This window comes from Bos indicus x Bos taurus, chromosome 1, assembly GCF_003369695.1.
Source record: "Bos indicus x Bos taurus breed Angus x Brahman F1 hybrid chromosome 1, Bos_hybrid_MaternalHap_v2.0, whole genome shotgun sequence".
Classification (NCBI taxonomy): Eukaryota; Metazoa; Chordata; class Mammalia; order Artiodactyla; family Bovidae; genus Bos; species Bos indicus x Bos taurus.
The window spans coordinates 67,276,442-67,399,815 of record NC_040076.1 but is presented as its reverse complement, the minus strand read 5'-3'; the positions used below and the strand labels follow the sequence as shown (position 1 = coordinate 67,399,815).

Genomic DNA, 123,374 nt, shown 5'->3' with positions numbered 1-123,374 from the left:
TGGTGATGGACAGGGAGGCCTGGCGTGCTGTGATTCATGGGGTTGCAAAGAGTCGGACACGACTGAGCGACTGAACTGAACTGAACTGAAGGTAAACAGGTGGCACATCAGGTGTGTGAGCTGAGAATGACACTGAACAAGAGTGACAGGGCCCGGGACCTCCTCTCAATCCTGCATCCATCAATATCCCCGTATGCAACCGCAGGTGACCATGACTGTGGGAAATCAGCTTTTGGATTTTCTGATCGATGCTGAGGCCACTTGCTTTGTTAAAAATAGTTGGCTTTCTAAACTTTCTTCTGAGGCTAGGATGTCCAGAGAAAAAGCCTTTTCTCCTGCTACTGGACAGTCAGATGGGATGGGGGAGACCCATCTGAAGCACAGCTTTCTATACACGCCTAAAGGCCTCATTCCCCTACTGGGTTGAGATTTGCTGAGTTAAATGCCAAGGGTACCTTTGCACCTGCAAGAATGGACATTAAAATACCACCAGGGCAGACTTGCACATTGCAGGCTCTATGGCTTTGACCCTGAAGAAAACATCCAGCAACTATCCAAGGAGAGAGATGGCAGAAGGTGAGCTCAGACATGTGAATGGATGGGAGGCAGGGAGAACACACACAGCAATACCTCTCCAGTTTAGGCTTTGCTCTGGGGCAAAAATCCAAACTTAAAAGCATTACCCATTAAAGGAACAGGGGAAGTGTGGAAGTCAACCCCTGCTAATAGCCTTCCTTTAAATATGATTTAATACACCTCTGCCTGTCACCTTCTAGAACTCTAATTTTACCAGTCAGAAACCAGACACAAACTGGTTTGTGCACAAACCAAAGAACAATTATTCAAACTGTAGAAGATAATCATCCAGTGCCTAACCCATACACTCTGGAGATTTTTGTTGGTTTACCATTTTGGATTCAAAGAACACCTTTTTTGGGTATACCCTTGAGTTTTGAATCCCAAGAGTTGTCTGCTTTCAAATGGGAAGATCTAGATACAAAAGTTTAACAAAAATTAAACAGTACTGCTGGATGGTACTTCCTCATGAAACCACACAACTAGTACTGGGACTCAGAGCATAGGTTGCCGAAACCTCAGAACGTATCTCAGGGCTAAATGAAGCTCAGGTCCTTTTGTCTCAGTGAGGAAAGAATTCTGCAAGAGGCAAAGGGTCAGGCAGGAAGTGATTTATTCGCATAGGATGCTTGAGAGAGATATAAGCAGGCAGGAAAGGGCGTGCCACCCTGAGAACTTAGTGGGCTACAGTTTCATAATAGAAAAAAGGAGGGGGGAGGGGAAGAAGACCATCTTACTCCTCATTCTTTTTAAAAAGTATATTTATTTATTTATTTGGCTGCACCAGGTCTTAATTGTGGCATACACGATCTAGTTCCCTTCCTAGGGATTGAACCCTGGCCTCCTGCATTGGGAGCATGGAGTCTTAGCCATTGCACCACCAGGGAAGTCCCCTTCCTCATTCTTGAGTAGACATCAAATTTCCATCATCAGTTCCTTGTCCACATCCGGCCGAGGAGTTTTCTTGACCCTGTGTGGTCAAACTAGGACTGTTATGGAGCCATGGAAATGAGCAAAAAGGCAGTAACATTCCTAATGTTACTCTGAAAGCCGTCTCTACTACAGACAAATAAGACAAAGAACGTTGCAGCCATCAGCCACTAAAGCTGCCGCCGACTGTGCACCCTGAGGGGATTCAGGATGGAGAAAACAGGACAGGTTGTTATGGTGCATATCAAAGGGATGATTTCAATGAGCCCAGATTCTTGCATCTTCCCATACAAAGAAAGGGCTTCTCTGGTGGCTCAGATGGTAAAGAATCCACCTGCAATGCAGGAGACCTGGGTTCCATCCCTGGGTTGGGAAGATCCCCTGAAGGAGGGCATGGCAACCCACCCCAGAATTCCTGGAAAATTCCATGGACAGAGGAGCCTGAGGACTACAGTCCATGGGGTCACAAAGAGTTGGACACGACTGAGCGACTAAGCACACATACAAAGAAAAGTGCTCAATTCATAAACTTGAGATGTCTGTTTGCTTTAAGTGACTCTTCCAATATTTGACTACCCGGTTTGTTTTCGTGTTTTCCTGCAAAATCTCCTGTATGTCCTGGCTCCTCCCTTACCTCTTCAGTACAGCCCCAGAGCTATCCGAGAGACTGTGCCCCAGGCTATGTCCTCAGTATTGCCCTCAACATAATTATCAACTTTCAGGTTGTGAATTTTTAAGTTGACAGAATGTTCACAGATGGAAGCAGCTTTCGGGACTGGGGCCAATGCAAGACTGGGTATGTGGTGTTGACTCACCGAAAGGCACTGGAAACTGAAGCCTTCCGAGGCACCCCCTACTCAAAAGGTAGAAGTTCACAGCCCTGATGAGAGCCCTCCATCTAATAAGGATAAGAAAATAACGATTTTTACTGATGCCAAATATCCTTTATTGGTGGTCTGAGTCCATGGGGCCATTTGGGGTAAGGACTGTTAACTGCAGAAAAGAAGGAAACTAAACATGCCAAGAAACTTTAAACTTAGAAGCTGTCACAGAGCCAAAAGAACTGGCTATCCTCCACTGTGCAGCACATTAGAAATCAGGTTGTATGACTGCTCGAGGGAATAATCTAGCAGTTCAAGTGGCAAAGCTGGCAGTTAGAACTAAAAGCCCTGGGTTCCCAACTTGGCCCTTACCCTTGACAAAATGCTGCCCAAAGTAGTCTCCTGAAGACTCAGAAGAGGCTAGGGAAAGGGGATTTGACTGGAGTCCTCCCAGCCATTCTCAGGAGGCTGACTATAAAGGTACACCAAGGAGGGGTGGGTTTAGAACAGACAAGGCAAGGTGCTTGCCCCTGAACACCTTATGGAAGATCTAATAAATTATTTACACAAGCGCACCCACAATGGGAGAGATGCCACCCTGCAGTGGATTCAGAAATTTACTATAGGACCAAACATGAAAAGGACAATTCAAAAGGTGACACAGAAATACACAGTATGTGCTAAATAACGCTAACACTGGGCTGCTGCCAATCAAAGAAGTTGAGACCGGAAGTGCTGGGCTGGGAGAAGATGGGTAGGCTGCGTTCACTGTGAGGCCAAGGGCAACTGGAAACCTTAGGTACTTACTAGTATTTGTGGACCCTTTTACTGCCTGGTGAGAAGCATTTCCCTGCTGGTCTGAAAAAGCTTCTGAGGTTGAAAAATCCCTACTAAAAGAAAGAATTGCTAGGTTTGTGTTCTCTATGTCCATTCAGAGTGACAGTGGAGGGGCCTTTATAGCAACTCAAGTATCTGGAGCTTGAAAGCTTCGTTGGGGTTGCCATGAAACGTGTAACTTTTTTTGGACATGTACACACTGCTATATTTATTTTTTACCTATTCTTTTTTTGGCTGTGCAGGGTCTTCATCGCTGCCTGCTGGCTTTCTCTAGTTGCGGAGATCGGGGGCTATTCTGTAGCTGCAGGGAGTGCGGGCTTCTCATTGCAGTGGCCTCTCTTATTGCAGAGCACAGGCTCTGGGCACACTGGTTCACTAGTTGTCTGCACGGCTTAGTTGTTGTGTGGCATGTGGAATCTTCCCAGACCAGGGATCAAACTCCTGTCCCCTGCGTTGGCCAGGTGGATTCCTATCCACTGTGCCACCAGGAAAGTCCACGCATGTAATTCCTAATCTACTGGCAAAAGGAAAGATGAATTATAGTTTTAAAAAGACAAGTCTCTTGACAAATTTTAGCTATAATTCCCAGGAATAAGGTCTTACCAGTTGCCCTGCTTTGAGTGAAGTAGTCCCTAGAAGCAAGCTCTAATTGAGCCCCTATGGAATGTTCTATAGGAGACGATTCCTATTTTCCAGAAGTGGTTTATGAGACCAAGAGGGAACTTGAAACAAGAAACCAGACATTGTGGAATATATACAATCACTGGGAGCTACTCTAACTGCTATAAGTGTTTTGCCTAGCAGGTTATGTTTCCCACTGCTGATTTATTTCTTTGCTGATTTATACCCTCTGTGGTAACCATAAGTTTGTTTTTGATGTCTGGAAGTCTGTCTAAATAAGTTCATTTGTATCATTTAAAAAAATTAGATTCCACATATGAATGATATCATTTGGTATTTGTCTGACTTACTTCACTTAGTATGATGATCTCTAGGTCCATCCGGGTTGCTGCAAATGGCATTATTTTGTTCTTTTTTTATGTCGGAGCAATATTCCATTGTAAGTATGTACCACATCTTCTTTATCCATCCCCCTGTCGATGGACATTGAGGTTGCTTCCATGTCCTGGCTATAGTAAGCAGTGCTGCAATGAACACGGGAGCATGTGTCTTTTCAAATTAAGGTTTTCTCTGGATACATGCCCAGGAGTGGGATTACTGGATCATATGATAGTTCTATTTTTAATTTTTTAAGGAACCTCCATACTGTTATCCTCAGTGGTTGTGCTGATTTATATTCCCACCAACAGTGTAGAAGGATTCCCTTTTTCCCACATCCTCTCCAGCGTCTATTGTTTGTAGACTTTTTGATGATGGTCATTCTGACTAGTGTGAGGTGATATTCTCATTGTAGTTTCGATTTGCATCTCTCTGATAATTAGTAATGCTGAGCATCTTTTCATGTACTGTTTGGCCATCTGTATGGTGTCTTTATTTAGATTTTAGATTTTCTGCTCATTTTTTGATTAGGTCCTTTTTTTTATATAGAGCTGCATGAGCTGTTTATATATTTTGGAGATTAATCCCTTGTGAGTTGCTTCATTTGCAAATATTTTCTCCCATTCTAAGGGTCTCTTTTCATTTTATTTATGGATTCCATTGCTGTACAGAAGCTTTTACATTTTTTTCAGTCCTGTTTGTTTTTGTATTCATTGCTGTCGGGGGTGAGTCGAAGAAGATATTGCCATGATTTATGTCAGAGTGCCTATGTTTTCCAGTAAAAGTTTTACGGTGTCTGGCCTTACATTAGGTTTATTTTTTATGTATGGTTCATTTTTTTTTTTAAACACATAGCTGTCCAGTTTTCCCAGCACCACTTATTGAAGAGACTGCCTTTTCTCCATTATATAGTCTTGCCTCCTTTGCCATAGATTAGGTAACCACAGGTGCATAGCTTTATTTCTTGGCTTTCTATCCTGTCCTATTGATTTTTATGTTTTTGTGTGCAACTGCCATATTTTTATTTTTTGATTACTGTAGCTTTGCAGTACAGTCTGAAGTCAGGGAGTCTGATGCCTCCAGTTCCATTTTCTTTCTCAAGATCGTTTCGGCTACTTCGGGCCTTTTGTGTTGCCATACAAAATTTATTTATTTTTTTGCATAAAATGCCACTGATAATTTGATAGGGCTTGCATTGAATCTATAAATTGCCTTGGGTAGTCTAGTATGATCATTTTATCAGTACTGAGTTTAGATTCAAAGACTGGCAGGTTGATTTTTACTATTATGCTGAAGAACCACTACTCAGGTACTTATTGGTTTTCTTGGACACTTAAACTGGTTGTTTAGAAGTATTTTCCTGCTGTTCTGAAAGTTTCTGAGGTTAAAGCCCTACTGCAAGAAATAAATCCTAGGTTTGGTGTCTATGTCCATTCAGAGACAACAGAAGGGCCTTTGTAGGAGGGCCTTTGCTGGAAATTACATGCTTCTTGGCAACCATGTCTATCCTGGAGACTGTGTCCTATTGAAATCTTGGAAGAATAAACATCCAGAAGACCAGTTCCATACTTGCTGGACTGGACCTTACAAGTGCTACTTGTGCCCCATTCCACAGTGAAGAGGAAGAGAAATAAGACATGGCTTCATCACATTCATGGTAAGCTCATCTTGCAGAGATCAACAGAAACCATGCAATAGAAGACAACCTTGACAGAGATCATCAAAACATGGCTGCCCAGCCCCTGGCACTGGCTTCTCCCAGTGGGCAAGTGGACCTCTAACAGTTCCTAAGTTGGTTTTCAGAAGGAAGCTACAGGAAAGAAATTGAGGTGAACAGCATTGCTGCAGTGGTAACTTTGTAAAGCAAAACTTTTCAGAAGGCAGTTTATTTAAATAGTTTGTTAGGTTAGCGGAATGATTATTTTCTTTTATTATGATTTCTCTTTGTCTCTAACCTTCCAGGCTTGAAAGAACAATGCTGAGGATTTCTCAGACTTTGCCAAAAGCAGGTAATCTCTCAAGCTCTTGATATGTAATCCAAAACTATTTTCTGTATTTCACATGTTGACCCCCTGGTTGTGCCTGGCATCAGTTTTCAACCATCCCTAATGTCACTGTGACTTACAATAAAAAGTCCTTGGATATAACATACCAACTTAGGCAAGTCAACAGAATTTACTGTCCCCTGTTTTTTTGACTAAGTTGAAATTCAGTCCTCAGATTGAAAAAAAAAAAAAAGACCTTGGTCAGGATATTATAGAAACAATACCTATTTTTCCTAGCCTATGTCACTTCCATGTTTAATATCTAGGTGTCTGAGACAAACTGAGAATGCTGAGAAAGTCCAATAAGTAAAGGTAAGACACAGATCCCTAACTAGACCACCTCCTGGGAGTCTAACGTCTGGCATTCTGTGTGCCCCTTCCGGGTATGTCTTTTTGTCTCTCGTTGGTTTGATTACCAGTGAAGGCCTTGACATTTGGCAGATATGTGGTATTGATTATTGAGGTTGTGAAAAGGGAATGTTGCCTGACATTCCAGTTCAAGGATCAAGCTACCAGTCACCATTGCCACTGACCATTGCTCCCATGGTGTGCACTGAGGGAAATTCAGTATGGAGAAAAATAGGATGTATGTTGTGCTTTGGATGCTGGACTTACATAATTAAGATGCATATCTAAGGAATAGTCTGAATGAGCCCAGACTCAAAAGACCCCAAACAGCCAAAACATTTTTTAAAGAACATAGCTTGAATCACACTCTTGACTTCACACTATACAATGAAGCTACAGTAATCAAAATAGTATGGTCTAGCAGAAAAACCGGAGAAGGCAATGGCACCCCACTCCAGTACTCTTGCCTGGAAAATCCCATGGACGGGGGAGCCTGGTAGGCTGCAGTCCATGGGGTCCAGAAGAGTCGGACACGACTGAGTGACTTCACTTTCACTTTTCACTTTCATGCATTGGAGAAGGAAATGGCAACCCGCTCCAGTGTTCTTGGCTGGAGAATCCCAGGGACGGTGGAGCCTGATGGGCTGCCGTCTATGGGGTCGCACAGAGTCGGACACGACTGAAGCGACTTAGCAGCAGCAGCAGCAGCAGCAGAAAAACAGACACAGATAAATGGAACAGAATAGATAGCCCAGAAATAAACCCACACTCCTATGGTCAATTAATCTACAACAAAGGAAGCAAGAAGATACACTGAAAGTGTATCTTCAAAAGTGGTACTGGGAAAACTGGATAGCTACATGTATGAGAAATTAAAACATTTTCTCAAACCTTATAAAAAACCTCAATAGATTAATACCTAAATGTAAGACCCGAAACCATAAAATTCCTAAAAGAGAACGCAGGTAGAACACTCTAACATAGACCCTCCACAAACTGCTATAATTTGTCTCATAAGGCCAAAGACAAAAAAGCAAAAATAAATGGGATTTAATTGAACCTCAAAAGCTTTTGCACAGCAAAGGAAACCACTGACAAAATGAAAAGAAAACCTACTGAATGGGAGAAAATACTTCCAAATGGCATGACCAATAAAAGGTTAACATCTAAAAGATATAAATAGATTATACAACTGAACATCAAAAAACCAATTAAAAAATGGGCAGACAACCTAAATAGACATTCTTTCAAAGACATATACCAGATGTTCCAAAAGCACATAAAAAGATGCTCACCATCACTAATCATCAGGGAAATGAAAATCAAAGCTACAATGAGATATCACCTCACATCTGTCAGAACAGCCCTCATCAAAAAGAACACAAATAACAAATGTTGGCAAGGATGTGGAGAAAAGAGAATCTTACACAACAATCTGTAGGCAGCAGTGCTGTGATACTGAAAGTTGCTCAGTCGTGTCCGACTCTTTGCAACCCCATGGACTATACAGTCCATGGAATTCTTCAGGCCAGAATACTGGAGTGGGTAGCCTTTCCCTTCTCCAGGGGATCTTCCCAACCCAGGGATCAAACCCAGGTCTCCCACATTGGAGGTGGGTTCTTTACCAGCTGAGCCACAATGGGAGCCCAAGAATACTGGAGTGGGTAGCCTCTCCCTTCTCTAACGGATCTTCCTGACCCAGGAATTGAACCGGGGTCTCCTGCATTGCAGGTGGACTCTTTACCAACTGAGCTATCAGGGAAGCCCTAGTGTTGTGATGCCTCAGGCCAAACAACTAACTGGGTATGGACACAGCCCCACCCATCAGTAGAGAGGCTGCCTTAAGGCTTCCTGAGCCCACGGCCAACTCTAGACATGTCCATAGACACAGCCCTGCTCACCAGAGGGCCAAGACCCAGCTCTATCCACCACTGGGCAGGAACCAGCCATACTCTACAAGAAGCCTATGCTAGCCTCTAAACCAGCCTCACCCACCAAGGAGCAGACATCAGACAGGGGAAAATTACAACCCTGCAGCCTGCAAACCCAGTCCATCACAGCAGAACCGACCCTCCTCTTTGACCATCTGGGCCCTGTCTACTAGCAGGCCAACTGAAGCTTCAGGACACCCCAGACCCCATTACTCAACAGGGCCATTCTGGGTACAAAAGCCCCTTTGTGTCCCTCATTTCCTGTTTGTAGATAAAAGACTTTAGTCTCTAGGCCTTCCCTGATTTCCAAAGAGCAGACTCAGCAGTTACTAAGTATGGAAGTGAGAGAAAGCAGAAACCAAGGAAAAGCAGTGAAGCAAATTAAGTAACGATAGCTTAAACAAAACAGTCCTACCTAGGTCCTCCTCAAGGGATCAATTCAGTTCACTGCAGTCAGTTCAGTTCAGTCTCTCAGTCGTGTCCGACTCTTTGCGACCCCATGAATTGCAGCACGCCAGGCCTCCCTGTCCATCACCAACTCCCAGAGTTCACTCAGACTCACAACCATGGAGTCAGTGATGCCATCCAGCCATCTCATCCTCTGTTGTCCCCTTCTCCTCCTGCCCCCAATCCCTCCCAGCATCAGAGTCTTTTCCATTGAGTCAACTCTTCGCATGAGGTGGCCAAAGTACTGGAGTTTCAGCTTCAGCATCATTCCTTTCAGTGAATATTGAAGACTGATTTCCTTTAGGATGGGCTGGTTTGATCTCCTTGCAGTCCAAGGAACTCTCAAGAGTCGTCTCCAACACCACAATTCAAAAGCATCAATTCTTCAGCACTCAGCTTTCTTCACAGTCCAACTCTCACATCCATACATGACCACTGGAAAAACCATAGCCTTGACTAGATGGACCTTTGTTGGCAAAGTAATGTCTCTGCTTTTCAATATGCTATCTATCTATCTATCTATATAACAACTCATCTCTTTCTCCTTTATTGACTATGCCAAAGCCTTTGATTGTGAGGATCACAATAAACTGGAAAATTCTGAAAGAGATGTGCATACCAGACCACCTGACCTGCCTCTTGAGGAACCTGTATGCAGGTCAGGAAACAACAGTTAGAACTGGACATGGAACAACAGACTGGTTCCAAATAGGAAAAGGAGTACATCAAGGCTGTATGTTGTCACCCTGCTTATTTCACTTATATGCAGAGTACATCATGAGAAACGCTGGGCTGGAGGAAGCACAAGCTGGAATCAAAATTTCTGGGAGAAATATCAATAACTTCAGGTATGCAGATGACACCACCCTTAGGGCAGAAAGTGAAGAAGAACTAAAGAGCCTCTTGATGAAAGTAAAAGTGGAGAGTGAAAAAGTTGGCTTAAAGCTCAACATTCAGAAAACTAAGATCATGGCATCCAGTCCCATCACTTCATGGCAAATAGATGGGGAAACAGTGGAAACAGTGGCTGACTTTATTTTTCTGGGCTCCAAAATCACTGCAGATGGTGACTGCAGCCATGAAATTAAAAGACGTTTACTCCGTGGAAGGAAAGTTATGACCAACCTAGATAGCATATTGAAAAGCAGAGACATTACTTTGCCAACAAAGGCCCGTCTAGTCAAGGCTATGGTTTTTCCAGTGGTCATGTATGAATGTGAGAATTGGACTGTAAAGAAAGCTGAGCACCAAGAATTGATGCTTTTGAACTGTGGTGTTGGAGAAGACTCTTGAGAGTCCCTTGGACTGCAAGGAAACCCAATCAGTTCATCCTAAAGATTAGTCTTGGGTGTTCATTGCAAGGACTGATGTTGAAGCTGAAACTCCAATACTTTGGCCACCTCATGTGAAGATCTGACTCATTGGAAAAGACCCTGATGCTGGGAAAGATGGAGGGCAGAAGGAGAAGGGGATGACAGAGGCTGAGATGGTTGGATGGCATCACTGACTTGATGGACATGGATTTGGGTGAACTCTGGGAGTTGGTGATGGACAGGGAGACCTGGCGTGCTACGGTTCATGGGGTCACAAAGAGTCGGACACGACTGAGCGACTGAACTAACTGATGCATATCTTTGAGTTGTTCTGAAGAAATTAAGACTCCTACCCAGGAGGACGATAGTGATTACCTGCTGACCACAAGCAGTAGAACACATACTGGTTGGAACCAGAAGGTTGATGATTAAAATGCCTGAAATGCTACCCTGTTACCATAGCACCAACCAAGCAGAAGAAGGTCATGCCCTCTGCAACCTTCACCCCAAATTGCCTTTAAAAACCCTTCCCTGAAAGCCATTAGGGAGTTTAGGTCATTTGCACACAAGCTGCCTGTTCTTACTGGGCACCCTGCAGTAAATGCTATACTGTCTACCACAACCACGTGTCAGTAGCTTGACTATGCTGTGTTGTGGGCTAGCAGACCTAAGTTTTTTTAAGTAACAGCCCCTTTCCCCCCAAGACAGAGGAATGATCAAAATCTAAGAGGAATTGAAACCATGGGTTAAATGCATTTCCCTTGCTTTCACTAATAAGGTGATTTGAAAACTTGCATGTTTTCTTTGTACCCCTTCTTCCAAGGGGTACACAGCCTAAAAAACAAGATTTTCACAGCTATGCCTAGTTCAGTTTAGTCAGGAGTCAGCTGTGTCCAGTTCAAGCTGAGCTGGTTAAGACTAGGCAGGACCACCAATCTTTCAACTGGGCACATGTGAGCACCCTCTCAGTGACGTTTTGATATTAGAGGGCTGAAAATTCCATCCTCAGAACACACCAAGGCTGGTAGTCTAGTTATGCCTGCACAAAACATCAATTACCATACCTTTTCCCAATCACCTCTCCCCATACTCCCCATGCCTGTCTGTCCTGTTTCTTTCTTCTTTATCTCATAAACACCCCAAGGCCTTTGCTTTTGGGGAAGCAGATTTCAGACTTTTTCTCTAGTCTTCTTGCTTGACTGCTTTACGAATAAACCCTCTCTTTGCAAAATGAACCTGGTTTGGTAACACTCCCACCCTGCTGTGGGTGGTGGAGAGCAAGCCTTGGGCAGGCACATGAAAACACGCACCCAGGCATGCACACACATCCAGGGCACACCACGACAACCAAAGACACAACTCACACCTTTCCGTCTCCATCTCCACTGAGCAAATCCAGAGAACATGTCTGTTTCTCCCAAAGGTTTATACTTTTTTTCAGAAGCACATCCATACTAGAATGTTCATTAGCAAGGGCACCATTATTATGTAGAGTGAGTTCTGAACACCATTTTAATGCTGACTGACAGGATCACAACAAACTGTGGAAAATTCTTAAAGAGATGGGAATACCAGACCACCTCACCTGCCTCCTGAGAAATGTGTACGCAGGTCAGGAAGCAACAGTTAGAACTGGACCTGGAACAACAGACTGGTTTCAAATTGGGAAAAGAGTATGTCAAAGCTGTACATTGTCACCCTGTTTATTTAACTTATATGCAAAGTACATCATGAGAAATGCTGCGCTGGATGAAGCACAAGCTGGAATCAAGATTGCTGGGAGAAGTATCAATAACCTCAGATATGCAGATGACACCACCCTTATTGCAGAAAGCAAAGAACTAAAAAGCCTCTTGATGAAAGTGAAAGAGGAGAGTGAAAAAGTTGGCTTAAAGCTCAACATTCAGAAAACGAAGATCATGGCATCTGGTCCCATCACTTCATGGCAAATACATGGGGAAACAATGACAGGCTTTATTTTTGGGGGCTCCCAAATCACTGCAGATGGTGACTGCAGCCGTGAAATTAAAAGACGCTTGCTCCTTGGAAGAAAAGTTATGAGCAACCTAGACAGCATATTAAAAAGCAGAGACATTACTTTGCCAACAAAGGTCCATCTAGTCAAGGCTATGGTTTTTCCAGTAGTCATGTATGGATGTGAGAATTGGACTATAAAGAAAGCTGAGCACCGAAGAATTGATGCTTTCAAACTGTGGTGTTGGAGAAGACTCTTGAGAGTCCCTTGGACTGCAAGGAGATCCAACCAGTCCATTCTAAAGGAAATCAGTCCTGAATATTCATTGGAAGGACTGATGCTGAAGCTGAAACTCCAATACTTTGGCCACCTGATGTGAAGAACTGACTCATTTAAAAAGACCCTGATGCTGGGAAAGATTGGAGGCAGGAGGAGAAGGGGACGACAGAGGATGAGATGGTTGGATGGCATCGTCAACTCAATGGACATGAGTTTCAGTAAGCTCCAGGAATTGGCAATGGACAGGGAGGCTTGGAGTGCTGCAGTCCACAGGGTTGAAAAGAGTCGGACATGACTGAACTGAACTGACAGCAAAGAAGCAAAGATCACTAAAACTAAGACCTGATTACATCCAACAGGGGGATGACTTAACGGTGGTAGTGATGTTGCAGTAAGGCACAGTGAAGTTTGTTGCACTGAGGAAGTTGAAGCTAAATGTTCACCAGGTAGCCATGTTACGTTAAGACATTCAAAATTATAAGTACATTTACAGAACTTTTCCTAAAATGTGTATCACCTGAGAGGCACACAGATAAATCATGTCCTGAACTGTGGTCTTTACACGATTAAAACATGGATGTTTCCATACACAATCTGGCCACGAGTTGCTAAGTGATAGAAAATGAGCTTCCCAGACCCAGAAAGAGATGCTGGGCTTGCATCGTCATGGGGCAGGAAAGCATTCTTGGACACAAGCTACACGTTCAAAAGCAGTGCTGGGCAGGGTCTCACTGTCACTGAACAGGAGAACTGCACTGGCAGCGACAAGCACGCTAGGAAAACCCAGTGTTTGAATTTGCCAAGATTGAAACAACTCCACACTGAAGAGAACACTGTACAGGTCTTCATGTCCAGAAGGGAGGAGTGACGTGGCTGGGCCACACTGGTTGTGGCAAGCAGCATGGAGCACAGGTATCAGGAGGAAAAGTTGGAAGCGCTGGTGTTACTTGTAGAGCTGTGGTTAGGCAAGGGGACAGATGACCAGAGGATACCAAGCCCCCTCATTTGGATGAACTTCCCAGTGTATAAAGAGCTTTCATGTACACTTTCTCACTGTGCTGCCCCATGCCTTGTGGGCAATGGGAGAAATGATCAGTGCAGCCCCTGCAGTGGCTTGGATGCTGCTGCTGCTGCTAAGTCGCTTCAGTCGTGTCCGACTCTGTGTGACCCCATAGATGGCAGCCCACCAGGCTCCCCCGTCCCTGGGATTATCCAGGCAAGAACACTGGAGTGGGTTGCCATTTCCTTCTCCAATGCAGGAAAGTGAAAGTTAAGTCGCTCAGTCATGTCTGACTCTTCGCAACCCCATGGACTGCAGCCTACCAGGCTCCTCTGTCCATGGGATTTTCCAGGCAAGAGTACTGGAGTGGGGTGCCATTGCCTTCTCCAAGTGGCTTGGATACTTGGGGACAAAAGCTGTGACATTAGCCCAGAGGCACCTCTGTTCAGTGTGCCCACCTGGCTAAGTACCAATGATCCTGGCAGGAACAGAGGGTCCACCCTTCTCCAAAGTTGACAATAGATGAAATGAGATCCAATTACTGTAGTATTGTGTAGATTTTATCTTTCCAAAATTTCTGAAAAGCCTTTTCAGAAATTTTGGGTTTTTTCTGTCTTGGGAGGAGAAACTTTTTTGCTGTCTTCCTTTAGCCTATCTCCACTTCTCACTGGCAAAGTCACTGCTTTGCAAGACAGACAAAAGAACAAAGCCAAGTGAGGCCACTGGAATGGCTGACCTCCAGGGTTTCTTTCTTCTCTGGCATTCCCTAACTAAATATTTGTGCAACTGTTCATCTTACCTTCAAGTGCCAGACTACAAGAATAGTGCAAACATAAACACAATCCAAACAGGATTTTAAGATGTTAGACAAAGACAGAAAGACAAATGAGGTGAAAGCACATTGCCAAGGGGGATCTGTGGGAGGATCACCTTCAAATCAAATCGGAAGCAGCCTTTGTTCAGTCCTCCCCCTGCCAACCCAGCAGCAGCAGCAGCAACCATGCACAATGGATGCCCTTTTCTATCAAGGGCCCTGGTCCACGGAGTGGGGAGAGGTGATGCAGGTCAACCTAGGTTCACAGAGCAGGGATCCAGAAAGGCAGGATGGTGGTGAGAAGACAGAGAGAAAGAAAAGGATTGTTTGGGGCTGAGGGCTAAGCAGGCATCCTGTCCCCACTGGCTTGTCAGCCCCAAACCTCACCATCTGTTTCTAATGAGCAGAGCTGAGCTGCCCCCTCCCTTGTTGAGTGCATATTCATCCCCAAGGCCCTTTTCATCTTGCTGGCCTATTAGGCCTGTGTGAATTTCAAGAAGTCTCCCTGGAATCCATTAGAAAGAAGCCTCAGCACTCTTTCCCCCTCAGCCAATTTCCAATGTAGACCCACCCGTAATCTCTAGTTTGTCAGCATCTCTGGTTATTCTCTTAGACTATTTTCCAATTGTGCAAACTGTGCTGCTCTGCTTTGACTCTGTTAGCTAGACAGGCATTTCCCTGGCTCACATGGGATTTTTGGGGTGGCAGGGAGAACGCATTTCTCTTCAGATTAGTCTCTTGAAAGCCATATTGCATTTGCATGTTTGAAGAGTGCCTTGAACTCTCACATCCTCAGCATCTACATATTTCCACTCTGTGCTAGAAGGCTGCTGGCTGCCTGCTCACCCCTTTCTCCCGTCCAGGCACAGACCATGGGCACACACGCTCCACTCTGTGGAGGCCCTGCAGAGTGGTGGGCACTAGGTGGCAGTCATCCAGGAATACCCAATAGACCAAAACAGGATGTTCAAAGCAAACCTGTGCCGCATTGTAGCAGGCGAGGTTCCCACAGGCACTTTCCCATCTGATGGCAGTGCTCCAGTACCTAGGACACTGAGGGGGCCCGGAGAGTAGTCTACTTTTTCCAGGTTGAGTGACGCTGGATTAAGTGACAACTTAATCCTGTTTACTCACCTCAGATGGATTTTGTTAAGCTCACACGAATCCTGTATGTGAAACACCTGATGTACAACAGGCATATGGCAAATGTCAGTCCTTCAGTTCCCTGCTCTGACTTTGGATGCATCCCCAGCACACTGCCCTGAAGTCTGCACACAAGAGAGTGCCAGGAGCAGGTCAACTGCCTACCAAATATTTCAACAGGATCCTTTGTCCGTTTTTGTTTTTGAATTAGGATCCTTTCTTAATTTACAATTTCTGAAAAGTTATGTGCAATGATATATTCGGGGGCATTTGCATTGCTGTATGTCTCAGGGAACTCAAATAGGGGCTCTGTATCAACCTACAGGGGTGGGATGGGAAGGGAGATGGGAGGGAGGTTCAAGAGGGAGGGGACATATGTACACCTATGGCTGATTCATGTTGAGGTTTGACAGAAAACACAAAATTCTGTAAAGCAATTATCCTTCAATTAAAAATAAATAAATAAATATATATAAAGATGCCTATTATCTTGAAAGTAACAGCAACACCTATCAAAGAGACCACAATAAGGCAGCAAATGTCCTAGCACTTGCTGTGCCTGGCTCTGGGTGATTTACATTTATTGATTCATTCAATCCTCACAACACTTTGCCCAAAGCACAGTTACCTCTACTTCATACCTAAGGAAACTGAGGCAGAAAGGTTACATGGCTTGCCGAGGTCACCATGCCAGTGGCAGGGAGAGCCGGTGGGGTGGAGGGGGGCAGGGGAGACGGTCTGGCTCTAAACTCATCATTACTACTTTTTGATTAAGCAATTAGTTACCTTCTACCTTTTGTTTAATGTTTTCAGATATAGGAATGACTTAAAGCAGAATTCCTATGAAATTATTTCATATCAAAGAATCAACCTATGCTGGCCTTCAGCTAGAAAAAGGAAATGTTTGTAACACATTTACATTGGTTTGTAACACCAATGAAGCTTTAACATTCTATATCAAGAATCATTAATTTGTGAGTTAGTTTTATGAGAAAGAATAAACTTTATATCTCCTTGCCCTAAAGTCTAAGGCACACCTGAGGTTCACCATACCTATGGCAGCCTTCTGTCCTGACCATTATACGTGTAGGAATTTTAGGAAACAATTTTACTAGGACATCTATACTGCAGGAATTAGCCATGACTTCACCTCTTTTCAAAGTAATATGCATTACTTATATATATTCCTTATATATTTCAACATATTTCCATGTTGCCTAGCTTAATATTATAGGGTGGTTGGTTAAGAGTGTGAGTTCTAAGACTGATGTGGATTGAAATCCTGGTGCCACCACAAAGGTTAGACTGTGACTGTTTAAGTCATTTAACTTATTTGGGCCTCAGGTGCTTCATCTATAATACAGAAAGCCTTCATAAGGCAACCTGTGAGGATGTTTAGCACATACACAGTACTATTTTCCCCTCCATGCTGGCTTCATTTGTTCTCACTGCTGCTGTAATGGTAAGAGCCCAGTGTTGTCAGTAACACACACATAAAGAACTTGCTCTCTGAAAGGTTCTGTGGCATGGAAAAATGAGCACCAATTTTTGAGTCATTTAATCTTGAATCCTAGGTTTGACTCTGAGCCTTTGTTTCCTCAAATGAATATGAAATAGTGCCACCCTTGTCCCCTAAGGCTGCCATAAGGATAAACTATGTAGGAGGCCCTACACTGGCCCACAAAAGGTGCGAATGAGCATTCTTTTTACATGAGTTGTAGGTGTTGTTGTTGTTGTTCAGTTGCTAAGTTGTGGGCAACTCTTTGCCACCCCATGGACTGCAGCACGCCAGGCTTCTCTGTCCTTCACTATCTCCCAGAGTTTGCTCAAACTCATATCCATTGAGTCATGATGCCATCCAACCATCTCGTCCCCTGTTGTCCCCTTCTCCTGCCTTCTATCTTTCCCAGCATCAGGGTCTTTTCCAGTGAGTGGGCTCTTTGCATCAGGTGACCAAAGTATTGGGAGTTTCAGTTTCAGCAATAGTCCTTCCAGTGAATATTCAGGCTTGATTTCTTTTAGGATTGACTGGTTTGATCTCCTTGCAGTCCAAGGGACTCTCAAGAGTCTTCTCCAACACCACTGTTCAAAAGTATCAATTCTTCGCCACTCAGCTTTCTTTATGGTCCAACTCTCATAGCCATACACGACAACTGGAAAAACCATAGCTTTGACTAGACAGATCTTGTGGGCAAAGTAACATCTCTGCTTTTAATACACTAAGTTTGTCATAGCTTTTCTTCCAAAGAGCAAGCATCTTTTAATTTCATGGCTGCAGTTACTGTCCACAGTGATTTTGGAGCCCCAGAAAATAAAGTCTGTCACTGTTTCCACTGTTTCCCTATTTGCCATGAAGTGATGGAACCAGATGCCATGATCTTTGTTTTTTGAATGCTGGGTTTTAAGCCAGCTTTTTCACTCTCCTCTTTCAGTTTCATCAAGAGGTTCTTTAGTTCCTCTTTACTTTCTGCCATTGGAGTAGTATCATCTGCATATGTGAGGTTGCTGATATTTCTCCCAGAAATCTTGATTCCAGCCTGTGATTCATCCAGTCCAGCATTTCCCATGATGTACTCAGCATATAAGTTAAATAAATAAGGTGATAATATACAGCCTTGATGTACTTATTTCCCAGTTTTGAATGAGCCTGTGGTTTAATGCCTGGTTCTAACTGTTGCTTCTTGACCTGCATACAGGTTTCTCAGGAGGCAGGTAAGGTGGTCTGGTATTCCCATCTCTTTAAGAATTTTCCACAGTTTGTTGTGATCTGCACAAAGTCTTTACATAGTCAATGAAGCAGATGTTCTTCCGGAATTCTCTTGCTTTTTCTATGATCCAACAGATGTTGGCAATTTGATCTCTGGTTTCTCTGGTTTTTCTAAATCTAGCTTGTACACCTGGAAGTTCTTGGATGACATACTACTGAAGTCTAGCTTGAAGGATTTTGAGAATTACCTTGTTAGCATGTGAAATGAGCGTAACTGTACAGAAGTTTGAATATTCTTTGGCATTGCTTTTCTTTGGTATTGGAATGAAAACTGGCCTTTTCCAGTCCTAAGGCCACTGCTGAGTTTTCCAAATTCACTGCCATACTGAGTGCAGCACTTTAATAGCATCATTTTAAGCATTTTAAATAGTTCAGCTGGAATTCCATCACCTCCGCTAGCTTTGTTCATAGTAATGGTTTCTAAGGCCCATTTGACATCACACTCCAGGATGTCTGGCTCTAGGTAAGTCACCACACTATCGTGGTTAGGTCTAGGTCATTAAGACCTTTTGTGTATAGTTCTGTGTATTCTTGTCATGTCTTCTTAATCTCTTCTGCTTCTGTTAGGTCCTTGCCATTTCTGTCCTTAATTGTGCCCATCTTTGCATAAAATGTTCCCTTGGTATCTCCCAATTTTGGAAGAATTCAAAGGGCAAGGGCAAAATGTTCTTTGTTCACCTTTAGGCAAGGTCCCCTTGAAAACCCAGCCTCAAAGAAATTCACCAGCACAAGGAGGCAGGTAACCAAGGCAGAGCTGGGAAGGGGCTGCTGGGACCAGACAGGAGACAGAACTGATGAGCCCTATTTCCCACTGTCAGACGGAGCCTGAACGTGCTTTTGTGCGTGATGCTTATACTGCCGTACTGTGGGATGTAGGAGAAAAGGGCGAATGTGAACTGTGGGTGGGGTTGGGCTGAAAACACCATTTGTTGCCAAGGAAACACCAGGAACAATTCATAAGTTCACAGTACTGACTTCAGGAACTCTTTGAAAATGAAGCCTTTTCTCTCCTTGAGATTCTTTAGCCTCCACGGTGTTTAGACTATTTTTTACACACCAGCTCCACCAATGCAGAAGAAAACGTTTGCACTCATGTCAATACCACTCACTGTAAGAGGCAAGGAAGATACAAGCCATGTGGCTTCCAACCACACAATGCTATGGCACTGTGATTTCACTTGTTGAATAAAGAAACCTAGAAAGCTTGGCCACCCAAGGAAGAGATGTTATAAGAGTGGCAGCCACAGATACTCCTTCTCTTTGAAAAGCTCACTGCTCAAACAGAAGGCTACAATATGCCAGCATTCAACAGCAATCCCAGGACATTGATGAAGATCATCAGACCCTAGTCAGTATGACCATAAGAGTAAAATCCTCAGCTGACATGGTATCTGCACAATTCATTTATAACCCTGGGAGTTGGAAAGGTTTATTCTATTAACTTTGGGCCAGGATATTCCTAAAGCCAATCTAACCCCAAAATTAGATTTGACTTTATCACAATATTTTTAGAAAGAAAGACTCCATTTCCTTAGAGATATAAAGCAGAAAAATACAAAGGCTTGACCACAGACAAAGAATGAAGCCCTGAAAAGAAAGTGAAGTTGCTCAGTTGTGTTTGACCCTTTGTGACCCCAGGGACTGTAGCCTACCAGGCTCCTCTGTCCATGGAATTTTCCAGGCAACAGTACTGGAGTGGGTTCCATTTCCTTCTCCAGAAGATCTTCCCGACCTAGGGATCAAACCCGGGTCTCTCGTATCGCAGGCAGATGCTTTACCATCTGAGCCACCAGGGAAGCCCTGAAGAGTGACCTATAATATATAGTAGAGCTAAGTGTTCAATTTGGTCTGAGTGGTGGCTGATTTTGAAATAATTTGTTCTTTTACTACATACTCTATTAAAACTATTTTAAAGTGAATTAAAAGTCTGTTAAAACAACAAAAAGAATAGTGAACACACACATACAATTTGCTTGTCTCTTGGAAATCCAACAGCCTGGAATGGGTTCTTGGGTTACTCAGTAAATCTTGTAATAAAGGCCAAGTGTATGCCTTTTTGGTAGGTCGCTAACCTCAGGAGGAAGCACTTTTGTGACAGGAGGGTTAAAGGTTCATCTGACGAATCTGGTCTCTGTGGAGGCTTGACAAATCAGAATTCTAATGAGATTCCACACACAGTCCAAAAGAAATGGAGCTATGCATTTCTCCAGACTGGATTCCACTGTGAAAAAGACAATATTTAATACAAAACAAATGTGCTAACCCAGAGGTAGCAGATTCACTTTATATAAGTCATAAAATTACAAAATTGGGTAAAGGTTTTCCAAGTGTCAAGGCATTTGTCTTAAATGGATTTTCAAGCTTTAACACGGATACTTGCTTTTAGCTTAGGAGCAGAATTCTTATTGAAACAAAATCCTCTATTAAACACATAAAAAAAAGCCCTGAAATAAAAGCCTTTGAAAGCTGGTACAAAGTTGAGGATCCAAGGCACAATTGTAATATGGAAATGTGTATAAAACAACTGAGGATTTTGTTCTTTTAGCATTTCACAAGACCGCCAAGTGCAAACATTTTTACCTGAATTCATCAGGAAGACATCTTCTCTGAGAAACACATTCTGACTTTGGATATAAATCAAGGCAAAACTTGTTTTCCTTTTTCTAGCCTTGACTTTCAAGAAATTCAAGAATCAAATTTTATACTCAGTAACAGCAATGTGTTCACCCTTCCTTCCAGTCTCATTGGTTTTGCTTTTCTTCCCTTAATGTTCATATTTTATTACCATTATTGTGTATGTCCTTTTTGGATATACTTCCCAAATTCTTTTGGCAAAGAGGCCAGGGATACTTCAAATACACACCCGAAAAAAGCAAGCAAATATTGCAAATACTTTTAGGATATAAAAGGGAGTGTCTTTGCCCTCATAAAACACCTTAATCAAAAGCAATGTTTCAGAATTACCTTAAGATAATATACACCTAGATACAATAGCGGGCTAAAGCTCATTATTTTAAGAAGTCCCCAGGACTTCAATTTTACCAAGAATAGACATATTTCCTAAATATAATCTTAGTTATCTTCATTAATATAATCTTAGCTACCTTCATTAGCCCAACCCTGGGCTAAGAGATTAGAAACTGTGTGTGCTTTGCTCTTGACCCTAGGTAAGTCCCTAACACCTGGCTATCATAGTGTCCTCTTTCCTATTGGGAAAATAGTACCTCCTCGACAGGAGAAGACCCATTATGATTAGGTAGGTGCTCTTAGAAGTAAAATTGCAATATAAATGCAATGTATCACCATCATACACATTAGAGGCCTAAGTGATTCTTTCTCAAGAGCTTAAAAACTTCTTTACATTCATGGCAAAAATTTATCTTTCTAAATTCATACTTTCTTTGGCAACAACATGACAGAGGCAGGAAAGCTGTATAAACACGCAAAGATGCAGGCACCAAATAACGAAAGAAAACATTTCTATACATAAAACATTATTTATACCTGTTTTCATTTTTTACATTAAAATATAAACATCCCCTTATCCAAAATAGCTGGTGAAAAAACTAAATGAAAAACAAACGAAGCCTTTAAAGATAGCTGGTGAGTTTTCAAGTGTCTTTGCTTAATACCAAACATTATGACTCAATAATAAAAAGAACCAAACTGGTAAGAGAGCTATAAAGTATCAATATACAACAAAATCTCAATGAACCAGAATACTCCAATCTCCTGGTTAATCAACAATTTACAAGAAAACTCTTCTTGCTTTAACCGTTAGTTTCTAAAAAAACTTTCTCAAGTTTTACTTTCTAAAGTAAAGTGAATCAACTTAACTTTGTGGCTCAGTAACTACAAAACACCAAACATAAATCAATTTCATTTTGATGATTTAGGATCATGTGGTACCTTGGGATGGGTACATCTGAGAGATGGGTACATCTCTCAGAATATTCATAATTTCTTTGCAGTTTTGTTAGGGGCAGAAAATTGGAGGGAACTGGAGTTTCTTGTATTAAATAAATCCCCAAAATTATAAGTTTTCACTGTCTTCTTTTGCCTCATTCTCCTAAAAAGGAGAGTGTAGCAAAAAGGTTGTAGTTAAGCAGGATTTCTCATTATAAGCATACCTATATAAACTGGTTCTGGAAACAATGCAGTTTGGTGACTTTACCCCTCTGGACAATTTTTTCTGCTTAATTAATATACCCAGTAACATGAATCACATGTAATGAGTCCACTGTTTTTCTGGATATCAAATTTCAAACCTTATGAATTCCTTAATTGGAATCTTTCCTCAAGAAAACCACTCATGAGGATGATTTCAAAACCAGAAAGTGAAAGTGTTAGTCTCTCAGTCCTTGTCTGACTCTGTGCAACCCCACGGACTATACCCCACCAGGCTCCTCCGTCCATGGAATTCTCCAGGCAAGAAATACTGGAGTGGGTGTCCACTCTCTTCTCCAGGGAATCTGCCCAACCCAGAGATCAAACGAGGTCTCCTACACTGCAGGCAGATTCTTTATCATCTGAGCCACCGGGAAGCCCTCAAAACCAGAAGAGTAGTAGATTTTGCTAAAAGAAGTAAAATGTGCTTCCTCTAATAATTCACAACTGCTTAAACAATCTTTACAAAGTTATCGAAAAGCACCACTTAGACAGTAGGTGCTTAACTCCTCGAAGCCATGAAATAGTAAGAGGAATAATAAGAAGTGCTGAGAGAAGAGCTACCTTCTGATTCTTTTAGAACAACTCAGTGTTTCCACAGGGCAGGACCCAGATCACTTGGTGGCATGTGATATGACTTTAGGCAATACACAACACAGAATTAAATAATGTTGAATCACAGTGTGAATGTCATTCCCTTTGTAACTTTCTTTTACATTTCTGATAATTCCACAGAGAGAGCCCATTTGGGGCTAGGTAACGTCTCTTACCTCAACAAGAAGGAGTAGGCTTCTTGGATTCAGAGCCTTGGCAGTCATCAGCATCCAGTTAGAATCTAACAACATCCTGTTTTATTTTTAATTTATTCTGTAGTTCTCTTTTTTTTTAATGGCAAACTGATGCTGATTTTTCACTTGGAGTAGAGATTAGTTTCTTTTTAAAATATTTTAAAATTTAAAAGATAAGTATTAAGTAAATAATAGCATATGTAATACTTAAGTGATAGAAGTTTGGCAAATAATGGCTATAGCCCAAATGACATATTTTTAAAAAGTGATTTCAAAAGAAGGTGTAAATGTGGTCTAGGAAAGAAACATGTTCACTGTGTTTTCAATACTTATGATGCTCCAGGGATGAGCTCACCACAGCCTTCTCCTACATCAGGTGATTTCCAGAGTTAACATTCAAGCAAAAATATAAAAGGAAAAAGAAACCATTCCACACCAATCTGGACTTCATAAACTCATGGTACAATGAATGTGCAAATGATCTAATATTTAGTAAGTCATTTGTTTTACACATAAGCTTTCCAATTCACTGCAGCATCTTTTATTTGGTCTATACTAATGCCTCACAAAGGCAAACTGGGGTTGTAGAGTTCCTGCTTGGTTCTCAGAGCAAGTCCCACACCTGCTTTTGGATTGAATTCTCCAGCCGTGATTCAGAGCTGTTGGCCCAGTCTTCCCATGGCATCTGACTGTTCTTCCACTGCCACTGCCCTGTAGAGAGGTGTCCTCATCTTCTGAATGATAATCATGGCCAACATTCTGCTGAGAGGAATTTGCCTACCAGGTATTGCATGCTCACAGGCATGCCACGCTGACTTAAAAAGGGCAGCTGGAGAGAAAGAAAGCAGAGCTTCTCATTTGTGGTGAGCAGTTTCTTCAGCACAGTGGTAGTGTCCTTCCTTTTCCTCTGTAAGGCAAGGCAGTATGTCTGAAGGATGGTGTCAGACATCATAATCAGGAGCTTTGCCCTGGGCTTGCCTTAGCCAGATCTGTAGTGTAACAAATGCTCCCACAGTCACGTGAAAAAAAAGCTGCCAGAGATTGCGCAGTTCATAGAGATACATGTTGCATAGACAGATTAAACCAAAAGTCAAAAAAGATTTGACATTCCGCCAGCTGGTATAGTAGACAAGTAAATAACACTGTTGAAAATATAAAAATGAATGATGATTAGGGTTATAGGAAGAAGAAATAGATGCTGCAACTATAAAACTTTAACAAGCCACAGGGTGAAATATGAAAGTGGAGTAAGGGGATTTTTCAACTACAGATAAGACAATGTAATATCTTTAAGACATTCAGCTATGAAAGCTCCAGCTTAAGAGGGAAATAGGTTTCTCCTTTTATGTTTTTCATTTTTCAAAAGGAAAAGCGTTTTGTATCATATTTAAAAGAGATAGCTTCCATGCAAACAAGCTAAACAAATTCCTCAAGATGACAGGCAACTAAGAAGCAGTCTTAGGATCTTAAGGGTTCTTATCCCAGAAAAGTTAAAAAAACTCATACAAGTTATTCAGCAAAATGGGCTCATATAACCTGAATCTGTATATTAATGAAATCAGCAAATATTTACTTGAGTGCAAGGGGCTAAACTAGGACCTGAGAGAACACTTGAGGGAGAATTTATTCAATGGAAATTTATTTATCTGTTTAGCATTGTTCTTTGGTTTTAAGTAAACAAAGACCTCACTCAGATGGAGCTTACCTTCTACTAGAAGACAGATTATAAAGTTTATATATAAGTATATATATGTATTTATATATATACAATCAAGTAGTTATGTTCTAGAAAAGATTTTTAAAAATGGGACACAGGATGCAATGAGTGGTGATTTAGAAGATAAAGTACTCCCCTGCACCTAAACCCTGGCATTCACCTTTCTGCCTTTATTTTTCTCTATATTACATTTATTAACATACTTCAAAAATATGCTTATTTTATTTGTCATCTGTAGTCTTCCAATGAAATCCAAGTTTCATGAGGGAGAGGTTTTTAACTGCCTTATTCACTCACTTTTCTCCATTGCCCCAAACAGTGCCTGGTATGTATACAATAAGTGCACAATAAAAATCTGTTGAATCAATGAACTGCTTTCCAAGTCTGGGATATATAGGAATTACATATGATCACAAAGTCTTAGGAAAGAGGTGCAAGTCTCTGTGTGACATTATATCCAGACTTCAGAACCAGAAGAACATTAGAGTGTTTGTGACAATACAGAAAGAATGTGATGTTCTGCTTAATGTGTTTAGTTCTTACACAAATCAGGACTGTGTTTGCTATCCAAGCAAAATTTAATTGGAAAAATTTATTTTATTGGAGTGTTTTGAATTTAAAAAGTTGAAAAACAAATATAAATTTTCTTTTGAAATAATTTTAAATGTCAGAAAAGTTGCAAAAGCTTTTTACCCCAACCAAATGTTATCGTCATATAACCACAGTATAATCATCAAAACAAGAAATTAACATTGGTTTTAATACTATTAAGTAACCTAAAGACTTCACTTGAGTTTTGCTAGCTGTCCCATAAGACCCTTTTCCTGGTCCAGAATCCAGCCCAGGACTCCATATTTCATTTAGTTGTCAGGTCTCCTTGAATCTTTAACAGCTCAAGTCTTTCTTTGTTTTCCATGACCTTAACAATTTAAAGAATACTGATAAGTTATTTTGTAAAATGGCCCTTAATTTTGGTTCACCTGATATTGTCTCAAAATTGAATAGAGGATATCCAATTTTGGAAAGAAGAATACCAAAGAGGTAATGTGTGATGTGTCAAATTACTTATTAACTCTCATCTTTTGGTAAGGTGGTATCCAACAGGTTTCTCCACTAGTTACTATTTTTCTCCTTGTAATCAGTATCCTGTAGGAGGATACTTTGAGATTATGTAGATTTCTATCCCATCATATTTTGCCCACTAATTTTAGTATCTATTGATGATTCCTGCCTGCCACAGGTGTTTGCCAAACAGTTGCTTTCAATTTCCATCATTCTCTACATTTATTAACTGGAAATTCTACTATGAAGAAGAGCTAGAGTACCTCGTATTTTTTTAAAATAAATATTTAATTTGTGGTTTTCAAAGGCTTTAAAGATAATGGTCTGTACCCCACAGATTACTTATTAATTACAAAGAGGAAAAAGATAATTTTGCAATGGAGATATCTGTTAGGCATCACTTAATCAATGATCAAATTTATTACATGCCTCTTGACTTATGAAATTAGAGGTATACAGAATACTATACTACATAGTATGGTCACCAAAATAACTAACCTGAATCTAATCACAAGAGACACATCTAGATTATGGGGCATTCTATAAGGTATTTTCCTGGACTGTTAAAAAATGTCAGGGTTATGAAAGACCAAAACAAAATAGAACAACAAAAAGGCCAGGAGATGGCATTGTAGGTTAAAAGATACACAACAACCAAACACACAATGCACAATGCACAATTTGAAATCAGAGGAAAAGAGCTATAGAAAACATTTTGGAGACAACATAATCTGAATATGAATCCTATGTTAGGTAATATTGTATCAATGTTAAATTTCTTGGGTGTGATAAAGGTATCATGGCTATGTACAACAGAACGATGTCTCTGGTCTCAAAAGACACATGCTGAAGTTTCCAGAGGTGAAATATCTTGATGTTTGTAACTTACTTTAAAAAAAAAAAAAACTGCAGGAACCTCTGCTTCTGGGAAGATGGAGTCGATGCACTTTCCTCTATTCTTTCCACTAGATACAACTAAAAACCCTGGACATGATATATCAAACAAGTATCAGATGACTCTGGATGATAAAGAGAAGAAGGAAGACACGCTAAGGACCTTAAGTCTCAAGGAATGACACATTGGTAAATTACCTAAGTTTGTTTGTTTGTTTTGCCTCATATACCCCACACTTGGAGCTGAAGAAGCTGACAAGTAGAAAACCACTGGACGCACACCAACAAAACAAACAAAACTCAATAAAATTTTGCTTTCTCTAGCCAAAAGACCAAGAGTGACGCGATTTTCCACTACAGAAACTTGTACACAACAACTATTCTACTACAGCCAAATAGCACCAGAACCAAACCAAAACAAACCAAAAAAGCCAAACATACACACACACAAACTGTGACCACCCACATTCACCCCATCAAAGCCTATGTGGGGAGCCTATCATGCTCTAAGGCTCTAATGCTAATGTTCTAATTCTCCAGGGCTTCAGAGAAGGCAAGTGGGAAGCCAGAACTTTGATTTCCACTGGATGGTAGGAGTCCCTCAACCCCACCCCATGGTGTATCACTAGAGACTAAGAAGGACTGCAGAAATTCACCTCCACTTGGCATTAAAAAGGCAATGGATTTCTCATCAGAAGCTATGAAGTTCAGATAAGAGTGGAACAACATTTTTCAAGTGTTGAAAGAAAATTAGCTGTCAATCCAGAATCCTATATCCAACAAAAATATCCTTTAGGAATGAAGGAAAAATAAAGACATTCTCAGATGACAGAACCCACTCCAGTGTTCTTGCCTGGAGAATCCCAGGGACGGCGGAGCCTGGTGGGCTGCCGTCTATGGGGTCGCACAGAGTCGGACACAACTGAAGCAACTTAGCAGCAGCGGCAGCAGATGACAGAAGACGAAGAGAATTCATCACCTACAAATATACTCTAAAGGAATGGCTAAAGGAAGTTCTCTAGACAGAAAGGAAACCAAAAAAAAAGGAACCTTGGAACACTGGATAGAAAAGGAGTACAGCAAAAATACATGTTAATGACTAGCTTTGCCTTTTTAAGAATTTTCTAAATTATGTTTGATGATTGAAGTAAAAATTGTAACAGGGTCTGATATGTTTCTAAATATATGTAGAGGAAATATTTAAGACAATTATAAATAGAGGAGGACAAAGAAATATAAAGAGTTACAATTTCTATGCTTCACCTGAACTAGTAAAATGATGACACCAGTAAACTGAGTAAGTAAAATGTAGTACCTTAGAGCAATATTTAAAAAGTCATCCAAAGAAATACATTCAAAAACATTATAGATAAAACAAAATGGAGTTCTAAAAAAAAGTTCAAGTAATCCACAGGAAGACACAAACAATAAAACATAAAAATGAAAAAGCTGAAAACAAAATACAAGAAGGCAGACAAAAACCTTAACATGTTAATAGCTACACTGGATATAAATGGCTTAAATATAGCAATTAAAAGATAGAGATTGGCAGGATGTATTAAAAAAACATAACAAACTCTATGTTATCTACTAGAAACTCACTTCAAATGATACAGGCAAGTTTAAAGTAAAAGGATTGAAAAAGATGTAGCATGCAAACACTAACCAAAGGCAAGCATGAGTGGCTATCCTACTATTAGGTAAATATAAAAATATTTTGGGACTTTCCGGGTGGTCCAGACTCCACGTTTCTACTGCAGGGTGCACAAGTTGCATCCCTGGTCGAGAAACTAAGAAACAGAAAGTGTGACCAAAAAATAAAAATGAATAAGTAAAAATATTTCAAAGAAAGCAAAAATAACCAGGGACAGAGAGGGATATAATGATAAACAGATCAATCAATTAAGAAGATGGAGCAATCCTAAATGTGTATGAACCAAACAACAGAGATGCAAAAACTGATAGAACTCAAATAATAAATACACAAATACACAACTATAGTTGAAAATTTCAATACTCCTCTGAGTATGCATGTATGCTAAGTCGCTTCAGGCATGTCCAGCTCTTTGTGACCCCATGGACCCCATGGATCCCATATAGCCCACCAGGCTCCTCTGTCCATGGGATTCTCTAGGCAAAGATACTGGAATGGGTTGCCATTTCCTCCTCCAGGGATCTTCTTGAACCAGGGATCAAATCCGCATCTCTTATGTCTCCTGCATTGGCAGGTGGATTCTTTACCACTGGTGCCACCTGGGAAGCCCAACAATTGATAGAACTAGCCAGAAAAATCAGCAAAGACATATAAACACTGAGCAACACTATCAACCAACAGAAGCTAATCAACATTTACAGAACACTCACTTAACAACAACAGAATACACATTCTATTCAAGTGCCCATGAAATATATACCAAGACAAAACATATTCTGGGCCACAGAACAAACCTCAACAAATGTAAAATAACTGAAATCACACAGACTATGTTATCAAACTACAATGGAATCAAACTACAATAATGGAAAGAAAATGAAAATATCCAAACACTTGGAAACTAAGCAACACAATTCTAAATAATCCACAGGCCAAAGAGGAAACTGCAAGGAAAAAAATTTTAAATACACTGAATTAAATGAAAATACAACATCTCAAAGTATGGAATAGAACTAAAGAAGTACTAAGAGGGAAATCTGTAATATTAAATGTACACATTAAAAAAGAGAAAATTCTCAAATCAAATCATCTAAGCTCTCACCTCAAGAACCCTGGAAAAGAAGAGTCAAATAAACCCAGAGCAAACATGAGGAAAGAAACCACGGAGGTAGTGCAGAAATCAATAAAATAGAAAATAGGAAAAAAAACAATAAAACAAGGAACAGGCTCTGTGAGAAGATCAATGAAATTAATAAGAATGATCAAGAAAAGAGAAGATACAAATGATCAATATGAGGACTGAAATAAGAAATATCACTACATATCCTATAGACATCAAAAGGATAGTAAGGGAATACCACAACCATCCAACACACAAATTTGATAACTTAAGTGAAATGGACAATTTCCTCATAAAATGCAAACCATCCATTGTAAACAATTATGTGGATAGCTCTATAACTATTAAGAAAATTGTAAGACTTATTAGGGTTTTCCTGGTGGTCCAGTGGTTAAGAATCCACCTTGCAATGCAGGGGACACTGGTTCAATCCCTGGCCCAGGAAGATCCCACATGCTCTGGAGCAACTAAGCCTGTGTGCCACGACTACTGAGCCCACGTGCTACAGCTGCTGAAGTCTGTACACCTAGAGCCTGTGCTCTGCAACAACAGAAGCCATCATAGTGAGAAGCCCACACACCAGTGAAGAGCAGCCCCTGCTCACGGTAACTAGAGAAAGCCCATGTGCAGCAACAAAGACCCACCACAGCCAAAAAATAAAAATAATCTTTTTTTTTTTTTTAAAGACTTACTAATAGCATAAGTAATCAAAACTGTATGGTACTGGCAGAGGAACAGACACATAGATCAACAGAACAGAATAGAGGCTCCAGAAACAGATCCACATAAACATGCCCAACAGATTTTTTCAATGCAAAAGCAATTCAGTAGAGGGAAAAAAAGGAAAAACTGATAAATTAAACTTCATAAAAATTTAAAATACTTGAACTACAAAAGACTCTTAAGAGGATGAAAAGATAAGCAAAGACTGGGAGAAGATATTTGCTACATATCTGACAAAGGACTAATATCTAAAATATATAAAGAACTCTCAAACTCAACAGTAAAAGACAAACAATCCCATTAGAAAATAGGCGAAAGACATGAACAGACATTTCACCCAAGATGATACACAGGTGGCAAACATGAAACTATTTTCAACATCATTAGCCCCTAGGAAAATGAAAATTAAAACCACAATGAGATTATCACTACACATTTATCAGAATGGCTTAAAAAAAAAAATACAGACAACACCAAACGCTGACAAGGATGCAGAGAAACTAGGTCATTCACACAATGCCAAATGTAAAATGGTACACTACTCTGGAAAACTGTTTGTTTCTTAATAAGCATGCAACTACCACGGCCCAGTAATTGTCCTCCTGGGCACTGAGCTCAGAGAAATGAAGAATTTTTTCACACAAAATCCCAACCATGAAAGTTTATAGCACCTTTATTTATAATAGCCAAAAACTAGAAACAATTCAGATGTCCTTTAAATGAGTGAAAGATCAAACAAACTGTGGTACAGCCATACCATGGAATACAATTCAGCAATAAAAAGGAACAAACCACTGACACATGCACGGATAAGCCTTCAGAATATTATGCTGAATAAAAAATGCCAACCACAAAAGGTTATATATACTATGTGGGTCCATTCATATAACACATTCAAAATGAGAAAATTATATTAATGGAGAACACAGGAGTGGTTGCCAGAGATTAAAGAGGGGTTGGGGCTGGGGCAGGAGGGAACTATAAAGGGCAACATGAGGAGTCTTTATGGTAAGGACTGTTATATACTTGACAGCATCAATATGCACTGTGATGTTGTATTATAGCTTTCCAAGGTGGTTACATTGCGGGGAAATGGATAAATGTTACGTAAGCACGCTTTATGACTCCAGGTGAGTCTAATTATCTCAAAATAAAGAGTCTAATAAGAAAAACAACTTCACATATTCATTTTATCTGCAACTTACATTGTAAACAATGAGCATATACCCCATATACAAAAACATACAAAAAAAGAATGAGATTAAAGCAAATGTTGTGAAATGTTAACAACTGGTGATTCTAGGTGTACCAGTTTCTCAACTTTTCTATAAGTCTAAAGGTTTCCAAAATAAAACACAGAAGGAAAAGCACAATCTCTAGTTTCTTCTGATTTCCTATTTTATGTTTTTGGTCATGCAATGCAGCTTGCAGGATGTTAGTGCCCAGATCAGGAATTGAGTCCATGCCCTCTGCTGTGGAAGCATGGAGTTCTAACCACTGAACTGCCAGGGAATTCCCAGATTTCCTATTGTAAATGTTCCATATCAAGATGATCTCTATCTCACTGAACCCTGTGATTCTGTAAGTATCCAGAGCCTGGAGGAAAAGGCAACAAACCATGCAGTAGCAGTCTTTGAGGTCTGATCTAAAGGAGATTAAAAAATATCCTGAAATTGGAGATACAGCATATCACATGGTAAAAGCTACTTAATTCTTCCTATGGGGAAATTATAGAAATATGCTAATCATATTTGGAAAGCATTCAGTTTCAAGCCTGTCAATATGAAGGACATTGTTTTTTTAATTTTCTTTTTTAAAGTATTTATCTGTTTACTTCTCAAGTTAAAAGAAGACCTGGGTGACATTGCTCCATCATGAGGCTACTCTTAAAACTATCAATACTTTCATCTGTTCTGAGAAAGTTACAGAGGTATGCCTATCCTTGGCAAGAGCACTGGTTCTAAGATCACTTAGCTTCAAGTCACTGACTGACTGTAAGAACGGTCTAGGCTGCTGTGAAAAATGGTGATAATAATAGGATTAGTGTGGGGCTTTCTTTGAGGATCAAATGGCGTAAGGAATGTAAAGGGCTTACCACAAAGGAAGAGCTCAACACATTTTTGCATTATTATTAGCATTTAAAATTATTTCATTAAGGTAAAACAGCTAAAAGTATATTTTATAAGGATAATCATTCATGAGACTATTTTAAAGTTAATATTTACCTCACATTGTTTTAGAATATGAAATAGTGCATATGTTATTAAGTTATACACTTACAGCATTATAAAAGTTATGCAAATATAGGAATTTTGCTTAGAGATAGCATGATATAGTGGAATGAATATGACATTTAAAATCTGAAGACCCAGTTCAGTTCTGAATCTACCACTTGCTGGCTATGTGATCTCAGGATAGTATTGAAACTGCTTCAGATTTCTCTTTTTCAAAAAAGTGAGGATGATATACCCTCTGTGATAGCCTGTAGAGATTAAAGGACGAAATCTGCACAAGAATATTTCATAAAATTAAAATACGTGTGACATCAATGAAGACAAGCTTTCATATCTCCTGCATGAAATGTCATTCATTATAACTCAATCTGTCAAATTTGACAGAAAAACAATTTCTAAAGCTAATATAAATGATTAAGAAAAACTAGGGGAATTTAAAAAATGGGGCCACTGAAACTAAAATTTCTAATGTCTTCACATAAAAGTCAAATGCATATATTTAATATATTTCCCTAAAGATTTCTTCTGAGTTTTAGGTACCCTTTTATTTGCAGGACTGCATCTAACATTTTTCTATGCAAGACAGAGAAATGTGACACCTATAAGTGTTAAGTCAAAAGGCCTTGCTTGCTCTAACATGTTTCAACAAAAACACTTGAATCTGGGTAATCAGCATGGTTAAATCTCCCTTCTCTAACATATCTGTGCCTCCTCTGGTCTTGTAAATGAGAGTATGTATCTCCCTATGATTCAGGTACAAAACCTCCTCTCTCCTGAAGTCTCAGATCTACCTGGTCTTCGAATCTCAGGGAGTCTTCCTTCTCAGCGTCCTTTCTTTTCCTATCCCTACTGCCATTACCTAGAGAAGGGGTAGGCTACCCACTCCAGTATTCTGGCCTGGAGAATTCCATGGACTGTGTAGTCCATGTGGTTGCAAAGAGCTGGAAACAACTGAGCCACTTTCACTTTCACTGCCATTACCATAGTTTAGGCTTTCATTACCTTCTGCCTCAAAACTAATATCATTACTTGTAGTCTCTCTGCTCTGACAATCTGCCCTATTCATCATTGCTAAATTAAATATCCTAAAATCCTGCTTTTGCTGTTCCCTCTTCACAGACCTCAAAAATACAAAATCCTCAACCTGGAGTAGAAGCAGAGGCTGCAAGTAGAATAATAAGTCACCAGAATATCTAGAAGTAGCCTTTACTGCCACAGGCTGATGACCTGCTGCCAATGAAGCCCCAGCACAGGAAGAGGGCTAACACTGAATTCACTGGGATCTATGTTCATTCAAAAGGGTCACAAAGCTAACAGAGGCTCAAACTGAAAAACGAGGCAAAGAACTCAGACATTATCTTATTTAAAGCGCACAAGAAGTTAATTAGAAATGATACCTGAAATGAGCAATAACAGGAAGGTATTTCTTAAAAATGAGAGAGAACCTACCTGGTAAAGGCAGGCTGCTGTTCCAAGAAAAAATGCAACAATGTAATTTAAGTCCTCACCATCACTCTGCAAAAATAAAATAAAAAGTTATTCTTTCTGTGGAAGCCCATTTCCAAAAACAATCCATTGGGATAGGATATGACCTTTATGCACAAATGGTCAAAATTTTCAAAAGTGGAATATAAAAATACTCAAGAGTCCTAAAAGAGAAACATAAAACACATCATAAGAACCTGAGAGTGTGAGGTAGGGGAAGACTACCAGTGTTCTTCTAGGTCTGGGCTTCCCCATCAATTATATCTTACCCAAGAGAAGATGAAAGCCAATGGAAACAAGTTTCCGCGTAACGTTAAACGTGTCTCTACTTTCCACTAAAGAAACCATATGAAAATATACAATACCCCAGCAGCCTATAAAGCTAGGCCTGCTTATTGGGATTACTATTTGACTCAAATAAATACTGATAGTTTACATCTAGAACTAGCACATCACCAAACTGTCCAATGAAGTCATTTGACATGATTAAAATTTTTTAAAAAGACAACTAAAATTGAAAAGCTACTGTCCACTAGAGTGTGCTAAATCCCAATGAGGAAATTCAGTGACATGTATTATGTTAAAATCACTCAGGAAAAACAGAGATAGATTATGCATAAGAGTATTTCTTTTAAAAGAAAACTAATAGAGACACGTAAAAACCCATTTTTTTCTACTCCTCTTTGGTTCCTTTTAAATATCTGTATTTCTCATGTCTTTTGATGGAGTAGAACATAAAGCCCACGCAGGAGCATCAAATTTCTTTTCTTCTAGGTAGAAACATTAAATTTGGCCCTTATTTTAGAAAAAAAAATCTCTCTATACAATAAAAATTTTCAGAAGACATGGGAGTGTCTCTCAGGACCATGAGTTCTTGAAATAACATAAAGCGAACAATTCCTTTTCCATTTGCTATTGGGCAACAGAAGTGCCTGTAAGGCAGAGAGAAAATGGCTTATCCTAGTGAGAGGATCTTAAAATAGAAACCATTAATCTGTCTGGGATGGTTAGACCAGTTCTATACCAGAGACAAGGAAGGTCAAGAAAAAGCCCTTCTACTTTAATAATTCTAAGACTTTTAAATAAGTTCTGCTTGATTGTTTTTTCTTCTGTCCTTTCAATGATCTTTTTTGATTATAAAAGTTCATGTTCATTGTAGAGAACCTGAAACAAAATGTTACAAAGAAGAAACTCACATAGTACATAATATCACAATTTTGGGAGAATTACTGCTAACCATTTATGTACTTCCTTCTAATCCTTTCTGTACAAAAATATATGTACTTTGAAAAAATGGAATCATACTTTTATGTATTTTTTAGTACTTCACACTATATCATAAAACATGTTCTTAAGATACTAAATATTTCTCAACCATTTAATTTGTAATGATTACATAACCTTTAACCGTGGGGCTATACAATAATTTCATTATTGTCTTAAAATCGAATATTATATTTTCCCTAAATTTACACTATCACTTTATAACTCTCTTAATTGCCTTTGGAACACTTAACAGCATGTTTCTGGAGTAGATCAGAACTGGGTTCAAATCTTTATTTATTAGCTAGCTGTATGACCATGGACTATTATTAATATTTAACTCCAATTCCCTTTTTTGAAAATAAAAGTTGTACAGAGTCAATGAAATATCAATAATATTTGGAAACACAAAGAACAGTAACGGACACAGTAAGTATTCAAAAACATTCACTAATTTCTCCTTCTCAAAGGTTACTATATGCATCATTTATCAGATAATTAGGATTACCTTTCAATATTGTTTAAATCTCTAATGTGCTAGCCTTGTTTTCTCACTGAGATCCTAACCATCCTTCAAGGAAGAAAATGAATCTTACTACTTGCAAGAAACTGTGCACAAAGTGGGAATTCAACAAATGAATGCCAAATTGAGTTGTGCTTTGGAAAATCTTTATTTCCACTTAGTAAAGAGAATATTTATAAACATATTCTTCTTTCAAAAAATAGTCATTCATTAAACACTGATGGCCCAAGTACTGTGTTATGCAACCAAGGACAGAAAACAAGTTAACACAAAATGAGGAAGCTCAACTCTAATCAGGAAGGCAGATATAGAAAGTAACAATTTACATCCAAAGTGGTAACTGATGGGATAGGTGTATGTATAGGGTACTAAGGGAGCCTACTGGAGACACATTTAATTCTGGAGAAAAAAAGGATCAGGGAAGGTTTGTCACAGAAAGTAAAGCTTAATTTGCATCTTGAAGGATAAACCAGTAGGCAAGGTAGGACAAGAATTCCAGGCAAACGGAGTAGCTTGTACAGTTTTAAGAGGATAGGATGACTCCAAGGTCTCCTATTTAGGCAACATTTGAATGATACCATACACTAAGTTGGCCTTTCCTGGTGGTTCAGGTGCTGCAATGTGGGAGACCTGGGTTCGATTCCTGGGTTGGGAAGATCCCCTGGAGGAGGGCGTAGCAACCCACTCCAGTATTCTTGCCTGGAGAATCCCCATGGACAGAGGAGCCTGGCGGGCTACAGTCCATGGAGTCACAAAAAGTCGGACACGACTGAGAGACTAAGCATGCACAAACACTAAGTTGGGAATATAGGAGGAAAAATGGGCTTGAGGGAAGAAAATATGAGTTCATTCTGGACTCAGGTATTTTGGAGTTGCTCATGAGATATTCAAAAAATAAGTTTAGTAGCCATTTAAGTCAGCTTCAGGGAAGAGTTTAACCTAGAGATCTAGTTCAGTAGTCAAATATTTAAATAGTAGTTAAATGAAATAAAGGAGTATGACAACGAAATGCAAAATATATTTCTTGACTGGCTGATAGACTGTAGAGAGGAAAAAATATAAATATAAAGGATATTTGGGGTCAAATATGAATTGTGAAATCTAAAAATAGATTTTATTATTAGCTAATACTGCATTGGTCTTCTGGAGAAGGCAATGGCACCCCACTCCAGTACTGTGGCCTGGAAAATCCCATGGGCGGAGGAGCCTGGTAGGCTGCAGTCCATGGGGTTGTGAAGAGTCAGACACGACTGAGCGACTTCACTTTCACGCATTGGAGAAGGAAATGGCAACCCACTCCAGTATTCTTGCCTGGAGAATCCCAGGGACAGAGGAGCCTAGTGGGCTGCCATCTATGGGGTTGCACAGAGTCGGACACGACTGAAGTGACTTAGCAGCAGCAGCAGCAGCATTGGTCTTCAGTTTCTTTGGTTTAATAAAGGTATTGTGATTACGCAGGAGAATGTTCTAGTCCTAAAGACAGACATATTGAATAATTTTGGAATACATCTGTCATAATACTGACAATTTTACTTTCCAATGATTCAGAAAAAAAGAAAATAAAGAGAGAAAGGAAGAAAGAATGGCAGGTATGTAACAGTTCAGTTCAGTCACTCAGTCGTGTCTGAATCTTTGTAACCCCATGGACTGCAGCATGCCAGGCTTCCCTGTCCATCAACAACTTCCGGAGCTTACTCAAATTCATGTCCATCAAGTCGGTGATTCCATCCAACTATCTAATCCTCTGTCGTCTCCTTCTTCTCCCGCTTTCAATCTTTCACAGCATCAGGGACTTTTCCAACGAGTCAGTACTTCACATCAGGTAAAGTACTGGAGCCAAAGTGTTGGAGCTTCAGCTTTAGCACCAGTCCTTCCAATGAATATTCAGGACTGATTTCCTTTAGGATGGACTGGTTGGATCTGCTTGCTGTCCAAGGAAGGCTCAAGAGTCTTCAACACCACAGTTTAAAAGCATCAATTCTTTAGTGCTCAGCTTTCTATATAGTCCAACTCTCACATCCATACATGACTACTGGAAAAACCGTAGCTTTGACTAGATAGATCTTTGTTGGCAAAGTAATGTCTTTGCTTTTTAATATGCTGTCTAGGTTGATCATAGCTTTTCTTCCAAGGAGTAAGTGTCTTTTAATTTCATAGCTTTCCTTCCAAGGAGCAAGTGTCTTTTAATTTCATGACTGCAGTCACCATCTGCAGTGAGCCCCCCCAAATTTTTGGAGCCCCCCAAAATAAAGTCTCTCACTGTTTCAACTGTTTCCTCATCTATTTGCCATGAAGTGATGGGACCAGATGCCATGATCTTAGTTTTATGAATGTTGAGCTTTAAGCCAACATTTTCACTCTCCTCTTTCACTTTCATCAAGAGGCTCTTTAGTTCTTCTTTGCTTTCTGCCATAAGGGTGGTGTCATCTGCATATCTGAGGTTATTGATATTTTTCACAGTAATCTTGATTCCAGCTTATGCTTCATCCAGCCCGGCATTTCTCATGATGTACTCTACATATAAGTTAAATAAGCAGGGTGACAATATGCAGCCTTGACATACTCCTTTCCTGATTTGGAACCAATCTGTTGTTCCATGTCCAGTTCTAACTGTTGCTTCTTGACTTGCATACAGATTTCTCAGGAGGCAGGTCAGGTGGTCTGATATTTCCATCCCTTTAAGAATTTTCCACAGTTTGTTGGATTCCACACAGTCAAAGGCTTTGGCAAAGTCAATAAAGCAGAAATAGATGTTTTTCTGGAACTCTCTGGCTTTTTCAGTGATCCAACATATGTTGGCAATTACATCTCTGGTTCCTCTGCCTTTTCTAAAACCAGCTTGAACATCTGGAAGTTCATGGTTCATGTACTACTGAAGCCTGGCTTGGAGGATTTTGAGCATTACTTTGCTAGTGTGTGAGATGAGGGCAATTGTGGGGTAGCTTGAACATTCTTTGGCATTGCCTTTCTTTGGGATTGGAATGAAAACTGACCTTTTCCAGTCCTGGGGCCACTGCTGAGTTTTCCAAATTTGCTGGCATATTGAGTGCAGCACTTTCACAGCATCATCTTTTAGGATTTGAAATAGCTCAGCTGGAATTCCAACACCTCCACTAGCTTTGTTCGTAGTGATGCTTCCTAAGGCTCACTTGACTTTGCATTCCAGGAAGTCTGGCTATAGGTGAGTGATCACACCATCGTGGTTATCTGGGTCATGAAGATCTTTTTTGTATAATTCTTCTGTGTATTCTTGCCACCTCTTCTTAATATCTTTTGCCTGTGTTAGGTCCGTAACATTTCTTTCCTTTATTGTGCCCTTTGCATGAAAATTTTCCCTGGTATCTCTAATTTTCTTGAAGAAATCTCTAGTTTTTCCCATTCTATTGTTTTCCTCTATTTCTTTGCATTGATCACTTATCTCTCCTTGCTATTCATTGGAACTCCACATTCGAATGGGTATATCTTTCGTTTTCTCCTTTGCCTTTAGCTTCTCTTCTTTTCTCAGCTATTTGTAAGGCCTCCTCATGCAACCATTTTGCCTTTTTGCATTTCTTTTTCTTGGAGATGGTCTTGATCACTGCCTCTTGTACAATGTCATGAACCTCCATCCATAGTTCTTCAGGCACTGTCTATCAGATCTAAACCCTTGAATCTATTTGTCACTTCCACTATATAATTGTAAGGCATTTGATTTAGGTCATACCTGAATGGCCTAGTGGTTTTCCTTACTTTCTTCAATTTAAGTCTGAATTTGGAAATAAGAAGTTCATGATCTGAGCCACAGTCAGTTCCCGGTCTTGTTTTTGCTGACTGTATAGATTCTACATCTTTGACTGAAAAGAATATAATCAATATGATTTCTATATTGACCATCTGCTGATGTCCATGGTAGTCTTCTCTTTCACTGTTGGAAGAGGGTGTTTGCTATGACAAGTGCATTCTCTTGTCAAAACTCTGTTAGCCTTTGCCCTGCTTCATTCTGTATTCCAAGGCCAAATTTGCCTGTTACTCCAGGTGTTTCTTGACTTCCTACTTTTGCATTCCAGTCCCCTATAATGAAAAGGACATCTTTTCTGGGTGTTAGTTGTAGGTCTTCATAGAACCGTTCAACTCCAGCTTCGTCAGCATTACTGGTTGGGGCACAGACTTGGATTACTGTGGCATTGAATGGTTTGGTAGCTGTTAATTGTATTGCTTTTTAAAACCTTTCTGTAAGTCTGAATTCTTTCAAAATAAAATGGTGTGTGGTGGGGGAAACAGGGATACAAATGAAAAAAAAAAAATGCTTTTCAGTCACTAACAAGAATCTCTATATACTGCCATGAAATGATTTACATAGTTAGATGGAAAAAGATTCAAATCAATATGAATAATACACTGACATTTACAAAGGAATAATTTTAAAAGAATATATAAGTAAATCTATAAATACATACGTATTAACATATATGGGCTCCCCTGGTGGCTCACTGGTAAAGAATCCACCTGCAATGCAGGAGACCTGGGTTCAATTCCTGGGTTGGGAAGATCCCCTGGAGAAGGGAACGGCTACCCACTCCAGTATTCTGGCCTAGAGAACTCCACGGACTGTATAGTCCATGGGGTTGCAAAGAGTCAGACACAACTGGGCAACTTTCACTTCATTTCACTAACATATGCACATAGTCTCTCTAGAAGGATACACCAGTGGTTGACTCTGGGGAGGAGAAATGGGAAGAGAATTGCCTATTATGAAAATTACAGGCTTGAAATTTACCATGTACATATTTTACTTGTGTATGCATGACTATTGATGTCTGTAGATATACACACATTAACTTTTTTAAAAGTCATTATGAAAATATCCAAGAAGATGTAGACTTAAAAGAATATAAAGCCAAGCACATGACACAAACCCTACAATTTAAAGGACAGGTGGAGGACAAAATTTACCAAATAAACTGAACAACAAGAAGAGAAAGGAAAAAAGATACAATAGGAAAAATTGTTTCATGGAAATGAAGGGATGAGATTATGTCAAGAATAAAGTAAACCATGAAACTATTAACAGTGATCTATTTTATTTGGTTCTAAGTTTTCTAAAATAAACATTATTTTTGAATTTAAACAATGAATTATTTTCAAAAGCAAGCACTGAACAACATGTGTGATAAGACAGGACACGTAAAACAAGACCTCTAGAGCGGCTGCAGTATCTGGTTACCCGAAGGACACAGGTGAACTTAATGGTCACTGAAAGAATTATAAGGGCAGAAAGGGATCATGGTCAACCAAGAGAACAGAGGTAAGGGAATAGGGGCACAGTGTAGTCTATGCTTTCAAAATATTAGGAGGGAACATACATCTAGAAGTTTTTTAGGGGTGTTTTGTTTGTTTTTTTTAAGATCAGCAGGCTATAACATACTTATGAGCTGAGAGAACAGAGCCAGTAGAGAGGAAGCATATGAAAAACAGATGAATAGCTACAGGCTGGGGAAACATGGGGCAGAGGTTTAGAGAGAGACAAAAGTGGGAGTCAGTGGGGGCAGGGTGGACAGGAGATGGGATTAAGGGTGGGGCAGGGAAGAAAGGGCTGAAGTAAAGAGTTCAAATGTTTTAAAATCATATTCACCTTCAGAGGATGCTAGGATATCAATATACTGCTTGAGAAATAACTAATAAAAGGAAAGAATTTTTTAAAATGAGGATGTCAAGGTAAGCAGAAGCTTCCTATGATAGCCACAAAATGTATTAGAATGATACTATTTAAAGGTCTGTAATAATTGAGAAACATTCACTTTTTAAACTTCAGTGAAAAAAAGGACACAAAGTTACATAATGGTATGATATGTGTGTATATATATGGTAGATATGAATAAAATAAGAGAAAATTGGGAGATTTTTCTTTTTTTCTTTATACTTTTCCTTCCAACTCTTTATGCACAGAGCACATGAAAAATGCATTTATTTTTTTTAAGAAAGCAATCACTGCGTCTTAACATAGATATAATACTACTAAAGAAATAAAAACTTTCATTGAGCTTTAATAGGTACATAATTTGTTTAAAAGGTAGTAACAAATCTATGGGAAATAAAGAACTCCAGGAATAAAAGCAAGTTGACTTTTAGTTATAGTATCCATTACAAACAATTTGGGGTCGCAAAGAGTCGCACACGACTGAGCGACTGAACTGAACTGAACAAACAATTTTAGAATCAGAGCCGTAGTAATGAAGTGATCCTTGAGCCTATGTAGTCTAAAACTTTCCTCTAGCAAAATAGAAAAATGAGATCCAAGAAGGTAAAATAACCCATCCAAGGTCACAAAGTTTGCTATTGGCAAATGTGACCCAGGTATTCTGACTTCTAGGTCAGCATTTCCAATTCTGTATCAGAATACTCGTTTTTTTTTCTAGTGCACCACATGTGAATTACTTCTGGTTGGCATCAGCCTAATTAAGATCATCGTTCCAAGGCTGATCCTTAAAAGCACACAGGAAAAGTAAGCCCAATGTGATAAAAGCTTATGCATTCGTGAGGTGTCAATTCACAATAACATGTCTAAACCCAGAACAAAGTATGGAAATGAGCGAAAATAATCTAATTTACACGTTACTGTGAACACCAAATCAAATTTACCAACTTGAAAAAGAGCTGTACTCATCCTAAACCTCCCCAGTCTGAACTTAGATACCAAAGAAAAACTTCAGTACTGGGCATTGTAATAAATCGCTTGTTATCACCCTAAGAATCAGTTATTAATCCAGAAGAAACAAACTTGTGCTGAACCTTCAAAGACATTAACTACACAGGAATGTTAATTCCTGTGGGTTCTCAAATTTAAATTGCCTCAGGCACCAAGTTACATACTAGGAGATAAATGTGGCAATCAGTTTTAATACTTAAGGAGAGTATTTAGAATTCACAGCCTTAAAAAATCAAATTTGAAATTAATATCAATATATTGTTCACACTCAGGACACATACTATACATTTTCAGCTAGATCTAAAAATATGGCCCCCAAATAAAACCTTTGCTTTTAAATCAAGTATTAAAGAAATGCTGAGGCCACTTAATCTAGGTACTGTCTTGGCACTTCCTCTGTTACTACTATGATCTGCTGCTGCTAAGTCGCTTCAGTCGTGTCCAACTCTGTGCGACCCCATAGACGGCAGCCCACCAGGCTCCCTCGTCCTTGGGATTCTCCAGGCAAGAACACTGGAGTGGGTTGCCATTTCCTTCTCCAATGCATGAAAGTAAAAAGTGAAAGTGAAGTCACTCAGTTGTGTCCAACCCTCAGCGACCCCATGGACTGCAGCCTACCAGGCTCCTCTGTCCATGGGATTTCCCAGGCAAGAGTACTAGAGTGGGTTGCCATTTCCTTCTCCAACTAGCGTGTGAGATGAGTGCAATTGTGCTGTAGTTTGAGCATTCTCTGGCATTGCCTTTCTTAGGGATTGGAATGAAAACTATTTCCAGTTCTGTGATAGCTATGTCTTTTTTTTCTTTAGCACCCTTGCATTTTAACTGGGGGCATGGCTGCTGAGCTTCATGTCCAGCTTCTCTTACAGATAGGTGCGGCCATATGACTAAGTCTGTACCAGTGGGGTGTGATTAGATACAGGTAAGTTCAGAACAGATAAAGGTTTAAGACCCATGTTCGGGATTTTGCACTCAAGTCTACACAGTGGACCACCTCAAAAAGATCTACTTTATTGATCAAAAATAATCTACAGCAACTGTAGAGATTATTCTGAACACAAAGTACAGTGATGAAGGAGAAAAGGCTAAGAAGTATGTCTTAAGTTCAGTGGCTTTAATGAGAATAAAAAGAACATTTTAACCAACACAAGTCACAAACAATGATAAAAGAGATGCTGAGGGAAGAGTAAAAGAGAGAGAACTCAGGTCCCTAATTTTGTATATATTTTCTTTCAGGTTAATTCAAGCTATAAAGGATGTACTGTTGAAGTTAATCTAGTTTGCAAGCCTAAACTCATCCTGCTAAGAGCTCTAAGTTTATCACAGTGCTCTCTGCAATCACATTTTTCTCCATTTGTTAGCCTATTGTCCATTCCATCTTTCAGGAATCCAACACTACATAGCACTCCTTCATTATTTTCATTACAAGACAAGGAAACATATCTCCAAGTTCCAGTCACTTACCAGAACATTCTCTCTATACAGATGTAAAAACCCCAATAATTGGAACAATGGGAATCTCTACTTTTGGTCCAGTGAATTTCCAAAAGCAGTAATTCTCATTTAGGTGAGAGGATCAAAATTTGCTGGAAAATACCTTAAAACTACCAACGAGTGACAAAGTACCTGTAGATTACATTCCCCCAACTTTGTACTCTTTTGTTCCCTCACTCCTCTCTTAAAGCAGCACTGTTTTAGGAACCTCAACTGTTGATGAGTGTATTTGGGTTATGGCAGAACAAAGACTTAAAACAATGCTGAGAGAGTAACATAACCAGGTGTCCCTAGCCTCCAGACAGCTAAAAACCCTACATGGAACAATTTACAGTTCCCCGGGTCAAGTGAGAAAGCAATGTTGTTGGGGTGAATTTAGTCTAGGACGACAGTGAAAAAGAATTCCATATCAACCATCAGAAAGACACATCTTCAAAGATATAAGCATCCCAAACTATAAAAGACCACTGTAACTTCCCATTCATAATTCACCCCATGCTGCTTTCATACCCCACCACCACAGTTTTAAGGAACCGTTTAAAATAAAAAACCCTGAAGCTCCTAGGGAAACTGTAGACTCTAAGAGACAATAAGAAGCTTCAAAAATGTAGGGAAAATGCTCAGCTTCCTCTTACCCTCCATGAAAACATATACCTTTACTCTGCCTGAAATTTCTGTTTCTTGAAAATCTACCTATTAATTTGGATTAAGAAAAGTGTTTTCCAGATTACATAATAGGTGCTAATAAATATTAATTTTTAGCATTTAAAATCTAAATGTCATATATTTATATGGTTCAAAAAGTAAAAATTAAGAAGATACATATTGTGAAGATTCCCAATCCTACTCTGCTTCCTATCTATCCAGTTCCCACTACATTTATTGGTTTCTTATCTTTCCAGACTTTCCTTGTGCAAATTAATGCAAATTACAGTTATTTCCCAGGACATCTTGATGAGGGGAGCTGGGGGCCAAGCTGAGAGAGACTGGTGGGTACAATTTCAGAGAACCTGCTCTGTCTCTCAGTGGCTTTCTCAAAATGGCCATAGTTCTCAGACAGCAAAAATTTGTATATCTGACTATGAAATACAGATCAGACTCCTGAACCCAGGCTCCATTCTGGCTAGGGCTCTGGTGTCCCTACCTGGCCCGTGTGAAGGGGAACACTCTGCCACTCTGTTAGAAAAGAAAGCCCCATCCACCATTTCTTAAGAGCTGGCCAAGTGTAACAAGCTGTACTTTAACTAAGTAGAGCCACACCTAATGAAATATCAAAGTCAGAGAATGTGCCTCCAGTCTTTGCTTTAATTTGGTGGTAGTGGGGAGGTGTGTGTACGGATGAACAGACTGCTATCTTTAGAGCAGTTTCAGGTTTACAGAAAATTTAAGCAGATGGTACAGCGAGTTCCCATATATCCACTCTTTCCCCTACTCACTTTCCTCTATCATTAACATCATGCACTAACATTGCAACTGATGAACCAATAGTGACATACTATTATTAACTGAAGTCCATGGTTTACATTAGGGCCCACTCTTTGTGTTGTACATTCTACTGGTTTTGACAAATGTATAATGACATTGGGCTTCCCTGGCGGCTCAGACAGTAAAGAATCTGCTTGCAATGCAGGAGACCCAGGTTCGATCCCGGGGTTGGGAAGATTCCCTGGAGAAAAGAATGGCTACCCACTCCAGTATTCTTGCCTGGAGAATTCCATGGACAGAGCAGCCTGGTGGGCTACAGTCCTTGGAGTCGCAAATGGGTCAGACATGACTGAGCAACTAACACTATATGTGCACTATAAGGACACAACCACCATTATAATAAGAACAGTTTCACTGCCCGAAAATCCTCATGCTCCCTTCCTCCATCCCTCCAAACCTTTTCACTTATTGTCTTTAGAGTTTTGCCTTTTTCAAAATGTCGTATAGTTAAAATCACTTAGTATATAGTTTTTTTTTTCAAACTGGCTTCTTTCATTAAGCAATATGAACTTAAGGTTTAGCCATGTCTTTTTGTAGCTTGATAGCTCACTTCTTTTTATTACTGAATAATATTCCACTGTATAGTTTGCTGAAATCTGTTTATCCATTCACCATTCACTTTTTTTTTTTTAAGATGATGGATTTATTTGGATGTATTTTGCCATTTTTTTTTTTTTTTGGTTGTGCTGCACACCATGTGGAAACCTTAATTCCCTTACTGGGGATTGAACCCATGTCCCCTGCATTGGAGAGGACAGGGGTTCAATCCCCAGTAAGGAGTCTTATTAACCACTGGACTACCAGGGAAGTCTCCTTCATTTTATAAGAAATGAAACTGAGGAACCAGAAAGTAAGGTGAACAATTCAAGGTCACAGAGCTAATCAGCTCAGCTGGAGTCAACTCTCTCTCTCACTCTTCCACAAACAAAAATCAGCTCTCACACTTCTATGTGACTGTTCTTTCCACTATATCAGGTTTTTTTTTTTTTTTTTAAAGGCAAGAGAAGATCTTATTTATTAGCTTTTTCCAGTCAGCAGTCTCCAAATTGCCTTTCTTTCTTTCTGGCAGGTTGTTTAAGTGGTTTGAAATTGATGCCTTACTAGAATAAAGCTAAACAGCTCAGCAACCAGGGCAGGAATGCCCAGAGACAGCAGCCAGCTGCCCTGTGCCTGAAAGGGAACAGGGGCTTTACCTACAGGCCCGGATGTTCAGGAGAGGAGCTGGGAAGTCATAAGAAGACCCCCAATCCCCCTGGAGGGATAGCTCTGCTGCCTGAAAGCTGTGATGTCCTCTGCTCTTGGCTTCATATGGCTGAGGACTTTCAGAGGGTACTCAAGATGCCACTCTCTTGCGTATTCCCCAAACTAACAGCAACTTTAAAACAGAATATAAAGTGCCTTGACTGGGTTCTTACAAATGATATTTTTAGCATAATACTGGCCAAAAAAAAAAAGAACTAATTTACAATGTGTAAGTGTCAAAAACTCTTCAGAGAATGTGAGTAAAAACAGGGAAAGGAAAAGGGGAGATGTGTGTAACTTCAAGAAAGGAAGTTTCAAAAGTTTACAAAAAGTAAGAGAAAAAGTATGTTCTGATAGCTATAGTCTCCGGAAGAAACTCCTCTGGAAAACAAAATAGTTGGCAATATCTGAAAAAATTAGCGATTTCAGAGGTAGCCATCAATAAAAAAGAAAAAAAGGAGATAACTAGGTAGGAAATCCAAAAGCAGGATGAAAACCTGCCTATGAGTGCTCTCCTCTTTCTTCTGCTTATCTCTGTCTACTCAGGTGCTTCCAGGTCCTGCTCACCGCCCCCCTCAGAGCTTCCTGCTCGTATCCTGACTCCTCCTTCAAACTCTCTGTACTTGTCATTTATTTGTGGACTTCTCTGCCTCCCAATTCAATTCCAGGGCCTGAGACTGCAAGGCCCTTGTCACACATATCTTGGTTTCTCCAGAATACCTCTAAGCAGTGCCTCCTGCAGAGCAGATAATAAATAAATATTTGTTAGTTAAGTCGAAGAAGCCAACTAGAAAGTAGTGTTTTTAAGGGGAGAGGAAACTAGAGTAGTATAAAGGATACAAAATCTGAGCACATTAAGTTGTACTAATAACCAAATCTAAATCAATTGTGTAACAAGTGGAATCAAAAGGCACAGTCATCTGAAATTGCAAAAATAGCACAGTACCTGCAGGAGACTTTCTATGGCATGAAAGCCTCGAATTAAATTCAGAGCAGCACATAAAAGACTAAGGATAAATGCCACAATCCCTGAAAGAGTTGCTGGTTCCAGTCTCTGGTGAGCTGAAAAATAAAAAAAAATGATCAGAAATGAACATCAATATCTCACATCAATACCTATACTTATATAAAATGAAATTCACTGCTTAATTTATATGGATCAAATATTGGTGCATCTTCAAAAAATTATTATGCCTTACAAATTACATATTTTTTAAAATGCAAAATGTCTGACATGACAGCTTCATTCCCTTGAACTCAAGTTAACTTTTTTTCTACATTTTTAACAAAGACACCTAATTTGCATTTGAGGTACATAGCGCTAAGGAGTTCTCACATTCGCCAGTAAACCATATAGGAAAAAAATCTTATTGCCTAAATATGTCTACCATTTACAAGTAGCTGCAAATATGTATATTTTTTTAGCTGCAAATATTTGCGAAGGTGACTTTGCTCAGAAATTCACTGCATAATTCCTATTTTTTCTGAAAATGCTTAGGAAACATTTTAAAGGACAAACATAGCTTGCTTTTAAGCAAAGCTCTTCCTTATTTGGGTCCCAGGGCTATAAATACCACAGGGTATATGCGAAAGCTCATCTATAACCACTGATTTGAACTCTGTAATAGAATGGACTCTTACAGTTATGAGGCTCCTGGTCTCTGAAGACCACTTGAAGATAAAACAACAGTTGATGAAGTGACCAGTTTATTTTACAGACACATGCCCTATCCATCGGGACTTTACGGTATAACACATTTAGATATACAATAGCTTCCCTTCATCATTCTGCAGTTAACAAAATTAACTATAGAGTCTAAATGAAAACACAAAACTAAATACATAATCATCTAGTCCTCAAAAGGGAGAGAGAGGGAAAAAGAGGACAACAGAACTATATTTAGATCATTTTATTTTAAATCACTGAAGTGTAAAAGCCCTAACAATGAAGTTAATGAGGTAGAACATTAATATAAAGGCTTAAATCTTTGCAACTTATATTCAACCATTACAGCAGAAAAACATCCCTAAATAATTCATAAAAACACAAAAACCCACATGTCACGAAAAAAAGTTATTCCTCAAATTCAGTAGGAATCCAAATATAGGATATATTTTCTTAAATTTCTTCTGTGCCAAAGCTAACTGCTTGTTCTCCCAGTTAATTTCCTTGAGATTAATATGAAAGCAAAAACTAAATGTCTTTGTAAAGTATTGGTACCAGATTTTCTATCACTAGAGAAAAAAATCGCACAACTTAAGAATCTATCCAATGGTCTAACAATTAGTCCTACTCTGCATCCCTCCTCCATCCTTCTCCACTCCCTCTGGGTAGTAAGGGGGAACCGACCTCCAAGTTAAAAAAAAATCCTTAGCAAGGACCTCAAGCACAAAGCTACTTGATAACTAAACAGGTTACAGAAATAACACTTCTAATGCCCATGGGATTTTCCAGGCAAGAGTACTGGAGTGGTTGCCATTGCCTTCTCCGAAAGTATACAAGTTTATCTTACCAAAAAACCAAACAGTAATCTATACTGTAATTAAGAACCATAGCCTTTTGTGGTCAAGTAAGGAATGGCCGTGCTTGAATGAAAAAATATTACCATTTTAATGTGTTGATCAATACCTATTTAAGAAATAAATAATAATATTTACCAAGTTTCTAAGACTTGCCTCTTAGGCCCTTGGAACACTCTCTTTATAATGATAGTATATGACTTAAAAATTATTTCAAATAACTAGAAACATTTTTAAAGGCATTAAAGCAAATGACAAGCCTCCTTTAACAAGGACAAGGCACAAATTATGCTAAAGGACAGGCTGGAAAGGTGCCAAATCACAAGAAAGAATATTCTCAAGTGGAGATTCCCCCACTCCCACCCCATCCCCTTCCTAAGACCTGTGGGAATGCTTACTAAGAAAAACTCCACCTGCACAGAATGTGAGGCTGACACTTTGTAAGGACACTTTCTCATTTTAATGAATTGAACGAGATATTTAATCACATTTCAATGAATTATATTACATACTTTTTATTTTATAAAACAGATTTTAGATGAATTATTATCCACAAATGCTTACTTCACATTTTAATTTGGCACCATGATACGTACTATTAGGTATAAAGCAGGTTTAGAACAGTAAGAAACAAAGAAATGAGAGGTAATATAGAAAATAATAGTTTTGTTTAATTCAAAATAACACTACCAGGTCACTTTTTATTTGTTTAGCTATTATTGTCTTCTGCTATGATGCTTTTTTTTTAGTCTCCTTGAGCCCAATAACTGCATTTTCACATCAAAATTAAAATTTTAATGTACCAATGATTAAAGGAAAGTTTAAAAAAATTCCTAAAGAAGTAAGAGCAAATCCCTTGGAACAAAAGGGCTATTAGCAGACTCAGTGGAAGAAACCCAGGTTTGATTGAGAATGGAGACATTTTAAACATATCAAACTTGAAGTGATGGTGAGATATGAGATATGTTTAATAAGCAACTGAAGAATGCAAGAAAGGTGAGTTGGAAAAACAGATGAGGTCTGCATCTGATGGGAAGGGCTTGGATGAGATTATACTGAAGGAAGTGAGCCAACAGCAAACCCTTGGTAAACACTGCCTTCACAGAAAGGAAGAGGAGGCAGGGAAGACAGATGTAAAACAAACAGAAGAAGAGGGAGCAACAGAAGCTCAGGAAAGGGAGACCATCAAGAAGACATGGATTACAATGTCTGTAAACAGGCCAAAGACAATGTGAACTGAAAAAGAAAAAAGATTCGATTTACTGACTAAGATGGTTCTGACTCTTCAGAAAGTATTCAATGGTGAAGGCAAAATTCAGACTGCAAGAAGTTAAATAACTAGTAAAGGTAAGAGACAGAAGCAGTAAGTGAACACTTCCGCAGTTACAGGAGAGGAAAACAGAACGACAGCCTGACAGATACAACAGGATTGAAAAATAATTATTTTTCCCCAGTAATGGGGTGGAAGAAAGAGACTTTAAAAAATTTATAGGTGGAACAACAAATTCAGAGAAGAAGAAATAGAAGAATCAAGAGAAAAGAAAAATAATTGGTGAAACAGAGTACCAGAACAGTCATAGTGAGTATTCAAAAAGATGGTCCCATTCTAACCTCAAACCTCCTCATAATACTAGTGTCTATGCTGAGTCAAAGACAAAGTTCAGAAGTTGCAGTCATTCAATGATGTCCAAAACACCTGAAGACACAGGTTTTAAAATGCAGAGAAATTTCAAGTCAGTTCTATCTAAATAAGCATACCTTATTACTAAATTATGACTGAGACTAATTGTAAGGTACAAAAACACACTATTTTTTTCACTACAAGACCCTTTCTTATCATTACCACTTGTCAAAAATGTGCATGTCCTTCAAGTTTCCAAGGTCTAAAAGTGTTACTTCCTTTTTATCTTAGAGCATGTATCACATTCTACCTTGTATTTTATTTATTGATTTTTACTTGCTTTTCCCATCTTGAAACCAGACATGTGCTTATTGTCTTTATAAAATGCCCTACAATATTTAAGCATAATACTTTGGAGGGAAAAAAGCAATAAATATTTGTTAGATTATGAGGGTGTGTGTGTGTGTGTGTGTGTGTATCAGAAAGAGATTGGGAAATCTACATGCATTGTGGGACAACAGCCAAATACAGTCACATTTGTAGGCAACTAATAAATTGTCTAGAAAATTACATAGATTGACAAAATGCTGATTAACCAAGTATTTATGCTAAAAACAGAGGTATTAAAGAAACTGAGAAACGTGTATTAAATTTAGGGTTTCATATATTTGTTTTGAAGGATATAAAATTTAAAAGAATAACAACATTAAATGTTGGTGAGGATAGAGGGCAATCAAAACTCTCATACATTGCTTGTGGGAATGTAAAATGGCACAACTACTTCCAAAAACTGGCAGTTTCATAAAGAGTTAAACATGCACCTAACCCGTGACCTATCAACTTGACTCCTAACACTTACTTGAGAGAAATGAAAACACATAGCAACAAAAGATGAATGTTTATAACAGGTTTATCTACAATAACCAAAACTGGAAACAAGCTAATGTCCAATGTTTACCCACCCTGGATAAACAAAGTGTGGTATGCCCACACAGTGACTACTACTCAGCGATGGGAACAAACTACAGAGATGCAACATACACATATGACATTGGATTAAGCAAAAGAGGCTGAACACAAGAATTACACTATATAGTCTTGTTTATATAAAGCTCTAGAACAAATAAAACTAATTTAAAGCGAAAAAAATCTCAATAGTGGTTGTCTGGAGTGGGACAGAGATTGAGTGAGAAAGGTCATAAAGAAAACTTTCTAGGAAGATGGAAATGGTCCACACTGTGATAGGTGTATGTATTATCATGGTTTTTTACTCTGTATTTTTGATGCTTTGACATCTTGGGGCCTTGCAGACATCAAAGGACTGCCTCTCCCGGGACTATTTAATTCGTAGAGACGGCAAAAAACTCATCTGCAAGCACGTCTTCCATAAGCAAACCCCATATCCGGAGCTCACATTCCTAACTACAGGGTTCTCATACCGAAGGCCACTATTCCCCTGCCTGAAGCACCTCAGGGGCAGGTATCATACAAGTATTCAAACTAGCCAATCTTAAATGTACTTTCTGGGCCTTTCCCGTTCCTTCCTGGGGAAATCACAGCAAAGACTCTTAGCTCCTAATCTGCTGGCCGTGCCGTGCCATATGTGAATAAGAGTAAAGTCTATATTTTGAAACAGAGTGTGGTTTATACAACTGTATCCATTTGTTGAACCATACAACAAATATCTGTGCATTTTAGTATGTGCAAATTTCCCTTAAAAAAGAAAACTGTGGCAAACTATTGGGTATAAGATAGGCTCAGCAATGTGTTATACAACATGGGGAATATAGCCAATATTTTATAGTAACTGTAAATGGAAAATAACCTTTATAAATCATATAAAAACTTAATTTAAAAAGAAAAAGAGAAAGAACTGTAGAAATTATCAAGTGGATAAGTGGGTAGTGAGGGGAGGTATAGATGAAACAAGAATGTCAAAATATTGATATAGTTATAACAGTTGGATGATGGATACAAAAGTGTTAATTATAATATTCTATTTACTTGATATATGTTTAAATTTTTCTATAATAAAGTGTTTAAAAAAAGTAAAAGTAGGACATAGTATTTAACATATTGACCCCAGCAGAACATCTGTAGAAAAAAGATACCAAAAGCAAGAGAGACAAGGCCTGCAAAATAATGTTTATCAAATAACTATTAATCAGATTCTAAAATAAATTCATTTAGGAAAGACAACTGCAAAACAAGAAAGTATATTTAAACTGGGAGACTATACAGAAAATATTATGCAGGCCTGATCTGAATTAAAAACAAATTTAAAGTTAATATTATGATAATCTCCAACTGCCAATTACTTTAAAATTTTCTCTTTCTTATGATTTTTCTCTCCCTTTCTTAAAATAACAAATTCCAGATTTCTCCCTATTTTCCAAGTATCTCCTATTTGGTGATCCAAGATACCATTGCAATCTACACATCAGAGTAGAGACTTATGGAAGTCAAGTAATACAAGGAGTTTCTAATAAAGTCCTCCTCCTAGTAGGTCAAGTTGAACCCCTACCCCAAATTAAGGTAATTCTCCTGGATCCTGAGTGTATATTTTAATGAACATATATTCTTAGCAAGTGCCAGACCTATGGAATTAAAACTACTGGAGAAGGAAAGACCAATGGAAGTCTTGGAGCTCCCTCAATCCAAATATCATAAAAAAATTAATCCCTAGGCTAACGGCAGAGATTGGTGTGACCACCCGAGGCTTGCTTAAAAAGATGCATTGGTGATGATTCCTATCATACTCCTTTTTAACTTTCCAATTTGTCTCCAAACTAGGTGCATCATAGAGGATGACAACAGATTACTGTAGGTTCCAACAGCACATGCTTTTCCAGATGCGGTCTCCATGTGGAACAAACCAATTAACTCCCTGGCACACAGGTACTAACTTTTGTATACTTTTTTTTATCTATCCTAAAACAGAAGACCAGAAGCATTTTGCTTTTACTTAATACAGATATCAGTAAATTTATCATATTGCCACTAGGTTTTATCAACTGTGTGCCACTGATTTGTCCATAGCAGGGGTTAGCAAACCATGACCCAAGGACCAAATCCGGCCTAGCACCTATTTTTATAAATAAAGTTTTACTGCAAGACAGTGTCAGCTATTCTTTTACATACTGCATATAGCTGTTTTCATACTATACCAGCAGAGTTGAGTAGTTAAGTTGAGTAGGTATAAGAGAGACCACATGGCCTGTAAAATATAAAATATTTACTACCTGGCCTTTTACAGAAAAAGTTTGCTAAATCTTGGCTTACAAGCACTTAACATCTTAACACCTCATAGAATATTATATTAGTCTACTTCATTGAGGATCTCATGCTGACAGGACCTGAAGAACAGACAGTATATGCTTTGGGTTAGATACCTTGAGATGACATATATGCCAGAGGGTAAAAAATAATCTCAAGATTATAAAAGTCTACCACCTCAATCAAGTTTCTGGTGGTTAAAGGTCTAGAGAATATTGAAAGTAAAGATCAAATTGCAGCTTTCCACCCATACCACTAAGAAAACATATATTGCTTAATACGCCTTTCTAGATTTGTGTATGATGCTTCAACATGTTTACTAAATGACAATGGTTGAGGAGGGCCCAAAGCAACAGAAGGATCCAGACTTCAATACAGGACATTTTTCTACTCAGCACTTATGACCCAGGGATCCAATGCTGTTAAAAATATCTGTGGGACTTCCCTAGTGGTACAGAGGATAAGAATCCTCCCTGCTAATACAGGGGACACGGGTTCGACCTCTGGTCCAGGAAGATTCCATTTGCTGTGGAGTAACTAAGTCCACATGCCACAACTATGGAAGCCCACGTGCTCTTGGGCTCTTGAGCCACAACAAGAGCCCCTGTGTCACAACTACTCAAGTCCACATGCCCTAGAGCCCCCATGTCATAAATGCTGAACCCCTGTGCTGAGCTACTGAAGTGTGTGTGCCTAGAGCCTGTGCTCTGCAACAATTTCAAGAAGCCAAAGCAATGAGAAGCCCATGCACCACGACTACAGAGTAGCCCCCACTCTCCACAACTAGAGAAAGCTCATGTGCAGCAGTGAAGATGCAGTGCAGCCAAAAATTAACTAATTAATTATGTAAAATCTGTGGATAAGAGGGATGATGTTTTGAGCCTGTAGTAAACCTGGAAAGAAAAATCATAAAAGAGGCTCCAGGTATTCTGAAGCAATGACACAGCCCTTAGGCAAAAATTGTTTTCATTTTCAGAACTAGTTTTAGGCTTGCTTATTAGCTACCACAGGACCTAGTGTTCATACCACAAAATATCAGATATATATTAGTAATCTCTCTTCTCTTTTTTTGTCAAATAGGACAGTTAAGGCATGAGAAATTATATTTTCAATGACTGTCTTTCTCAAGCAGAAGTTACCTTGTCAGCTTATCCATTGAAAAGAAAGACTATAAAACCCAAAAGAACCACAAAAACTGACAAATGAAATAAGGAGGTATAATAAGGCAACAAAGAATAGAAAATAGATCAAAAGTAATCAATACAAAAAGAGGCAGAAAAAGAGACGTGATCAAAATCCGAAAGAACAAAAACAAATAGCCAAGATGACAGGTTTAAACCCAAACATACCAATAAACACACTAAACATCAATGATCTGAATACATAGGTAAACAGGCAGATATTGTCAAATTGGATTTTTTTCCCAAAAGACCCAACTACATACCTAAAAAAAAAAAAAAAAACACTCTTTAAATATAAAAATACAACAGTCTCCCAAGGCAATATAAATAAAAGCAAAAATAAACAAATGGAATCTAATCAAACTTACAAGCTTTTGTACAGCAAAGGAAACAATAAACAAAACAAACAGCCTACAGAGGGAGAAAATATCTGCAAATGTTTTAACCGACAAAGGCTTAAACTCCAAAAATACACAAATAGTTCACACAACTTAATAATAAGAACAAGGAAAAAACCCAATTAAAAAATGAGCAGAAGATGTTCTCCAAAGAAGACACACAGATGGTCAACAGGCATGTGAAAAATGCTCAACATCATTAATTATTAGAGAAAAGCAAGTCAAAACTATAATGGGGTACCACCTCACACTGGTCAGAACAGCCATCATTAAAAAGTCTATAAATATCAAGTGCTGCAAAGGGTATGAAGAAAAGGGGACCCTTCTACACCTTGGTGGGAATGTAAGTTGGTACAGTCACTATGGAGAACAGTATAGAAGTTCCTCAGAAAACTAGAGTTGGCATATGGTCCAGCAATCCCACTTTGGGGCATATATCCGGACAAAACTATAATTCAAAAATGCTCATTGCAGCACTATTTACTAGACATGGAAGCAACATAAATGTCCACTGACAGATGAATGGATAAAGATGTGGCACATATATACAATGGCATACAACAGCATGGACTTTGAGATTATCATACTAGGTAAGTCAGAAAGAGAAAGACAAATACCATGCAATATCATTTATATGTGGAGTCTAAAATATGACATAAACATATCTATAAAACAGAAACAAACCCACAGACACAGAGAACAGACTTGTAGTGGCCAAGGCGCAAGCAGGGAGGGGAGATGGACTGGGAGCTTGGGATTAGCAGATGCAAACTATTGTATATAAAATGGAAAACAATGTCCTACTGTATAGCACATGGAACTACAGTCAACATCCTGTGATAAACCATAATGGAAAAGACCATGAAAGAGAATGTGTAATATAGATAGATATGTATAACTCAATCACTTTGCTGTAAATAGAAATTAACACAACATTGCAAATCAACTATATTTCATTTAAAAATATATAAGTAAATGTATATATTTTAAAATATATAAATGTATTTATTTAAATTAACTAATTTATTTAAATATTCAAATAAGTATTTTTAAAAATACATTTACCTATTTAAAAATATGTTAAAAACAAATGTTAAAAGAAAAAAGATGGTAAAATATACACTAATTTTAAAAAAGAAGATTATCATTGCTCTATTAATAAAGTAGACTGCAGAGCCAAGAATATTGCTGGATATAAAGAAAGTAATTTCAAAGGACAAAGGAGTACATAACACCAAGAGAACAATCCTAAATATTTAACAAGATTTAAAATACACAAGATAAAAACAATAGACCTAAAAGGAAAAAAACATAAATTTGAAAATACAGTGAGAGATTTGAACACCCCTTTCTCAATAATTAACAGAAATAGACAGAAAACCAGAAAGGTATAAAAGACTTGAACACCATCAACTAGCTTGATCTAAATGATATTGATCACCAATATTGATATATTATCATCTAGCCAGTAACAGTAGAATACATATTCTTTTCAAATGAACACAGAAAAATTACTAAGATATACTATACTTGGAGAAAATAAAACAAGTTCAATAAATGTAAAAGGATTAAAATTATACAAAATTTGCTATCTGGCTACAATGAAATTAAATTTGAAATCAGTAACAGAAAGGCATCTGAAAAATCTCTATATTTTGAAACATGTAACATATTTCTAACAAATCCATGGATCATGAAAGAAATCAAAAGGGAAATTAAAAAGCATTCTGAACAGAATGAAAGCAAAAATGCAACAGATTATAATTTAAATTCACAAAATATAGCTAAAGCAATATTTAGTGGGAAATACACAGTACTAACTGTCTGTTTTTTTTTTTTTTTTTAAATGAATTATATCTTTTTTTTTTTTTTTCTTCCAATTTTATTTTATTTTTAAACTTTACATAATTGTATTAGTTTTGCCAAATATCAAAATGAATCCTCCACAGGTATACATGCGCTCCCCATCCCGAACCCTCCTCCCTCCTCCCTCCCCATACCATCCCTCTGGGCCGTCCCAGTGCACCAGCCCCAAGCATCCAGCATCATGCATCGAACCTGGACTGGCAACTCGTTTCCTACATGATATTTTATATGTTTCATTGCCATTCTCCCAAATCTTCCCACCCTCTCCCTCTCCCACAGAGTCCATAAGACTGTTCTATACATCAGTGTCTCTTTAGCTGTCTCGTATTAAAAAAGAAAGTTCCGAAGTAAACTACCTCAACTTCTACCTTCAGATCAGATCCGATCAGATCAGTCGCTCAGTCGTGTCTGACTCTTTGCGACCCCATGAATCACAGCACGCCAGGCCTCCCTGTCCATCACCAACTCCTGGAGTTCACTCAGACTCACGTCCATCGAGTCAGTGATGTCATCCAGCCATCTCATCCTCTGTCGTCCCCTTCTCCTCTTGCCCCCAATCCCTCCCAGCACCAGAGTCTTTTCCAATGAGTCAACTCTTCACATGAGGTGGCCAAAGTACTGAAGTTTCAGCTTTAGCATCATTCCTTCCAAAGAAATCCCAGGGCTGATCTCCTTCAGAATGGACTGGTTGGATCTCCTTGCAGTCCACGGGACTCTCAAGAGTCTTCTCCAACACCACAGTTCAAAAGCATCAATTCTTCAGCACTCAGCCTTCTTCACAGTCCAACTCTCACATCCATACATGACCACAGGAAAAACCATAGCCTTGACTAGATGAACCTTTGTTGGCAAAGTAATGTCTCTGCTCTTGAATATGCTATCTAGGTTGGTCATAACTTTCCTTCCAAGGAGTAAGCTTTTAATTTCATGGCTGCAGTCACCCAACTTCTACCTTAATAACCTACAAAAAGAAAACTCAACTAAACTCTGCTGCTGCTGCTGAGTCGCTTCAGTCGTGTCTGACTCTGTGCGACCCCATAGACGGCAGCCCACCAGGCTGCCCTGTCCCTGGGATTCTCAAGGCAAGAACACTGGAGTGGGCTGCCATTTCCTTCTCCAATGCATAAGAGTGAAAAGTGAAAGTGAAGTCGCTCAGTTGTGTCCGACTCTCAGCGACCCCATGGACTGTAACCCACCAGGCTCCTCCATCCATGGGATTTTCCAGGCAAGAGTACTGGAGTGGGGTGCCATTGCCTTCTCCGAACTAAACTCTAAGGAAGCAAAAGATAGGAAGTAATAAACACCAAAACATAAATCATGAAACAGAAAACAAAACAATAAAAAGTCAAAGTAAGCAAAAGCTAGTTTTTTAAGGAAATTGATAAAAATTATAAACTCTATGGGGGAGAATGGATACATGTATATGTGTGGTTAAGTCCCTTTGCTGTTCACCATGAAACAATCACAACATTGTTATCAGCTATACCCCAATACAAAATATATTCTTTTTTAAAAAAAAGAAAAATTATAAACTCTAAGAAGACTGATGTCAAACTTTATGCCCCAAAATTCAATAACTTAGGTGAAATGGACAGAATTCTTAAAAGGAACAAACTACTAAAACTCACTCAAGAAGATAACTCGAATAACTACATTCACTAAAGAAACTGATCTGTAGATAAAAATCTTATCACAAAAACCAGAAGCTCGAAAGGCTTCACCTACTAAATGCTTAAAGAAATAACTTCTACAGAAACATTTCTCAAATTTTGAAGACGAGAGAATACCTTTCCATTTATTCTCTGAGGCCAGTTTTTTTGTGTTAGCAAAACCAGACAACCCCTCCCCCCCAAAAAAAAATCACAAAAGAGGAAAACTACAAACCAATTCCCTGATGAATACAAGTACAATATCTTAATAAAATTTTAGCAAATTGGATCTGAGTATATAAACAGGATAATACAGGATAAACCTCAGTGGGGTTTATCACAGAACCACCAGATTGATTTAACATTTGAAAAGCTACAATCATCTCAATAAATGCAGACAAAGCACTTGACAGAATACAACTTCAGTTCCTGATAAAAACTGGGAATATAAGGGAATTTTCTCAACCTGGTAAAAAGGCATAAAATATAAACCCTACGTTAATATCGTATTATAAGTATTTAACTGTTTAGACTGAGCTTTTCCTGGTAAGATCAAAATCAGGAACAAAGCTATTTTATTCTTTCAGGATATCTTTGTTAACCACAGAATTCTACATTTGCAGTTATCCTCTTTTTTAAAAGATATTATTAAGTTGCCTTCTGGCCTCCACGGTTTCTGTGAGAGGGACAGAGAGAGAGAGAGAGAGTGTGTGTGTGTGTCTAATGGTTTGCATTCACATAGTCTAGTCTCCTCAAGGAGTCTGGTTATTTTTGATTGCTTGCCAATCTATTTTCAAAATCGTATTGTAGACATTAAAAGCTTGTGAGACTTTTTCTTAGGAAATTTGTTTGTTTCTGCCAGGATCTTTGGAGCAAAGCACAGTGTAATCAGCTCAATTCAGTTTTAGAGACCAATATGGTTCAAAACTAAGCTGCAGTCCTGATAAAGCCTATCTACTTCATACATAAAGCCTACCTACTTCATACTCCTTCCTGTCTATCCTTTTCTCAGAGTGCAGACATGCAAAATCCTAACCCAAAGCTGAAGAGTTGCTCATGAGGTTCACCACCTTGGTGGGTTCTGCTCTCTAATCCCTGTCTCCCAAGTCTTGAGAGGTTATCAGTAGTTCCCTCCAGAACTGGAAAAAGCCTCCCCACCGAAAAAGTAGTTCCAAACATTGGGTTCATTTTCCTGAGCCTCCATTTTCCCCTGTAACCTAGTAATTCTTAGTAATCTTGTTGGGTCTCCAAAGACATCAGGAACATTATGTTTTAAAATAAATTCTATATTAGACCTATTATTCTATATAATATATACATTCCATTTAGCTTGTCCACATGTATTTCATGGGACTACTGGTCTGAATGTCTTCCCTGGGGGCTCAGATAGTAAAGAATCCACCAGCAATGCAGGAGACCCAGGTTCAATCCCTGGGTCAGGAAGATGCCCTGGAGAAGGAAATGGCAACCCACTCCATTATTCTTGCCTGGAGAATTCCATGGACAGAGGAGCCTGGCAGGCCATAGTTCATGGGGTCATAAAGAGTCAGACATGACTGAGCAACTCACACGATTGGTCTCAATTACCTATTCCATCATTACTGGAAGTCTTTAAAGTAATAACCCCTTCATTTATTACTGATTTTAATAATTGAATATAATCCAAATATAATAAAATTCATCATTTTAAAGTGTACAATTCAGAAATTTTAATATATTCATAGACTTGTATCATCATTATCAACTAATTCCACAACATTTTTATTACCTTAAAAAGAAACCTCATAACAATTAGTAGTTATTATGCCTATTTCCCTCCAGCTCCTATCAACGGCAAATATACTTTTCTATCTCTGTAGATCTGCCTACTCTGGACATATTGAATAAATGAATTATAAATATGTGACCTTTTGTACCTGGCTTCTCTCAATTAGCATGTTTTAAAGTTCATATGGTACCATGTAACATCAATACTTCATTCTTTTTCTATTACTTAGTAATATTGCAGAAGCTCTATACAGTCAGCAAAAATAAGACCAGGAGCTGACTGTGGCTCAGATCATGAACTCCTTATTGCCAAATTCAGACTGAAATTGAAGAAAGTGGGGGAAAACCACCAGAACATTTAGATATGACCTAAATCAAATCCCTTATGATTATACAGTGGAAGTGAGAAATAGATTTAAGGGACTAGATCTGATAGATTGACTGATGAACTATGGACGGAGGTTCATGACATTGTACAGGAGACAGGGATCAAGACCATCCCCAAGAAAAAGAAATGCAAAAAAGCAAAATGGCTGTCTGAGGAGGCCTTACAAATAGCTGTGAAAAGAAGAAAAGCGAAAAGCAAGGGAGAAAAGGAAAGATATACCCACTTGAATGCAGAGTTCCAAAGAATAGCAAGGAGAGATAAGAAAGCCTTCCTCAGCGATCAATGCAAAGAAATAGAGGAAAACAATAGAATAGGAAAGACTAGAGATCTCTTCAAGAAAATTAGAGATACCAAGGGAACATTTCATGCAAAGATGGGCTCGATAAAGGACAGAAATGCTATGGACCTAACAGAAGCAGAAGATATTAAGAAGAGGTGGCAAGAATACACAGAAAAACTATACAAAAAAGATCTTCATGACCCAGATAAACATGATGGTGTGATCACTCACCTAGAGCCAGATATCCTCGAATGCAAAGTCAAGTGGGCCTTAGGAAGTATCATTACGAACAAAGCTAGTGGAGATGACGGAATTCCAGTTGAACTATTTCAAATCCTAAAAGATGATGCTGTGAAAATGCTGCACTCGATATGTCAGCAAATTTGGAAAACTCAGCAGTGGCCCCAGGACTGGAAAAGGTCAGTTTTCATTCCAATCCCAAAGAAAGGCAACGCCAAAGAATGCTCAAACTACTACACGATTGCATTCATCTCACACGCTAGTCAAGTAATGTTCAAAATTCTTCAACCCAGGCTTCAGCAATATGTGAACAGTGAACCTCTAGATCTTCAAGCTGGTTTTAGAAAAGGCAGAGGAACCAGAGATCAAATTGCCAATATTCGCTGGATCATCAAAAAAGCAAGAGAGTTCCAGAAAAACAACTATTTTTGCTTTATTGATTATGCCAAAGCTTTTGTGTGGATCATAACAAACTGTGGAAAATTCTTAAAGAGATGGGAATACCAGACCACCTGATCTGCCTCTTGAGAAATCTGTATGCAGGTCAGGAAGCAACAGTTAGAACTGGACATGGAACAACAGACTGGTTCTAAATAGGAAAAGGAGTACGTCAAGGCTGTATATTGTCACCCTGCTTATTTAACTTATATGCAGAGTACATCATGAGAAACACTGGGCTGGAAGAAACACAAGCTGGAATCAAGATTGCTGGGAGAAAGATCAATAACCTCAGATATGCAGATGACACCACCTTTATGGCAGAAAGTGAAGAACTAAAGAGCCTCTTGATGAAAGTGAAAGAGGAGAGTGAAAAAGTTGGCTTAAAGCTCAACATTCAGAAAACGAAGATCATGGCATCCGGTCCCACCACTTCATGGGAAATAGATGGGGAAATAGTGGAAACAGTGGCTGACTTTATTTTTGGGGGGCTCTAAAATCACTGCAGATGGTGATTGCAGCCATGAAATTAAAAGACGCTTATTCCTTGGAAGCAAAGTTATGAGCAACCTAGACAGCATATTAAAAAGCAGAACCATTACTTTGTCAACAAAGGTCCATCTAGTCAAGGCTATGGTTTTTCCAGTAGTCATATATGGATGTGAGAGTTGGACTATAAAGAAAGCTGAACGCCGAAGAATTGATGCTTTTGAACAGTGGTGTTGGAGAAGACTTAAAAATCCCTTGGACTGCAAGGAGATCCAACCAGTCAATCCTAAAGGAAGTCAGTCCAGGGTGTTCATTGGAATGACTGATGTTGAGACTGAAACTCCAATATTTTGGCCACCTAATGTGAAGATCTGACTCATTTGAAAAGGCCCTGATGCTGGGAAAGATTGAAGGCAGGAGGAAAAGGGGACAACAGAGGATGAGAGGGTTAGATGGCATCACCAACTTAATGGACATGAGTTTGGGTAAACTCAGGGAGTTGGTGATGGACCGGGAGGCCTGGCATGCTACGGTTCATGGGGTCACAAAGAGTCAGACATGACTGAGAGACTGAACTGAACTGAATATTCTATTGCGTGAATATGCCATACTTTATTCATTCATTAATTGATGGACATTTGGGTTATTTCTACTTTTTAACTGGTATGCATATTCATGTACACATTTTTGTTTAGACATACACTTTCAATTTCTGCGGTTGTACCAAGAACTAGAATTGCTGGGTCATATGATAACTCTGTTTACTCTTCTGAGAACTTTCAAACTATTTTCCAAAGCAGCTGCACCATTTTACAATCCTATTAACAACATAAGAATGTTCCAAATTCTCCACATCCTTGCCAAACACTTGTTATTGTCTATGTTGTTATAGTCATCCCAGTGGGTATGAAGTGGTATCTTAACACCTTGCTTTGCTTTTTTCTAATGACTAACAATGTAACAGTGAAAGAGGAGAGTGAAAAAGCTGGCTTGAAACTCAACATTCAAAAAACTAAGATCATGGCATCGGGCCCCATCAATTCATGGCAAATAGATGAGGAAACAATGGAATTTTCTTTAACAAACAATTTATTTTCTTGGGCTCCAAAATCACTGTAGATGGTGACTGCAGCCATGAAATCAAAAGATGCTTGCTCCTTGGAAGAAAAGCTATGACTAACCTGCTGCTGCTGCTAAGTTGCTTCAGTCATGTCCGACTCTGTGCGACCCCATAGATGGCAGCCCACCAGGCTCCCCTGTCCTTGGGATTCTCCAGGCAAGAATACTGGAGTGGGCTGCCATTTCCTTCTCTAGTCTAGACAGCATATTAAAAAGCAGAGACATTACTTTGTTGACAAAGGTTCATCCAAAGCTATGTTTCTTCCAGTAGTCATGTATGGATATGAGAGTTGGACCATAAAGAAAGTTGAGTGCTGAAGAATTGATGCTTTTGAACTGTGGTGTTGGAGAAGACTCTTGAGAGTCCCTTAGACTGCAAGATCAAACCAGTGAATCTTAAAGGAAATCAGTCCTAAATATTCATTGGAGGACTGATGCTGAAGTTCCAATACTTTGGCCACCTGATATGAAGAACTGACTCACTGGAAAAGATCCTGATGCTGGGAAAGCAGAAGGAGAAGGGGACCACAGAGGAGATGGGTCGGATGGCATCACCAACTCAATAGACATGAGTTTGAGCAAGCTCCGGGAACTGGTGATGGACAAGGAAACCTGGAGTGCTGCAGTCCATGCGGTCACAAAGAGTTAGACATGACTGAGCGACTGAAGGATGTTCAGCACTTTTTTACATGCTAATTAGCCAGCTGCAGATTTTCTTTGTAGAACTGTAAGTTTTCTCCTAAGAATCTCACAGTTTTAGCTGTTAAATTTAGATCTTTGATTCATTCTGAGTCAGTTTCAACACATTTTATAAGGTAGAAGTCTAACTTCATTCTTTTGAAAGTTGGTATCCACTTGTCCCAGAATTATTTGTTGAAAAGACTATTCTTACACCATTGTCTTGGCATTTGTCTTAAAAATGAATTGACTATAAGGATTTCTTTCTGTACTCTCAATTCTAGTCTGTTGATCTGTACTTTACACCAGAACTACAGTCCTGACTATCTAGCCTGGTAGTAAGCTGGGAAGTGTGAGTCCCCCAACTTTATTCTTTTTCAAGATTATTTTGACTATTCTTAGTTCCTTGCATTTCCATACGAATTTTAGGATCAGTTTGTCAATTTCTGCACATACACACAAAAGCTGGAATTTTCATAGAGACTTCACTGAAGCTGTGTATCAATTTAGGAGTATGAAATGAAAACGATACTGTCTTTGAATCCATGAACAAAGGACTACTTTATTTTCCATGAATTTAGGTCTTGTTTAATTTCTTCCTATGTTTGGTACTTTTCAGCATATGGGATTTTCTTTCTAACTGCAAACAGTAAAATACGTACGTGTCTGTCTTGTTTTGGCCAATAGTTGCTAGGATCTTCTTAATGTCCGTTTCAGACTGTCCATTGCTATTATTTAGAACACAAATGACTTTTCTATTTTGGTCTTGTACCCTACAACCTTGCTTGATGCATTAGTTAACAGTTTTTTGGTGAATTCTTTAGGATTTTCTCTGTTGAGAAATGCATATGTATTTATAACTGTTATACCTTATATTGTTATAAGAATCAATAAAGTATATTGATTCTTTTATCATTATATAATGTCCTTTGTTTCTAGTAGCGGTTTCTATTTAAATTCCATTTTTATCAAAATAGCCATTTCCAGCTCTCTTTTGGTTGTCGTTTGCAATATATATATTTTTTCTTCCTTTTACTTTCAATCTACCTGTATCTTTGAATTTTGTTTTTTTAATCCAATTTTAAAATCTCTAACTTTTGAATGGAATGTTTCATCCATTCACATTAAAAAAAATGCATTCATATATGATGTAATTATTGAGACAGAAGATTTACACTTGCCATTTTTACTCATTTTGATATCCCTCATACTTTTTGCTCTATTCCTTATTTACTGCTATACTTACAATAAGTGAATACTGCAGTGTTTTCTTCAATATTTCACTATTTGAGTTATTTGCTTAGTGTCTGCTCTAGAATTTACCATATACATATTAATTTATCAGAAACAGCTTCAGATTTATACTAACCTAATTCAAATGAGCTACAGAAAACATTAGTCTTAATGGCTTTATTCCCTTTCTCCTGTTTTTGTGGCATTGCTCTATGTGTATGTCTTTTAAAGACATTAAGAGGAAAAAGGACTGCAATTATATTTTTGCAGGTTTTTGTTAATATGAATTCTTATCATTTCTGGCTTTCTTCATTTACTCCTGTGGAATCAAATTACTACCTGGGGTATCAAATTATCATCTGGGGTCATTTCTTTAACCCAGTGGAGCTTTGCTACCATCTACCTTCTTTGTACTATAAAAACAGAAAATATATTACATTTCTATATGTCATAGGTAGCAAAATATATACATTGTTTTATTTTTTATTAATTTTTATTAGAGTACAGTTGATTTTCAAATTGAGGTGCTGGAGAAGACTCTTGAAAGCCCCTTGGTCAGCAAGGAGATCAAACCAATCAATCCTAAAGGAAATTAACCCTGAATAATCATTGGAAAGACTGACACTGAAGCTGAAGCTCCAATACTTTGGCCATCCGATGCGAACAGCCAACTCATTGGAAAAGACCCTGATGCTTGGAAAGATTGAAGGCAAAAGGAGAACAGGGTGGCAGACAATAAGATGACTGGGCAGCATCACTGATTTGAAGGATATGAACCTGGGCAAACTCTAGGAGATAGTGAGGGACAGGGAGGCCTGGGGTGCTGCAGTCCATGGGTTCGCAGAGTTTGACCCAGCTTAGCAACCGAGCAACAACTAGCTGCCTTACAATGTTGTGTTGGTTTCTTACTGTACAGCAAAGTTAATCAGCCATACATATACATATATCCACTCTTTTATAGATTTCCTTCCCATTTAAGTCACCACAGAGCACTGAGGAGAATTCCCTGTGCTCATTAACTATCTATTTTATATATAGTGGTGGTTTAGTGGCTAAGTCGTGTCCAACCCTTGCAAACCCATGGACTGTATGTAGCCTGCCAGGCTCTTCTGTCCACGGGATTATCCCGGCAAGAATACTAGAGTGGGTTGCCATTTCCTACTCCAGATTTTATACATAGTAGTGTACATACACGTCAGTCCCAATCACCCAATTCTTCCCACTCTCTCTCTCTCCCATCCTTTGGTGGCCATACATTTGTTCTCTATGTCAGTGTCTTTATTTCTGTTTTGCAAACAGGTTCATCTCTACCATTTTTCTAAATCCACATATAAAGTGCTGGTTACTGCTCCTCTGTCCATGGAATTTTCCAGACAAGAATACTGGAGTGGGTTGCCATTTCCTTCTCAGGAGATCTTCCCAACCTAGGGATCGAATCCAGGTCTCCTGCATTGCAGGCAGATTCTTTACCATCTGAACCACCAGGAAAGCTGCAATATTATACAATATCTTTTTCTGAAATACTTCACCTGTTATGATAATCTCTAGGTCCATCCACATCTCTGCAAATGGCATTGTTTCATTCCTTTTTATGACCAAGCAATATTCTACTGTGTATACGTACAGGAGCAAGAATAAAGAAGCTATTCTTTATCCGTTCCTCTGTCAATGGACATTTGCATTGCCCGCTGTGCTGCAATGAACAATGGAGTACATGCATCCTTTAGAAATATGGTTTTCTCCAGATATACGCCCAGGAATGGGATTGCTGAGTCATATGATAGCTCTACTTTTAGTCTTTTAAGAAACCTCCATACTATTCTCCATAGTGGCTGTACCAATTTACACTCCTATTAACAGTGTAGGAAGGTTCCCTTTTCAGAATTTATTGTTTGTAGAATTTTTGATGATGGCCATGCTGACTGGTGTGAGGTGATACCTCATTGTAGTTTTGATTTGCATTTCTCTAATAATAATGTTGAGCATCCTTTTATGTGTCTGTTGGCCATCTGTATGTCTTCTTTGAAGAAATGTCTATTTAGGTCTTCCACACTTCTTTTGATTGGGTTGTTCATTTTCTTTCTATATTGATCTGCATGAGGTGTTTGTATATTTTGGAGATTAATCCCTGCTGTTGCTTCGTTGGCAAATATTTTCTCCCATGTGATGGTTGTCTTTTTGTTTTATGGTTTCCTTTGCCGTGTAAAGCTTTTAAATTTAATTAGGTCCCATTTGTTTATTTTTGTCTTTTTCCCCATCACTCTAGGCAGCAGATCAAAAAATATCTTGCTGTGATTTATGTCAGAGAATATTCTGTCTAATTTTCCTCTAAGAGTTTTATGGTATCCAGCATTTAGGTCTTTAATCCATTTTGAGTTTTGTGTGTGTGTATGGTATTAGGGAATGTTCTAATTTCATTCTTTTACATGCAGTTGTTCAGTTTTACCAGCACCATTTATTGAAGAGACTGTCTTTTTTCCATTGTATATTCTTGCCTCCTTTTTCATAAACAGAAATATCTTGCTTTCCTATACACTAATAATGAAAGATCAGAAATAGAGATTAAGGAAATAATCCCATTTACCATTGCATCAAAAAGAATAAAATACCTAGGAATAAACTGATCTAAGAAAGTAAAAGACCTGTACTCAGAAAACTATAAGATACTGATGAAAGAAGTGCAAGATAACAAAAATAGATGGAAAGATATACTGTGTTCTTGGATTGGCCACAGGTGGCCACAGGTGCATGGGTTTACCTCTGGCCTTTCTATCCTGTTACACTGATCTATATTTCTGTTCTTGTGCCAGTACCATATTGTTTTGATTACTGCAAATTTGTAGTATATTAGGAAGTCAGGGAGCCTGATTCCTCCAGCCCATTCTTCTTTCTCAAGATTGCTTTTGCTATTCAGAGTCTTTTTTGTTTCCATACAAATTGTAAAATTTTTTCTTTTAATTCTTTGAAAAATGCCCTTGAATAGCGATTGCATTAAATCTATAGATTGCTTTTGGGTAGTATAGTCATTTTGCCAATAGTGATTCTTCCAATCCAAGAACACTGTATATCTTTCCATCTATTTTTGTTTATCTTGAGTCTTTTCAAGTGAGTCAGTTCTTTGCATCAGGTGACCAAAGTATTGGAGTTTCAGCTTCAGCACCAATCCTTCCAATGAATATTCAGGACTGATTTCCTTAAGGATGGACTGGTTGGATCTCCTTGATGGACTGGTTGGATCTCCTTGCAGTCCAAGGGACTCTCAAGAGTCTTCTCCAACACCACAGTTCAAAAGCATCAATTCTTCAGTGCTCAGCTGTCTTTACAGTCCAACTCTCACATCCATACATGACTACTGGAAAAACCATAGCCTTGACTAGATGGACCTTTATTGGCAAAGTAATGTCTCTGCTTTTTAATATGCTATCTAGGTTGGTCATAACTTTCCTTCCAAGGAGTAAGTGTCTTTTAATTTCATGGCTGCAATCACCATCTGCAATGATTTTGGAGCCCCAAAAAATAGTCTGTTGCTGTTTTCACAGTTTCCCCATCTATTTCCCATGAAGTGATGGGACCAGATGCCATGATCTTCGTTTTCTGAATGTTGAGTTTTAAGCCAACTTTTTCACTCTCCTCTTTCACTTTCATCAAGAGGCTTTTTAGTTCCTCTTTGCTTTCTGCCATAAGGGTGGTGTCATCTGCATACCTGAGGTTATTGATATTTCTCCTGGCAATCTTGATGCCAGCTTGTGCTTCCTCCAGCCCAGTGTTTCTCATGATGTACTCTGCATATAAGTTAAACAAGCAGGGGGACAATATACAGCCTTGACATATTCCTTTCCCTATTTGAAACCAGTCTGTTGTTCCATGTCCAGTTCTAACTGTTGCTTCCTGACCTGCATACAGATTTCTCAGGAGGCAGGTCAGGTGGTCTGGTATTCCTATCTCTTTAAGAATTTTCCACAGTTTGTTGTGATCCACACAGTCAAAGGCTTTGGCATCATCAATAAAGCAGAAATAGATGTTTTTCTGGAACTCTCTTGCTTTTTCAATGATCCAACATATGTTGGCAATTTGATCTCTGGTTCCCCTGCCTCCAGTCCAGGTTCGATGCACGATACTGAATGCTTGGGGCTGGTGCACTGGGATGACCCAGAGGGAGGGTATGGGGAGGGAGGAGTGAGGAGGGTTCAGGATGGGGAACACAGGTATACCTGTGGCGGATTCATTTCGATATTTGGCAAAACTAATACAATATTGTAAAGTTTAAAAATAAAATAAAATTTTAAAAAATAAATAAATAAAATAAAACCAGCTTGAACATCTAGAAGGTCACAGTTCAGGTACTACTGAAGCCTGGCTTGGAGAATTTTGAGCATTACTTTACTAGCGTGTGAGATGAATGCAATTGTGTGGTAGTGTGAGCATTCTTTGGCATTGCCTTTCTTTGGGATTGGAATGAAAACTGACGTTTTCCAGTCCTGTGGCCACTGCTGAGTTTTCCAAATTTGCTGACATATCGAGTGCAGCATTTTAACAGCATCATCTTTTAGGATTTGAAATAGTTCAACTGGAATTCCATCACCTCCACTAGCTTTGTTCGTAGTGATACTTCCTAAGGCCCACTTGACTTTGCATTCCAGGATGTCTGGCTCTAGGTGAGTGATCAAACCACTGTGATTATCTGGGTTGTGAAGATCTTTTTTGTACAGTTCTTTGGTGTATTCTTGCCACCTCTTCTTACTATCTTCTGCTTGTGTTAGCTCCATACCATCTGTCCTTTATTGTGCCCATCTTTGCATGAATAAATGAAGAGATGGAGCCAAAGCAAAACCAACACCCAGTTGTGGATGTGACTGGTGATAGAAGCAAAGACTGATACTGTAAAGAGCAATATTGCGTAGGATCCTGGAATGTTAGTTCCATGAATCAAGGCAAATTGGAAGTGGTCAAACAGGAGATGGCAAGAGTGAATGTCGACATTTTAGGAATCAGTGAACTAAAATGGACTGGAATGGGTGAATTTAACTCAGATAACCATTTTATCTATTACTGTAGGCAAGAATCCCTTAGAAGAAATAGAGTAGCCATCATAGTCAACAAAAGATCCCGAAATGCAGTACTTGGATACAATCTCAAAAACAACAGGATGATCTCTGTTCATTTCCAAGGCAAACCATTCAATATCACGGTAATCCAAGTCTATGCCCCAACCAGTAATGCTGAAGAAGCTGAAGTTGAATAGTTCTATGAAGACCTATAAGACCTTCTAGAACTAACACCCAAAAAAGATGTCCTTTTCATTATAGGGGCCTGGAATGCAAAAGTAGGAAGTCAAGAAACACCTGGAGTATCAGGCAAATTTGATCTTGGAGTACAGAATGAAGCAGGGCAAAGGCTAATGTAGTTTTGTCAAGAGAATGCACTTGTCATAGCAAACACCCTCTTCCAACAACACAAGAGGTTTGTCATATATGGTTTTTATTATGTTGAGGCAGGTTGCCTCTAAGCCTACTTTCTGGAGAGCTTTCATCACAAATGTTTGTTGAACTTTGTCAAAAGCTTTTTCCGCCATCTATTGAGATTATATATATATACATATATAGCTTTATAATATTGCTTTTAACTGACTTAGAAAAGAAGAAAATACATTTTATTGTCTAACTACCTTTATGATTGCTCTTTGCTTTTTTTTCTTTCAGTATGGATTCAAATTATTGTCTGGGTCTTGCTTTCAAATATGAAGAACTTGCATCAGTATTTCTTTAAGGTGAGTCCACCAGTAACAAATTCTCTCATCTTCTGCTTATCTGCAAATATCTTTATTTCACCTTCATTTTTGAAAGACAGCCTTGCTATATATAGGATTCTTGGTTGAGTTTTTGTTTCCCTTTGAGTTTTTTGAGCATATTATCCCATCACCTTCTTGTCCCCACTGTTTCTGTTGAGAAGGCAGTTGTTAATTTTGTTGTGGTTAACCCTGCAAATGACAAATTGTTTTTCTCTTGCTGTTTTAAAATTTTTTCCTTGTCTTTCAGCATTTTTAATGATTCATCTATTTGTGACTCTCTTGCATGTATCCTGTTTGGAATTCCTTGAACTTCCTGGAGGAGCAGATTAACATATTTGACTAAGTGGAAACTTTTCAGCTTTTATTTCTTCAATGCTTCTTCTGCTCCCCTCTCTCTCCTTTCCTTCTGGTTCTCCCATCATGCATATGTTAGTGTGCTTAATAGGGCCCCATATTTTTCTGAAGTTCTGTTCATTTTTCTTCATTTTTCTCTCTGTTCTTTGGACTACATAATCTCTATTGATCTTTTTTCTGCCTGTTCAAATCTACTGTTGAGCCCAACTAGCAAGTTTTTTATTTCAGCTGTATTTGTCAATTCCAGAATTTCCACTTGGTTCCTTTACTTTAAAATTTCTTTCTTTTATTAATACTGTCTATTTGATGTGACATCACCATCATATTCTTTAATCATGGCCTCCTTTAGTTCTTTGAAGAAAATTATAATGGCTACTTTGAAGTCTTTGTCTGTTAAATCTGACATCAGATCATTCTCACAGGCAGTTTCTATTGCCTGCCTTCCCTACCATACCCCGTTTCCAGTGTATGAATTATACTTTCCTTTTCTTTTGAATGTCTTGTAATTGTTTTCATTGGAAACTAGGCATTTTAGAAACTATATTTTAACAACTCTGGGTACTGAGCCACCTCCTCTCCCCCAGGGTTTGTTACTATTATTTGTTTGTTTACTTGTTTTCTGACTAGCTGGATTATTTTAGTGAAATCTGCTTCCTCTCTCTCCCATAATTTGTATTAATCAAACCAAACATGAAACGTTGTGTTCAACCTTGAATGCCACATCTGAAGAATACTAACAAACGTAAGCATATAAAGAGGAAGCTTCCAGGATGAGGAGGGTTTCAAAATACAATAGACAAAAAGGGTGAGGAAATTGGGGATATTTTACATGAAGTCAATCAGACTAACAGGATAAAAAGGACACAAAGCTGCTGATTTCAAAGTTGTGGTACAGCCGAAGCCAGGGAGGGAGAGGTCACAGAACTTAGACAAATGTAGGCATTATAGGGAACAGATTTTAGCTCAAAAATACAAGAAAGAATTTTTAAAATAAGCAATTCAACAGTGGCATATACTACCTTATAAAATAACAAGGGTTTTACTTTTAAGCAGAAATTTTCAACATGTCGTAACTGTTGAGAATGACACTCCTTGTTTGAGAGGGACGTCTGAGTAGATGATCATATTTCCCATGACAGTCAAGAACCTTGACCTCAAATGTAGTCATTTTTACACAATGCAAAGCACTTTACATGCCTATAGGTATACATTGCAAATAAACATTTTCTTTTCAAGAAAAATGTGTACAAAGAAACCTTCTTAAATGTTTCTCTAGCAAACAGTTCCTTTGAGATTGCTGTTTAAAAGTATTTTTCTGATCAGACATATATCTGAGAGATAACTATATAAAACATTGGGGGAAATGATTAATTACTTTGAGCTTCTACATTCTCTCATGTACTTGCTTTAAAATTTTAGAATAAATTAATTCATTTTTTAAGAGTCCCTCAGTTCTTAGAAAATACTTTTTTAATGAAGTAATTGAGATCCAGAACTCACCAGAAGAAATCTTACCAGCACCTTTATAGTCAACAGAAAATGCAGATGTGACTCCATTGGCTGACCCCAGCTCACCCATGGAAATTTGATAAGGGGGCCTCAGCTTGATTTCCATCTGCATGTCAGACAGATTTATCTTTGTTGAAAGAGACCTGGGATTATTATATCGCTGCTTGGTCCTCTGAATGAAGTTATCTATGTAAAATAAAAAATAAATTTCCTTGCAGTCATTTGTTAATTAAATCATTTGAAAGTGTGATGTTTACAGACAGTAAATTTGGTGATAAACAGTTTGTTATCCTAAATGTCCAACCTGTCATGGAATGCCCTAATATTATTTGTGTTTAATGGTTAATATATCCTGGCATCATCAGTTTTTCTCACTAGAAATTATACTCTAGAAACTAGTAATTATAAATAAACTAAGGATTTAATATCACATGGTTGTGAGAATACTTCTACAATTATATCCACTTCAAGGAATTACTCTGAACCTCTGAAAAAAAAAAAAAAGAAAACAGCTCCCTTTAAATTTAAACCAAAGCCTTAATTTGTACAGGGATTCAGATCTCATAAAGTATTGCCTGTAAGTATTACCAGTTGTAATTACATTAAAACATACACTGTAAATTGCATGTTCATATAAATCTGTTTTCTTATTTATTGCTTATACCATTAGAACATATGCTTTAAAGAACACATTTAATGAAATCAATAAAAAACATTTCCTAAATTTCTCCCAATTTTATTTCCACTATTTGCATCTTGAATTTACCCTTTTTGCCCCTTCTGCATCAGGAGTCAAGCAAACTAATGTCCACAGGCCAAATCTAGCCTGTTGATTCTATTTGTGAATAAAATGTTAATGGAATATAAGTATACTCATTCATTTATGCATTGCCTATGGCTGGTTTCAAGCTATAATAGCAAGGGCTGAGACTGAGAAAATAATCCTTAAAGCCTAAATTTGTACTATCTGGTCCTTTACAATAAATGTTTGCCAACTTCTGTTCTACATTAAGCAGTCTAAAAATACTATCACATAAACACAAAGCTCTGAATCTCTAGCTTATAAATTTCTCACTGAGACATTATCTTCTGGGATTAATTCTTTGAACCAATAATCATGATCCTCTACAGGGTTCAAACAGAACCTTTACTAATTGGCATTCAAGTGAAGAAGTTGCCATAATTTATAGACTGTCAAACTATTCTGTCAAAAGCAAGTTAGTAGAATTTTCTGAGTTTTCTCTCTGTCCCTTAGTATTAGATGAAAAATCATTTATGACTGAATAGAGACAGGATAATGAAAAGGGAAAAAAAAAATCAGGCCCTTACCAAATTCAATGAAACAGTACGGTCTGACAGCAGTATTTGTCTTCATCATGTTATAAGTAGTAATGAACTCCTTCTGAAGCTCATCCAGGAAAGAGAAGGCCAGAACATTTGGGTAATTTTCAGTGCACAACATCATGTAGCTCACTCCCATAGAGCTAATAAAACTACAGTGTAAAAAACATCGGATTTAAAATTTCAAATTAAATCAAGGTAATTCGTTACTTCACAAGACTGGCTCTATATACCATACTCTGCTGCTACAGAGGCATTGATGTTACTAACACTTATTAAATATTTTAGCAAAAAATTAAAGGAATTGAAATATAATGCTAGTTTCAGTTGCGGTTTAAAAACAATAGACAAAAAAGTGAATGTATTCACTTTGCTGTATAGCAGAAACTAACACAACATTGTAAATCAACTATACTCAAATTAAGATTCATTTTTAAAAAGTGGAGAGGGACATATACTGTGATTCAAACACTTCAGTTACTTATCACTTGGGGTAGAAAGCAGGAAAGACTGCAGATAAATAAGGGTCACAGATAGTTTAACATTTCAATCGTTCAACCTAGAGGAATTTAACACTATTTGAATCAAGAACTTTTTAGAGGTTCTGATGAAAGTTATGGACACTCTTTGCAGAAACAACACAGAATTTGGCAGACAGTTTCAAGGTGATAACTGACCTCCTAAAGTTATCCACTGACTCCAAAATCAAATCCTCTACTTCACAAAATGAATTATGTATCAGTGGGGGAAAAAGAGAATTTATGAGTTCATAACAACAAATAAAAGGGAAGAAAGGAAGACTCTCGTTCACAGCAGAATGCTGAATACCACCTGGTACATGTGGAGATAGTGGTAGAACTGGAAAACTTAGCACTTTGCAGCCTACACAGTAAAGACTGAATCCATTTATAAACAGTGGATGCTAAATCTAGGTAGGTACTTTGGTAAGGAGCAGGAAATTGTGCATGGCTTTAAAATGTCTTCTCATGGATTGCTTATTGGCTGCAGGGGAATTCTATTGTATTTATAAAACAGTAGAAACTAGACAACACCTTAACCAAGTACTCTAATATGGCCTTGCCATGCCTCCAGATGTGATCCTCAGTCAGACATATCAGTTCTGGCTGAGAATGCATAATCTGAATCTAATCATGAAGGAACACCAGAATAGTCAACATTCTATTTCCTTTAAAAGGGTGTGGGGTGGGGAGCTATATTCTTCAGAAAACTCAATGTTGTAAAAAAAAAAAAAAGAAAGAAAGAAAGAAAGGCTTTGGAAACGTTTCTGATCACAGGAGGTTAAAGAGACACAACTAAATGCAATACCTAACCCTAGTCTGGGAGGCCTGGCGTGCTGCTATTCATGGGGTCGCGAAGTCGGACACGACTGAGCGACTGAACTGAACTGAACTGAACCCTAGTCTGGATCCTGTGTTACAGAAGGGGAAAAGTTCTACAGAGGACACTCCTTGGTCAACTGACAAAAACAGAAAACAGGCAGTACAGTAGTTTAGGTAAAACTATGGTATCCGTATTAAATATACTAGATCTGATAACTGTACTACAATTAAGTCTAGGAATATCTCTAACCTTAGAAAATACACTCTGAAGTAGTTAGGAATAAAAGGGTATGGTATTTTTGTTTCTCTAAAATGGTTTGGACAAAAATAAATCAGATAGATGAAACAATAAAGTAAATGGGGTAAAATGTTAACAAAATGTGACTCTGGGTTCAAGTATTATTTGTAATTTTCATACTTGTACAACTTTTCTGAAAGTTTGAAATTATTTCTAAATAAGTTAAAATTTAAAACAAAAATGTTTAAATTAACCATCTTCTATTGGAAAAAAAATTTCTGAAACAAAGTATACATTGCCCTATAACATGCATAGGATGGGACAGAAATTGATGGTTTTTAATGAGTCATTAAACGTTCTTGCATGGTATTGTCAACACAGTTCTGGTCTAGATCAAGGGAAGCAAACAGCGTACAGGCTGTAACCTCGCCACTCCCATGCCAGACACTGCTAATCTGTCACAGCAATTTTTACTACCGAACCCTGATCCACATCAGAGTCCTTCTCTCTCCCTTTTTCTCTACTATTATAGAAGCAGAATTTATTTATTAATATCATTTTAAATTTAACTTTTAAAATATTCACATGACTCAAATTTTAAAAGAATGAAAAATGAAAGGAAATATATACTTGAAGTATTTTATCCCCACCGCTGCTCTCAGATACTCAGTTCTCTGTCCCTCAAGCAACTCATGTTACTATTAATTTCATATGCATCCTTCCAGTGAGAGTTATGCATATGAAAACAAATATACATCTATCTTTTTTAAAAGACCACCCAAGGCAGCCAAATGATGTGGGGTTGGCACCTATTCATCATCTATTATTAACAGTGTGAGATATACTACTAGGGAAACTGTGCTGATCTTGTGCTTCTGGAATAACCTGAAATTCCTTTCTGAAGTTCCACTTAACATAAAGCCATTTGACGCAATGTTTTTCAAGCTGCAAGTTGGCACCCCTCCCCAGTAGACCATAAAATTAATGAATTACACACAGCATTTTCTTAAAAACTGAAATAGAATATTACAGAAAATGCTGGAATGCAATTGTTTCATAAAACTTTGGTTTATCCTATTTGTATGCTAAGTGACAGTCACAAAGTAAAATGTATCTCTTCTTACGGGTCACAGTCAAAAAAGTTTAACCATAATGTACTGTACTTTTCTACAAAATTGTCAAGTAAATTGAAAAATCAAAGTATGATTTTCCCAAATACTTTTCCCTGTCCAAAAAAATCTTCACTGTCACTATCAAAATTCTTCAACATGTTGTTAGCATTCAAATATATCTCACAATAACTTGAATTGCGATAGAACAAAATTGGTGATTAGCTTCTAAACACTTGGAACTTTCAAGCAGCTGCTGAGGCGTTACTTCACTATCCTTCAATAATATGATGGAAGCTTTTACACTCCAGCTTTTGTGCTATAACAGGGTTTTACTATACTTCCATATTAATAACAGAGTGAACCATAGACACCTACATGTGTTTATCCCAAATGGTTTCTCTTGCTTGCACTCAATTTACCTGGCAAATTATTTGTGAAATAAAAAAAGTCCTGTTTTTAAGATGGTATATTAATGTTTTCAAGTCTTTATTACAAAGTCTTTATTTTATTATAAATGCTAGATATTCTCCAAAAATGCTATTGACTTTTCATAGTGAATTTACCCTTACAATGCTATATTTTTTTGAAATGCAAAGCTGGTTTTCCAAAATTAGATACAACTCTGTTATCAAAGGTTCTACTTTTTCATATCACTGGGACAAACTGAGACTCCTACCATGGCACTGAGGACAACTTGCAATGAAATAGTCTAAAGCCACTAGAGGCAAGCAAGTCTGTGCAGGCTTTAGCCTGTCCATCAAGCTCATTTGGCTCACTTGTTACAGACAATCTGGCTGTTGTTCTTCTGCCTTGATGAGGAGGAAGAAGAGAAGTAGTAGTAACAGTAATAGTACGGTTTAATAATAGTAATGGTAATAGCAGGTACGGTTTACTGATCACTTGGAATGAACCAGGCCCTTTGCTAAGTATTTGACATATTTTATCTAATTTCATTCTTACTTTATGTAAATAAAGCACATGTTATCTATCTTCACGTAATTAACCCAGTTTATACTTACCTACTTGTATGTTTGTTCTCATGTCTCTCTCACTAATATTTATGCTCCATGAGAGCAGAGATGATTCTTTACAGTTCACCACTGTATTCTTAATATCTAGAATATTATGTCCAGTACACAATAAGTGCTCAATAAATTTGTAAATAAATAAGTGCATAGATGGCATCATTCATTTATTCATTTATACCTAGTTGGTTTAGATACTATGCACAGATAATTGCACAGCTCAGTGGCATCTACACCAAGAAGCTAAATAAACACCTGACTAATGACAGAAGGGAGTAGAACTTCACATACTCTCCCAGGTCATTGTTCCCAGAAGGCCTGAGTTCAAATCACTAAGTCTTCAACATCCCCCTATTTAAAAGACAGCTGTGCTCAGAGATCATGTAGAACTACTCACCTGTGCCCTGAGTACCCCCAGATGGTTATAAAGGGCTAACAAGCTTGTCGGCTTTCCTCTTATCACAGTCATTACTAATCCTCACAACAACAACAAAAAGTCCTCTTTTCTCCACCTTGAGCACAATTCTTAAATTGCCACTGTTTTTTTCCTACTTCACTTTAATTTCCTTTTCCTTTTTTATTTCCTTCCACTTCTGGACTTTGGGATCCATGGGATTTGATCTCTATAGCTATTGCCTTCCTTCTGACCCAGGAATTTATCTAACCTCATTACATCTTTGGTTCCTCTCCATGGCACATATACTAGAAACTTCTTTAGGGAATCCAAGGTCAAGAGTGTCTGGGACAAGTAAGGCTGGCTGAAGTTCCAACTACAGATAAGGAGGCTTTACCACTTTCAGTCATTTTGTTTAAAAGCTAATTTTAACATGTATCCAAGCAGGCCACACCTCAAGTGATTCCTAAAGTCCAACAAAATGAATAAGTGGTTTTAGACATTAAACTTTTCCTAGTACCTAATTTTATTTATTAAATGCCAAAAAAATTTTTTTAGACATCACCAATTAAACATCAACATTATTAGGACTTGCTGGCTTGTTGTACCAAACTAAAATGATAAGTGAAGACTATGATCTTTCTCACAGCAAATAATAAAGCACCCAGTGCATATCCAGCATTCTACTCTACAAGCTTTAATGTCAAAGACCAAATGCCTGCCCACCAGGAACCTGTAGTTAGGTACTGGGAATATACTTAAAATGATATACAAAACAAGATTAAAGAAACAAAACTGAACTTTTTAGCATGCTAAATGAAAAAGTAATTGAAATAGCAATAATATTTGTATTACATATAGTTTTCAGCCACAGGACTGGAGAAGGTCAGTTTTCATTCCAACCCTAAAGAAAGGCAATGCCAAAGAATGTTCAAACTACTGCACAATTGCACTCATCTCACACACTAGCAAAGTAATGGTCAAAATTCTCCAAGCCAGGCTTCAACAGTACATGAACCATGAACTTCCAGATGTTCAACATGGATTTAGAAAAGGCAAAGGATCAAACTGCCAACATCTGTTGGATCATAGAAAAAGCAACAGAATTCCAGAAAAATATCTACTTCTGCTTTATTGACTACACTAAAGCCTTTGACTCTGTGGATCACAAGAAACTGTGGAAAATTCTTAAAGAGATGGGAATACCAGACCACCTGACCTGTCTCTTGAGAAATCTGTATGCAGATCAGGAAGCAACAGTTAGAACAGGACATGGAACAACAGACTGGTTCCAAATCGGGAAAGGAGTACATCAAGGCTGTATTTTGTCATCCTGCTTATTTAACTTACATGCAGAGTATATCATGCGAAATACCAGGCTGGATGAAGCACAAGCTAGAATCAAGATTGCCAGGAGAAATATCAATAACCTCAATACGCAGATGACACTACCCTAATGGCAGAAAGCAAAGAAGAACTAAAGAGCCTCTTGATCAAAGTGAAAGAGGAGAGTGAAAAAGTTGGCTTAAAACTCAACATTTAAAAAACTAAGATCATAGCATCTGGTCCAATTACTTCATGGTCAATAGATGGGGAAACAGTGGAAACAGTGACAGACTTTATTTTGAGGGGCTCCAAAATCACTGCAGATGGTGACTGCAGCCATGAAATTAAAAGACGCTTGCTCCTTGGAAGAAAAGCTATGACCAACCTAGACAGCATACTAAAAAGAAGAGACATTACTTTGCCAACAAAGGTTTGTTTAGTCAAAGCTATGGCTTTTTGAGTAGTCACGTATGGATGTGAGAGTTGGACCATAAAGAAAGCTGAGTGCCAAAGAATTGATGCTTTTGAACTATGGTGTTGGAGAAGACTCTCAAGAGTCCCTTGGACTGCAAGGAGATCCAACCAGTCCATCCTAAAGGAAATCAGTCCTGAATATTCATTGGAAGGACTGATGCTGAGGCTGAAACTCCAATAATTTGGCTATCTGATACGAAGAACTGACTCACTGGAAAAGACCCTGACACTGGGAAAGATTGAAGGTAGGAGGAGAAGGGGAAGACAGAGGATGAGATGGTTGGATGGCATCACCAACTTGATGGACACGAGTTTGAGAAAGCTCCAGGAGCTGGTGAGGAACAGGAAAGCCTGGCGTGCTGCGGCCATGGGGTCGCAAAGAGTCATACAGGACTGAGCGACAGAACTGAACTGAACTGATAATTTTCATTCTGCAATTGTACCATTGCACATAGAAAATCTGCTCATCCTTTGTAGCCACGTTTACCAAGTAAACAGCTTTCCTGGGTGAAGAAAAGTTCTCCAGTTGGACATGAAATCTCTAATCTACTCCTAAGAAAAAAAACTTCAAACTGCATTCCATTTCCTAAAATAATGATTTTAAAGTTTTAAACATAAAAAATGGTTTGATGTTATGAAATTGAGTATACCTTATGAATTTGTTATCACCAAATATATATGGTAAGAAACAAAGTGAAAACAAGACTTTACCACCAGAGGGACCATACAGTGACAGTACGATGACAAGAACCAGAAAGAGAACTAAGTAACAATGAGCGTCTGCCATGCTCCACATTCTATCAGGAATTTCATATTTTCTCATTTATTCCTCTCTTACGTAGCCAACCTTTAATTATCCTCCAATGGTGAAGAGCTAAATCATAAATACATTATCCCATAAATAAAAGACCCATTTTCATTACTAACTTAAACCTCATTATATAAGAAAATATGTATTAATATGTAATATGTCAGGTGATAGCAACTTATAACAGTAAGCTAAAGAAGAACTGGGCTTTCCTGGTGGCTCAGTGGTAAAGAATCCACCTGACAATGCAGGAGACAGGTTCAATCTCTGGGTCAGGAAGATCCCCTGGAGAAAGTAAGTGAAAGCATTGGACACTCAGTCGTGTCTGACTCTTTGTGATCCTATGGACTGTAAATTGCTAAGCTCCTCTATCCATGGAATTCTCCATGCAAAAATACTGGAGTGGGTTGCTATTCCCTTCTTGGATCTTGCTGATCCAGGGGGTCATCTTGCAAGTCTATGGGGTCACAGAAGAGTTGGACACGACTTAGCAACTAAACAAAAAGAAAAGGAGAATCAGATGATTTTAAGTGACTGAAGATGATTACACCATCAGAACCCTGGATACAAACTTTGCCTTTGACAGCCTTCATTTTCTTTTTCTGCAAAGTTAATCTATCTCCTGATTTACCTGTTCCCATTAACCCTATTCCTTTACACCTTCACATTCCAGGGAATAAAGATCCTAACTTCTTTTAGATAACCAACCATTGACAGCCTCTTATTTGCCTGTTAGCTGTATTTCAGAGGTTTACTACACCTACAAAAACTGCATTGTAAGAATAACTAGATTTCTAGATCAGTTCATAAGAGCCTATTTAACATACATGGAGCTGAAAAGCTGTGGATCTTACCATAATAAACAATAGAAAAGTAATAAGATGCTAGTAATGAGACAAAACACAGGTTATCTTCTTCCCCCAAGTGGCCTGGTAACTACTGGTGGGTTGCATTACCCAGGTACATCCCCCGCCCCCACCAAACACCTCGTCTCCAGTGTTTTCTCATCAATTTTAGACTTCATATATACTCTATTCCTCATTGTTTTTCAACCAAAAAAAGGGAGGAGGGATAGTTTCACTTAACACTCTTCCCTAGTTAATTTCATAAAATGAAAAGAATTAGGAAGGTGCTTTGTCAGCAAAGAGGCTAAGGGTAAAGAGAGGTAACTCCCTCTTTTACCAGAGATTAACGTGAATAAAAAAAAGAAAAAGAAAGAAAGTGAAGTCGCTCAGTAGTGTCCAACTCTTTGTGACTCCATGGACTGTAGCCTACCAGGCTTCTCCGTCCATGGGATTTTCCAGGCAAGTGTACTGGAGTGGGTTGCCATTTCCTTCTCCAGGGGAATCTTCCTGACCCAGGGATCAAACCTGGGTCTCCCGCATTGCAGGCAGACGCTTTACCCTCTGAACCACCCTACAGACTGTACGTCAGATATACGATTTATTAGCTCTGTGTCTTTGAATAAGTTTCTTTACACCCCTAAGTCTCAGTCCCCTCATCTGTACAATAGGAGTGGTAGTACTATAACAGCTATCTGCCCAGCATCCCTTCACCTCTTTCCTTTGGGGAACTACCTCCAGCCCCACTACCTATTCCATATGGCTTTGATAAAGCTCCCCACCAACTAGATGGGTATGTACCAGGTCAGGACAACTAAGAGTACCTCCAAGCACAAAGTTAGTCCAGAAATGGGCCATGACACAACAAGGCCAATTGAGGTCCTTTTCTTGAAATATGGAGGGGGCAGGGTTGCCCAGCTGTAATGAAGTAAGCCTGAAGCTACCATACAGTGTTTTCCAATATGTGCAGAACATCTATCTGCAAAAGAAAAGACTGAAGAAATGAGAGAAGAATTCCTGGTAACATCTAAGTCCCTGGCTCCACCCAACTAGGAATCTGGCCTATCCTTCAGAATACCCTTTTTTGCTTAAGCAAGTGTGAGTTGTGTTTTTGCCCTTGACAATGGGGAAAAGTTCTATTTAATAGCCATTCACAGAGTAGCTGCAAAATTTAATGAAAAGCACAGTAAGTCCCCTACATACAAACCTTCAAGTCGCAAACTTTCAAAGATGCAAACGTGTTTGCATGTCTAATCACGTAAGTTAGTTCACACGTCTGGCACACAATGTCACGTGCATGCATCCTCTACAAGTGGGTCGGCTTTTGTGTAGTTTGGAGTACAGTATTATAGTATCTTTACTTCAAGCTGAGGATGTCCAGAAGCAAGCATAAAAGCAGTGGTATATAGCTGATTGTGTTAGCTGGGTACCTAGGCTAACTTTACTGGACTTACAAACATGCTCTCAGAATGAAACTCATTCACGTGTAGGGGAGCTACTGTAACTAACGCGCCTGGCAACTGCAGGTACTTACTAACTGGTTCATTGATGAAGTTGTTACTCCTATAATCAGAAAGTACAACCAAAGTATGAAAGGAATCCCGGAAATAAAAACAAAAAGGTAGATAAGTCTAAGACAGCATTCCTGGTTGGTAGCAGCAGTTTGGGGACAAATATGAAGAAAGTGACTCCACAGGTAAGGAGAGAACCTATGAAGTTCACAGCCAATATCAGACTTCAAATGAATTTGCTATGAAAGAACTAAGGAATTTCACTTCTTGCACTAAACTCACCTCAGAGTATGACTGACTTTCCAAAGGTTTGTCTTTTCATGAGATCAGTGTCTCAATGTTTAAAGAGATTTCAAAATGTACAACTATATTTTTTAAACACCTAAAGCCAATTTCAAAGTTTCGAGATTTCATAAAATACAACTTAATTTCCATATGGTTAATAATTATTGTGTGAGTCACTGTTGTTCCCTAAGTAGTAATATAAGTTTATCTATTAAACACTATAATTTAAGGAAGGTATCCTTCAATTAATAAAACAGATGAATTCCTTAAAATTTTATACAGAGAATTATACTATCACTATGCAATGGGAAAAGAAATCACAAAACTGGGTTATACACTCCCCACCCCACCCTGATCAGTCAAGTTGAAGAATTAAAAGAAAATGAAGACTTAACTCCACTGCACTCTGACTGCTGCCATACTGCACAACCACCCCTTATGTAGCAGCTACTATGATATGTGCATGGCACTGTGTCACCACAAGCCAGGCTCCACAGAACGTGCACCATTAGCTGAACTGCATTATTCAGGTACTACAATCTGTTGAAATTTATCTTTTATCCAATACATAGGGGGAGAAAATTAAAATAATTTTCTCTATTTTAAATGTTACTCACCTACTTTTTTTCTTAAAACTTTGAACTTCCTCTACCTATTCAACTAGAATCTAAGGTGAGGTACCATCTGATTTAGCACATTATTTGACACTTAGTTTGGCTTCTCAGGGGTATTCTGCAAAGAGCACTTCAATTTCTGTACAAATCTAAAAACCACAATGCTTAAAGGTGAGGAATCAAAAATAATACAAGCCAGGGCAGGTCAATTATCTCAGTGAGTTACAACCTAGTTTTAGAGAGTGGATATAGAAATTCTAAAAAATATTAATAAAAAAAATGCTGAAAAGGTCAGTCAACAAGTTCTACAGGCAATCTGTGAAGGGAGTGAGGTTACTAGAGAAATCAAACGGTAGTAATGAGGCAGGTGACTCAAAAGACACAGGCTATAGGCGGAGCTTTGAAAGAAAGAGAAGTATTTAGAAATATGGCTAAGAAAGTGCAGAGTGTTGCCAGTTTCACGTTGTGCTGCAACTACTACTATAGATCTTTGGGTTTTACCTGGCAAACTCATGGTGGTTAGAAAAAGAGGTGTCATGTGAGAATTTTAAATATGTCGGGTAACACAGCAATTTCCAATTTTATGTATTTCAGGCTAAATTTGTTGTCATACTGTATAAAAACCTCAATGAACTAGAAACCAACTAATAAGACTTCTAATCAGTGAAAGAAAATATATGAAATCCAGGCTGTTAGGAACTAGAACTAAAAATTCTCTGTTATTAAAACCTTTCTTAAAACTTGGCTATAAAAATACACAAAGAGGTTTTTCTATATGTGGTTCTGGGGGCCATGTAACATATTTATTCCTTTAGACATTTCTAAATTATATTCTTAGATCAGGCTGATTAGACCTCTGCTGATTCACCTGACTCCTAAACTCGCTAATAAATTGCTTTTTGCATCAAGCTATTTGCTTACACTAAGCAATATTATAAGAAAAATCATAAAAAGCTCATGGTATGGCTGCTGGAAGAATACTACCCAAATTCTGTCTCTCTTTATGTACATCAGGTTTCAATAACATGAGAAGCAATGTTTTTACGCAATGGAACCTGTGAATCCCATAAATGACCCATTATCCCCCTTTGTTTTGGCCTCAAAGAAGTTCAGAACAATGTTTGTAGCCTTTTTCTAAAAAAATTAATGGACTATGTAGCTTGCATCTCTAGAAGGATACGTTACTTCACTTTATTACTCTATCTTTATTTTTTCTTTCATATGATTCTTTTACCTGTACTCTTGAATTTTTTTTAATTGCCTCACATCCTTTGTGGAATAACATGGGTGCAAATAAATAATACAAAATCTAGAATTCACAACAATTAAACAGCATTGAGCACTGGAAGAATGCTAAAATTTCACCACATTCTACTCTCCTTTTAAGCCAACAAGGTAGAGGAACAAAAAACATTTCCAAACAAGCATTTGGTTTCTTTAGAGTCCAGGATATCTGCCAGAATTAATACATATTCAAACCAATCTGTCTTGGCAGTATACAACAACTGGAACTCAGGATGATAAACCCAGGGCACTAAAAGAGCCTATGAAATATTGTAAGGTTTCAGGCTTTTTCTTCAAAATATAGAAGTAGACTAAGATATCATTTTAGATATATTTTAACCACCATGACCAGCACATTTTCTAGCTAAAACTCTAAGAAAGACCAAGTAAAGACAATGCTCATTATCCCAGGTAACCCAAGCAAATATGGACCTTCTTTAAGGTTCTCTTCTGGGCCTCTCTGAAACTCAGTGGGCATGTCTACCCTCACAGTTTCAGTTTCTATGTAAATAACAAAAAAATCTCTCTACCACTTCAACTGAATGCCTTGTTATAACCTCAAGTAAAATGATCAAAATGGAGCTTCACTGTCTCCCTCTTCTTCCTCACCACATAAGCAACCCTTTTCAAAGATCCCATTTTGTCCTATTCCAAGTCAACTTCGTCCCTTTCTTCTCTTCCTCTCTGATATTCTATCTTATCAGGCTTAACCATTTCTTCTTCTGAAGTATCTTTCTGGTTGGCATTTTCTTTTTCATTTGCACTTTTATGTTACTAGTTCAGGCCCTAATTACAAGTTGACTTCTCTCCTCTGCTCAGACTTTCCATTTCACCCTATATTTCACTGTCTCAGCATTGTTTTTTATAAAGCCATTTTCCTCAAACTTGCAATAAGTTTCCTAAACTTATTACATCATCAAAGTGACATCCCTAGACCTGAACTTTCAGGGAAATCTAGGATATGGCCCCATACTAATTATCTCACATTTCCCATAACTATCCCTAAATCACCATTCACTACTCCAGGCCAGGTTAATGCACCTACCACACTTTGATCTTCATCCCAAGCATTCATAAGACTGTCGTCTTTCATGTCTTCTAGATCTCTGTTCAAATGTCACCCTCTCAGAGAGGCCCTTGACCACCAAAAAGTCACTATCCCTCTGCTCATTATTTATTGGGCACTACGTCAATAAATAATAATGATGAGCACTATCTCCTATCACTAGGATATAAATCTTGTAAGTTCTTTGAGGGCTGCTATTGGGTATGATTTTTTTATATTTCCCATGAAAGTTTTCCTGGACATGTAAGAACACCAATAAATACCTAATGATCAGTTTACAAGACAGAATATCTGCAATCTGTAAAAATATAAAATTTACTAAAGCCAGACATAAACACAGAGAAACTACAAAAACGGTAATGACATAATAAATATTATTTAGTATAAGTTCAGAATCACATCATTTTTGACTTGAAAAGCTTTCCTAAACTAATCAAACACTAATTTCTATTTCAACAACTAAAATTTCATTAAAATGACAACCACTAAGCAAATGATTCTAAGGGAGCAAGCTGAAGTCTTACTTAATGTTATAACGTCCAGTTTTCAGTGTACATCTATCAGGAAGCTGAGCCAGTTTTCTTGAGAGCATTTTAAAATACTTTCTGCACTCCTGCATGCCTGTGCCTTGTTCATAGTCAGTAGAAGCAGAAAGTGGCAGTCCATCTCTGACACGAATGACTGAGGCAGATAAAATCATAGACATTTCCACCAGCAGAGAAGATCTGAAACAAATTAACAATTTGGGTTAGGTAAGAAATTAAGCCCAAGGCTGATAAACAGTGCAAAAATATGCAACTCACTAATAATCAGAGACATACTAATTAAAGCAATGACATATCATACTTTCTTTCACAAATTAGTTGTTAAAAAAAAACCACTTGCTTCCTTCTGGAATTTCTGTAAGTATACATGGAAATAAATATTGGAATAAACAGCATTGTGAAAACAATTTGGTGATGCTCAACAAGAGTTTAGAAAGACATGCCCTTTTGACCACAATAAATATACATATACATATACATATATATATATATATATATATATATATATATATCTCCTTATCCTAAAGAAAATAATCAGATTTAGAAAAAAATTTTAACAGAAAGACATTTTTCTTATAGAAAGAACTGAAAACAACCTAGACATTCAACAACAGGGGGATGGTTAAACAAATTACTGGTACACCCCATAATGGAATATAATGCAACTAAAAGTTATGTTTGTTAAGAACAGTTTAATGATATGATAAAATGTTTATATGTTAGGTATTAAAAAAGCAGGATCAAAACTGTATATGTTGTTTTCCATAAAGACAAAGAAAAGGAAGAAGGGAGGGATAAATGGCAAACAGATACTGGAAGGAAACATGACAAAATCAGAATGCTCGTTTCCAAGAAACAGTATTATGGGTAACAGTTACTTTATAATTTCCTAAGTCTCCGCAATATTCCACAATGGGAATATATTATTTTTATAATCAGATAAATGTTTTATAAAAATAAGTCTTAAAGCTAAAGGAATACTAATCAATGCTGTTCTCAATCTTTTTACCAGAAAGCAAATCACAATGTATGGATGTGAGAGTGATGTATGGATGTGAGAGTGATGTATGGATGTGAGAGTGGACTATAAAGAAAGCTGAGCACTGAAGAATTGATGCTTTTGAACTGTGGTGTTGGAGAAGACTCTTGAGAGTCCCTTGGACTGCAAGGAGATCCAATCAGTCCATCCTAAAGGAGATCAGTCCTGGGTGTTCATTGGAAGGACTGATGCTGAAGCTGAAACTCCAATATTTTCGCAATCTGATTCGAAGAACTGACTCATTTGAAAAGACCCTGATGCTGGGAAAGATGGAAGGCGGGAGAAGGGGACGACAGAGGATGAGATGGTTGGATGGCATCACCAACTCAATGGACATGAGTCTGAGTAAACTCCGGGAGTTGGTGATGGACAGGGAGGCCTGGTGTGCTGCAGTCCATGGGGTCACAAAGAGTCGGACACAACTGAGCGACTGAACTGACTAAATCATAATGACCTGTTTTATTATATTCTAATCATGCTTTACAAAAATAAAAGACCATAGGTTTATACAAGTCTGAAAGAAATCAGGTAAACAGTCAAACTTTGATAAAATACACACATACACAGTGGTTCTCAAATTTTAGCCTGTATCAAAACCACTTGAATTTTTATTAGAAATGCAGATTTCTGGGTCCTCCCCTCAAAAAATTCTAATCCACTGACTATGGAGTGGAGCTTGAGCATTCTCTATTTTAAGCAAATTTCCCAAGTAATTACTATGCTTATCTAAGGACCATACTTTGAAAAAAATTGAATTACAACATGTTCAGTTCAGTCGCTCAGTCGTGTCTGACTCTTTGCGACCCCATGATCTGCAGCATATAGGCCTCCCTGTCCATCACCAACTCCCAGAGTTCACTCAAACTCACGTTCATCGAGTCGGTGATGCCATTCAACCATCTCATCCTCTGTCGTCCCCTTCTCCTCCTGTCCCCAATCCCTCCCAGCATCAGACTCTTTTCCAATGAGTCAACTCTTCACATGAGGTGGCCAAAGTATGGGAGTTTCAGCTTTAGCATCATTCCTTCCAAAGAACACCCAGGGCTGATCTCCTTTAGAATGGACTGGTTGGATCTCCTTGCAGTCCAAGGGACTCTCAAGAGTCTTCTCCAACACCACACTTCAAAAGCATCAATTCTTCGATGCTCAGCTTTCTTCATAGTCCAACTCTCACATCCTTACATATCCACTGGAAAAACCATAGCCTTGACTAGACAGACCTTTGTTGGCAAATTAATGTCTCTGCTTTTCAATATGCTATCTAGGTTGGTCATAACTTTCCTTCCAAGGAGTAAGCGTCTTTTAATTTCATGGCTGCAGTCACCATCTGCAGTGATTTTGGAGCCCAGAAAACTAAAGTCTGACACTGTTTCCTCTGTTTCCCCATCTATTTCCCATGAAGTGATGGGACCGGATGCCATGATCTTCGTTTTCTGAATGTTGAGCTTTAAGCCAACTTTTTCACTCTCCTCTTTCACTTTCATCAAGAGGCTTTTTAGTTCCTCTTCACTTTCTGTCATAAGGGTGGTGTCATCTGCATATCTGAGGTTATTGATATTTCTCCTGGCAATTTTGTTTCCAGCTTGTGCTTCCAGCCCAGCGTTTCTCATGATGTACTGTGCATAGAAGTTAAATAAGCAGGCTGACAATATACAGCCTTGACGTACTCCTTTTCCTATTTGGAACCAGTCTGTTAGCAGTCTAAAATTAAGTGATAACTCCTTCTTGCCAGGTCATAGAGCATAATGCCACTAAATATGTCTCCTTCACTAGCAGCAGTAAAATTGAAAAATTTGGTAACAATGTCATAGGCTTTTTTCAATATATCTCAGAGACTAAATTAATCCTTACCTAATCAACTTAGTTCAATATTATCTCGCTCCAAAAATGAAAAACTGAGTTAGTAATATATCAAACAATGACAAAGAAAATCAATTGGTACCAAGTTTGGAAACCAGGGGCCCCTAATTTTTGTCGCTATGTCAAGTCGAAATCTGAGTGCCCAATCATGACGATAATTGATAACAAAACTTAACCCAAATAATAAAGTTAATACATTAAGTTTACTTCCCCCTTTACCTCTATTCATGAGGGAATGAGAGGAAAAGCTAGGTATTAATATGTCATTATCCTTTAATATTTTTCTTTTCCATTTATTTGAAAGGAAAAAAAAAAAAAAACCCAGCAGGAATTAGTCTTTACCATAATGGAATCTTCAAACAAAAGTTCCAACATGACATATCCAAATCATTTTTTGTCTTCCTATTCAACCAGCTCCTTTTTCCTTCTGAAGGCAGTAGCAAAAGAAAGCTGGGATCAAGGGATAATGTCTATACTATCAATCTCTTTTTAAAGTTGTTACATTTATTAAACCACAATTGTAACATTTAGCCTAAGTGTAAGAAATTAGGAAAATGGCTTACTTTATACCCTTACAATTTATGATTTAAACAGAAAATTTCATCTTTCCAGAAGTATACTGAAACGCAAGGACCACTCTAGGAGTTAACATGAGGGCAGGATTGTGACTTACAGTTTCCAAACATCCATATTCTTAGTACTGTTTAAAAGAAACTGCATTCTTTATGTTTGCTCTTTCTAGATTCTCAACAGAAATATTAGGAATAAGCTTTACTATACAGTGCCAGGAGAAGGCAATAGCACCCCACTCCAGTACTCTTGCCTGGAAAATCCCATGGACAGAGGAGCCTGATGGGCTGCAGTCCATGGGGTCGCTGAGAGTCGGACACGACTGAGCGACTTCACTTTCACTTTTCACTTTCATGCACTGGAGAAGGAAATGGCAACCCACTCCAGTGTTCTTGCCTGGAGAATCCCAGGGATGGGGGAGCCTGGTGGGCTGCCGTCTCTGGGGTCGCACAGAGTCGGACATGACTGAAGCGACTTAGCAGCAGCAGCATACAGTGCCAACTTTCACATAATCTTCAAAGCTACTCTTTTCTTTTTTATGACTTAAAAGACAAAAATGTATGATTCATACTTCCTAAAAGAATACCAACCTAGTTAAGTTCCATTCATTTAACAAACATTTATTATTTATGCCAGGGGCTATGTTAGACATTAGGAATAGATAGTTCCTACCATGGAGAAGCAGCAGTCCAGAATTAAAGAAATTCAGATGGAAAGAGCAAACATAACAAAAGCTATATTGCCAACTGCCTTACTAACTGGAAAACTCCAGTTACACAAACTTGCCTTTCAGATAATCCTAATATACAGTTTTAGGCTTGTAACCAAAAGCACAACAGCAGTGACATTCCCTTTCTAAATTCTTGAAAGGTTTTCAGAGAACTACTTCAATAGATCTACTGATAAGATTTCTCTGAGGAGAAAAAATTAAACCTCTTCCTTAAATTCTTCAAGAGATGGCAATACCAGACAACCAGAGCTGCCTCTTGAGAAAACTATATGCAGATCAGGAAGCAACAGTTAGAACTGGACATGAAACAACAGACTGGTTCCAAATAGGAAAAGGAGTACGTCAAGACTGCTTGACGTATTTGTCAATATTGTCAGCCTGCTTATTTAACTTCTATGCAGAGTACATCATGAGAAATGCTGGGCTGGAAGAAGCACAAGCTGGAATCAAAATTGCCAGGAGAAATATCAATAACCTCAGATATGCAGATGACACCACTCTTATGGCAGAAAGTGAAGAGGAACTAAAAAGCCTCTTGATGAAAGTGAAAGAGGAGAGTGAAAAAGTTGGCTTAAAGCTCAACATTCAGAAAACGAAGATCATGGCATCCGGTCCCATCACTTCATGGGAAATAGATGGGGAAACAGAGGAAACAGTGTCAGACTTTAGTTTTCTGGGCTCCAAAATCACTGCAGATGGTGACTGCAGCCATGAAATTAAAAGACGCTTACTCCTTGGAAGAAAAGTTATGACCAACCTAGACAGCATATTGAAAAGCAGAGACATTACTTTGCCAACAAAGGTCTGTCTAGTCAAGGCTATGGTTTTTCCAGTGGATATATAAGGATGTGAGAGTTGGACTGTGAAGAAAGCTGAGCGTCGAAGAATTGATGCTTTTGAACTGTGGTGTTGGAGAAGACTCTTGAGAGTCCCTTGGACTGCAAGGAGATCCAACCAGTCCATTCTAAAGGAGATCAGTCCTGGGTGTTCTTTGGAAGGAATGATGCTAAAGCTGAAACTCCCGTACTTTGGCCACCTCATGTGAAGAGTTGACTCATTGGAAAAGAGTCTGATGCTGGGAGGGATTGAGGGCAGGAGGAAAAGGGGACAACAGAGGATGAGATGGCTGGATGGCATCACTGACTCGATGGACGTTGAGTTTGAGTGAACTCTGGGAGATGGTGATGGACAGGGAGGCCTGGAGTGCTGCGATTCATGGGGTTGCAAAGAGTCAGACACGACTGAGCAACTGAACTGAACTGAACTGAACTTCAGAGTCATTTAACCTAGCATTCAAACCAGCAAACTAACAAAAGAAATTGGGATGACTGTCAGTGAACAATACGAGGCTTGACTAATTTGTAGAGACTTTAGTCACCTTCAGTTCAGTTCAGTCACGTCCAACTCTTTGGATTAGCAATCTTTCCTTTATTACCTCAATAAATACACCCCACCTTTTTTCTTTTTACCTTGAATTCTTAATACAGTTCCTTAAACATACACACACTCCAATCTTAATCTGGACTACAGCAGTAGAAAAAGGAATCTGTTGACATTAAGGCCAAGCTTGGGTTAGGATACCCTTAAAGTCTAGCAAAGTAGTGACTGGAGAAAACATGGAAAAGCTAGTGGGAACTGAGAAAAGGGAGAGATTAAGACACTTGCATGGGAAGATTCAAGAGCAGTATTTTAATTGGGGTTATAGATACATTTTTAGGACACTGGTCCATTCTCCCTCACCTTTAACAGGAAAAAAACAAGTATCATATGCCTTTACACCGCATCAGAAAACTGATAGGAAATCTGAGTGCTGGCTTATATATTCTTTGCCCAATAGCAACTGCTAGAGGAAAAATTTCCACAATACCAAACTCCTACAGCAATGGTTAGCAAGCAGCCTTTTAGACCCAAGACAACAAGACACTGGCCTCTCTTCTTTAGAATGTTGTAGGGTAATGACTGTGGGTCCAAGGTTCCGGGAAGGCAATCTCTCAAAAGTAATAAACAAAACCCAACACGTAAGTACATTTTATATCTACTTTCCAGCAAGATGCTTTCAAAATGCCACTTTTAAGGAAAAAAAAAATTTCATAATAGATTAATCACTCATACTTTTAGTCTGTTATTTCCCAAACTTCTGTCATCCAAGTACCATTTTCAGAAGTCATATTACCATATCTGCATCCCACCTGTACTATTTTTTACCTAATACAGGTCTTTCAATTGATTTACTTTTTGCCCTATGCTTAGCAATAGCATCTATGAAATCAGTTTTGAGGTGTTAGGTTTTCCTCCTAATTTAAATTAAAACATATAAAGAACTTTTGTCTCATCAAACATACGTGGGAAAATTTTTACAGAATTTCTTTTATGTTTATCTGCTTATCATTCGAATTATCTTACCTATCTTAACTTACCAAAGTTTGGGAAACACTAATTTGGTACATACTGTTTTATTAAAAGTACTAGCTGAAGATCTGTCTCTCTCCTTTTGACTCCCCCTCTTCTCCTGGTCACCTCTATCTCCTTCCTCCCTCTTCTCTTCTCTATGTAACTTTGTGAACCTCTCTGGGTGTTCCAGGCTGTGGAGAGCACATAGGGAACTGATTACTGGCTAGCTTGCTCTCTCCCCTTTTGATTTCCCCTCTTCTCCTCCTGGTCACCTCTAGCTCCCTCCTCCCTCTTCTCTTCTCCATGTAATTCTGCGAACCTCTCTTGGTGTCCCTCACTGTGGAGAATCTTTTCTCCATTAACCTAGATGTTTTACCATCAGGGTGGTATGGATGGAGAAGTCTTGAGGCTACTGTAAGAATAAGACTGAAAAACCAGAGGCAGAAGGCTTGAATGCAAAACTTGAGAACACCAGAAAACTCCTGACTCCAGGGAACATTAATCGACAAGAGCTCATCCAAAAGCCTCCATGCCTACACTGAAACCAAGCTCCACCCAAGAGCCAACAAGCTTCAGAGCAAGACATACCATGCTAATTCTACAGCAATGCAGGAACATAGCCCTGAGCATTAATATACAGGCTGCCCAAAGTCACACCAAACCCACAGACACCTCAAAACTCACTACTGGACACTTTATTGCACTCCAGAGAGAAGAAATCCAGCTCCACCCACCAGAACACCGACCCAAGCTTTCCTAATCAGGAAACCTTGACAAGCCACTCGTCCAACCCCACCCACAGGGAGGAACCACAAACTTCCAGCATACAGAAAGGCCACCCTAAACACAGCAATCTAAACAAGACGAAAAGGCAGAGAAATATTCAGCAGGTAAAGGAACATGATAAATGCCCACCAAACCAAACAAAAGAGGAGGAAATAGGGAGTCTACCTGAAAAAGAATTCAGAATAATGATAGTAAAAATGATCCAAATCGTGAAAACAAAATGGAGTTACAGATAAATAGCCTGGAGACAAGGATTCAGATGATGCAAGAAATGTTACCTAGAAGAAATAAAAAAGAGTCAATCAATAATGAATCATGCAATAACTGAGATCAAAAACACTCTGGAGAGAACCAACAGTAGAATAACTGAGGCAGAAGATAGGATAAGTGAGGTGGAAGATAGAATGGTAGAAATAAATGAAGCAGAGAGGAAAAAAGAATTTTAAAAAATGAGGACAACTTCAGAGACCTCTGGGACAATGTCAAATGCCCCAACATTTGAATTATAGGAATCCCAGAAGAAGAAGACAAAAAGAAAGGCCATGAGAAAGTAGTTGAGGAGATAATAGTTGAAAACTTCCCTAAAATGGGGAAGGAAATAGCCACCCAAGTCCAAGAAACCCAGAGAGTCCCAAACAGGATAAACCCAAGGTGAAACACCCCAAGACACATATTAATCAAATTAATGAAAATCAAACACAAAGAACAAATATTAAAAGTGGCAAGGGAAAAACAACAAATAACACACAAAGGGATTCCCATAAGGATAACAGCTGATCTTTCAATAGAAACTCTTCAGGCCAGAAGGGAATGGCAGGACATACTTAAAGTGATGAAAGAAAATAACCTACAACCCAGATTACTGTACCCAGCAAGGACCTCATTCAAATATGAAGGAAAAATCAAAAGTTTTACAGACAACCAAAAGCTGAGAGAATTCAGCACCACCAAACAAGCTCTTCAACAAATGCTAAAGGATCTTATCTAGACAGGAAACACAGAAAAAGTTTATAAACTCAAACCCCAAACAACAAAGTAAATAGCAATGGGATCATACTTATCAAGAATCACCTTAAATGTAAATGGGTTGAATCCCCCAACCAAAAGACAAAGACTGGCTGAATGGATACAAAAACAAGACCCCTATATATGCTGTATACAAGAGACCCACCTCAAAACAAGGGACACATACAGACTGAAAGTGAAGGACTGGAAAAAGATATTTCACACAAATCAAGACCAAAAGAAAGTAGGAGTAGCAATACTCAAAGTAGGAGTAGCAATACTCAGATAAAATAGACTTTGAAATAAAGGCTGTGAAAAGAGACAAAGGACACTACATAATGATCAAAGGGTCAATCCAAGAAGAAGATATAACAATTATAAATATATATGCACCCAACATAGGAGCACTGCACTATGTAAGGAAAATGCTAACAGGTATGAAAGGGGAAATTAACAACAACACAATAATAGTGGGAGACTTTAATACCCCACTCACACCTATGGATAGATCAACTAAACAGAAAATTAGCAAGGAAACACAAACTTTAAATGATATAATAGGCCAGTTAGACCTAATTGATATCTATAGGACATTTCACCCCAAATCAATGAATTTCACCTTTTTCTCAAGTGCACATGAAACCTTCTCCAGGACAGACCACATCCTGGGCCATAAATCTAGCCTTGGTAAATTAAAAAAAAATGGAAATCATTCCAAGCATCTTTTCTGATCACAATGCAGTAAGATTAGATGTCAACTACAGGAAAAAAACTATTAAAAATACAACATATGGAGGCTAAACAACACGCTTCTGAAAAAACAACAAATCACAGAAGAAATCAAAATATGCATAGAAACGATGAAAATGAAAACACAACAACCCAAAACCTATGGAACTCAGTAAAAGCAGTGCCAAGGGGAAGGTTCACAGCAATACAAGCCTACCACAAGAAATAAGAGAAAAGTCAAATAAATAACCTAACTCTATCTGGTAGTCATATATGGATGTGAGAGCTGGACTATAAAGAAAGCTGAGCACCAAAGAACTTATGTTTTTCAACTGTGGTGTTGGAGAAGACTCTTGAGAGTCCCTTGGACTGCAAGGAGATCCAACCAGTCCATCCTAAAGGAGATCAGTCTTGGGTGTTCATTGGAAGGACTGATGTTCAAGCTGAAACTCCAATACTTTGGCCATCTGATGCGAACAGCTGACTCATTTGAAAAGGCCCTGATGCTGGGAAAGATTGAGGGCAGGAGGAGAAGGGGATGACAGAGGATGAGATGGTTGGATGGCATCACTGACTTGATGGACATGAATTTGAGTGAACTCCAGGAGTTGGTGATGGACAGGGAGGCCTGGTGTGCTGCGATTCATGGGGTCGCAAAGAGTCAGACATGGCTGAGCTGAGCTGAACACCTAAAGCAACTAGAAAAGGAGGAAATCTGCCTCTTGAGAAATCTGTATGCAGGTCAGGAAGCAACAGTTAGAACTGGACATGGAACAACAGATTAGTTCCAAATAGGAAAAGGAGTACGTCAAGACTGTATATTGTCACCCTGTTTATTTAACCTATATGCAGAGTACATCCTGAGAAACGCTGGACTGGAAGAAACACAAGCTAGAATCAAGATTGCCGGGAGAAATATCAATAACCTCAGATATGCAGATGACACCACCCCTATGGCAGAAAGTGAAGAGGAACTAAAAAGCCTCTTGATGAAAGTCAAAGTGGAGAGTGAAAAAGTTGGCTTAAAGCTCAACATTCAGAAAACGAAGATCATGGCATCCGGTCCCATCACTTCATGGGAAATAGATGGGGAAACAGAGGAAACAGTGTCAGACTTTAGTTTTCTGGGCTCCAAAATCACTGCAGATGGTGACTGCAGCCATGAAATTAAAAGACACTTACTCCTTGGGAGGAAAGTTATGACCAACCTAGATAGCATATTGAAAAGCAGAGACATTACTTTGCCAACAAAGGTTCATCTAGTCAAGGCTATGGTTTTTCCTGTGGTCATGTATGGATGTGAGAGTTGGACTGTGAAGAAGGCTGAGCGCTGTAGAATTGATGCTTTTGAACTGTGGTGTTGGAGAAGACTCTTGAGAGTCCCTTGGACTGCAAGGAGACCCAACCAGTCCATTCTGAAGGAGATCAGCCCTGGGATTTCTTTGGAAGGAATGATGCTAAAGCTGAAACTCCAGTACTTTGGCCACCTCATGCGAAGAGTTGACTCATTGGAAAAGACTCTGATGCTGGGAGGGATTGGGGGCAAGAGGAGAAGGGGACGGCAGAGGATGAGATGGCTGGATGGCATCATTGACTTGATGGACGTGAGTCTGAGTGAACTCCGGGAGTTGGTGATGGACAGGGAGGCCTGGCGTGCTGCGATTCATGGGGTTGCAAAGAGTCGGACATGACTGAGCGACTGATCTGATCCGATCTGATCTGAGTTAGTAAAAGGAAAGAAATCATAAAAATTAGGGCAGAAATAAATGAAAAAGAAACAAAGGCGACCATAGCAAAAATCAACAAAGCTAAAAGCTGGTTATTTGAGAGGATAAATGAAATAGACAAACCATTAGCCAGATTCATCAAGAAAAAAAGGGAGAAGAATCAAATCAATAAAATTAGAAATGAAAATAGAGAAATCACAACAGACAACACAGAAATACAAAGGATCATAAGAGACTATTATCAGCAACTATATACTAATAAAATGGACAACTTGGAAGAAATGGAAAAATTCTTAGAAAAGTATAACTTTCCAAAACTGAACCAGGAAGAAATAGAAAATTTTAAACAGGTCCATCTCAAGCACGGAAATCAAAAGTGTAATCATAAATCTTCAAGCAAACAAAAGCCCAGGACCAGACAGCTTCACAGCTGAATTCTAACAAAAATTTAAAGAAGTGCTAACACCTACCCTACTCAAACTCTTCCAGAAAATTGCAGAAGAAGGTAAACTTCCAAACTCATTCTATGAGGCCACCATCACCCTAATACCAAAACCAGACAAAGAATGCCACAAAAAAAGGAAACTACAGGCCAATATCACTGATGAACATAGATGCAAAAATCCTTAACAAAATTCTAGCAAACAGAATTTAACAACATATTAAAAAGATCATACGTCATGACCAAGTGGGGTTTATCCCAGGGATGCAAGGATTCTTGAAAATCCACAAATCAATCAATGTAATACACCACATTAACAAATTGAAAGATAAAAACCATATGATTATCTCAATAGATGCAGAGAAAGCCTTTGACAAAATTCAACATCCATTTATGATAAAAACTCTCCAGAAAGCAGGAATAGAAGGAACATAGCTCAAGATAATAAAAGCCATATATGATAAACCCACAGCAAACATTATCCTCAATGGTGAAAAATTGAAAGCATTTCCCCTAAAGTCAGGAACAAGACAAGGGTGCCCACTCTCACCACAGTTTTGGAAGTTTTAGCCACAACAATCAGAGAAGAAAAAGAAATAAAAGGAATCCAGATTGGAAAAGAAGAAGTAAAACTCTCACTGTTTGCGGATGACATGATCCTCTACATAGAAAACCCTAAAGACTCCATCAGAAAATTACTAGAGCTAATCAATGACTACAGTAAAGTTTCAGGATATAAAATTAACACAGAGAAATCCCTTGCATTCCTATACACTAACAATGAGAAAACAGAAAGAGGAATTAAGGAAACAATTCCATTCACCATTGTAACGAAAAGAATAAAATACTTAGGAATAAATCTACCTAAAGAAACAAAAGACCTATGCATAGAAAACTATAAACACTGATGAAAGAAATCAAAGGTGACACAAATAGATGGAGAAATATACCATGTTCATGGATCAGAAGAATCAATATAGTGAAAATGAGTATACTACCCAAAGGAATCTATAGATGCAATGCAATACCTATCAAGCTACCAACAGTATTTTTCACAGAGCTAGAACAAATAATTTCACAATTTGTATGGAAATACAAAAACCCTCAAATAGCCAAAGCAATCTTGAGAAAGAAGAATGGAACTGGAGGAATCAACCCCCAGTGGAAGTAGACTTCAGGCTCTACTACAAAGCCACAGTCATCAAGACAGTATGGTACTGGCACAAAGACAGAAATATAGATAAACGGAACAAAATAGAAAGCCCAGAGATAAATCCATGCACCTATGGACACCTCATCTTTGACAAAGGAGGCAAGAATATACACTGGAGAAAAGACAATCTCTTTAACAAGTAGTGCTGGGAAAACTGGTCAACCACTTGTAAAAGAATGAAACTAGAACACTTTCTAACGCCAAACACAAAAATAAACTCAAAATGGATTAAAGAGCTAAATGTAAGACCAGAAACTATAAAACTTCTAGATGAAAACATACAAGAATATACAATGGAGAAAAGACAATCTCTTTAACAAGTGGTGCTGAGCACAAGCTGGAATCCAGATTGCCAGGAGAAATATCAATAATCTCAGATATGCAGATGACACCACCCTTATGGCAGAAAGTGAAGAAGAACTAAAGACCCTCTTGAGAAGAGTGAAAAAGTTGGTTTAAAGCTCAACATTCAGAAAACTAAGACCATGGCAGCCAGTCCCATCACTTCATGGCAAATAGCTGGGGAAATAGTGGAAACAGTGGCTGACTTTATTTTGGGGGGCTCCAAAATCACTGCAGATGGTGAATGCAGCCATGAAATTAAAAGACGCTTGCTCCTTGGAAGGAAAGTTGTGACCAACCTAGACAGCATATTAAAAAGCAGAGATATTACTTTGCCAACAAAGGTCCGTCTAGTCAAGGCTATGGTTTCTCCAGTAGTCATGTATGGATGTGAGAGTTGGACTATAAAGAAAGCTGAGCACCGAAGAATTGATGCTTTTGAACTGTGGTGTTGGAGAAGACTCTTGAGAGTCCCTTGGACTGCAAGGAGATCCAACCAGTCCATCCTAAAGGAGATCAGTCCTGGGTGTTCATTGGAAGGACTGATGTTGAAGCTGAAATTCCAATACCTTGGCCACCTGATGTGAAGAGCTGACTCATTTGAAAAGAACCTGATTCTGGGAAAGACTGAGGGCAGAAGGAGAAGGGGATGACAGAGGATGAGATGGTTGGATGGCATCATTGGCTCAATGGACATGGCTTTGGGTAGACTCCGGGAGTTGGTGATGGATAGCGAGGCATGGCGTGCTGCGGTACATAGCGTTGCAGAGTCAGACACGACTGAGTGACTGAACCGAACTGAACTGAAGAGGAAGACATGGGCAAAACACTCTCTGACATAAATCACAGCAGATCCTTTATGACCCACCTCCCAGAGTAATGGAAATAAAAGCAAAAATAGACAAATGTGACCTAATTAAACTTAAAAGCTTTTGCACAATAAAGGAAACTATTAACAAGGTGAAAAGACAGCCTTAAGAATGGGAGAAAATAATAGCAAATGAAACAACTGACAAAGAATTAATCTCAAAAATATACAAGCAGTTCCTGCAGCTCAATTCCAGAAAAATAAACGACCCAATCAAAAAATGGGCCAAAGAACTAAACAGACATTTCTCCAAAGAAGACATACAGATGGCTAACAAATACATGAAAAGATGCTCAATATCACTCATTATCAGAGAAATGCAAATCAAATCCACTATGAGGTATCATCTCATGCCAGTCAGAATGGCTACGATCCAAAAGTCTACAAGCAATAAATGCTGGAGAGGGTGTGGAGAAAAGGGAACCCTCTTACACTGCTGGTGGGAATGCAAACTAGTACAGTCACTATGGAGAACAGTGTGGAGATTCCTTAAAAAACTGGAAATAGAACTGCCATACGACCCAGCAATCCCACTGCTGGGCATACACACCAAGGAAACCAGAATTGAAAGAGACATGTGTACCCTACTGTTCATCACAGCACTGTTTACAATAGCCAGGACATGGAAGCAATCTAGATGTCCATCGTCAGACAAATAGATAAGAAAGCTGTGGTACATATACACAATGGAATATTACTCAGCCATTAAAAAGAATACATTTGAATCCATTCTAATGAGATGGATGAAACTGGAGCCTATCATACAGAGTGAAGTAAGCCAGATAGAAAAACACCAATACAGTATACTACTGTATATATACGGAATTTAGAAAGGTGGTAACGACGACCCTATATGCGAGACAGCAAAAGAGACACAGATGTAAAGAGCAGTCTTTTGGACTCTGTGGGAGAAGGTGAGGGTGGGATGATTTGAGAGGGTAGCGCTGAAATGTGTATATTATCATATGTGAAGCGGATCACCGGTCCAGGTTCAATGCATGAGACAGGGTGCTCAGGGCTGGTGCACTGGGATGACCCTGGGGGATGGGATGGGGAGGGGAGGTGGGAAGGGGGTTCAGGATGGGGAATACATGTGCGCCCGTGGCTGATTCATGTTGATGTCTGGAAAAAACCACTACAATATTGTAAAGTAATTAGCCTCCAATTAAAATAAATAAATTTTTTAAAAAGTACTAGCTGAGATCTGGGAACTGGGCTGTAGCTTTGGAGAAAGCTATACTAATTGTGATGCACTGAGTTGGGGGAAGATTGAGTGAAATGAGAAGGACTTCATGCAGCCATAGGTTAGCAGGAAGGCACTTGGGAGATAGAGCCTGAAAAGAGGTGGAAAGGGTACCAAAAACAACCAGAGTTTATTCTGCAACTTTACCTGTGCCCCCCACCTTATCAACAGCCTTTGGTATTTTTATTATAGGTACTTGTACTGCATAGTGTGCATAGATCATACACACATAGTATGCATAGATCATACACACATCTAGGAAGAAGGCCTTCAATACATACTCAACTGCATCAGTAATTTGTGTAACACCTCACAGTTAACAAAGAGTGAGGGAGGTATAACCTCCATTTTACAGATGAGGAAACCTTCCTCAGCGTCACACTGCTAATGCATGGCAGTATTTAAACCTAAGTCTCTTGTATATCTCTACATCACTGTGCTCCTCCTATAATCAACAAGGGGCAAGGAGCCAGTGATACTGGAATTAGCTACTCATTCTGAAATAACAATTTTTTAAAACCGCTTATATACTATATACTATAGTATTATAGTTAACAGGGTGTACTATGGAACCAAATTGCCTGGATTCAAAAACTGGCTCTACCATTTAGTAATTGTGTAAACTTGGGCAAACTTTGTCTTTTTATGCTCAATATCCTCATCTATCAATTTTGACTACCAACAGCACCTATCTCATAGGACTGTTTAAAGATACTAATAGTATCGACCACATAAGAACATGTCAAGGACCTTGCAGACTGAAAGTGTAATATTAAGTGCTTGTTATTATTATTGACTGTCCTCTATTTACCACTTTATACACATTACCTCATTTAAGCCTTCCAATAACCTGTGAGGTAGTTATTATCCGTTCCATTTTATCTCTGAGGAAATTCAAGCCCAGAAAAGTAATCTATTCAATCCTGAAACAAGCAAGTGACAGAATTAAACTCAAGCATAATTCTAACCACACTCTGAAATGTTGCCTCTCAACATATTTAAGCTTCTTACTCAACTACATTGGAGAAGGAAATGGCAACCCACTCCAGTGTTCTTGCCTGGAGAATCCCAGGGACGGGGGAGCCTGGTGGGTTGCAGTCTATGGGGTCGCACAGGGTTGGACACAACTGAAGCGACTTAGCAGCAGCAGCAACTCGACTACATGGACAGGAAGGTCAAAAGTACCTGTTTGTTAAGACCTAGACTCATTGGAAAAGAGCCTGATGCTGGGAAAGATTGTAGGCAGGAGGAGAAAGGGACAACAGAGGATGAGATGGTTGGATGGCATCACTGACTCAATGGACATGAGTTTGATCAAGCTCTGGGAGTTGGTGATGGACAGGGAAGCCTGGTGTGCTGCAGTCCATGGAGTCGCAAAGAGTTGGACACAACTAAGCGGCTGAACTGAACTGCAGGCTCCATTAATACACCCAGTATAAAATAAAGATTTTTAAGAGTCAATTACGTACACACGGACTTTCCTAGTGGCTCAGATGGTAAATAATCTGTCTGCAATACAGGAGACCCAAGTTTGATCCTTGGGTGGGGAAGATCCCCTGAAGGAGGAATTGGCAACCCACTCCAGTATTCTTGCCTGGAGAATCCTATGGAGAGAAGAGCCTGGTGGGCTACAATCTGTGGGATCACAAAGAGTTAGACACGACTAACACTTTTTAATCACTTTATACACACACACACACACACACACACACACACACACACACAAGCAGTAAACTAATTATGGTTCTCAATACAGGAAATGCCTAGATGCCCCTTAAGTTAGGGTTGTGTTGTGTGCTTGGTCGCTCAGTCCTGTCTGACTTTGCAACTCCATGGACTGCAGCCTGCCAGGCTCCTCTGCCTATGGAATTCTCCAGGCAAGAATACTGGAGTGGGTTGCCATTCCCTTCTCCAGGGGATCTTCCTGACCCAGGGACCAAACCGAAGTCTCCCACGTTGCAGGCAGATTCGTTACCATCTGAGCCACCAGGGAAACCATTATCTTAGCACCTGAACAAATGCAGTAACCTGCACAGGGACTCAGAGAGTTTTAAGAAGTGGCTTTTCCACCTGTTAGCTGGGATCCCATCATCTCCCTCCTGGTGGCTGACACTTCACCCCTAGGCTTTGCCTTGGCTGAAGCAAAGCTTAGAAGGAACTGATTCTCAAGCTTTCCCACTGCCCCAGGTAGATGATCCAGGAAAACTAAAAGGGGTGGGGCGGGGTGGGGGGCGGGCCAAAGCTGCTGTTTTCACTGTCAGAGAGATTAAAGGCAGCTGGGGCTCGGCCTCCTATTCCGGAACCCTCATCTACCTGTCGAGCCAATTGCTTAGGTCTCCCTTATGCCACATCGTTTCCTAAGTGCCATTAACAGAACCTTAGGTTTCTGTGAGCCAACGCGGGCAAATCTCTGGGTTCAGTGGTTGAATTAGCATTGAGGTTGAATTACCTCACAAAAAAGCTAAATAACCCTGCCTAAAAGAAAATAGGAAGTGCCATGTCAAGCTCTCTGGGCCATCTAAACAGCCTAGGAGGGCCACCGTGTTTCTGACACCTGGGCGCCAGGGAATGCCGCTTAACCGCTGGCAGCTCAGAGCGACTGTCCCTCCCTCCTCGGCCCCCTGCCCGAGCTGCCCGATATCCCGGCAGGTCAGCCGAAGGGCAACCGCCGTTCGCGCGGCCCCAGTGATCCCTTAAGTTGAAGGGAACGAAGTCCCAGCAATCCCACCCCTCCAAATCTCCACGACTCCGACGACTCCCGCTCCCACGCCACGAACTTAGTTCCCGCCCGGGGTAGGTAGGTCTGTAGTCCCAACGGCGAGAGTCAGGACCGTGGCAGGAGACCAGGAGAGAGAGGGGAGCGGCAGATCAGAGATCGGGCGACCCCAAGAAGGGAGGAAGGAGGACTGGGAGGGGCCAGGTCGTACCTGTCGAGCCGAGACCCGCCGCTCCGAGTGACGCGCTTCGCAGTGCACTGTGGGGCCGGGGAGTGGCCTCTCCGCGGGGCAGCCCCGCGTGCAACGTGGCTGGCACCCAGCGGGATCAAGCCCCGCCCCCGTTCCTTGCTCAGGCCAATCAGGTTCTGGGGGAAGGACACACTTACCCTCCTCCCCCCGACCCCCGGCCCCGCTCCAGGGGAGATTGACAGCTTTTCACGCTTCTATGCCAAGAGAGTGGCAAGTCCTGGATTGACTGATTATACTGTCCCTGGCAAATTAGGCTGATCTCCCGTCTGCCGCCTGTACCTGCACGTAGTTTGTTTCTTAGCGGCCCTGCAGGAAACACTTATCGAAGAAACATGAAAGTCCCCCTCTGAGTGAACAAGAAAAGGACCTGTCCCATTATTACCACGCCCGGGAAGGCATCCAACCTTGACAAAGAAATGCCAGATGCTGTTCCTGCAGTCCATCCCAGCTTTTGCATCGCTCATGCATTATTAAACAAATACTTACTGACTGCATACTATGTGCCAAGCACAGTGTTAGGCATTGGGTTATAGGAGTGAACATAACTTTCGGTGGATATAATGTGTGATAGGAGCAAGAGATGTTAAAGCATAAACATTACGTAATTATAAATTGTGATCAGTTCTATGAAGGAAAATTAGTGCGTGCAACGATAGATTAATCAGGACTATGGGGGAAGAATTCTTTGAAGAAGTGCCTTTGAAGCTCCAGGCACATGAAAGAGGCTTTAAGAATGTTGCAGGCATAGGGAATATTATGTTTGAGATTGTTGGGGCATGAAAGAATTTGATGTGTTCTAGGAACATGTCACTGAAAGGAAGTCAGTGGGGTTGAGGTGTAGGAGCAAACGAGTTGAAATGAATCAGAGGCCAGACTATGCAGGCTCTTCCTGGCCACATTATAAATTTTAGACTGTATTTTGGAATGTATCTTAAGGTCAATGGGCAGCTAACAGAGTGTTAAGTAGGGTCAGATTTATGGATTTATTAATAAACTCTCACTTAGGTTGTTTGTGGGGAATAGTTTGAAAGAGGAGAGAAGGGCTTACTGGAAGTCCAGTTTGGAGGCAGTTACATTAATTAAGGCCAGAGATGACGGTGGCTTGAACTAGGGTAATGACACTAGAGACAGAAAGATTTGGATAATTTTGAAATACTTATTTATAAATTAGAGGTGGAATCCAAAGGATGTAATAAAGAATTGGTTTGCCTAGGATGATAAAGAAAAGTGGAGCATTAAGGATGACTTACTAGATGAATTAAGAACCCATTTACTGACTCAGGGAACCTAGAAGGAGGAGCAAATGGTCTTGGACATATTTAGTTGGACATGCTTGTATATGCAGATGTCAAACAGATTTGGAGATGTAAGTCTGAAGTCCAGAAGCAATGTCTGGACTAATTATATAAATTTGCTGGTTGTTGGAGTGGGTTGACCAAGCAATTCCATTCCTAGATATATATGCAACAGAAATGTATTCATATGTTTACCATAAACATATATAAGAATATACCACATATATAAGAATTCTCATAGGATAAATCAACTTTAGAATATTCGCATAGTAGAACAGTATACAGGAAAGAGAATGAACAATCAACAACTACATACAAAACATGGATGATTCTCACAACTGTAAAACTGACTGATATAAGCCAGACACAGAAACTGTATACTACTTGATTCTACTTATATAACATTCAAACAGAGACAAAAATAATATATTTGGTAATAGAAGTTAGACTGTTGGTTACCTTAGGTGGCATTAAGTTTTGGAAAGTGCCCCTAGGGGGCTTCTGGGGTTCTAGTAATGTTTGATCTGGATGTTAATTACACTAGTGTGTTTGATTAATGAAAATTCATGAGGTTGGGAATTCCATGGCAATCCAGTGGGAACTCTCCCTGCTTCTACTGCAGGGGGCACAGGTTCAATCCCTGATCAAGGAACTAAGATCCTGCATGCTACATGGAGCAGGCAAAAAAAAAGAAAAGAAAATTCATCAAATTGAACACTTAAGATATACAATTTTTAGTATGCATCTTAGTATTCAGTAGAAATTTTATATTTTTAAAGTGGTATGGTGATCCAGCCATAAATAAGTGACCGGTACCAAACTAAACTAACTTTCCTACCACAAACAATAGAAAACTGAACCAAATCTATAAGACAAGTGTCTCTTCAGACATTGGGCAGCAGGCACAGTAGAACTGTGATCTTAGAAAGAAGGAAAGCAAATAAGATGAGCCCAAAGACGTCCCCAGATTTTCTTTCTGGTGGTATTTTCCAAAGCATAGGATTGAAGAAAGCTAAGCAGAATACAGTACTCTCTCTAACTGAGGAGAGTGAAATTTGAATTATGAGAGATGGAGGCAACTGAAATTTGCAGGGCAGAGAACCAGATTAAGAGTTTCAGAAATATACGTGAGTCTCCTTGAATCTTTGGCATAGCTTTAATGAGACTCCAGGAGGCTGGTTAAATAACAACTACTGTGGGAACTACAAGCTGAACAACTACTAGATCTTAAATAAGGTTTGGAAACATTGACATTCTGACTAACTGGAATGGAAAAACCTCATTAAACAAATAGGGCATTTGGTAAGAAAACCTCAGAAAGGTCACAGTTTAGAGATAAGGCTAAATTAGCCCAAAAGTAAAGGCTATTCTAGACTCACTGAAACAAAACAGAAAACTTACATGCAAGTAAATTAAGTGCTTCATTGAATGAAACTTAATAATCTTTAAGGACAACAAAATCCAGGCACTAAACAATGTAGCACCCATAATGTCCAGTATCCAAAAGTCAGTTTTCATTCCAATCCCAAAGAAAGGCAATGCCAAAGAATGCTCAAACTACCGCACAATTGCACTCATCTCACATGCTAGCAAAGTAATGCTCAAAATTCTCCCAGCCAGGCTTCAGCAATACATGAACTGTGAACTTCTAGATGTTCAAGCTGGTTTTAGAAAAGGCCGAGAAACCAGAGATCAAATTGCCAACATCCGCTGGATCATAGAAAAAGCAAGAGAGCTCCAGAAAAACATCTATTTCTGCTTTATTGACTATGCCAAAGCCTTTGACTGTGTGGATCACAACAAACTGTGGAAAATTCTGAAAGAGATGGGAATACCAGACCACCTGACCTGCCTCTTTAGAAATCTGTATGCAGTTCAGGAAGCAATAGTTAGAACTAGACATGGAACAACAGACTGGTTCCAAATAGGAAAAGGAGTGCATCAAGACTGTGTATTGTCACCCTGCTTATTTAACTTATATGCAGAGTACATTATGAGAAACGCCAGGCTGAATGAAGCTGGAATCAAGATTGCCAGAAGAAATATCAATAACCTCAGATATGCAGATGACATCACTCTTAGGACAGAAAGTGAAGAAGAACTAAAAAGGCTCTTGATGAAAGTAAAAGAGGAGAGTGAAAAAGTTGGCTTAAAGCTCAACATTCAGAAAACTAAGATCATGGCATCCAGTCCCATCACTTCATGGCAAATAGATGGGGAAACAGTGGCTGACTTTATTTTATTGGGCTCCAAAATCACTGCAGATGGTGACTGCAGCCATGAAATTAAAAGATGCTTGCTCCTTGGAAGAAAAGCTATGACCAACCTAGACAGCATATTAAAAAGCAGAGATATTACTTTGCCAATAAAGGTCCGTCTAGTCAAAGTTATGGTTTTTCCAGTAGTCATATATGGATGTGAGAGTTGGACTATAAAAAAATCTGAGCACCGAAGAAGTGATGCTTTTCAACTGTGGTGTTGGAGAAGTCTCTTGAGAGTCCCTTGGACTGCAAGGGGATCCAACCAGTCCATCCTAAGGGAGATCAGTCCTGGGTGTTCATTGGAAGGACTGATGTTGAAGCTGAAACTCAGATACTTTGGCCACCTGATGCAAAGAACTGACTCATTTGAAAAGGCCCTGATGCTGGGAAAGATTGAAGGCATAAGGAGAAGGGGACGACAGAGGATGAGATGGTTGGATGGCATTATCCACTCAATGGACATCAGTTTGGGTAAACTCCGAGAGTTGGTGATGCATAGGGAAGCCTGACATGCTGCAGTCCATGGGGCGCAAAGAGTCGGACATGACTGAACTGAACTGAATTATATGAAGAAGCAAGAAAATGGGAGTCATGAACAGGAGAAAAATTAGTCAATGGACCCAGAAATGACAATGATAATGAATTTATCAGAGGACTTAAAACAGCTGTTAAAAATGTAGCCAGGAATTTAAAGGAAAACACAAGAAATGAAAACTATAAAAATAACCAAATAGAACTTTTAGGGCAGAAAAATACAGTATCCAAAATGAAAACTTTACTGGATGGCCTTAAAAACAGCTTAGTTATACAGAAAAAAAGATCTGTGAATGAGAAAATAGTACAAAAAGAATTATCTATACCAGAGCACAAAGAGAATAAAAGTTGAAAAGAAAATGAAAAGAGACTTAGTGACCTACAGGACAATACCAAGTTACCTAGCACATGTATTATCAGAGACCCAGAAAGAGAAGAGAGGTGATTTTAAAATATTTGAAGAAATAACAGCCAAAACTTTTCTAAATTTAATGAAAAATAGAAATCCACAGTATCAAGAAATCAAACCAACCCTAAAGAGGATAAACACAGAGAATCCTTATCAATGCACATTACACAAAACTGCTGAAAATAAATAATTAAAAGAAAATATTAGAAACAACCAGAGAAAAAGCCACCTTGTATACAGAGGAAAAGATAAGAATTACTACTAAGAATCAGAGAGATTGTAAGCCACAATTTTTTAAAATTTACTTATTTTTAATTGGAGGGTAATTGCTTTACAATGTTGTGTTGATATCTGCCATACATCAACATGGACCAGCCACAGGTATACATATGTCCCCTTCCTCTTGAACCTCCCTCCCACCTACCCCGTCATCCCACCCCTGTAGGTTGTCACAGAGCCCCAGATTGAGCTCCCTGTGTTATACATCAAATTCCTACTGTCTATCTATTTTACATATGGTGATGTATATGTTTCAGTGCTACGCTCTCAATTCACCCCATTCTCTCCTTGCTCGACTGTGTCCACACGTCTGTCCTCTATCGTCTGCATCTCTATTGCCGCCCTACAAATAGGTTCATCAGTACCATTTTTCTAGATTCCATACATATGTGTTAATATACAATATTTGTTTTTCTCTTTCTGACTTACTTCACTCTGTATAACAGGCTCTAGGTTCATCCACCTCACTAGAACTGACTCAGATTTGTTCCTTTTTATGGCTGAGTAATATCCCATTGTATATATATTATATATGTGTGTATGTGTATGTGTCTATCTTCTTTACCCATTCATCTGTTGATGGACATCTAGGTTGCTTCCATGTCCTGGCTATTGTAAATAGTGCTGCAATGAACACCGGGGTGCATGTGTATTTTAGAATTGTGGTTTTCTCAGGGTCTATGCCCAGTAGTAGGATTTCTGGGTCATATGGTAGGTTTATTCTTAGCTTTTAAAGAAATCTCCGTACTGTTCTCCATAGTGGCTGTATTTACACTCCTGCCAACAGTGCAAGAGGGTTCCCTTTTTTCTACATCCTCTCCAGAATTTATTGTTTGTAGATTTTTTGATGATGGACATACTGACTGGTGTGAGGTGGTATCTCATTGTAGTTTTGAGTTGCATTTCTCTATTCATAATAAGTGATGTTGAGCACTTTGTAATGTTTATTAACCATCTATATGTCTTCTTGGAGAAATGTCTGTTCAGGTCTTCTGCCCATTTTTTAATTGGGTTGTTTGTTCCTCTGATATTGAGTTGCCTGAGCTGCTTATAAATTTTGGAGATTAATCCTTTACCAGTTGTTTCATTTGTAATTATTTTCTTCCATTTTGAGGGTGGTCTTTTCATCTTGTTTATGGTTTCCTTTGCTGTGAAAAAACCTTTAAGTTTAATTAGATTCCCTTTGTTTTTATTTCCATTATTCTAGGAGGTGGGTTATAGAGGCTCTTGCTGTGATTTATGTCTAAGTATGTTCTGCCTATATTTCCCTTTAAGAGTTTTAGAATTTCTGGTCTTACATTTAGGTCTTTAATCCATTTTGAGTTTATCTTTGTGTATGGTGTTAGGATGTGTACTAATTTCATTCTTTTACACATAACTGTCCAATTTTCCAAGCACAGCTTACTGAACAGACTACTTTTCTTCATATATTCTTGCCTCCTTCATCAAAGGTAAGATGTCCATAGGTGCTTGGGTTTAATCGCTGGTCTTTCTAACTTGTTACATTGGTATATATTTCTGTTTTTGTGCCACTACCACCCTGTCTTGATGACTGTAGTGTAAGCCAGAATATAATGGAATAAAATCTGAAAGAAAAATCTCTGTTCATCTAGAACTTTATATCCAGCAAAAATTCTTTCAAAGTATGAAGGTGAAATAATGGCAAATAACAGCAGGATATACATTTTTCTGAGTGCACATGTACTATTCATTAAGCTACACCATACTCTGGGGCATAAAAATAAGTTTTAAAATATTAGTGGAGCAAAAGAAACCAAATACTAAAAAGTATATTCTGTATCTTTCCATTTAAATGAGGATCTAAACAAATAAAAATAATATATAGTGAAAAGAAAATCAGAAAAATGCTTGCCTCTAGTGGTTGGGTTGACTAGAAAGCAATAGGAGGGACATTTTAGGGTGGTGATAAGGTTCTGTTATCTTGATAGGGATTTGGTTTTCACAGGCATATGAATTATTCAGAACTCACTAAATGATACACTTAAGATTTTTGCATCTCATTGCATGTAAATTTACCTAAAAAGAAAAAAGTGGCATATAAATATTGAAGCCTAACTAGCAATCTGAAATTATTTTTGTCTTTTCTAGGCTTGAACAAAGAAATCAATACACTGAGAAGGATGGAAAGCAGGTTACTCAAGTCAAGAAAGGGAGTTAAAAATAAGGAGTTATCTAATGTTATTTTAAAATAATGGAATTACCTAAAAATAAGAGAACAAAATGCCATTTCCACTAAAAGAGATCAGAAGTCTTTGGGGAAAAGGTTGATCGCAGGCCTACAGCACAGAAAGAATAATAGGCGCCTGGATCATATTGTGCCAGAAAACAAAGAAGTGTCAAAGAACGACAGAGACATATCCAAGACATAGGAGCCAGCTTGAAGGATTTCCTTTGATCCGATCTAGGACAATATCATAGTCTCAAGCTAAACAATAGCTGTCATTTTTATATAATTCCCCTTGAGTAGAATAAATATCAGTGAAGCAAATAATCTGTGAATCTATGTGCTTAGTCATGTCTGACTCTTAGCAACCCCATACACTGTAGCCCGCCAGGCTCCTCTGTCCATAGGGATTCTCCAGACAAGAATACTGTAATGGGTTGCCATGCCCTCCTCCAGGGGATCTTCCCAACCCAGGGATTGAACCAGGTCTCCAACACTGCAGATGGAGCCTTTACCAACTGAGCCACCAGGGAAGCTCAAGAATACTGGAGTGGGTAGCCTATCCCTCCTCCAAGGGATCTTCCTGACCCAGGAGTCAAACCAGGGTCTCCTGCATTGCAGGCAGATTCTTTACCAGCTGAACTACCAGGGATATCTGTGAGTCCATACTGATATAAATTTAAATCATAACTGGTTTTAGAAAAGGCAGAGGAACCAGAGATTAAATTACTAACATCCGCTGGATCATGGAAAAAGCAAGAGAGTTCCAGAAAAACATCTATTTCTGCTTTATTGACAATGCCAAAGCCTTTGACTGTGTGGATCACAACAAACTGTGGAAAATTCTGAAAGAGATGGAAATACCAGACCACCTGATCTGCCTCTTGAGAAATTTGTATGCAGGTCAGGAAGCAACAGTTAGAACTGGACATGGAACAACAGACTGGTTCCAAATAGGAAAAGGAGTTCGTCAAGGCTGTATATTGTCACCTTGTTTATTTAACTTATATGCAGAGTACATCATGAGAAATGCTGGACTGGAAGAAACACAAGCTGGAATCAAGATTGCTGGGAGAAATATCAATAACCTCAGATATGCAGATGACACCACACTTATGGCAGAAAGTGAAGAGGAACTAAAAAGCCTCTTGATGAAGGTGAAAGTGGAGAGTGAAAAAGTTGGCTTAAAGCTCAACATTCAGAAAACGAAGATCATGGCATCCGGTCCCATCACTTCATGGCAAATAGATGGGGAAACAGTGTCAGACTTTATGTTTCTGGGCTCCAAAATCACTGCAGATGGTGACTGCAGCCATGAAATTAAAAGACACTTACTCCTTGGGAGGAAAGTTATGACCAACCTAGATAGCATATTCAAAAGCAGAGACATTACTTTGCCAACAAAGGTTCATCTAGTCAAGGCTATGGTTTTTCCTGTGATCATGTATGGATGTGAAAGTTGGACTGTGAAGAAGGCTGAGCGCTGTAGAATTGATGCTTTTGAACTGTGGTGTTGGAGAAGACTCTTGAGAGTCCCTTGGACTGCAAGGAGATCCAACCAGTCCATTCTGAAGGAGATCAGCCCTGGGATTTCTTTGGAGGGAATGATGCTAAAGCTGAAACTCCAGTACTTTGGCCACCTCATGCAAAGAGTTGACTCATTGGAAAAGACTCTGATGCTGGGAGGGATTGGGGGCAAGAGGAGAAGGGGACGACAGAGGATGAGATGGCTGGATGGCATCACTGACTCGATGGACATGAGTCTGAGTGAACTCCGGGAGTTGGTGATGGACAGGGAGGCCTGGCGTGCTGCGATTCATGGGGTCACAAAGAGTCGGACACGACTGAGCGACTGATCTGATCTGATCTGATATGATAGACAAATGAGGAGGGAAAGCTTTTCCTTACAGTAGAATGCCAAGTAACAAATACAGAAAGAATGAGAGACTTAGAAAATTATTAATGGAAGCCTATCCCAATCTAAGTAGACAGAAGTATAATGAGGAACAAGATATTTATATATCTTAAAACACATCCCCAAATTGCCTACTAAACAAAGGGAAAACCAGGTATTTTATAATGGAGAAACCTGGCAGATGCCACCAAATCACCAAGTGACTTTATATGCTTGCTTCCTAATGTAATGCACTGAAAAGGACACTGTCAAAAAGTGGGTTCTTTGGAGCCAGAGTCTGAAGTGTAAGATGTGTATTAGCAATTAACACCTACGAAGGAAAACAGAGTAGAGACGGGATTAAGAGTTTACACTACAATTCAGACCTAAGAAAGCCTCTCTCGATCCAATGGGTAGCTCTGGAGTGAGTGTTGCTTATCAGAGTGCCCTATGTGGGCCAAAATGACCACTTTTATAGTCCCACCTCGTTCAGGGACCAGAGGCAGGCTGCCCTGGGAAGGGTGTGACCCCAGACGAGGCCGTACTCTTGTAGCTGATGTGGACGCTGAAGGGTCTTCACTCACCGAAGATGGGCAGCGTTTTCTTCTTTGGTCGGGTGGGGAGAGGGGAGGTCTAGGCATCTTAGCTCTGTGTCTATCACAGTCAACACCTTGTTGTCAACCAACCCACTTCTCCAGGAACATGGTGGATCTCTTTCAGAGGGCAAACTTAGAGGAAGGAAGGGAGGGAGACAAGCTACAACTGATACATCACATCATCCCCCTCCGCTTTGCATTCTAATTGTCCTCATCTTCCATTCCAACTCTGCTGGCCTCAGTGCCTTACCAGTATCATAACCCAGATTTTCATCCCCTGGTCATCATGCCCTGCTCCAGCTGTGGTTTTACAGTCACAGTTGGGCAATGGAGTACTCTGAGGCTCCCAAGTGGGAAGCCTTAATTCCACACACATTCATCCCTGCCTCAGTTGTGTAAAAAGCAGCCCAACCTCCTCCTGATGCTCTGTGATCCCTTACAAGACAGTGACCCTCTTCTTGCCTGGTTCCTGGACACAGGAGTTCAAAGTGCTCAGGGAGCAGCCATAGTTCATAATCCCCTAGGACTCTTGTATCACCTGCTAAATATGTGGAGACCAAGAACTCAAACCTCTCAGAGCCCAGGGTTATGGAGATAAGAAATATGAAGTCCCTTGATGAGTCATTAAGAGTCATAATAAGAGATGCCAATCTGCTTCTACCCCTTGGTAACCAGACTTGTGTATTTTCCCTACTAGGGATATAAGGAATCATGAGTTTTTTATGGGATGAGTACACTCAGCCTCTCAGTTTTCTACTAGTGAAAGCTGAGTAGTATTTAGTTGCTGCCCATCTATTTTGCCCCAATGAAGGCCACATTCTATTAACCATTTTTTATAATTCTTTGCCATCAGGCCAGCATACTGCCACTCTAACTTTGCAGACGATTATAGTCATCATATCAATAACTTCAGCTATGCAGATGACACCACCCTTATGGCAGAAAGTGAAGAGGAACTAAAAAGCCTCTTGATGAAAATGAAAGAGGAGAGTGAAAAAGTTGGCTTAAAGCTCAACATTCAGAAAACGAAGATCATGGCATCTGGTCCCATCACTTCATGGGAAATAGATGGGGAAACAGTGGAAACAGTGTCAGACTTTATTTTGGGGGGCTCCAAAATCACTGCAGATGGTGATTGCAGCCATGTAATTAAAAGACGCTTACTCCTTGGAAGGAAAGTTATGACCAACCTAGATAGCATATTGAAAAGAAGAGACATTAATTTGCCAACAAAGGTCTGTCTAGTCAAGGCTATGGTTTTTCCAGTGGTCATGTATGGATGTGAGAGTTGGACTGTGAAGAAAGCTGAGTGCCAAAGAATTGATGCTTTTGAAGTGTGGTGTTGGAGAAGACTCTTGAGAGTCCCTTGGACTGCAAGGAGATCCAACCAGTCCATTCTGAAGGAGATCAGCCCTGGGATTTCTTTGGAGGGAATGATGCTAAAGCTGAAACTCCAGTACTTTGGCCACCTCATGTGAAGAGTTGACTCATTGGAAAAGACTCTGATGCTGGGAGGGATTGGGGGCAGGAGGAGAAGGGGACGGCAGAGGATGAGATGGCTGGATGGCATCACCGACTCAATGGATGTGAGTTTAAGTGAACTCCAGGAGTTGGTAATGGACAGGGAGGCCTGGTGTGCTGCAATTCATGGGGTCGCAAAGAGTCGGACACGACTGAGCGACTGAACTGAACTGATAGTCATCACAGTCTCACCCTGGCATTTGTCTATTAAACATCAACACTTCGCCTCTGTTTGCTCAGGGTCTTGTAATATCAGGGAACCAAATTCTATTATGACTTCTGCTGCCATCAACCCTGGCTGACAGAGAGAGACCTGCTGAACCTCTGAACAGTGCCCCACAGCTCATTCCTCTGGGCCTTTCCAAGAACATACCATCTGGCAATTCTTACAGTCACACCTAGTGTAACCATTCCAGCATGCTCACTTCCACTTTCCATCCCGTCTTCTCCTGCCATTCTGGTGTTTCAACTGCACTGTGTGAACCACACTTGAAGGAGCCATCCAAGGGCTAAATGCTCACCTCCTGGCATTCTGGGTTCTTGCTGTGTGTTAAATCCTGAATCTCAGGAAGGTACTCCCGAGTCTAACTCTTCTCTATCCAATTTTATACTCTGACCCCTTAGACTAAGCAGCCTTAGAACCCAGTCACACATGGACTACCCCACTCCTTCTGATAAATGTTGGCTGGATCTTGCAGCTCCCTTGGTGTATAGCTCCTTTCCTTCCTTCCTAGGCTCACCATGTCCTCAGCTGGGCTATACCTTCACTGAAGCCTCATCATAGGCCTGGTGACTGATAGGTTAGGCCCAGGAGCACATATTGCCTTTGAGGGTCAGGTACCAACTCATAATGTGGAGGGTGGTGCACAGCCACTTACACAGGCTCAGAAGGTTCAGAAGAGACAGGAGTGGGATAGGGCTGCAAAAACTTTGGGATCCTCTACATGTATGACCCCTTTCCCTGTGTCCTGTTTCCCAACCTGCGTTTCCTGACCAGGAATCTGACCTTGGCAAAGCAGTCCTGCCTTTATTGGCTTTTAACTTCTTAAATCCTTGGCTTTCTCCTGGGCTTTCTCTGTAGTCTTGCTAGAGATGAGATTTGTGTCTTTTTATATATGTAATCAAAGTGGTCCTCTAACTTTCACACCTGGTTTTCAATTGCCTGTTATTCAACTTTAGCTGTATATTATATTTCTATGTAGAACCTCAATGGCAGTCAGCAAGAGCCATCCAATGCACTACCCTCATAGCTTTTCTTTCTCCATATATCTTGAATGTCTCATACATTGTACCTGCTTGTATATATTCCCTTCCACCTGTATGCCTCTCAACTTAGCACTGCTAAAGACTTTAACAAGTGGTACTGTCAAATTTTCCATCTATTAATATCCCCAGACAGGTGGTAAATGATTCCATTTCAAATACTCTTTATTATTGCCTTTTTTTCATTATCCCATTTCTGTTATCATCATGGGTTGGGTTCTTTGAAAGTAGGCACTAAGTAGAGTTTGGGGTATGAAATGTTTATTAAGGACCAACACCTGTGAAGGTATTATAGCCATGCGTTCCGGGAAACAGACTCACTCAGAAGCACAACGCAGATAGTGGAGTGCAGTTTATTACACCGGCAGGCCCAAGGCAGAGTCTCCTCTTAGCCAAGGACACCAACCAGTTTTTCTGAAAACCTTATATACCCTAAGTATACGTGCCCAAACCCACCTTCCCAAATTCCCTAAAACTAGTCTGAACAAAGGAAGAGAAAGATACAATCAAAGTTAACCCATGATTCATATGCCTTAAGCCTAGGTAGTTAACAGTGGACAATTATCAATAGGCCTGTGGTCGTACCCCATGAAAGAATTCATGATTCTATTTGTTTACACAGATAATTAGGGTATTCTTTTAGGCAATGGAGAGTATAGGTACGACCCCTGGGGCTCTTCCATCCGGGGGCCCTGGTTTTCCAGTTGGTATGTCATTTCCATGGATATGGGCATATAGCTCAAAGTCCACAGTCTGGCCCAAGATGGAGTCCTGCTTTCAAGATGGAGGCTGCTCTGTCTGTTTCCTCCCTCAAAGGGAAGAGAAAGAAACAGTATCGGCAGAGGAATAAGTTGAACTGTGATGCAGATCTAACAAAGGAGCGCTCAGTGAGTCTAGCAGGAGTTCTGGAACAAGTACCACCTATTATAGTGTCCTGTGTCAGATCAGATGGCCAGGCTTTGATATCCTTGCCTCACAAGTCACCATACGTGGACTTCTCGAGATGGACATGACATCACACAAGATTTCTCTCTGAAACTGAGGCTGACGATAGAGCATCTATTGGCTAGAGCCTATCTTCTGACCATTCTCCCTGCAGGTACATGACGAGTCCTATTGTCTTACTATATCCTCGTAGAGTAAGAGAGTGAGCTCTGGTGTCTATTTCTTTTCTTAAAAGGATAATAATCCCACCATGTGAGCACCACCCTCATGACTTTAACTAAACCTAAACACATCATCTCCTAATACCATTACATGTGGGGTAGGTCTTCAACAAAGGGAGACAAACATTTAGTCCATAAATTCAACAAGTCCTCCCTTGAGGCAGATTCTGGCAGGGAGTCCCTGTGTCTACAGCAAACACACAGATTTTCTGTGGGATGCTTACCAAAAATGCAACACATGAAAATAATCATATGGAAACATCAAACCCAAATTTAAGAACATTCTTCATAGCAACTGGCCCATGTACTTCAAAGATCTCAATGTCTGGAAAGGCTGAGATTATTTTCCAGTTTCAAAGAAACTAAAGAATCATAACAACTAAATGTAATATATAATTCTAAATTAGATTCTGGACTGTTGTAAGAAATAGCCATGAAGAACATTATTTGAACAACCAATAATATTTGAATATGGAGAATGGATTAGATAGTATCAATAGTACTGTATCAATACTAAATAGATAATATCAATAGCATTGTATCAATACTAAATGTACCAATTTTAACCTTTTTTATTTTACTTAACTTCAGTTAAATTTAAGTTTTTATTTTAACATTGAAGCAATGTAGAACTTTAAAATTTATATGCACTGAAATCATAGTATGCTAATATGTGGGTTAAAATATGTTATCATAGTTAATTTTACATTTCTTTTTCTTAAAGATGGCTACTAAATATTTAAAATTACATGGCTTGCATTCTATTTCTATTGGATAGCACTGTTGGATTCCATTACTTTTTCATAGTATAGAAATCAAGATCATCTCTAGTACTGTCATCATCCCATATTTTTAAACATTCTACATGCCCTAGTTTGAGACTGCTCTGTTGCTTTATGAGCCAGTTCTATGGAAGGCCTGGGTTTTTAAAAACTGTTAACAAGGGACAGATAAACAGTGCTGACCCTCTACGCAGCCAGCCACGTAAGGGAGCCCCTTATACCTCAAGGCTCCAGGTAGACCTGGTGGGGAAGGAAGTGCAGATTTGCATTTGGGGGTAGTGTGTCTGAGTCTTGAGTGGCAGCACTGCAGAACCAAGAATAAAGAGCTGCAGGACAGAGGGCCTAGGGAAGCCAGACGACAAGGATTGCCCAGCATTGCAGTTGTGTCAGAAGCTTTGCCACTATGACATCATTTCTTTGTCACTAACACTGCACATCAAAAGCCATCCTTAACACACATACATGTCATAGTTATATGAAGTTATTTTTCTTTTAGGTTAGCGAAGTCTTTGATAGCCCTATTTCTTAGAAACGGAGGAGGGAAGCATATTATATCTTGGAAATTCTGAAATGACTTTTCCACCACTCTGCAAAGGTGGTTTCCATCACTTTTGCAAACTGTTATCTGGTTTATTGTCCAAAACTGTATTTTCATTAGCCTTTCACACATTCAACAAATTGTGTGCCCTCTGTGTGCTGGCAGTCACGATGGTAAATGCGATACAGTCCTCCCCTTTAAGGCTCTCACAGTCAGGATGGGGAGAGAAATATGTATAAAGACAATGATAATTCAACAAGATAAATGTCAATAAAAATATGACCAAGAGGCTCTGGAGGATCACAAAGGGGTGACTAAGTAAGCTGCAGTGAAACACAGAAAGAGGTGATAAAGAGGAAGAAGAGAAATTAATCAGGCAAGCTGTGGGAGGTCATGGAGAAGGGACTCCATATTTGTAAAGGCATAGACACATGGAAGAGCATTAACAATTCAGGGAACTGCAAGTGGCCTTCTGTTGCTAGAATATAGATGGGAAATAAAGCCAAAGGAAAGGCCAGATTCCAAAGAGCTGATATGCCAAGTTGCCAGGTTTGACTTTTATCCTGCAGGCACTGAATGATTTTAAGCAGAGGAATAGTAAAACAAATGCATCCTAAATTTTTTTTAAATGATGCTTTAAAAAATAAGCATATTTTATAGCTTTAAAAAAATCAACTATTAAAGCAGCTATATGAAGATAAAGGTGGATCTGGCTTTGGGATAGAAAAGGATTTCTAAGCATGAAAACCGTGAGGAAACCACAAAGAAAAAAGATTAAGAGACCAAATTAAATAAAAATATAAAATGTGTACCTGAAAGCAAGTAAAATTAAGAACCAGACAATAAACTGAGGAAAGTATATGCCAAGAGAATTAGGAACATTTTCATTGCAAATAGGCAATGAAAAGATCATTCACCAAAGAACTATTGTAAGTGGCAAACAAATATTTAAGGGATAATTAAAGGAAAAAAATGAAATATCTTACCTTTCTAGTGGTTGCATTTCAGAATAAACAAGTGGTCCCCGTTGATGAGAGAAAACTCTAATAGAATAGTATTCCTCCGGTGCTCAAGGGCACCACACAGATTACTGTGCAGTTGCAAAAGGGAAATGGAAGGAGAAGGTTGCTGCTACTGTTATCAGGGGTCAACCTTAACAATCCTAATGACTGACCACAAGATGTTATTGGTCAGACTGCTAATATGATGCAATAAGAAATATACAACACTTGTGATGTATTCTTTCCAAAAATGTTTAGCTCAAATCTCATGCCTTTAAATCCAGCTCCTCATTTACAGAAAATACAGGGAATAGAGGATCAAAGTGAACAGCACTGCAGGGAAATAAGACAAATATGGAAAAATAAAACATCCTCCAGACAACTGACCAAATCTCTTCAAAAGTCAGTACATGAAAAGAGAGAGCGAGAAAGGAAGGAAACAAGAGGGAAAAGGCAAGAGAAATAAAGGAACTGTAGTAAAAAGGAATCTTAAGAGATGTAATATTCAGGTTCAACGTCTGGTCTTGGGTTGGATTTTGTTTTAAACAAACCAGAAAAGACATTTTTAAGACAAATGGTGCAATTTAACTATTAAACAATATTGATATAATATTAAAAAATTATAATTTTATGGAGGGAAATGTTCTTTTTTAAACTACAAACTGAAGTAAAATTTTTTTTAATTTTTCCAACTATAATAACAATCAAGTAAATACAAATTTTTAAAAGGAAAAAATTTTTGCCTGTTAAATCAATTCCTTCTTATTATTTTGGTTTCTTTTTATTTTCTATTTAAAGGAGAATTTAAGCTACTGGCCACAATGGGATGGTTGAAGTTTTATCACAGGTGCTCAGTCGAGTTTGACTCTTTGTGACCTCATGGACTGTAGGCCACCAGGCTCCTCTGTCCATGGGATTTTCCCAGCAAGAGTACTGGAGTGGGTTGCCACCCTCCTCTAGGGGATCTTCCCAACTGAGGGGTCGAACCCACGTCCCATGCCTCTCCTGCACTGGAAGACAGATTCTTTACCACTGAGCTACCTGCGAAGCTCATTCATTTTGATCTCCTTCTGGTAAAAGTGCAAATGAATTCAGTATTTCCAGGAACCAACTTGGCAATATGTGTCGAGCCAAGATTGCACTCCTCCTCCTTTTAGAAATTTATCCTGAAGAAGCAATCAAGAGATATAATGAAACATATTTTATATGCATGTATACATATTCTTTACAATAGCAAAAAATAGAAACTATCAAATGTTCATTATGAAATAACTATTGGTATATCCATAATGTGGCATATTCTATAACTATTAAAGTTATGCCAAATAAATAGATAAGCACTCATAATAAAACATTAAGTTAAAAATCAGTACATAAGGGATTTCCTTGGTGGTCCAGTGGCTAAGACTTCGTGTCTCAATGCAGGGGGCCCAGGCTGGACCCTTGGTCAAGGAACTAGATCCCATATGCTACAATAAAGATAGAAGATCATGTGTGCTGCACCTAAGGCGTGGAGCACTTAAATAAATTGAAAAACAATTTTTTTAAATCAGTACATAAATAGAAATCAGTGTATGATACCACATCTATAATTCTAATTTTTTAAGGATTTATTTTTAAAAGACTGCAATATAATACAGAAAAATATGTGTACCACTTATTTCTAGAGAGTGGGATTACCACTCACTGATATGGGCTCAGTAGCTGTGGCTCCTATGCTCTAGAGCACAAGCTCAGCAGTTGTGGCGCTCAGGCACAGCTGCCCTGTGGCATGTGGGATCTTCCCAGGTCAGGGGTCAAACCAGTGTCTCTTGCATTGGCAGGTAGATTCTTTACCTTGGAGCCACCAAAGAAGTGCTCTACAACTTGTTTTTTATGACAGTATTTCATGTACAGTCCCTCTTCCTACCCCAGTCAGTATCTGTGGATTTACGTCATTCTTTTTCACAGTGGCATATGGTAATATGGATTACTGTAAGTGA

At 39.0% G+C, this 123,374-nt stretch overlaps 1 protein-coding gene across 2 annotated transcripts; it reads right to left on the bottom strand.

Moving 5' to 3' along the window:
• Positions 1 to 20,449: 20,449 nt before the first annotated feature.
• On the bottom strand, positions 20,450 to 105,695 carry SEC22A (SEC22 homolog A, vesicle trafficking protein). 2 transcript variants are annotated; one of them, XM_027535667.1, is made up of 8 exons: positions 105,630 to 105,668; positions 103,531 to 103,625; positions 87,737 to 87,937; positions 74,882 to 75,045; positions 73,544 to 73,738; positions 47,705 to 47,820; positions 34,034 to 34,099; positions 20,450 to 24,322 (listed from the first exon to the last, which is right to left on the bottom strand). In XM_027535667.1, exons 2-8 carry the CDS (start codon positions 103,533 to 103,535, stop codon positions 24,122 to 24,124), a joined length of 948 nt encoding a protein of 315 aa, XP_027391468.1. In that variant the 5' UTR covers positions 103,536 to 103,625; positions 105,630 to 105,668; the 3' UTR covers positions 20,450 to 24,121. The 2 variants fall into 2 exon arrangements, with proteins under 2 accessions (XP_027391468.1, XP_027391520.1); XM_027535719.1 differs by lacking the exon at positions 103,531 to 103,625 and having other exon boundaries at positions 105,630 to 105,695.
• Between the last annotated feature and the right edge of the window lie 17,679 nt (positions 105,696 to 123,374).

Excerpts from the sequence above, each read along its gene's own strand:
- SEC22A (XM_027535667.1), bottom strand. Across the intron at positions 75,046-87,736 it reads ACTGGACGTTATAACATTAA|TTTTATTAGCTCTATGGGAG; the intron begins GTAAGACTTCAG and ends TTTACACTGTAG. Across the intron at positions 34,100-47,704 it reads CCATAGAAAGTCTCCTGCAG|AGTGATGGTGAGGACTTAAA; the intron begins GTACTGTGCTAT and ends TTATTTTTGCAG.